Raw genomic sequence first — 144,179 nt, 5'->3', positions numbered from 1 at the left:
GGAAGGAACACGTTATTCCAACCAGTTCCTTTCCCCTCCATCAGGCGCCCCGGCTGGCCACGGGGAGGCAGTTTAGAGACCAGGATTACTGCATGTTTTTTGTGAGGGTACCTAGTAGACTAGAGGCACCCGCTTTGTGGCGAGATCAAAGCGTGTTGCTAGTACGCTACTCTTCTACTCTACACTCTCTGGTCCAACCCATGTTATGCTTAGCTGTGATTGGACCATAGCAGTTTGGGGAGGGGCTTAGCTATAGGTTATGGATCCATTTGCATCCATTTTTACACTCTTGAGTTCAATTAACGTATATGTATATACACACACACGTGTACATGTATGTATGTATACTATACATACCGGTATATGGATTTACGTATATATATATATATACGTAACCACTATATATAGTATAGTGGTTTTCAGCCAGTGGTCCGGGGACCACCAGTGGGCCTTGAGTAGGTTCCAGGTGGTCCCGAGCTAAATGATGGAGAGTTTCTAACCAAATGGACCCTTATAGAACTTCATTTTACGTTCTCAAGAGTAAAATTGTTGTTACACATCTGCATTGCATAATTTAGAAGAAGTCTACTCGACACAATTCAACATTTGCCTGTTATCTCTCCGAATGGCACCAACATCAATACAGCATGGAATTGTGGACAAGATTTTGTCCACAATTCCATGCTGTATTGAACGACAACAAAATATTCGTTAGTTTTGGATCTGAGAGGCTAAATGTCATCAAATGGTGGTCCGTCCGTGGCTCAAATACCCAATAAATAATGGGCCTATGTGAAAAGGGTTGAAAACCACTGCTATAGTACAGTATATGCACATACTGTACACTCACTGTGTATATAATATACTACTAGAATTCCGCTGCCAGCCGACATTATGCTCATGTGACATAAACACATTGAACCTTGATGTGCTAAACGATCCCGAGGCCACGAATGAAGTCTCGTGAACAACAACAACAACAACAACAAAACATAACCGAGAGAGAGAGACTTCCCAAAAAACACGGCTGATGGGATTTGACATTTGCGGGCCGTTTATTCTTGGACAAAAGCTCATTTTCCTAATTAGCTGATGGCCTCTTGTGATCGGCGTGCCCTTTTCGCCCGCCGCTGATCGAGGCGGCAAGGAGGAGGTGGAGAAGGAGGAGGAGGTGGAGAAGGAGGTGGAGGAGGAGGAGGCTGCTCCCGAAGAGAGGAAGGTTACTGTGCGATCCCCACACCTCTCCTCTCCACCTCACCCACACTCCGCCGGCACGTTGCGCACCTTGTCAGTACTTGAGTGAAATAAAATAATACATTCACCGTGCATGTCCCTCCCCCCCCCCCCCCCCCCCCCCCCCCCCCACCCTCCCTCTCTCTCTCTCTCTCTCTCTCTCTCTCTCTCCCTCTCCAGCCAACTTCCATCTCTGACACGACCAGATCTGCAAGTGGATTGCTACCCAGGAATGGGCTTCCAACATACGAAGGCCCTACTAGAGAGGATACCGAGCAACACCACTGTAGCCTATTGCATCCTGTCGGTTGGGATAAACGAGAGAGGCCACGCTCCAAAACAAGCGCAGAGGGCATTGAGAGAGGCCATCGCAGCAGCACAGAACGCCTTCCCAACTGCAAGTATCCATGTCCCTTTAGTCAACTACTCAACTAATTTCTCAATAAAGGATAAGGATAACATGAGAGAGCTAAATCGCAATATTTTTACCTATAATTACCTCCCTAAATTGGATGACAGGGAGTTTAAAGTGGTTCCTGATAACGTACATTGGACAACAGAGACAGGCAAAGCAATGCTTGTAAATTGGCTTACTAGTTTAAACTTTTAGACCCCATAAACCCAGAAAGGAGGGGGGGTAAGTCAAACATAATTAATCTGTCCCATTACTTCCAGCCAGACCAACACCAGACCGAACTGCTGGAAAAGGGACTTTCCTTTGTCCCGACACTGGATATCTATAAACAACAAACCAACAGGTTAAAGAAAGACCTTTCTCAGTATCACCGCAGATTGAAACTAGCTACACACTTTGGAATGGACCAAGGAACGGAGATACTGCCTTTTCGACCAAAATCAAGCTGGGAACCGTCTGAGAATTTAATCCCAAGCAGTCTTAAACGACTGATGCAGAAGGACATGAATACGGTAACACGCATACCAGGACACATTAAGGAAAAAGATAATCTCACAATAGAACAAACCAGGGCACTTAGGGAACTAATCAACAACAAACAAATCATTATCAAACCAGCAGACAAAGGCTCCTGCATAGTAATTATGGATCGACACCAATACCTTTTAGAAGGTGAGAGACAGCTCAACAATCAGGACCATTATAGGCAATTAGACCAACCCATTTACATGCAGACAGCTACGAAGGCCATAGCCATCATAAACAGTCTTAAGGACAAAAGGCACATAAACGCCAAACAACACCAATACTTAATAGGACAGGATAGCCCACGGGCTAGGATATTTTATCTTTTACCAAAAATACACAAAAGCCCGGATTCATGGACAATACCATATGAAATTCCACCCGGGAGACCAATTGTGTCGGACTGTGGCAGCGAGACGTATCAGACAGCAGAGTTTATTGAATATTTCCTGAACCCACTGTCGATAAAACACCCCAGTTTTATAAAAGACACTTACGATTTTGTGGACAAAATTAAAGCTATTAAAGTAGGAAAGGAGGCCCTTCTATTTTCAATAGATATAGACAGCCTCTACACAAACATTGAAACAGAATCAGGACTCCAAGCAGTCAGGGAAGTCTTTAGTAAATACCCAGACACAAGTCGACCAGAGGAGGAAATACTCCAATTACTAGACTTAAATCTAACCCAGAATGATTTTTCCTTTAACAACAAATTCTATTTACAAATCAAAGGCACGGCCATGGGAAAGAGATTTGCACCATCTTATGCAAACATTTACATGAGCATATGGGAACAGACCGCACTAGAAAAATGCAGACTTAAACCGACACATTACTATAGATTTCTAGATGATATATTTGGAATATGGGAACATAGCCAAGAAGAATTCCAGGAATTTATTGATGTTTTAAATAGCCATCATAGATCCATAACGATAAAATATGTGACACACACAGAAAGGATTGACTTTCTTGATGTAACAATCTTCAAGGGCCCAAACTTTAACACAAATGGGAAACTAGACTTAAAAGTATTCTTTAAAGAAACAGACACTCACGCCCTATTACACAAAACGTCATTCCACCCGACACACTCCTACACAGGAATAGTCAAATCACAACTACTAAGATTCCATAGGATTTGCACGCAAAGAAGTGATTTCAAAATAGCTTGTAAAACTCTATTTAATGCCCTCAGACTAAGAGGATACACTAGGACCTTCCTTCGGAAAGCCCAAAAAACCTTCTTAGAAATAAAAGTGCGAGATACAGGCCCCAAATTGGCCCTGATAACCAGTTATTCAACACAGAGCACACTAGCCAACAACAGAATAAAAAGGAATTTTGAGAACCGAACAGACGATCTTCTAAAAGATTATAAAATTATATCGGCCTACAGAAAAAATAAAAACCTTAAAGATTATCTAGTACACAGCAAGCTAAAAGAAATCAACACACCAGCACGCCAGGGACCAGAATACTTCAAACCCAAACAATTAGTAAAAAATAGAACCACAAAACGCGTCTTGGAGATTAAACAACAAATAACAGCCAGAACCAGCAACTGCATTTATTTAATCACATGTGAAAAATGTGGTTTACAATATGTCGGAGAGACAGGTAAAACAATAGGTACTAGGCTGGGACGACACAGATACAATATTAACAATGCCAAAAAGACAACCACAAGATTGGTGCAACATTTTATGGCGCACGGCATTGGAGCTCTAAAATGCGCTGGACTTCAACACAATCCTAACTGGACAGTAGGACAAAGACGTTTTAATGAAAAACAGTGGATTAAGAACCTCAACACGGATTTTCCTCGAGGCTTAAACATGCCTAAAATTAGATCTTGAACACTAAAAAACTTAAACTCAGGATTAAACTGGAGAAATCTAAAAGTGATTGGATCAGACTTCCTTCGGATACATGGCGAATGCATTTATTCCTTGCATTGTGCCTACACATGTCGCGACCTGCGGTCGCGACATGTGTAGGCACAGTGCACTGAAATCTTTTAATTCCCCCCCCCCCCCCCCACCCTCCCTCTCTCTCTCTCTCTCTCTCTCTCTCTCTCTCTCTCTCTCTCTCTGTCTGTCTGTCTTGTCTTCTCTTTGCTCTCCGACGAGGAAAATGAATGCTTTTCGGGGGTACCATTCATCACCAGTTATTTCCCTCTCTCTTTGTGGTTGGCAGTAAAAAAGCACTTAAATGCACATCAACAGAATAACAGTCATTTCCATGCATGTTTGCACTCTGGTAGTTCTCATTAGCGCGGCGGCGCCTCCCCCCCCTCCCCCCCTCCCTCCCCACGGGCTCCCAGGGGCCCCGGCAGTTTAAAGAGCGCACTTTACGAGCACCGCTGGAGTCCAACCGCGCGGCCCTCGTGGTTCCATGCAGACAAGCCCTGTCTCTCATTTGGAAACTGCCAAACGATCAATTCTTAGCCTGGACGACGCAGGCACTTCCATCACCCCCTACCCCCGTCTCTCTCCCATCAGCCGGCATGCCCAAAAGCAGAATTACTCAGATTCGTGGGGTCCTCAAATAAATGAGCGTGCGTGTGTGTGCGTGCGCAAGCTTTCTGTGGAGTCTGTTTGTGTCTGTATTTTAATGTCTGTGTGGGTGTGCAAAGCTTCACACTGGATGTTTGCAAGTGTGTCGTGGGGCGGCCGGTCTGCAGTGGACAAATAACACAAGGTTTCGCTGACACCCCTGATCTATATAAAAATGTAAAAAAGGCCTATCATTTCCCCATTTCCATGTTTGGTAAACTGAGAAGAAGCCTACACTATTAGCATACCTCATTAACCAGCCTCCAAGTCTTCAGCTAAATCAAATCCACAATTTGCTCCATTATTCTATATTCTCCTTCCAATTATTTCCACGCTACTCTTTAAGGTAACCACAAATGAGCTTCGATGAGGCAAATGAGCTGAAAACAATATTGGAGGACATTGTGTGAATTTCTGTGAAATGATAGATATGTTGTCCCTTCGCTTGCAAAGGCTCTCGAGTCTCTCTGTAATCAGTGCATGAACAAGACAATTGAAGAGAGTTGTCCACGTTGGCACTACTAGTGCATTTCACCTCAGAGAAAGTTATGATGTCCATTATTCGATGCCTTCCTACAAATCCAGAATGTGAATTAAAGTGGGAGAGAATACTGTATATACTCTAGTCTAGATGGAGTGAAGTGTGACTTGGGTTTCAGATTGAAATGTGACCTCTTATCTTTCGCCCCTAATGGGACTTCAATAATCAATAGAGGGGTGTTCCACAGCGAAGGGTGCTCATGTTTTGCCATTTGAATTGACTTCAACCAATGCCCAATCACTCCATTATCCTTGGTTGAAGGTTGCAGGTTAACATAAAATGTGATTTCGTGATGCAAAAAACAGCAGATTGATGATTCACTCAGGCACGAATGCATCTTAAGCCAGGTAACCATTTCCATATTATTTAAAGAATGTCCTCATTTGTAAACCCATTGTGTAAAGGCAGAAGGCAGAGGTATATAGTGTAACATCTCTTGAATATTGAGCGCCGCTTTTTGATTAAATCCCAGCCCATTTTGTCTATTGCTCGCCATGCATAAAGACACCCATCTTTAATCTAGAGGTGCGCAAGGTGCTTGTTTAGAGGCTACAGAGCCCACTCTCCTCCTTGGCACATCTCACTCTCTGCAGCTGAATTAAAAGCAAGACATCCAGAAGGACTCCTGAACAATGTGACAAGACTTCACTGATGACAAGAACGGCGCTTACGCCACGGTCAACGCCCGAGTAACGGCACATCCCCGTGAGAGAGAGAGAGGGGTCTTAACCCGCCATTCCCGTTAATCTGGCCCGGCACCAATCCTACGTGAATTGGTCTTTTTTATAGAGGTTTTGATCGATCGTGTCGAGATGCTACATTAGCATTGGAGGTTGTGCCATCTAGGACTTCTCGTGCACCCGCATCCATTCTATCCGTTTCTTTCAATCGCTTTTATCTCCAATAGAGCGTCGCAGTCCCGCCCCCTTTCGACGAGGGCACCAGGAAATACTTCCCCATTCAAATTTCGGACCAAAAATATGTGTTTATTGTCATGATTTGTCAACTCGGCTGTTGGCTTTGTCCAAGGCTTACAGGTCTTTAAATAAATAATTTTTGAAATGCCTACGGGAAAAATGAAAGGAATTATTTCCTGGTGCGTCGACGTTCTGAAATGGGGCGGGACTGTGAAGCTCTAAACAGTACCTTGTCCTAAATGGCATTTCTGGTCAAAACGATGTCTATCCATACCCGAGGCGGGGTTGGCGAAAGGGCCTTTCTGTGTGGAGTTTGCATGTTCTCCCCGTGTCCCCTAGAGTAGGCTATAGTTCCAAAAATGAGCACTTCCACATTCCATTGTTAGTGTGGGAGCGTGGGAGTCAACGCTAGTGTCGGCACTCTATTACTAGATTACTCTGGGTTAGACAAACTTCTCCACCAATAGTTTTCCTATATGATAAAACATTGTTTTAAAGAATAAATGTCAATATTTTTCCAGTGCATATGGCAGGCCTTGTTGACGGATTTGGCGAGGAAAATCTATACAGTAAACTCCTTGGTTGTTCACTTATGCATTTGAAACCGCATGAGTGTACGGATGTTAATGAAATAGACGGTTCCATTTTGTGTACTATAGGATTTTTAAGAGCATATAGTAGTAGAAGGCGATGCCGACTGGAGGTCTTACCGGCGCCGCTGCTGGTGCTGGTGGTGCCGACGACGGCTTCGTTCCACTGGTCAGCGCTGGACACGGAGAAGGACCGCTGGTGCATGCCCTCCTTTATACCGCCGGCAAACACAGAGGCGCCCGACTGCAGAGACGTGCTGCTGTTGGAATGAGGAGCGCCTGCGAGAAGAAAAAAAACGTCTCGGTTAAAAACCACACATTTAGACCCGAGGACGATTCTACAAATGTCTTCTAAAGATCAGACAGTTTTCAGTTTTCAGAAAAACCTATGTTTCTGTCAGTGGTTCTCAAGGTTTTTCACGTCAAGGAAGGAGCCCAAAAATGATATGAATTTGGCCCCCTGAAAATATGTTGTTCCAGCCAGGGAGCAAAGATTTGATTTAAAAAAGTTCGCTCTGAAAGAACATATATTAAAAGATTACAAGCTCGTAGTGTGGCACTCGGTGCTGCGCTACGAGCTTGAATAGCTAAAGTATAACTTGAATAGCTAACATAATGCTTAAAATACCAAAAGGGGTTTCCGCCCCAAAAATGGGTGCAATTAGCAAATTGGACCGCGAATTGGCTCTGTACAAGTTGGGACACATTTTTGTCTCTGTCCACACCATATCTCTTCCGGAGAAAATACGCCTATTTTTGGCTAACGTTCCCCCGCCAGTATAAGACGCCTGAGGGCGGTCGCGCGCACTGGCCATATATGGAGTGTCTTGAGTGCACATGGGTGGCGTTTAAGCATCCTTAAATCGGACACACCACTGCAGCGGGTTCCAACCTAGGCCAGGGTCTTCTCAACGTTTATAGCCGGAAATGCGACACCTGATATCACAACGCGTGACCATATATGGGGACATGACGGGGAGAGTGACGGGGATTGAGGGTTATAGGTGTCAAAAAACACCAAAGTTTCATAGTCAACTACTGTGTTGGCTGATGAACCGGGTGACAAAAAGGTTCTTGATGATGATGATGACACGTCAATGACAGCATTGACTCCAGCCAGTGTAGCAAATACAATGTCACCGCCACCTTATCTGTGCACGTCGTCTTGTCTCGTTGCATGATTTCAGCACTAGCACCATCACAACACAACCCCCACACACACACACACACACACACACACACACAGCCCCTCTCTCTTTCTCTCCCTCCGCCTCTGCCTCTAATTAGCCCTTAATTAACAAGATACACTCTGTACGCTAATTATCTTGCCTCATCCCTCTGACTGCCACATCCATCTCCTCTGGCGTTCGGCGGGCGTTCTCTCCCCCAACTTCCAATCAGGCAGAAGCCGCGGACGCCCCGGCTCTCTTTACTAATTCATGGGCTAGGCGTTGCGCCGTGTGGGGTCCTTTACCCTCCTGTTCTCCGCCACTCACAACGCTCCGATGCTTCATGCGTCGCGTGATGTGTCGCGTGGCAGAAAACTAGCAGAGCTACAAGCCCCACACCGCGGTGCGGAGCGACGTGCCGTGGGCTTGTAGGTCTGCCGTTTTCCGACTGCGACGGCGATTCACAAATCAAGCTTAAAGCAGATCTCTAACTACTCTGAAGAGTCACTGGTGCCCTTCCCCATCGGTGTGCGATCACAGATTACACATCGACGGTTCATAGTAAATGTAGTTATAGTCCAATTGTTTTTTTCTTCCATGGCATAAAATACAATGAAGTCAATACAATATTGACAGAAATTAAACAAGGGGAACATACTTCCCACATATTACCCAAACCACTGAAAGCACATTGAACGTAAGATATTAAACTATGCTATACATAATTACATACGTAAATATAGCTGTAGTATTATACCCGATTGTGCTGAATATAACTTAATAAGACTATGTTTTTTTCCCCAATGGAAATATCATGAAAAATGGGAGTCGTCTTATAATCAGAGTCGTCTTATACCACACCCACACCCACACCCACACACACACACACACACACACACACACACACACACACACACAAACTAAACGAAATAAGTTTGACACCTAAAGTTTAAAACGATACCCAAAGAATTTAACACTATAAAAGTCAGATTTTCCATAACTTTTGCCTTCACATATCGGGGCCCTTTGAGTCGATAATTATTATCAGCGTGGGTCGGCGTCTGAGGTGACACTAAACAGGAACTATAATGTGTCATGTCTAAAGTAAACTGAGCGGCACGGGCTCTTGTTAGGATAATACGTCCTACTCATTATCCAGAGTAATAAGTGTATCAAATTCACATAATCATGTCTAATTAGTATCAGTAATTATCTTGTTGGGCCCGGGAATATTAATCTTCGGGTCCCAGAGGGGAGGGAGCGAGAACACAGCGAGGAGGAGAGAGAGAGCGGGGCATCATGCTGGGGAGAACAGACTAAATTAGCATGTTCAAATCAGAGAGGAGGGCAGGGGGGGTATCAACGAGACACTGTTCTTTTCAATACGTGATAGCGTTGAATGATCGGGAGAAAAGGGAAAATGTATATATATATATATACTATATACTGTATATATACATTTGAATGAATTTAATCAAAATTTCACAAAATATATATTCTTTTTTTTGTAATGCAATGGGCTCACGTTAACAACAGCAAGATTTGAACGTTTCACATTTTGGTACCATATAATGTTAAAAATGAAATGACAAACACTCCATTGTGTGTACATCCACAGTAATCCCATTAGCTACTTAAGCCCTATTAAAATTAAAATAAAAACATAAATGAAAATTAGTGAAACTTAGGGTTAAGGGTTACGTTAAAGGACATGTTCTGAGGCTTGTAAGATCTTTTTTTGTGGGGGACAAATTATATTTATTCATTTACAGAAAAAGTTGAAAATGATCATCATATACGCAATGTATCTTTGCATGCTATCAAACGCAGAGATACAACACTTGATTGAACATCACACGTCGTCTCAATGGTGGGGTGGGGGGTTACCAGACAAGTAAAAAAAGGTAACTTGGGCTGGGATATTTAAAATTCAACAATCGTGTCTAATTGTCAAATTGGATGCTGGATATCAATGAATTAAACATGGCTGTATCCATTAGCCCCCAGAGACCACTCCTGCATAAAGGGGAGGATAATGTAATTACAGTGGAGAAATAATCAGCTGGTGGCATTAGAAGAGCATTGTGCTAGCTAACCCCATCCGGACTGACTGCAGCGCACCCAGCCTTCTCTCATCTCTCCATGCAGGAGAAAAGAACAAGGACAGAAAGTGTCTACAGGATGAGACTTCTGTTGTACATACAACAGTGGTTCCGGGGAGGCGGGTCCGGGGACCCCCAGGGGTCCTTGAGGGAGTTCCAGGGGGTCCCCAGCTAAATGATAGTTGAAAAACCAAATGGACCCTTATGGGTCTGTAACTCAAGAGTGTAGAAATGGAACCAAATGGACCCGTTAGGGTTTGTACACTCTCAGAGTTACATTAACTTTGATTTTACGATATACATTGGGGGTCCCGGAGATAGAAATGCCATTAAATGGGGGACCGTAGCCTAATTCAGGTCAAACCAGGGGCTCTTGAAATGAAAATGGTTGAAAATCACTGCTAGAGCCATAAAAATCTTCTGTTATGGGGGGTCTAGCCACAATTTGCAACTTTTTTAAATAATATAATGGGATGAATCTAGAGTAATCTAGAGAATCTAGAGTACGCTCCATTGACTCCCCATTCATCCAATTTGCTTTTGCGAACTGCTTGTATTAAACGACGTTAGACTCACCAACATTGCAGCTCTAGGCCAAGCTTGAACTATCCTCTTTCAATCTGCCAAGCGTTTGTTTCATAAAAATCCACCGTAGACATGTTATGAGCTACTTTCTGTCAAGACATTCTCTGCAGGTGATTGACTTCGACGAGTGCTTCCAAACTCCAACACTTACAAAAATAATCACCTGCAGATCATTTCTTGACAGAAAGTAGCTCATAACATGTCTACAGTGGATTTTTATGAAACAAACGCTTGGCAGATTGAAAGAGGATAATTCAAGCTGCAATGTTGGTGAGTTTAACGTTGTTTAATACAAGCAGATCACAAAAGCAAATTGGATGAATGGGGAGTCAATGGAGGGTATTGCAACTCTAGATTCACCCCATTATAAAACAAATCTAGAGTTGCAAATTGCGGCTAGAAGGGGTTCCTTGGCATATATTTTCTAATGGGCTAATGAGTATCATTTTGGGGGTCCTTGACATGAAAAGGTTTGAGAACCACATCATCGACCTAACTCCCTTGGCTGGTACTTCTGCGTCGACACTTTCAGAAGTCCTTCTTGCCCAGCGTAGACTGCACCAAAGCAGGAAGGTTAGAGCAAAGATTCTTAATAGAGAAGATACAGCATTCCAAGCCTTGCCAGTGGTATGAAATGGTGTACATTTCCGGTCTCCTACACTTTGTCATTAGATCTCGCAAACAGCTATAGATATCGTCCGAGCGTGTTCCTAACGCAAACAAGTCTCGAACGAAGATACTCTTTGTCTATGATTCGATTTAGACCAAGCCCCCCCCCCAAGAGCGTCTTGGTCACTCTAATGGCCAAAGCTGGAACTGCATGCGGGCGTTTTTTTTTGCCCATGCATGTAGCACGCTTTCCCCACTGATTCTGCCAAGCCCGTTCCCTTGGCTGTGGTTTGTTTCGCTAGAGAGCAGGTGGGGACAGTGGGAATCTTGTTAAACCCTGCGCAGCTGGGGTTTAACGAGAAAATGCAGAAGTGGAACATGTTCAAGTTCAGGGTCCTTCAAAGTAAACGCCTCTGAGCGACTTCCATTGAAATGAATAGTGGGGGGCGGGGCAGTCTGCCTTCTAGTTTATTATAGAACTCTATGCTCTATAGATTGACTGAATCAAATCATGAACGTCATAGACTCTCTAGTCTCTAGTCCTACACAGGCTGACTGCATCAAAACATTAATGTTATATACTTTAGTCTAGTCCTACACAGGCTGACTGCATCAAAACATTAATGTTATATACTTTAGTCTAGTCCTACACAGGCTGACTGCATCAAAACATTAATGTTATATACTTTAGTCTAGTCCTACACAGGCTGACTGCATCAAAACATTAATGTTATATACTTTAGTCTAGTCCTACACAGGCTGACTGCATCAAAACATTAATGTTATATACTTTAGTCTAGTCCTACACAGGCTGACTGCATCAAAACATTAATGTTATATACTTTAGTCTAGTCCTACACAGGCTGACTGCATCAAAACATTAATGTTATATACTTTAGTCTAGTCCTACACAGGCTGACTGCATCAAAACATTAATGTTATATACTTTAGTCTAGTCCTACAGTCTGACTGCATCAAAACATTAATGTTATATACTTTAGTCTAGTCCTACACAGGCTGACTGCATCAAAACATTAATGTTATATACTTTAGTCTAGTCCTACACAGGCTGACTGCATCAAAACATTCATGTTATATACTTTAGTCCTACACAGGCTGACTGCCTCAAAACATAAAGGGCCCTATTTTCGTCAGTGTTGACCCCCTTATCCCTTAAACTTCTTTGCCTTTTCTTTTTTTTCCTTTTTCTTTTTTACAATTTTGATAAACATTAAAGTTGTTCAACTATAGCCGATCTACATCAACACGTTGTGAGCTTGTAGATTGGCTATTTGAACTAGTTAACAAGGCAAAGAAGTTTTTAGGGACAAGGAATTTAGCACTGATGAAAATGGGGCCCAGTGTATAGACTTTAATCCAATACAGGCTGACTGCACCAAAACAAAGTTTATATAGGCTCTAGAGTCTAGACCCATCCAGCCTGACTGTGCCAAAGCACAATGTCACAGGATAACAGTTCTGGACAGTCAGCATTAGACTGTTGCTATACTGTGTAGAAAACAGTCTAGCGATTCTCAACCTTTTTAATTCCAACAACGCCAGTGTAATATGCATTAGGGCAAGGACCACCCATTTCATATGATTTTTGTTTCCCCAAACTGCTATGGTCCAATCACAGCTAAGGCAATTAAGCATAACATGGGTTAGACAAACTTCTCCACCGATAGTTATCCTAAAACATTGTTTTAAAAAAAAAATGCCACACACATATTTTTCCAGTGCATATGGCAGCCCTTGTTGACGGATTTGGAAGAGATTTTGAAGGTTTCCAAAAATGAACCAGTATTTTAATGTGTAAAATCCATGATATTTACATTGGAATGAATGAGCCCGGTTGGAGAGTGTCCAAGTGGGAGTGTCTAAGTGTTAGAGGGCGGGGCTTAGCTAAAGGTGAATTCAATCAATGGCCCAAACCACACCAATGGGTCGTCATGCAACCCCTTGCAACAAGACCCCAGTGAGTCTACACCAGTGGTTCCCAAACCTTTTCATGTCAAGGACCCCCAAATTGACACTAATCAGCCCACGGACCCCCATTTGAAAATATATGCCATGCAGGGACCCCCTAAGAGAAGATTCTTACGGCTCTAGCACTGATCCTCAACCCGTTTAATTTCAAGGACCGCCCCAGTTTGACATGCATTAGTCTACGGACCCCCATTTATTAATGACATATCTATCTCTGGGACCCCCAATTTATATTGTAAAATCAATATGAATTTAACTCTGAGAGCGTACAAATGGCGAGTCCATTTGGTTCCATTTGTACACTCTCAGAGTTAGAGTTATACTATTGTTTCCTAATAATTGCCATTAACACTCAACCCAATGGAAATCCATATAGTTCTGTAAAGAAATTGCATACGCATAAAAAACCCATAAAGAAAAAAAAATAACATGCACATACGTTTCTATGAGGTCAACATACAAAGCACCACAGACAGCACAGTGTTCATTTGATCACTGTCACCGTTGCAGAATATAGGATATATTTGGTGAACCTTAATTGCTTGAGCCCCCCCCCCCCCCCCTCCTATGCACAGACATTCAGCAGGAATACCAAACGAGTCTCCCCTTTACCAACTCGCCCTACCAACAGTCATTACATGCGAATCCCTAGACTCCTTCAAAACAGCTCTCAGAAGGGCACCTACGGACGGCTGCAATTAGAAACTGGCCCCCGTAAAATCTGAATCCCCCCCCCCCACCCCTTTTCCCCCCTCACTGTATATGTTTATTTTCCCTTTTTTACCTCCTATGATGATTTCCTGTTTTGACAATATAGTTGTGTATATTCGTATGTCTCTAAATGTTATGATGAATTGAAAACGGTGGGCCCTATTGTAAACAAGTGTAATGTTTCATGGTGTCGTCCACGCACAGTTAACAGTTTTTGTATCGAGTTGTACTTGAAATGTACTGAAATTCTGCAAACTGTTAATAAATCAATCAATCAATCTGCAGCTATTTCATAGTTTTACTGAGATTAATCTCAGTAAAACTATGACTAACCCTATACGGAAACTTAACCCCAGTAAAACTATGCCTAACCCCAACCTTAATTCTAACCTTAACCCCAGTAAAACTATGCCTAACCCTAAACTTATTTCTAACCTTATTCTCAGTAAAAAATAAATAAAGAATGCAAGAACCGCGGCACCGAGCGGTCGGCGGAAAAATGATGGAGGGGCGAGATGGTTTAGGGGCGACCGTCCCCGATACCTTCAGCAGAATGCCTCACCAAATGCACGAACGGAGAACTCGGGAGACGACAACAGGCAAAGGCAGCTCAACACAGCCATTTACACGTCCAGATATAAGCAATTAGCACCACGGGAGAGGGGACCATTTCTGTTTCAATTAGGAAAAAAAACCCACACAGGTCTTGTTGGTCTACAAAACATGATCAATGATGTTTCTAAACTATAAATGCTCAATTAATACATTGCACTTCATCCGTTCGTGTCACATTTCGGACAGGTTGAGTTAATACAGAACAGAAGTGCTGTATAACGCTCACTGTGCAACTCTGCACACACCCAAAATATATAGAGAAAGTACAGGTCTACATACTGTATAGTATGTAGTAACAGCACACACACACACACACACACACACACACACACACACACACACACACACACACACACACACACACACACACACACACACACACACACACACACACACACACACACACACACACACACACACACACACACACACACACACACACACACACACACACACACACACACAGCGTGTTCTCTGGGCACATTCAGGGCTAGGGTGTTAAGTAGAGGCGATGGATTAGCGGGGGAGCGGCGCTGCCTCCTCTCTCCTCTCCTCATTTCTCTTTAGGCTCGGCCGTCAGCGGGCTGATGAGCCGTGGCGAGGCCTGACCCCTCCGTGGAGTTGTTGCCATTATGTACAAGTAGTGGGATAATGAAGCATTCATGCTAATGTGTGGACCCGAGCAGCACATCATCTTGCAGCTGTGGGGCCGCGGCGGTAATCCGCCGCCTTCCGCCGCCATCATCATCATATAACTACTAACGCCTAGACATGTCCTCTCCGCCCCTACTAGTTACAGCTGCTGCTACACCACCCACCCACCCCACCCCACCCGACAGCCCCCCGAAGCAGTCACTCCTCTGGGACTCGACTTTTAGTCTAAAGAGAACACGGAATCAGATATTCATAATGAAGACCCTGCATGCACGGTTGTTCTGAAAGATGGGAGTGCGGTGATTTTTTCCCCCGTTTATGTATGTGTCTCCAAGGAGTTAACGTTACTCTAAATAGAACCCCCCAGGTGTGATTGGAATATTTAAATAACATGTCGTCTTCCCTGTGTATTTTTGGTTTCTTCCAAAAACCTATGAGTCAAAAAAAGGCCAAATCAAAATGACACCGCGTTAGTGACATCACAATATCACACACTCCCCCTTTATCATACAACAACAGCTGTTGAGTGCTTCAGTTCAGGTGGATCACCACCCACCTGAAAAACAGGCATACTTAATGAACTGATGAGTGTGGCCACATTAAAAAAACATAACTTTAACACTTTCTGTAAAAATATTATAATCTTTCTCCTTATTTAGGGGGAGGGGGGGGGGGGGGGGGCACGGCACTCTCAAATTATAAACACTAGAATTTCGCCCGCCTTCGGCGGGCTCATCCCAGTGTCGTTGCAGCGCAATATGGGAAGAAGGAAATTGCGTGAGTTGACAGACTCCACTTCATGTTTCAGCTGTGTTTTTAAACTCAGTAGTGTGCCCTGCACACAGCGCACACTCGCAATTGCAGCTGGAGGGCGACGCGACACACACACACGCCCACACACACGCCCACACACACACACACACACACACACACACACACACACACACACACACACACACACACACAGAGCGATGTGTGGATAAATCAGAGATTTGGGAAATGTGTTCTGAATGGGCCTGAATATATGTGTGTAGGCTGCAACAATGATTTCATAAAGTGTAGTTTAGTTTTGAACAGGCAACTAATGTAGTGATACACACACACACACACACACACACACAGAGCGATGTGTGGATAAATCACTGAGATTTGGGAAATGCGCACGCAAGCACAGAATGCACGGCGTTACAGGATTATATAGGTCACCCGTTTTGGTGTGACACACACGGCTTCCACATTTCGCTTCATACTGGGTGAAAGTGTCCTTCCAAAAATTATTTTGTCGCTCGAAATTCTTATTCACAATGACATTGAGTTGAGGTGTTGTTTTTAGGGTAATTGTTGCATAAGCGCTATTTCGCACTGGAGTCCCGTGAGGCGGGCAATCTCACTCCCCTCCCCTGTGTCTGAAGCAGCTAGCATGGAAGCTATATGGAACCTTTCCCTCCGAGTGCACACAACCATGCCGTTATCCACGCGTCCATCCGATAGCTTTTAATGTAAATGTCCCATCCACTGAGCAAAAGCGATATAAGCGCCTTATTCATTCATTCGATTCATTTGGGTGTGTGACATGTGTGGGGCTGTGCAGTGCTGTGGGCTTTCGGACGGAGCTGCTGTTCGAGTCGCTGAAAGGGGGAGGGGACTTGGGATGGCAGTGTAGAGTAGGCACGACATTGAGGGGTAGAAACCATCCCGGTCGCGTGGTTCATCTAACGCGTGTGTCACTGTGAAGGACTGGCCCCATTAAGTGAACGTAGTTGGCGACACAGGAGCAGTGAAAGGGGGAGGGGCCTTCGGATGGCAGTGTAGAGTAGGCACGACATTGAGGGGTAGAAACCATCCCGGTCGCGTGGTTGATCTAACGCGTGTGTCACTGTGAAGGACTGGCCCCATTAAGTGAACGTAGTTGGCGTAGTAGACGCCAACATGACGATTCTGACGTAGGCTGTAGAGGTTGAGCAACAATAGCGTGTTTCAGAAAAGTAATATTTAAACAGTAAATAAGACATTTTTGGCGAATGCAATGTAGTCTATATGTTTTCTGGGAGTGTGGCGAATTTATTTTGCATATAGAGATGTCTGGTAAAAGTGTGGTTGGGTCGGAGAAAGCTGTTGGATAAACGGCCATGTGCTTATGTACCCCTGTCTATTAGGGTAGCAGGATATATATTCCTGAACATGGACAGTTAGGCCAGACACGTTTTGCAGGCCTTAATAGGGGCCATTTCTCTGCGGTGGGCAGTGGCAGAGGCTGGTGGTCAGTCAGTGGGTATAAGAGTCTACGGGTCATAATGTCCAGGATGTTGCAGCTGTATAGGGGAAGGCTGTGTCGCAAGAATAATATCTGTGAGAAATGGGGAGGCTTCCTGAAAGTCCTCGACAGGATTGATTAAAACTGATTGGGCCCATTAATACTTTGATACAATGTATGTGTCGTCGGTGACACAGCGGAATGCATGTTAACAGGCGGGGGGGGGGGGGGGGGGGGGGGGGATCATATTTAAAAGACGGTTCCGCTCGCTCTGCAACCCGCCGAAGGAATTAAACCCGGCCGCCCGGGACGCAAGCAAGCACATGCGTTCTCTCATTTACTCCCTGTCTCTCTCTTCTCCTCGTCCTCTCCTCTCCATCTAAACCCCCCTCCCTCCCCTCCCCTCCCCTCCCTCCCTCCCTACTCTCTCCCCCATGCCTCCATCTGCGCTTACTCATCTCCCTGTGATTATAAAGGTCTTTAGATCTAAGGAATGAATGAATTACCAAAGGCAAAGACAAGGCTTGTGTGATTCGGACGCCCGTGAATGAAAAATTACCCCTTTGTTCCCCTCCATCAATTGCATGTCTAATGAAATCAAAATCCCCGATCGCATAATCAGGGGAAGGGTCCTCCACCAGGAGAGACCCCCCTCTCCCCCCACCAAGTGTGATTTGTAACCTTTCTTTTTGCTAAATGGAGATCAAGGCAAATCTTCCTGCCATTGTTTCCCCCCCCGATGTACAAATGGTGGAAATGAGAGACACCAGCTCGAGGGATACTCGAGGGAGAAGAACTGTGTCTTATAGCACTCAAAGTAGCAGGACATGAAGGCTCCCTCGTCGACAAAGTCAGACCTATTGCGATAATGAGAATTCTAACTAAAAATAATCAAATCAGCCCTTAACCCATTTTGGCCTGACGTCGGAATTTAATTTATTTTTCTAAAATACCTATGTTTCTGTATCATCAGTGGTGGTCAATATTTCATGTCAAGGACCCCAAAAATTATCTGCGTTTGGCCACCGACCCCCATCTGAAAATATGTTGATCCGGGAACCCCTCAGAAGCAAAGATTTTAGTTAAAAACTCGCTCTGTAACAATATATATTCAGGTACATTTTCACGATTAAAAATCATTTCCAGACCTACAAGTTCGAGCTTGTAGATCTGCTATTTTTCAATAGCTAAATTCTAACAATGTTTAAAACACCAAAAGGGTTTCCTGCCCAAAATGGGTTAAAAGAAATAGTGTTGTTTCCTCTCCAAAACTGATGTGGCCTCTTTTCCATGCAGGCCCCTCAGTATAGCAGGTCTTTGTCTCCCCGGATGGACCGTCTGTGTCACCTCTCCTCTACCCTAGCGCTCAAGGTTAATTGTTTATGGGCTGGAACACACAACCTCCATCCTTTGTCCTCTGCTCATGTAAACTCCTAAATCTTCTCTCTCTCGTTTTTTGACTGATTAACCCATTCAAACATTGGTCGTTCCTGACGGAAGAACGCGCGACCGGTGCAAACCGACAGCCACAGTGACTTGTCCAGGCCTATATAGTGGTCAGGCCGTGCAGGTTCCCTGCCGACTCCCCTCTTTGGCATCGCACCCACTCTTGAGCAATTAGCTCCAGCCCCCGAGTGAAGGAAACGCTATGCCTGTTCCACTAGCCGACCTCTCCTCCCTCCGGGGATCACCTTGCTAATTAGTATTAATTACTCTTAATCTTAACCCCTAAATCCGGGGCTTTGGCTCTCTGAGCCTGCCACGGGCTTCGCCTCTCTCTCTCTCTCTCTCTCTCTAGAGGCTGCAGTCAGCTTGCCCACACATTGCACCGCTCTATTTATAAGCCCTGAGAGGTGCGAATCCTTGGCAAGATGTCAAGAGATGTACCTGGCCATTGTTTCTGCATGCAGCCCCACACTACACAATGGATGGGTTGAGCCCATTTATTAGGTCAGTGTTACAGCAGCAGGCAGCAAAGACCGGGACAATGCAGTGTTGTTTTTTGGGAGCAGATTTAGTCATTAGTCTCTTGAATAGTTTTCATTTAGTTTTAGTCACATTTTTTAGTCACCTGGAATGTTTTAGTGTTAGTCTAGTTTTAGTCGACTAAATATCATAAGATTTTAGTCGACTAAATCTAGTTGATTTAGTCGACTAAAATGTATTTTGGCGGGCCTTGATGCCGTCGTAATTACTTTTTTTTCACTCGCTGAAAACAGCCGATCTACAAGCCCACAACACGTCGCAAGCTTGTAGATCGGCTATTTTCAGCATGCAAACTAGTTGCAAAATGACTTACAGTACTATACTGGATCTCTTGTCCACTATAGTCCCTTCCTAACATTTTAGTCTAGTTTTTATTTGTTGACGAAATTGTAATAAAAAAAATTCATTTGCAAATACCACGTGTAATAATAACGTAAAACCTAATAGATTTCTCAAGTGCTCATTAAGTCATCATTGTGTATACTTTGCAGCAGCTCATTTACATTATTGAAAACAATAAGAAAAGGAGATAACAATTGATCTGTTGGGATTGGCTTTGTATGATTTATCCCAAAGAAAGACGATGCTTGTAGGCTACCTTTTAATGGCTCATTGGCCCTAGTGTGGGTGATTTTATTTTCTTTAAAAAGATAATACGTTATGTATTATAATTACTTCCAACTAATTATCTCCCCTCCAGGCTGGAATGTCCCGGAGAGGGGGTTATGTATTTGGTCCTGTGATTCCTGTGAGTCTTTGGTGTGAAACTTTGCAATGCATAGGAGACCATGGAAGAACCTACACCGCAATTTGCAACTCTTGAATAGTAGGTTGTACAAACAAAAACGTTTTCACTTTTTGCTATAGGCTACTACGCTTAGGCTACTACTACTACTACTCTTTTCATATTCACTCATCTATAGGCCTATATGCTTAATTCTTAATTCTCTTAATTCCACACCTTTTTGCGTTTGCCATTTCGGTATATAAGTCATCGCGTTCATTGGCTGAAACGGGTCACGTGGCAGATGTGGTGTCGTCACACATATCGTCACGCGGAACGACAGTTAGCCAACATGGCTAATAGAAAGCTAATCATTTCCCATTTCCCATCTTTTTGTAGTCACTCTCGGTAATGTCCGTGTTCCATTACTTCGCAAGCCGCGTTGCGTTAATATTTCCAAAATGTTTGTGTCATGTACATCCCAAACAATCAATTATTAACCACGTTATGGTCTTAAAATCACTTTATAAAAAGGTGGGCTCATAGGTTGGTAAACCAATAGGAGGTCTACGTCGGTATCCAGTGCTAGTTTGTTTCCGCCCCTCTATGACCACAGGGCTCTTAAAGGCTAGTGTGGGTGTGTCTCAGATGTGCGGGCCTAGTCAACTCTATATATACACACGATACGATTACCTTCAATCTTTGCAGCAGGGGCCAATTGTGCAAAGATATGCCACAAATAATGAACATCCAATCAGTCCCAAATTATAATCACATGGGGGGGAGGGGCCTTGAACATTGCATAAAAATAAGTGCTTTCAATTAAATAATCACACCCGTGTGAAGTGAGGGAGGCGCTCTTAACATCATACATCTTCATCATGTATGATGATATTGTCAAAGGGAATGTAATCTTTGTGTTAGGTCAAAATAGCCCATTTGCTCGTCTACATATGATTCTCCATTCATTGTCAATGGCATTTTGTCAAGTAACTAAAGTAATATATTACTTTCAGTAATATGACTTTTTTCCAGTAACTAGTAACGTAACTAGTTACTTTAATTTTTTTTTAAATAATTTCCTTTTTCCAAAAGTAACTAGTTACTATTTCCACGAGCCTTGGTGGTACTGTGGGTTTGAGAGTGTTTATTTATAATAATGGTACTGGGTTGGGGTCGAGTTGCTTTGCAGGCTGCTGATCCGGTCTAGATCTAGGCTGCTAATGTTGAAAATGCAAGGTAAGGCTTTTGGGGACATAATCGGGGGCGAGGAAAAAAAGTAATAAGTAAATTAATAAGTAACTAGTTACTTTTGGCAGGGAGTACAACGTTAAGTAACTATATAACTTTTTTTTTAAGTAATAAGTAATAATATTATTGTTTAAGAGTAACTTTGACAACGCAAAATAGACACTATGCCGATTTGCTCAGAGACTATGATGTAACATTCTCCATTCATTGTCAATGGGAATGTAATGTTTGTGTAGGACGGAAATCTACACTAAATGCTGAATATAGGAGGGCTAGCGCCCCTCAAAAATACGATTGGGTACAAATGCTCGTGTGTCGAGTGTCAAAAAATGTCAGTCAGTCAGTCAGTCTGTAATTAGACAATACATTGTCTCTCTCTTACAAACCATGCCATATAACGCAACATGCCAAATTTGTATTACATGTGGAGGGGCACCTCCAAAAACGCATTTACTTCTGCAAAAGCTCTATATACTGTTAAAAAAAATATGTTCTTGACATGAAGCCACAGGGTCCCAAAATGCATAAACAAGAATGATACACTGACGTGATACACTCCATGTTGGTGTGAAGAGTTGAGAATAATTGTGTGATCACCTAACCACCGAAAGTCCAGACTATGTATGAGCCTTTACGGGTCCATTTTGTTCCATTTTGTATTTTACTGTGGACTAAAGACGCAGTGTCATGGAGGTGAACTCGGACGTCTCACCTGTGGCGCCTACGCCCAGCTGCAACGTGCTGCGGTCCTTGGTCAGACCGTTGGTTTTGGGACTGGCGGTCGGAGCGACGGTGGCCACCGCTCGGGGCGGCCGCTTCCCCGGAACCTTGACCGTTGTCCTGAGCAGGTCGATCTCCTTCCCATGCACGTTCTGCATGTAGTCCTGGAACACATTACAGCGGTGGTGTCAACCCATTTGCATGTCAAGTATTTATTGGGCATCTTAAGCCATGGAAACCACCGTTGAGATTTTAGCCTCTCAGACCCAAAATGTGGAATATTTGGTTGTTGTTGTTGGGACAAGATTCTGTCCACAATTCCATGCTGTACTGATGAGGCAATCGTTGAATTGTGTAGACTTCGTTAAATTAAGTAACACAGATGTTCAACACAACGGCATATTTCAAACTATAGGCGCTAGTGTGCCAGCAGGTGTGTCAGATTTTACTCTGACATACTGTATCTAAAAAGGATAACTTCTGGGTATGATGATTATGCCACGCGCATACCCTTTATAGTGTTCACAATGATTTAACTCTTGAGAGCGTAAAGTGAAACGAAATCAGATTCATTTTACGCTCTCAAGAGTTAAAGATCTAGAAGAGTCCATTTGGTTACCAACTCTCCATTTAACTGGGGACCACCTGGAACCTCCTCAAGGACCACTGGTGGTCCCCGGACCACTGGTTGAAAACCACTGCATTAGAACATAAAATCCATTAGCATGACAAACGGGTATGTCTAGCTCAAAGTTCCACGCAGAACTGAGCGATTCAGGCAACGCAAATAATGTGCTTGGGGTTCTCGTCGATTTCAATAATATTTGCGCGTGCGCTTGCGCACGCACACACACACACACACACACAATCTGCATCTTCACCCAAATGATTAAACCAAGTATAATCTCAATCGTGCAAGCCACGGACAACGGTTCGGTTCTCCATTCCCAATTTCCCCCACACAAAAGTAAACGGATGGGTGTTTGCGACAGTGGAAAAGTGGACCATAGAGCCATTACACATTCACCTGTGCCCACGCCAGCCCCTTCCAGCACGGAGGCGGGGATGCGTCGATGCGAGGCGTAATGAATGCAAACGGTCTCATTCTCCCTCGATTTGGCCGTTTGATTCGGCTTTAAGTGACACTCGCCACCAAATGTGGGAAGCCAGGGTTGAAAATCGTCGGGCTCAGCAGAAAATAAAAAAGGCCCAGAAAAAGAGAGGAGCTCGGCCTTGGCCGTCCCCTCGCCGGGCTCCTCTCTTTATTACCACGTCGTAAAGCACTCATTTTCTTTCCCGAGCCTCCTCGCTAATTACCCAGTGAGCGCTCTCATTTCATTTTATTGCGGGAATTAACAGCCAGATCGAAGCGTGCAAAGCTATTAAGATGTGTGATTAAGCCACATTCAATTAGTTTCTACAAACAATTTAATTGATGTAGCTGATAGAATTAACAGAAGGTGATTGTGTGGATGGCTTGGCTGACTGCGAAATTAAAGGTTCCTCTCTCTCTCTCTCTCCCCTCCCTCCCTCCCTCCCCTCTTTTCCATCTCCCCCCCCCCCCCCCTCCCCCCTCCCTTTTTTCCCTGTACTCCCTCTCTGCTTCGCTGCTCCGAATGAGTCTGAGCGGCTGCGGAGCCCCTAATGTAACCGTCGCTCCCATATCGCACCTCCCCGAGTAAAGACGGCAGACGCGAGACGCTCAACCACTCATAGATCGCCCTGATGACCCTGTAACAGCTGTAAATGATCAAGAGATAGCACCCGTCCGGTCAATTATACATACATCACCGCTGCGCTACGCCGCACTGCTAATAACGGCCCCAGTAAATTAAACCACTAACGCACTGTCAATACAACAAGGCCGTAATATACTACTAAGCTTGGCATAAAAGCGTGTTGGGGGTCGGGGGGGGTCGACAACGTGAACCCATGTCGCGCTAAAGACGTAATTGGAACGACGAACCCGATAGCAATTTCCAGGATACCTTGGTTGAGATTACAAATGACAGTACCCAACGTTCCCAACTAGTATATGTATGTCATTAACCGTGTTACTGAATTGTGTTTTAAGGCAGAGACTGGAACCATAAGCTAAAAAGGTTGGATAGGACGAGTGAGAGAGTGACGGAGAAAGATTAAAAGGATTCGGAGAAAAGATGGACAGGGCATGTGAGAGTGTGTGTGTGTGGGGGGGGGGGGGTGGTGGTGGGGAGACAGGGTCCTCCTGTCTGAGCTGCTGCCAAGCCAGCCGAGTGTTTAAGAGGTATTAGAGGCCCAGCGGGACTCTGACAGAGATGGATTGTGGGAGGCTGGTCGGGCCGAGCCGCCACGCGGTGAGAGCCGTTATAAATACAAGCCAGCGTGGCGTCTGGGCGCGGCGGGCACCGCAGCAGCACAGCCATGTCTCCATTATAGCCCCGGCATCATCCAGGCGCACCACGTGGGACAGCGGTGGCCGGGTAAAGGCCTTCCTATCGCTGTCGTTTCTGTCGACTAAAACTTAAGACGAAAAGATGTTCGTCGACTGCCTTTTTTTCCACTGACGAAAACTAAACGGAAACTAAATGAAAACTATATGCTATGATGACTAAAACTATGAGACTAAGGGCTGTATTTTGCGTGTCTTAAGTACCAGGTCTTATTACCTAACTAACTTGAGTAAACTAAAGACCTGGAGGCGTGATCAATGCCATTTGGCTATTCTGAGTGTCCAAAGAGCATTGACCACGCCTCCAGGTCTTTAGTTTACTCAAGTTAGGTAATAAGACCTGGTACTTAAGACACCCAAAATACAGCCCTAAATGTACTGACAATTTCGTCAACAAATAAAAATCACACCCGTGTGAACTGAGTGGTGCAACTCCCCTCTCTCCCCCCTCCCTCTCTCTCTCTCTCTCTCTCTCATTAGCAGCAACAGTGCAGCACTATCTCTCTCTCTCTCTCTCTGATTCTACCCCTACTGGTGCTCATAGTCATACTGGTGCTCATAGTCACATAGGTGGGTTAACGTCAAATAGGTAGTCACATATATGGACACGGACATTGCTGTTCCTTGGAGTGGTTGCACCACTAAAAAAAAACTAGACCAGAATGTTAGGAAGGGAGCAGTGGTCAAGAGATCCACTACAAGTCATTTTACACATGGCTATTATTATTATTTCTTTTTCCTAGACTTTTGCATGTATGTTTTAATATTATTATTGCTGCTACGATGTCTGAGGAACCAGAACAAAAAGGACTTTACTCTAATCCGATTCACAAGACGTACAGTAAAGAAACCTTGGGCTTTACTAGCTCAACACAAAGAATGGTAAAAATGGCATTTGCATCCAGAGAATTCAGCCGAGTAGGCGAAATACATTGAAATTGGTACATGTGTCACCCCACATATAGTACTCCAGACTGTAGCAAGTGCTTACAGGTAATGGGAAGAGAAGTGGTGAGACTCACGTGTAAACTGGGGTGGTAGGTGAGGAGGCCATTATCGCACAGTGTCACATATTTCTTCTTCCACTCTTTGTTGAGCGATTTCCCACTTCTCTTCAGAAGCATTCCCTGCAAGAAACAAACCACACAGGGAGCATTTTACGGTGAGATTCCGCGTGTTAAATCATCACAGAGTAATTCTACTCAAAGTTAACCGACACCCAATGTACAGTAATCCAAGAATCTGAATTGGAATCACATGTCATGCATGTAGAGGAATGACTCTCATAAATGCATATATAGATATAGAATTAAAGAAAGACCCAGGTACAGTATATTTAAAATAAACAAATAAAACAATTTGAATAGTTCAGCGTACACAGTGAAATCAGAAATGTGTTTATGACTCTGAGAGTGTACACATTTAACATGTGTGTTTGCAACTTGAACCATTCAACGCTTGGCCAGTTCGCTGTGTGTGTGAAACCGTATCCATTCACAAAAGAGAAGACAATCCAATGATCAGACCACCTCCCTGCATTCATACACATAACACAGGCGAACTCTGGAGGACCTCTCAATCCTGGGATTAGAGAGTGTGATCTCCGTTCTTCAAAAGCTCACTCAACGCTTCTCTTCTATTCCACCCATTATCTTCGGGGGCATTTAAGGCTTCAAATGATCCCTTATCTGCTGGGTAAATCCACCGGTAAACAAAACTTGGCTGGAGGTGACCTAAACGCTGAGTGCAGGGGAAGGGAGGTTTGCTAGGGTTAAGGACTGAGGAGGGGCCCCGCTTAATTAGGGGATTAGGGGGGTGTTTGTACTTTTTACAGCCTGTGTGTGTGTGTGTGTGTGTGTGTGTGTGTGTGTGTGTGTGTGTGTGTGTAAGGAAAAAGAGAGGGCTTGGGGGGGGGGGCACTGAACTGTTTTTCTAACCTGCAGAGGTATAATCCTGATTAACACATCAGGAACAGCTGACCTCCGGTGAACTGGGCACCAGGCTGTTTGTCGACAATCATCCTAATCCTCTGCAGCCCTGCTTGATCTAAGGAGCTGACTGCTGACTCTGGGCCACATGCTAAGTGTAGTATAGGCTCTGCTATTATCCTGTCCCCTTGTTGCCAACTTTAGCCCATCAAGAATTTAAGATTTTTTCAAAGATAGCAGATATACAAACTGTGAGCTTGTTACTGTATATTATCAGCTATTTCTGAATAGCCAACGCAAAAATCTAAAATGGCACAAATGCTTTCCCCGGTTTTAACAGGTTAATCCAATATTCTTCATCATATGACAACTAGTGAAAATAGGCCAATTTACAAGCTCACAACATAAATCTCATTTCTGGATAAAACTCCAGGATTTATTTATTTTATTTCCCCCCCCCCCAGAATAAAATGTATTACTGTGGGAAAAGCCAATAATCCATTGATAATATGTTGCCACAGATGGGAAGCAACATTTTCTAAGTACTTAATGCCAGAGCCTGCCAACTGAGGATTTGTATAAGTATTGAACAAATAACGTACAATTTGTTGAGCTTCAAAACAGATGAGTGACTAAGTAATGAGGCATACAATAATATTAGAATTATGTTGGTATTTAACAATTAATCTCAGTAAAAAACAGGGCTAATTCCTTCTCAAATATTGAGCAGTACATATTGATTCTTCAGGGAAAACATTTATAAACCTTTTTTTTTTGGTTTATTTAATCGAATGCTGCCAACCACCAATAATGTGCACAATGTGGTCAATAAAACAAACTGTAAACACATTTTAATGGCTTTGTAATCATACAAAGCAAATGATCCAGTTACAAGGCCTCTGGCGACTGTGGAATACATGTTTTACAAGCAAAATATGATGCTCGTCTTGTTGCCTACATCAATCTATACATCCAATCAGTGTGGTGGGGCTTCATAAATTCATCAATGCTCTGAAGATCAATATGTATTCTCAGACGATACGATACATGTAAAATCTCTTGGTCAGCACATTATTTAATTTAGATGTTGGCCTAGTAGAAATGCAATAAATCTCAAAATGGTGTCTCTTCTGGTAATTGTAAAACGTGTACGATAATTTGAAGGTAATTTATTAAACGAGGAAACCTAAAAGGAACCGAGCACATTAAAATGCACAGCTAGTTTATCAATTTGTAACTCGTAGTGTACAGATGTATCCTTGATCGATCAATTGATTCAATTTCAACATTCTCAGATTTAAATTGACAATGGGCATTTTGTAGGTACAGTGCCGTATCGCACACACACACACACACACACACACACACACACACACACACACACACACACACACAGAGAGAGAGAGAGAGAGATCTCCATGTTCAGTCTGTGCGACATAAGGAGCCAGGCCGGTCGCCTGTGTCCAGACAATTGTCATATCTACACAAGAGGAGATTCTATTGTCTTGGCAGCCAGAAAAAAAGCTGCATCCTGCCAGCGTGGCTGAGTGATAGGCCAGTCTTTTGTGATGGTCCACAGAACTAGAGGGGGGGGGTGTAGAGAGGAGCCCAGTTTCTCAGTACCGAGTGCATTGTTGCCCTCACTTACCATTTTCACAGGCGGGAGGGAGGGGGCTGGAGCAGGGAGGGGTAATTTGCCCAATGAGTGGTGTGTGTGTGTGTGTGTGTGGCGTGCGTGTGTGTGTGTGGGTGTTTGTGTGTGTTTCGGGGGTGGTGGATGGGGGGGGGCGCGCTGGTAATTAAGCCCACATTGACACTTTGATCTCCTTGATTGTGCAGTTGACCGACCTGGCCATCCGCCAGTCATTCCCCCCCCATGCCCTCCTGGCTCAAGCCACCCCCACCTCCCGAAAACACAACAAAAACAAAACAAAAACAAAAAACTCCTGGGAAAAGGGGAACGGCTGTTGGCCATATCTTATTGTCAGGAGGAGTTACCCAGAAAAGCTAATAGGTCTGAATGGGAAAGCTTACTGTAAAGATGTTTACAGGGGCATTTTCTTTAGTTTGGGTTGCTTACTGACCTCCTGTTCACCCATATCCCTCGTGTCCTAATCCTATTGAAGCCTTTTCAAGCCCACAGAGACACTGCGGGGAGATCCACTGATCCTCATGACGGACAAGCACCGTTTACAGAGATGGAATGGAAATTAAATGGCTGCTTAACAGCTGGCACAAGGTTTTTATGTTAAGTTTGGTTGGTTCGTAATGAGTGATTTAAAATTCATATTATATTATTATATGCGGTATGTTTAAAAAATATAAGTTTGCATAAAATATGTTTGAAATCATATATTATGCATACCTGACAAATGTACTGTATTATACAATATAGAACAGATTAAAAAAAAAAAGAGAGTATAGCTATTAAAACCTGTGTTCAACCTGCAATTTATTTAACCAAAATCATGTCAGTTTTATCAAAATCAGGTGAGCGTAATAGCTCAATATCTAAAAAAAAAAAACATCATCTTGACCATTTCCATCATTTGCAGTTGAAGACAATAATCCAAGTTTACTGACATATTTTGATTTCTCCAATCAATTTCTATTCCTGGTCCACATTTAGAAATATTACTCAGGTTTCTTACTTACTATTCCGAATTTCCTGATTGACATAATTCTAATTCCTTTATAAGAACTGTGAGAAAATATAATACTATGTAACCATTGTAATAAATAAAACTGTATTATTCTGGTTAATGAAATGTGCAATAGTTCATTTGCAGTTGGATATGCAGAATTTTCAGACTTGACACAAAATAAAAGTATATAATATATATTACATATTAGCTACTTCACGATAACATTTTATTTGGGACGTGATCTATTCTACACATATGTATAAATATGTATAATCTTTCTGACGTTCTCCTCAAGCTCCATGCTCCCCGACATGCTTTGTGTTGTTTTATGTCGCCATCTAGTGGCGAGAACGTCACATTTTGCCCACAGACTAAATTACATCGAGCCATAATAAATACTGAATATCAATTATCGAGGATATTTACCAACACATTAGGTGTTGTGTACTTACCCATCTAAATAGGCGTGTTGTAGGGCAAAGTTTAGAAAAAAAGACACTCACCTGTTTGATTGGTATGGCCCTTCCACTGCCTATGTTGTCTGTTTTAGTGTCAACGCTCTTTGCTTGTTCACTGGCTTTTCGTGACTGCAAGAAAACAAGAGAGTCAGTCAGTAACTGAAGTGAAACATTGATGCCAATGCAGGGAGGGATGTGCAGGGTGTGTGTGTGTGTGTGTGTGTGTGCGCGTGTGTCTGTGAGTGTGTGTCTGTGAGTGTGTGTAGGTGCACAGTGCATATCAGTGTGAGAGTGGTGGTTCAGAGGGTGGCGTGCGTGTTTGTCCAAGTATAATGCAGTAACGTGGGAGACTCGACGAGTCGACATTGCAAAATAAAAAGTCTCAAAAGAAGCTCAAAAATGAAACACACGAGCAGACCAGCGGAACAAAGAGCATCAACACTGACGTGCAAGTATAGAAAAAAGAAAAAGACCAGACCAAGACCAGACTAGACACAGAAGACCATCTCAACACAGAGGAGACCAAAAAAGAAAAGACGACCACACATCGAGTCATGACTCAGCCCTGCAAACCACCTTTCCTTTGTTTCAGACCCAGAGGTCTGTTTAGTAGAACCTGAGGATAACGTTGCGCTGCTGCAACGTGCCTTTTGCATAGATGCGTTGACAAAAGAACAACAAGTTTGTATAGCACAAGTTAATTTAAGTTACAGTAATAACTGTAATAACAGGTTAAAAGGGAAAGAAGAGAAAAAAGGGGTTATTTTTTTCCATGTATTTTCTTTACAGGAAACCTTGTTAGTTATAGTTAGTGCCTTCTTGCCACCTGCAACACCTGTTGGAACATTATAAACTCCAATTCAAACATCAGACCAACATCATATCCAGTGCAAAGTGCAAACATGTGAACGTTAGTGTTAGGAACAGCAAGTAAAATAGCAGCCCCGCCTCCCAACAAAAAAAGGGAGATGCAGAGAAATAAATGTAATATATTCGTCCAAGTCCTTCGCATCTGTGGAGAGAATTGACTGACAAAATAACATGGCAGCCAAATGCATTATTTGAAGAGAATTACATCCCCCCCCCCCCCCCAACATAGATAAACCATGAGGTACAAGGGACAGACATGGGTGGTAATGGTCTCATTCACAACATGAGAATGCCCAGTCACCCATGGAGAGAGGTAGAGGCCGAGTTCAAGTAAACCAAACTCTGCTTTAAGGTTTTTATTTCCAACATTTTATTATTATTTTTTTTAAGTATAATTTTCCTTTTTTTTTCTCCTTTTTTTCTTTTTTTTTTAGCTTGTATACAGACACCATACAAAGCAAGTCACAGGTTCACTTCCAAATATTCAACAGATTGAGCCAAACATTGCAGTTCCCACAAAATATAGGATGGACAAGAAAGGCATTATTTCATATATTTTATATATGTTGTGTACTATATTTTGAATAAGTTACGATTGTAAATAAAATACAATACAAGATATACAGCAGTCTATAATTTTCAATCAGTTCATTATAGAAAAGCGATTATGCAATAGTTCATAATCTCTGTACCAAAACTAAAAAATAAATAAATAAATAACTGATGGAATATGGGGGGGAAAAATTTTAAAATAAAAAGGAAAATAAATCAACAGTAACTACATTCATAAAAGTCGGTGCAACCCAGATTCATTTGTTTATATCTCTCTTTACAATTCTTTAGTACCTCGATCGATGCCCTGCTCTGATTTTTATGAAGGCCTTCATAAAACTACCCAAATATACTCATTTCAAATGACCTTTAAATCTAGCACATATATATATACCACCTTTTGAATACTTTATCCTGGAAAATAAATCAAAATGAAATCAAAATTTGACCAAATGAATGAGGGGACAACCTACAAAAAAAAAAAAAAAAAACAATACCACAACAAGAGTGTACTTGGCACCTCTTAGTCCTCGAGTCCTCATTTATGGCAAGGGGCAAGTGTGATGTAAGAGTTTTGTCTTTTGGGTGACTGGCTAAACAGTTCCAAGAGTGACTTGACTGCACACAGATAGTTTTTTTTTTATGAGTTGTTTGAACTGTTGAGCAGAGATGGATGGGCCATTTCCAGACCAAAGAAGAGTCCCTACAGTCTGTCTCGTGTCGCAGTCGTGTGTTTGACAGTCTGCTATTGAGCCCAAACAGACAAACGTCATAATTACTGTTGCTTTTAAAAACGTCTTTTACGATCTCCATAGTGCAAGTTCTTTGCATTACCACTAAATGCAGTAGAGAGCACTATGGGTAAAGCAGCAACACGTTAGAAGTCCTCAATAATCCGCTATAATAATCTCCTATCGGGACCGGCAGAGCAGGGGGACTCTTTATCTAATGATCATGCTCTTCTAATTCGGAAGGAGTTGGAAAGCCCTTTTTGTTGAAGAAAGGTTGGAAACAGAAGCACAAATCTGCAAATATTGAGAAACATTTCAGATGGTTATTTCTTGTATGGTTTAGGGTTCGTTTCATTTGTGGAGTAAAAACTCAAGGGACAAAAAGAAAAAGGAAAAAAAAAGCGAAGTGGGCTTAAAACAACAAAACTAATATGAAATGAAGTTATAAAAACTGTCAAATGTCAGACAAGTATAAATGGATATTGATGCATATGAAAATGTAAGATGAAATGGACTTTAAGTGTGTGCTTTTTGAGACGAAAAGGGACAGACGGCCTAAAGACTTCAAGGAACCTCAGACAGATGCCAAAACCCATCTTTATGGTTACTTGATTATGGAAGCGCTAGGAAAAGATTGTGTGTTTTGTGCTGCCATCTGGTGGCAAAACATTGTTATGACACAATTTGCCTTGAGATGATCATGGCTGAGGCGAGGGAGATGAAATGAGTCAAGACAAAGAGATATAAACCATTGTATGTATTACTAAAGCTTTTAATCTTATATATATATTTAAATAAATTTCTATTGCAAAACTATTGCATCATTAAAATGTGGCTTGGCCTATATCAATTGACTGATGACAGCTAAAAAGGATTGATGTAATTGTATTACTTGTGTATGTCTGACATAATCATTTTCAAAATGGTCCAGTTCACTTTGGAGGGATTTGATTTATGTTATTCTTCCTGTATTTCAAGAGTCCCAGTGCCTGTACCATGAGGTCAGCATAATGAAGGTTGAAAATATTACTTTAAACGTGAAAAATAATTATTTTCCTCAGTTTGTTTGTTTTTAGAATTGAATAACTAGTATGCAATGATTAAAGTGAGTCAATACTGATCTATCTATCTATCAAATTCTATCTACCGATGACATTAAGGCATATTTCCCTATTTTGTAACCAGTCCTGGGACTTCCATTCACGATAATCAAAATGTACAACTTAATGAGGGCGACGAGAGCTTTTGAACAATGACCTGCCGACTATTTAAAAGAGATTCGGAAACAAAAAAATAAAAAATACGGAGGAAAAAAAACCACAAGGCGTACCAAGGATAGCCTTAAAAAAAGTTACTGGTAGGGGGGTGTGGGGGGCTGGGTTCGGCGTGTTTCCGTCGCTTTGTAAGGTGGCAAAACGTCGCCTTTTCAAGTCTTCCTCTTTCCTGTGCCCGCCACCGTGAGCTCGTCCACTGTAGAGGTGGCGCTCCGCCTCACCCACGCATCCTTAAACCCCCCCCACCCCCCCCCCACCCGGCCCCCAACCACCCCTTCCCTCTCCTGCGTCCACGACCAGCTCCCCAAACCCCCCCCACCCCCTCCCCCTCCCTCCAACCCCACTGGCTTGGCTTTTTCCGTTTTCAGAAGGTCATGAGCTGAAACTCCCTCTCGGCCTGCCAGTCCGGCACCCACAACACCGGGTAGGTGGCGTGCTTCGGCGGCATCTCCATGACGCAGACGGGCAGAGGCTTGTTGTTATGTCTCTGGTGGACATGGTTAGTCACTACCTAAGCAGGGGGAGGGTGGGGGAGGGGGGGGGGGGTGGGAGGGGGAAGGAGAGAACATGGGGAGCTAGCACACAAAACCTCTGGCACTGCTCGGAGGCGCCACGTGAAGCCCCGGGTGGCTGGCTGGCTGGGGGGGGACGTGTGGCCCACACAGTAGTGGCTGGCTGGGGGGGGGTCCACGGGGATGGAAGGGAGGAGCAGAAGATAAGAGCAGGCGTTTCTCAACGTCGGGTTGAGAACTGTGAGAGCGTACAGATGGAACCCGAGTGGGCCTTGTGAGGGTCCATGGGGTTCCACTTGTATGCTCTCAGAGTTACAGACCGTTGGTGGTCCGACATTGAGAACCAGTGTTAGACAGAGAGAGAGAGAGAGAGAGAGAGAGAGAGAGAGAGAGAGAGAGAGAGACAGCCATAGAAAGAAGAGAGGTAGGTCGGGGCAGGGAGGACAGGTGGAGGGGGGCAGGGACATGTTAAAGAGTGGGAGCGGGGAGGAGTCGGGGAAAGTGTGGGTTAAAAAGCAGAGAAGGCCGCACGGTGAAACCCTCAGTGTTAGTTGCACCCTTGAGAGTGTCAAATAACACTGACAATTTGCCCGCGTGGCGAGGAGGGAGCAGAGAGAGGAGGGGGACAGAGGGCAGAGGCTGGGTAAAAACAGAAGGGCAAGAGAGGCTACAGGTAAAAAAAATACACGGCTTGGGATAAGCTGAGGAAAGTAGAATGGTTAGTGCACGCACGTATCCTACAGGTTAAAAGCAAGGGAAGAGAACACAGGACACAGGGGGCAGAGAGCGGGTAGACAGAGGGGTTGGGATACAGTGTGTTATCTATCAGCTATAGGGCAGCGATGTAGTCGTCTTTACCAATCGATATTATTATATGGGCCTTCACTTATGCTGTAAATGGGTGCGGCGCAGGGGGCTTGGTGGGTGCAGGGTTATTATAGTCAAGTGAAAAAGACGAATTAAATAGCTCAAACTAGAATAAAAGAAAATCAAATTGAGGTAACTAACCTAAACTGTATTGTGTGCTTTCAAAACAAAATAAACAAAAAAAAAGTCTTAGTCTTGTCCTTTCTACGCTTTTCAAATTTCTATTTATTAATTTCTTACAAAATAACACAAAAACAAATGCTAAACTAAACGGAAACTAAGCCTGTTCACAAAATAAATAAAAATATTTCATACTACCAAAGCCGCTCTCAAAAACAAATAAAAACCTACTGAAATTGTACAGTGAAAAAGCTAAATAAAATGTCTATACTATAATAACCATGACTGGTTGGGGTTAAGGTAGTATCAGTTAGCGGGCAGGAACACACAGTAAAATCCTTAGGGTTCCTTTAACCAAATGCAACCAAAAGGACCCCAGAAGGTTGAGGAGGGAGGAGGGGGGGTCCGTTTGGTCAGGGACATGCAGAGTTTTAGAGGGGCAGGAGCGACGCGTTCAACGCAAAAATACCGTGTTCAAGTTCAGGAGACTTTGGTCTGCCTTCCGGCAAAGGTCAGTTGTTTTACAGACGGGGCAGGGGCTGAAGCCCCCTTTGATATCTAATGTGTGCACGTCCCTGCTGACAAGAGTGTGTTACAAATGGACCAATGGACACAGAGGATTTGACTGCGTGTCTGCGTGGTGGTGGGTAATAGTGCCAACATGCGTTAGTTAGTGGCGTGAACAACAGGTCAAGTAAAGGTGGCGCGGGGGAGGGGGGGGGGGGTCAGACTTTTTAGTGGAATGTGTCCCGGATAGGAGGAGTAGCATTGGGGAGGGAGAGCTAAATATCTAGACAGAGCAGATAAGAAGATCCAGTTGGTTAAGAAAGAGAGATGAGGAACTATGGAGGATTTGCTTCACATTGTGACTGATAAAAGGTCAAAAAAAGAAGAAGAAAAAAGCTTACTTTCTTTTCCACAGTGATTAGCTTTGATATTTTCTTTTAGAGAAAAAAAAATATGTTGTTTTGTCTGTTTTTTTCTTTCTCTTTAGGGCGTTTTCATTATTGTTTTCTTGTTCATCTGCCCGTTGCGATGCAGGTGTGTCGTGAAGCCCCAGGGTAAGAATGCTCTGCCTCTGTTTGTATGTGCGTCAAGAGAGACGGGAGGGAGGGAGGAGGGGGGGACGTGGCGTTTTCGAGCTACCTGTCTCCCTCCGGTGGCCGAGAGTCTGCATTGCAGCGCACCGTGCGTCTACCGTCCCCCCTTTAGTAGTGTGAGTGGGTGTTGCTCTGCATCAGCTGCCGCATACTTACTGTGAAAATGTTGGAGCGGCGCTTGGACTGTTTGCGGATGGGCGTGGGCGTGTTGGAGGCGGCGATGGTCTCGATGCGCATCTCACGCTGACTTATGCTGGGGGTGGAGGGGACGGAGGAGGAGTAGTCACTGAACGCACCTCCGCCGTTTGCCGCCTGGGGGGGAGAGAGAGAGAGAGAGAGAGAGAAGAGAGAGAGAGATGAAGAGGAACCCAGAGTTAGAGAGAGAGAGAGAGAGGAAGAGGAACCCAGAGTGAGAGAGAGAGAGAGAGAGAGAGTGAGTGAGTGAGTGAGTGAGTGAGTGAGAGAGAGAGAGAGAGAAGAGAGGAAGAGAAAGAGAGATGAAGAGGAACCGAGAGGAGAGAGAGAGAGAGAGAGAGAGAGACGAAGAGGAACCCAGAGAGAGAGAGACAAGAACAAAGGGAAAACAAGCAGGTCAATTTAGGATAGGTTTTATGATGTTGGAATATAAATTCTGAACTAACGTTTTTTGCAACAGCACTGCTAAATGCAAAAATAATGGGCAACCACACAACAAACCAAAGAATGTCTGCTTTTTTATTTGCATTTGATACACAGTTTCCAACCTAAACGCCACAGTTCTAGATAGAGCTATAATGATATATAGTGCGAGAAAATATGCCTGTGTATTTCTCCATGAAATGTTGATGGCGCGAAACAGTGACATCAAACGCATCGTCAAGCATTAATCTCCGCACGCTCAAAGGATATGCGAGACGAGCCCTTTTGACGGTCACCTCCACTCGTCTTACCAGTTACCACTTGAACACCCAGCACGCACACACACACACACACACACACACACACACTAGGTAGAATGGATACATTTCAAACGAAAGCACAAGTCAATACAAAACCTGCCAACTGTGTGGACGGCACCATGTTGAAGCATCGTTTACAACAACGGGGTCCAGCTGTTTTCAATTCATCATCAGATTCATCAGGGTTGTATTAGGTGTATTATTGTTGTTAGGCCCTATACATTACATTACCTGATTGATGTGGACAGAAGGAATGGTGGCAGAAGGGACTGACGAGTGGCTGGGAGAGTTAGGCAGAGACTTGCACGGCCCAATGGAGAGCTGCTGCTTTTTCCTCAGAGCCACAACCTTCTGGGCAACTGTGGGGGGGGGGAGGGGGGAGAGAGAGAGAGGGTTCAATTGCGAGTGGAAATAAATGAAAATAGCAACAAAACAAATCCTGTTTTTATTCAATATTTCATAACACATAAGGCACCATTTTCTGCCTATAATGAGCATTAACCCAAAGTATAAACTTCCAAGTCAACAGACTGAGCCGCAGGTTGTTATGAGCAACATACTGTATGGTGGTGGCTCACTCGGATCTCTCGGGAAAAAGAGAGGTACCTGCATTTCCGAGGGAAGATAATCACTACCATATACAGTCGGCAAGACGTGCCTGTCATCTCGTTGAGAGAGACCTACTGTACAGGGAGATGTTAGGCAAATGAGACTGCCACTCTCTGAGGCGACGTACTGCGGTGGATGCATCCTTTCATTTATTTCACAGCACACACACGTCACACACACACACATGCACGTACGCACAAGTGAGCGGCTGGCGGTAGGATGAGCCGAGAGGCGGCTGGAGTGTTAGGGCCTGCGTGATGTGAATCAGGAGTGGAGGTTTGGAGAGATGATTTCAAGTTACCCCGACAGCTAGGAGCTATTTCACACCTACCTATACTGCAGCACGGCCAGAGAGAGAGAGAGAGAGAGAGAGAGATAGAGAGAGAGAAAGAGAGAGAGAGAGAGAAGGCGGTGAGGGAGAAACGAGAGACAGAGAAGGGGGAGAAAGAGAGAAGAGGAAGAGAGAACAAGAGATATAACGAGAGAGAGATTAGGGAGGAGAGCGAAGAGGGAGAGAGAAGAGATAGAGATGGAGGGAGAGACGAGAGAAAGAGAAGGGGGAGAAAGAGAAGAAAAGGAAGAGAGAACGAGAGAGAGAGAGAGAGAATGAGTATTCTCCAGACAGCAAGCGCTTCTTCTTTTAATTATTTCAAATGGGTCTTCTTCAAGCGAGACGGGAAAGACAACACTCCCGCGTGTCAACAGTCAATGGGGAGCAGAACTGAGGTTGTGATGTATTCACACGTCCTTGTAAAGCAGACACACCTTGTGGTGAAACACTTCATACAGTTTGAAACACAGTTCTTCTGTTTTCAAGTGAAACGCAGCGGCGGTCCCATCACCCCAGCTGTACAATCCGGAGAAAACCAACGTTCAAGATATTAACCTCTTAAGCCGTGATTTATGCTTTCAGAAAAAAACTGTGAAAAAGGTTTGAAGATAATTTTTGTTTTTACATTTTCACAGTGTATATGTCCAGAATAGGCATGCAAAGAGACATTAAGCCCCAACAACACTTGTAAACAATATTGTTTGTGTGAAATTTCAAATTTATACTGTCTTTATTCTTGCCACAAATTTGTGTTTATTTGATATTTAACAGTAGACCTTCATCATAACAGGGCTTGCAAAATGTCCTCAGAGTACACAGACAGACTGAACCCTCTTATATAGACGGGCTATAAACTTCAGCAGGGAGCCACACCATCAAAATGAATGCATTACAAAAGATATATGCAGAGATATTTAAAAAATGATTAAGCAACAATGGTGGACATTTTTATGATCAGGCTAAAAAAAAAAAAGAGTAGCAGAGACACTGCAGATAACGCTGATCATAATAATGTGTTTGCAGACCTTTCAGCAAAATGGTCATTTCCAGTCCCTGCCTGGAACAATCTGCTTCGTCACTCCCTGCATATATGCCAGGTACGGTTAATGAATGCCCATGTGCCATTTCAGATGGATTGGTCAACCCACTGCAGAAGAAGATCACGAGGGAAACGCAGCGAAGACAAAAGAGTATTCTCAATATTCTTATAGTAGAATGTGTTGGCCAGGTATATCCTAGCACAATTCTCAACGGTAGAACAGATGAAACTTCCTTTTTGACTTGAATGCAGTGCCATTATTATTATTATTAACTTTTGGTTAACAGTTTGAGAGGTGATTATTAGTAGGATGGTTTTGTGTTGGGTTGTTTTCAGTCCAGGTGGAGAGCTGGAGGATTCTGTGAATGGGAGAAGAGGCTTGGGTGTTGGCTTCACTGCCAATCAGTTAGTAATTGATGCTCTGGTCCTTCACACCTGTGAGGAACTGATTGCCCTCACAGGATTGGTGGCTCCTCTCGTGTCCATGGCAACGCTGAGCTGGAAGGCCCAGCCCCACCACTCTAAAAGCCAGTCTGAGCCTGACCGTCGCTGGGGAAGGAGGCAATCCCCTTTCCCCCCCCCAACCCACTATTCCACCCAGTGACTTTTGACAATTTTTCAATAGCTAAAGTATAACATAATGCTTAGTTAAAACACCAAAATGGGTTCCCGTCCAGAATGGGTTAAACAAATGACCGCAGCGACTGTCACTCAATATTATTAATCTCTCAGTAGAAAAAGAGTATAACGAATTATGCTAATGACGTTTATCCACAGGGTGTCTTTTTTTTATTGATTTGATTCGGTTTCGCGCATGCATGCGCACTGCCGTTCACCCCCTTGTTTACGGGCCGACAAAAGTTGCTCATAACTAAATTCTCCAGCAAAATAAAGATTGGATTCAGAATCATGAAAACCCCCTAGTTTGACATGTCACATGCTACTGAAAGCATAAGGAACGTTTGACAATGCCATAGGATGTTAATGGTAGGGTCACAAGAAACCCCTATAAAAGAAATTCCCAAAAGTGACAGCCGGTCAGCAAGTGGATTCATGAATGTATGTACAGTGTATAGACAATATTTTAGGGACAATAAATATACCAAATTTCCCACTTTAAACAAAAGAACCCTGTCGGCTGCCGGACTAGTAGTATAGGCGGTGGCGCCTACATTAACCACTTTAAACCTTATACTTCCACTTCTATTTACTGTTTGTTTGGCTATCATGACATGCCTGTCTAATAGGGATACTACGTACTAGGGTTCCCTGTGGTTAAATCTGTGCCACCCAAAAGCAGAACTTTGTGAAACGCCCCAACAGTGTCTTTGTTTTGTGTCCTCTCACCGTCCTGGAAGACTCTCTCGACGTTCAGGCCGTAGGTGGAGCAGGTTTCGTAATATGTGGAGCGCTTCAGGTCATTCGACAGTTTTCTGGCCCGCGAGTCGTCAATCACTCTGGGGTTGGCGGCACTGATGGCGTCTAAAAAAGGACGAGGGAGTGTTCAGAAAACACGGTGTTAAGGTTTGACCGAAATGTCATGACGATTACATAATGCCAAAAGTCCCCCCCCCCCCCCCATGTAAAGCACACAGCTTTCCGACATTAGTGTTGATTTCGTCGACTACAACTAGGCGCTATGACGAAAAGTGTTCGCCGACTACCTTTTTTCACTGGGGAAAAGTGAAGAAAAAACTAAATCAAAACTAAGCTATGATGAGTAAAACTATGACTAAATATATTGACAATTTTGTCAACAAATAAAAACTAGACTAAAATCTTAGGGAGGGACTAGTGGAGAAGAGAACTAAAAGAGAAGTCATTTTATGTTTGCTTCCACTCTGGAAATAGCCGATCTACAAGCTCACATGTGGGCTTGTAGATCTGCTATTTTCAGAGTGCAAGCAAGGGTAAAAATAAGGCATTACGACGCCATCAAGGCCTGCCAAAACACATTTTAGTCAACAAAATCAACTGTACATTTAGCCCACTTAAAACGTCGATATTTAGTCGACTAAAACTAGACTAACTAACACTAAAGCATTTCAGATGACTAAAATATGACTAAAACTAAATTAAATTGTATATATAAAAAAAAAACAATACAAAAAAAAAACACAACTAAAAACTAAATCAAAATGTGACGTCCGACATTGCACAGTGACTTAATGAGACACAACACCTTGCGTTCCAACCAGGACCATTGGCACCTCAGCTGTGTTCCTGTAGCTGGAGAGGCGTAGGAAGTAGTTGTAGACGGTCTGGAAGCTGATCTCGTCCTCCAGACTGAAGACGAACACCACCGCGTCCACCCAGGCAGCGAACTGAGGAGGACGGGGACACACATGGGGGGCTTGTTTAAATAAGCCTTCATTATATCGCTGGTTCTCAACCCTTTTCATATCAAGGTCCATTATTTAGTCTGCATTTGAGCCACGGACGGACCACCATTTTGGAGATTTTGGCCCAGTGTTGTTTTCGTCGACTAAAACTATGACGAAAGATGTTTGTCGACTACCTCTTTCCACTGACAAAAACTAAACGGTAACGGTACCCGAAGGCGGGGTTGGCGAAAGGGCCTTTCTGTGTGGAGTTTGCATGTTCTCCCCGTGTCCCCTAGGGTAGGTACCCTCACAAAAAACATGCAGTAATCCTGGTCACTAAACTGCCTCCCCCTGGCCAGCCGGGGCGCCTGATGGAGGGGAAAGGAACTGGTTGGAATAACGTGTTCCTTCCACACGCTACGTCCAACCAGGGAAACTCCCCCCTGTCAGGTGTAAAGGAGCAACTTGGACACTCAGGCATGAAGGAAGCATGAGTTCAAGTCCGTGGCTCTCCCCAGGTTGGTGGAGGGTGTGTAGAGCCCAGGATCACATTAGATAATTGACACAGGGGTGAAAAATGGGTTACAAAATCGTGGGATAAAAATTAATAAAAAAAAAAACCTAAACGGAAGCAAAATGAAAACTAAGCTATGATCAATAAAACTAAGACTAAATATACTGACAATGTTGTCAACAAATAAAAACTATACTAAAATTTTAGGAAGGGACTAGTGGACAAGAGATCCAGTATAAAGCCCAACACACACCGGCTCCGTCCGACGCGGCGCTACGCCGCCTGCGGTCGCAGGCGGTGTGTGATGGGCTTTAGTCATTTGACACTTGCATGCTGAAAATAGCCGATCTACAAGCTCACAATGCGTCACGCTGTGAGCTTGTAGATCGGCTATATTCAGCTAATGTAAAAACAGTCATTACGACGGCATCAAGGTACACAACAATGTAACACTGTAACAGCCACTTCCATGGGTCGTTTTTAGACTGCACTATAGGAACGTAACAATGCTAGCCTCCTGTGTCACAGTTCTCCAATAATCAATAATGTCTGATCACACCGTGCCACCTGCCCCTCTCTTTTCATACTGGCAAAGACTGAATGTTTGACATTTGAAACCTTTGAATTATGCCATAGCTATGAAAAGGATATCGAGGCGTGAATCTAGCCAGCCAAAGCTTCTACGGAATGCAACCGTGCTATAATTCTGTTATGCTTGTCCAATTTAGTATCATTAATGAATGTGCTTACGAAATCATTGACTTAAGGGATGAACAAATAAGTCATCCTTTTAATGAATAAAGTTCACCTTTATAATTGCTCTCTGGCATGAGCACTGCTGCCTACCCCAGTGGAGTCCTTAACATTAACATGCCACACCATTTATTATTCCAAATGCATGTTAGTTAGACCTACCGCCAGAGGGGGGCAGTGTTGCAACAGCCATAGAATTAATCTCTCCTGGTAGACTACTGTAAATTGCTAGTTTCTTCAGCGGGTTTTTATCAAACACTACGATGCTGCAACACCATCCAATCCCTATCTTTTCTGCCATCCACAATCCTACAATACATTAACTTGGTAACGGAACGGAGAGAGGCGTTTCCCTTGAGTGCAAACATTGATCCTAATCACCATCGACCATGATAAAGTGGCTACGCAGAGCAGAGGTAGAACGGCGACATTGACAACAAGTAGGTGATAATGGTACCATGCCATGTCACCCTCTCCGTCACTCAGCAGTCACACACACACACACACACACACACACACACACCAGCCCCAGCTTCCACAGGGGGGAGGGGGGGGGGGGGGGGGGGTGACAAACGAACGGAGCCTCCGAGTCACAGCTTTGCTCTGCCTCCTGTGAGTGGGATTGTAAACGATGAAGGCCTGTAATTATAGGCTTCTAATTATGCAGGCGGCTGACAAACCGCAGCTCCGGCTAGTTCTCAGCGTCAAGCATAATGCAGGCACAACGTGCCTTTCCGGCCGTGGTGGTTAGGTGTCAATGCCGATTGAGCCCCAAGGCACATACCTGGGGCCATATGGATTCAGTTACTTAGTGCCGACAGTGATGAGTTTGCCCATTTTCTTTTCTCTTTTTCTCAGTACTTTACATTCTGATCAACATCTGACAGACAAAGTCACCTTGCTCATCAAATGCATCTCGGGAAGCAGCAGTTTCCCCCCCGAGAGCAGCAGCCAGTAAAATATAAATAAGCAGATAATTTTCTTCTGACGTCTGAACTGAGAACTGTATTAGTAACTAGGGTCATCCCGATACAATCACGTGATCGGAAATCGTCATTTTAAAAATGATCGGATCGGGAGCAAAGAAGAACGGGATCGGGACATCCCTAGTATCAATATTATATCCACGTCGTGGTATTAAGACTGGATATTGTCTGTGATTTTGGATATTGTACTATTGTGATATGGTTCTATAAAAAAAAACATAAATACTGGATCGGGGGGAAAACGGCATCGGCAGATCAGTCCAAATCAAATGATCGGAATCGGATCGAGAGCTAAAACAAGTGAATGTCAACATAAATCTATAACGACTTGAAAACTAAAACAGCCTTGAAGGGCTGGGGGTGTGAAGAGGTTACAAACCTGTACCATTCACGTACAAAACACAGAGGCCCTTCAAGGCAAGCAGTGCCAAGCAGTGTGAAAGCGGTAAGCACCCCCCCTCCCGGTAACACACTCTGGGCAACGTTTGTGATCGCTACGGCAGGCTTGAAGCATCCGTATGCTCTGGGGCTATTTACCCAGCGTGGAGAAGCTTGAACTAATGCGTACGGACAACAGCAACAGCATGCTCTACTAATCAGAAGAGGAGGAGGAGTTGGCAAAGCATACCTTTGTGAAATGGTGGAGCACAACCGATATCGAGGGCCCGCAAACATTTCATCCATGCTAATAGGATGATTAGGTGCCATGCCATGGTGTTGCCCACAAAAATAAAAACTACAGTTGTTCCGATACCGATACTGGTATCGGTTACTCAGGCCGATACCAGCCTCAAGTACTCGTACCCGATACTTTGAGATGAGTACCAAAACATCCAAATGACACTATAGGCTGAACGAATGCAACGGCAGTAATTACGCCCCGACGCTGCAGCAAATCGCCAAAAACAGCCGATCTACGAGCATAAATGACAACTGACAAGTGTAGGCATGACAATGAAATTAAATTGTAGAAAAAGGAGGTAAAACAAGTGGTTACTCAACAAAAATAAAAAAGTACTCGTATCGGTACTCCGTATCGGCGAGTACTAAAATTTAAATGCCTTTAAATTTTAACGTGCCGGTCCGGGGATACAAACTAGCAACCTTCCGATATCAAGACCGTTCGGCCACCGCTGCTTCAACGCACTGCTACCCTACAATAGACTTTACAGAGTAGTTTCGCCAATACGTTCTTACTGGTAAACGTCCCGTTTCAGAAATATGTGCGCACACACCTGCAACTCTGGAGGCCCTCCTTCATCTCGGATCAGAAGGAGGTAGCTCTGTCCGTCCACTACGATCTCCTTCTTGAATCGTCCACCTGAGAAAAACAGAACATTTTGACGTTTTGAGTTTGTGATGAAATCTGTATGAAACATTCTGGCTCATTTACTAGTCATCATCTGTTACCAGTGGTGGGGGGAAAAAAAGTACTCAAAAGTTTTACTTAGGTAAAAGTATCAATACTGTAATATGGAACTACTCCGTTACAAGTAGAAATGTAATTTCAAAATGTACTTGAGTAAAAGTACAAAAGTATTGGCATTCGGGTCACATGTTCTGGTCATGCCAATCTTTAGTCAGGTTTTGGGAGAAAATTTTCGAGGCGGTGTCTTATGTATGTGGTGGAACGGTGGATCCCTGCCCAGTGATTGCTGTTTTTGGGGTGTCGCCAACCGAGGAACGGCTCACGGGTCTTCAGGCAAACGCTGTGGCATTCACAACGCTTTTGGCTCGTAGATTGATACTTCGACAATGGAAGTCGGGGACACCTCCCTCATTCAAACAGTGGGTCAAAGAGGTTCTCTCCATGATTCCCCTAGAGAAACTAAGGTACAACCGTAGTGGTTCTAAAGATAGATACATTATGACTTGGACCCCTTTCATAGAGTTTGTAGAAAGTATAACTTTCACTTAAACCCATATTCCCCTGTACAATCTGATACCTCACACCAAACCTGACATTGGCCGACCTCTGGTTAGAGGCCCTCAGTAAGTAGACAGTTGGATACAGAGCAACTTACTATCTAAACTGAAAGATGGATACAATGTATGTAACCTAGATACCATACCCTGATGGAAAATACTATTTATTTTATTATTATTATTTTATTTTAATTTTATTTTTTGTTCATTAGTACTTTCAAAACTAGTTTACTAATTACTTTTACTGTCTTGTACTGTCTGTCTTTGTTTTATTTGTCTTGTTCTGACCTTGATTTGGGGGGAGGGGGGGATATTTACATGTCGGATACAACAAAATGTACACATATGTTTTTTCGTTTATTCAACAATAAAAATCAAAATAAAGTGTTAAAAAAAAAAAGTATTGGCATTCAAATGTACTAAAAGAGGGATACCACTCAGTTTCAACATTTTACTATGTCATTAACCCATTCTGGGCGGGAACCCCTTTAGGTATTAGCATTATGTTATGCTTTAGCTATTGAAAAATAGCAGATCTACAAGCTCATACCGAGTGGTGCACTACACGCTTGTAGGTCTGCTATTTTTGAAAAATCGAAGAACGACTGACATAGAAACATAGCTTTTTCAGAAAACTGGTCAGGATTTAGAAGACATTTATAGAATCGTTCCCAGGTCAAATGGGTTTTAATATACCTTAGAGTTGTTTTGTGGAAATAATTAAAAAAAAGTCCCCCCCCATTTGTCAATTCTATTAAAAAAACATTTTAATAGCATTGACAAATTGAGCCGGGATGTGCCAGTTGAACACATCACAATTCGTATCAAATCTCAGCCAGAAGCTAAGTCATAAAATCTATGTGTAAGCACGCTTCTCGGTTTAGACCCGATCAGCGAACTGTGTGAGAATCCCATTGCCAGAGAGAATCTATTTGGTCTATTTGGAGCCAATTATGTGGCCGGGAAATTGCTATTTAGTGTGCCTAATGCACAGCTGCTGAGGGAACCTGTTCCTGACACACGCCACACTAACACCCGACCCCGACATCGCTATCACCATCATAGTCGGCACGGACGTTCATCTATCTCCATCATTATCCCATTCTGACCTGAGATCAGATTCATACGAGGTTTCCACTGGACACGCACTGGTCTGATTAACCCATTCTGACCTGAGATCAGATTCTAAAAATGTCAGTCGTTCTTCGATTTTTCAAAAATAGCAGACCTACAAGCTCGTAGCACGCCACTCGGTGGCGCGCTATGAGCTTGTAGATCTGCTATTTTTCAATAGCTAAAGCATAACATGATGCTAACACCATGGGTTCCCGTTCAAAATGGGTTATACTCTACGGGCCAATTTAAAACATTTGGCTACATTAGGTCTGGCAGTAGAAATGGAAGGAGTCTTCTACAAGCTGCAATACAGCGATAAGACAATTAATTTTCATCCCACAGTTCCAAGACAGAGAGAGAGAGGGAGGGAAAAGATGTCAAAGAACTGCAGAAGAAAGTTGCCGCTAGGCAAACGTAGATGTAGTTCATGTCCGTGGGACAGTGGGAACCGTTAGCCACTCATGTCATTTTCATCTCTTATTCAGCCTCGGGTTTGGTTTATCTTTTCTTCCATCCTATTGGAATACTCGAGATATCCTTGACGCTGGCAGAGTTGGCTGCAGATAAAGTGGTGGCCAATAATGGGAATATCTCACAGTAAATTGGATTTTGCATATCATTTGAATGTTTTTTTTCCTTTTTAGATCCTGCAGAGATTAAAAATATTCAAATGAGAATAGTGAGACACGAGACCTCCGCGGGAATGAAAACATTGCCTCATGAATACACAAACATGTACTAATTCAAAAGGTGAGCTTATAATAGGCTATATCACATAAAGGATTCAGATGTCCATTAAGTACACCTGCAATCTTTATCAGATGCAGTTCTGTGGCGGATAGTAAGAAGGATCAGAACACCTTTTTCATCACAGACTGGTATAATTGACAGTTCAAGAGGGATTTCTGCTCACTTTGCAGTTCGTCTCATGGAAGAGTTATATGTGAGGGTTTATACAGTGATTTGTCTCCATAATCTGGAACAGGAAGGCCAGTGTTCTCTGCGTCAGCAGTCTGTACAGATCCACTTTAGCCACCTTGTTAACTCCACTTTAGCCCACTTGGCAAACAGGGGATTCTCGGAGAAAGAAAGAGAGAAGAGACCCACAGAACTCCGGCGAAGTTTCCTTCTATGTAACTAGAATTTGGAGATTTTTATACGTTTTCTGAAAAACCCATATTTTCTGAAACGGTTTTCTGTAACTGTGTTTCTATGTGTCAGTCGTTTTCGTGTATTGGCTCCTATTCCTAACGGCAACTATAAATGCGGCTCTTGCGCCCAATGCAACAGCACTCTGTGTCATAAATTTAAGCATCCTCATTCTGGTAAAAATATCCCCATCAGAGGCATTATTACCTGCACAACTATAGGGCTGTCATTTACCTTCTTACATGCCCCTGTGGCAAGGCATACCTATGTACGTAGGTATGACTTTGCGTGAATTAAAAGCACGCATAGCTGAGCACCGTAGCACTATTCGGTGCAAGAATATTATATATCCTGTTGCCGCCCATTTTGTGGAAGCCAACCACCCTGTATCCTCTCTACATTATATAGGCATAGAAAAAGTGTCTGTATCTAGAAGAGGAGGACAGATTGATCAGCTTCTGCTTAAACGCGAAGCTTTCTGGATTCAGTCCTTAAAAACATTATCTCCCCTCCGTTAATGTAGATTTTGACCTCAAATCCTTTTCGTAAAAATAAATAAACATAAATTACAATCAAAATATTTTTGTACCTTTATACTTAAACTTTGAATACATTTTTGGTAAACCCTCCTTTTAACCTTACTTTGATGGCCGCCTTCCCCCTTTTCACCTGCAGGTGACCTATACCTATACAGGCCGCCTCCATAGAGGGGCATTCAGGTCTATTGCCAGTATATGTATTGAATCCACTTAAAATGTTTTTTCTATATTGATTGCATTGAATGTATTTAATTATGTATTTTAATTTTATTTTTGTATAGATATTGCTGTTATATGGTTCTTTATTTGCTTTTCGGCTGTAACTCTTATATACATTGTAGTGTCTCCATGACAAGGAATGTTTTTTCCAGAGCCTCTTAGGAGGCCTTATAGTCATTTTTGAGATAAACTCTTGTATGTGAACTTGAGACACCACATGACCATGATCCCTACCTCTCATATCACAGGGACAGGTCTTATTTAACCCGTGTTCCCCTACCCCCTTCTGATTGGTTGCATGACTCTCTGGCACCATATTTAAGTGTGAACCATTATGTGCCCTGTATTCCCTGATGAAGGCTTAACCGCCGAAATGTTGGATATTCCTGTCTTACCTGCTGTCCTAATAAATATTGGTACTATAGCTATTGGTGTGTGCGGCCACCTTCTTGTTTATTCAAGATCTCCTCTACAGTTTTCTCCCGTGCGTCGGCACCACCACAAGGACTTTGGTGTGCGTAGAGCCTCTTTGTACTCAGTCGTTCTCAAACATTTTCATGTCAAGGACGCCCGACCCCCATCTGAAAATATGTTGTTCCAGGGACCCCCCAGAAGCAAAGATTTAGAGTTAAAAAAAACGTTTACTCTGAAAGAATATATATATTCAAACATTTGCGCCACATTTTCACGACTTTTCAAAAAATGGCAGACCTACAAGCTCGTAGCTATGAGCTTGTAGATCTGCCATTTTCCAATAGCTAAAGTATAGCATAATGCTTAAAACACCAAAAGGGGTTCCCGCCCAGAATGGGGTTGTAAAGGAATGTGTAAGCATGCAAACAACAAGGCTTGTGAAGATTCTGAAGGCAATCCGACTCCTGTGTCATGGACGGAAATTGAAAAGTGAATGTTTCAATTACATAATAATCACTATAAAAAGGTTATTGCCTCACAGCCTCGGACTGAGCCAAGACGATACACAGCCCAGGAGAAAGCCTCTGCTGTGATTATCTCCAAGTACAACCGAAAGGAAATGTAGCCGTAAATCATCACAGTTCTCAGTTTGCCGTGCTCATGGACGGACCGCTCAAAGACATATACCTTATATTTCAATTCAATAACGTTTGACACATATATGCACCTTATATTTCAATTCGTTGTTCAGCTTCTACTAGGAGGCCAACAACCTTTGCGAAAAGCCCACAGAGAGGTGGGGACCTGGTAAGCATGGTTAATCCATTCTGGGCGGGAAACCCCTTTTGGTGTTTTTAAGCATGATGTTATACTTTAGACGTTGAAAAATAGAAGATCTACAAGCTCATAGCGCGTGGCGCAAACCTTTGAATATGTATTCTTTCAGAGCGAACGTTTTTTAACTCCAAACCTTTGCTTCTGGGGGCGTCGGAACGACATATTTTCAGATGGGGGTCGGCGGCTAAATACATATCATTTTTGGGGTTCTTGACATGAAATATTGAGCACCACTGATATAGAAACATGAGGTATTTCCGAAAACCGTCAGGATTTAGAAGACAAGAGAATCGTCCTCAGATCTAAAAGGGTTAACAGGCAGTGATGACACTCCACTATAACGGACGTGGAGCCGGCTCAGACCTTGACACAGAGCCACAATACGACAGAGCTCCATCCGGTGTTGCCACGGCAACACACCTTTTTTACAGATATCACAGTGAAAGCCCAGGAACTAAAACATTTAAGCGAAAACATCCAACGAACGAACCAGCCGTTCCTCTGCGAGGTATAGGGGCTTCTGTTCTGCAACGTGTTGTGGATGCTTTCCAATCTATAGTAATGATGTGCATGTCAGTCAAACAGAAGAAATAAAGGCCCTTCGCAATTTATGCTAATCATACACGAGGTATGTTGCATCACAGCGACTTGCCGTCGGTTTGAGTACATGCAGAAATCTGAACAGACCATGTTTGCTTAATTGCACAAACATCCCTCTGTTTCTCTTTTCCAGCATTTTTGCCATTGATTTCTCAAGGACTAATTAGGCTAGGAGTTTTTTTTTTTTTGCTACAGTGCGGCACAATACCAGACACTAATTATGCGCCTCATGTCTCATGCTCACTATAATTACACCAAAATGAAATGCTGCAAAAACCCCTGAAAGATCATTGGTTAACCCTGGCATTGCCAACATCTGGACTGTAGTAGTGTCTGAGAGTAAGTAGTTCACGGGCAGTCCAGTCCAGTGCTGGAGCAATCCTATTCTGAAGATCAAGGAACAAATGAGACTTTGATTGATTGATTGTTCACAGGCTGTGAAACAGAACAGCAAAGGTATAGGTCAGGACCTCCAACCCACTGTCATGTCACCTCGTTCTCTTTCAGAGGACTAGAAGACTTTGTTGCAGCAGGTAGGGACTAATCTTCGGTCCCTCAGAAAGTACAGCTTTTAACAGGATTTCTACTTTAAGCCCAAGACCCGGGTTTTACTTTCATGTTTTGGAAATAGCATTCCTGTTTCACAGGAAATATGTTTTACTCTGTAACTAAAAAAGAGAGAAGATGATACATTGAAGGGAACCGATTATGACTCTCTTGTCATCTCTCTATGCATCCTGCAATTTGATATAACACCCAAAACAACACCTTTTTGTGTGATCTTATTGGGCTTGTCTTTTCTGGTGAAAAACACAAGAAACTAGAAAATGTGCTCCTCTGAGCACGGGTATCTGCCAGGTCAAGTAAGGTTATTTTGGGCCAGCAATGGAATAATAATAATAAAATAAAAAGTATTAAATCTTCCCGGACAATTCTAAGGAGTGGTCCCATAGATGGGATGATATCTATTATTATCTATATATGTTTTATATACGGTACTTTATTGTCCAATATTACTTCCATTATGTATGTAAGCATGTGTGAGGGTGTGTGCGTGCACGCACGCATGCGTGCGTGCGTGCGTGCGTGTGTGAACTCTTACAATTATAGCATTTGTCTACTATTTTTATTTCCTGAGTTGATATTTGGCAACATATTCTGTAAATTATGTATTATGTAAATTGTTTGTCTTATTGTTTTCTGTATGTCTTCTTTGTCTATTTTTGTTTATGAAAAATGAATACAATTTAAGTAAAAAAATAAAATAAAACTTCCCGGACAAGTGCATTAAAAATGTACTTGTCCGTTGGACAAGTGACTCTTGGTTTCGCTTTTTCTGTGACGCTCATACCAGCCAACAATATTGTCTGGCATTATTGTCTGGCTTTCCTAATCATCCCCTTTCCAATATTGTTAATAGCCCTAGAATGTCTGTAATCTTACATACATTTTATGTATTCCAAATACCAAATACACGGTCATATATCAGTCCTATCAGAGCAATTAGCAGACTGACCACGCCAGTATGTAAACTTGTAGCACTGTGTGTATACTCACCCAGTAATTAATTCCTAAGACTTTGAGTCAATGTTTGCCAACTACCTTTTTCCACTAACGAAAACTAAATAGAAACTAGATGAAAACTAAGCTATGACTAAGACTAAATATACTGACAATTTCGTCAACAAATAAAGACTAGATTAAAATGTTAGGAAGGGACTAGTGGACAAGAGATCCACTATAAGTCATTTCACAATTAGTTGCATGCTGAAAATAGCCGATCTACAAGCTTCAATCTACAAGCCCACAACACGTCACACTGCGACGCGTTGTGGGCTTGTAGATCAGCTATTTTCAGCAAGTGACGACGAGTTATGACATCATAGCCCACCAAAATACATTTTAGTCGGCTAAATCAACTGTAGACTTAGTCGACTAAAATCTTATGATATTTAGTCGACTAAAACCAAACTAATACTAAAACATTCCAAGTGACTAAAATGAAAATGTGACTAAAACTAAATGAAAACTATTCAATAGACTAATGACCAAAACTAAAATCAAAATCTGCTCTGGCCCACAGTCGGAACCGCAGACAGATGAACAGGGTCTCGGCCATGCCTCTTTGGCGTGGTGGAGACAACTGGTTCAATATAGACCAATTCATTGTTTACCAGTGGTATCATGCTCGTAGAACGCAGTACCACAGCATGGTACAATATATTTGTGACGTTGCACACGCAGGTACGGAACGGAATGGTGCACGTGGACGCTAGAGAACGCGTCCCCCTAGATTCAAGAGAAGACGCACCTAACCTCGGGTCAGTGGCGTCAACTCCGTGGGTGCTCAGGAGCAGAAGCACCCACTGGCAAAATAATAAGCCAATAATAATAAGTTGCGGGGCGGGTGGGCACCTTAAAATATATAGGCTACTCTAAGGTGGGCACCCACTGTCGTTATAGGAACCTTCCGCCACTGCCTCGGGTCACAAGACTTTCCAAGACACACCAAGAACCCAGTGGTCTAGGTTTCCTGGCGGTGGCGTCCCCACACACCCACCCACACACCTATTTTCACACCGTGTCAAGTACCGTGGCCAATTCAAGTGGCTACTACTTTGCATAACAACAGCTTTAACCGTTTACCTGAGCGCACACGTTCTCATACACGGTGAGCAACACTTACACAGCAGTATGGCTCCAGCAGGCTATCTGCTGCTGTGGTGTTCTGCACGCAACAAGAATGCCTCCTCCACCCCCATCAAAGAAGAGATTCGTTTCGCTACTAACTACAGTGCAGTAAAGAAGTTTGTCTGATTATTTTAAGTCTACTTTTGTGTGTCTAAAAATCACACCCGTGTGAACTGAGTGGTGCAACTCCCCTCTCCCCCCCCCCTCCTCTCCTCTCTCTCTCTCTCATTAGCAGGCAACAGTGCAGCACTAATACTATCTCTCTCTCTCTGTTTCTGGCACAACAGCGCCCCTACTGGTAGTCATAGTCATACTGGTGCTCATGAAACAACACATACATTAGGCACACACATAGGTGAACACGGACATTGCTGTTCCTTGGAGTGGTTGCACCACTCAAAAATATCATACACTATAAACAATTATAGGCTTTAGGCCAGGGTTCCCCAAAACATTTTCCTCAAGGGCCATATTTTGACTAGGTTACCAGGCTGGGGGCCGAGTCTGCGAGGTCAAGGTCTTGCCTTTGGGAAATTCTTCCAGGGGCCACGATTACACCACTGTTGTTTACAAACATCGAGACTGGTCTCACGGGTGACTTGTTTCATGTAATCGATTCCCAAAAGATCTCAAAAACCTGTTGTTTTGGTGGAAGCGCTCGTTACAGTCAACATCTTGTGTGTTGGCTAGCGAGGCCCACCCTAGGGACTTTTATACTTCATCGCGCAACAGTATTGCACGCAGAGAACAGCTGATAAACAAGCTCACATGGTGTCTCGGATGCGACTGTGTGAGCCGTGATCACAGGCTCTGCTGCCGTGATCACGGAGAGACTCCCGGCGTTCTCATGACAGCGACTGGACCGGAGGTGTGGTTTTGAGGACAACTGATTTAAACTGCTATTATTGTTCACAGTTCACACACACAACAGAAACCAAGGATTATATATACTTCACGGGGCGAGAGATCGCAATAGAAATCCTAATCATTCTTCCTTCACACTGGGAGAAAAACAGCATCTGAAAGATTGATAGTGCTTTTTTTTCTCCCTTTTCTTTTTGAGTGCAGTTAGAACCATTCCATTAGATCTTATGAGAGGTTCATGTGGTGCCGGCGTGCACATGCTGGTGCTTATCAGTGTGACGTCGGCGCCTATTGATTTCCATAGCCAAAGCTTGAAATATATAATCCGTATTCCTTGGTTTCTGTTGCGTTTGAACAATAATAGCAATTCAAAGCAGTTGTCTTCAAAACCACACGTCCAGTCGCTGTCATAAGAACGGGAGGTGCGCTCATGATAGAGCCCGTTTGTGCATGGCTGCAAGCCTTGCAGCCATGCACAAACGGGCTCTATCATGAGCGTGCAAGCGCACCTGCAGCCCATGAAGTATAATTTATATACTTCGTCCCTTGATGGTGTTGCACGAGCAGACGTCTACATAAAACACATGTGTTATCTAATGTGACCAGTAGAGGGGGTAGATTGGCAAGATAACATTAGGGCCATGATGAGGGGAAGGAAGAAGACAAGGACATGCTGCATTGCTCTCTGGTCTACCTTGATGTGACAACAGTGGTGGACAAAAAAAGTATTCAAATGCACAAATTTGTGCAAAGTGTTTGTTTGCTGTATTGAAATTTTGAGTGGTGGAAAATAGCCGATATACAAGCGTATGCATTGTGAGCTTGTAGATATGCTAATTTCACTATATTTAAAATAGGGCTGATTCATAATATTTTCTTTTTTAGTTTGAAGTCCGGCAGTCTGGGTTGTGGAGTGGGAAATCATGGTCTTTTTTTATTGGCCTAAAATATTGTCTATACATACATTCATGAATCCACTTGCTGACCGGATGTTGGTATTGAGCATTCTTTTTATAGGGGGTTTATATGTGACCATACCATTAACTCCTATATCCTAAAGGCAAAAATGTCGAAAATGTCAAACTTTAAGTAGCACGTGACATGCCAAACTAGGGGGTTTTCATGATTCCGAATACACTCCAAGCATTAGTTTTGCACAAAAAACACGGCCATAGCCGTCATGACAAATTGATGAGGTCAACACAAATGTGATGAGGTCAGCACATGTTGGGCACATTTGGGCAAGTGGATGGGTGGACACGTGTACAATATTTCTACTTGAAATGTAGTGAGGTAAAAAAAAGTATGGCACTCAAGTAAACCACTGCATGTGAAACTGCTGCCTAATTTAGATTATTCCCACTACAACCAGGCAGCATTTTGATTCTCCAACTACACCAGACCCAAGACGTGAAAACCCGGGCCCTTACCTTCAGGAGACTCCTCCTGCACATATGTGCCCGTCAAGTACCGATGCACCAAGGCAGACTTCCCACTGGACAGGTTACCCACAATGCCCTGCAAACAGAGGAACACAACATTTGGGTCAAAATATGGCACAAAAAACACCTTGAGTGTTATTTTTATTTTTATTTTGCATTTTCAACATTAGCCGTTTTCCCCCTTTTCTGCAGCCTACATTGTAACACCTGGGCTCAATATGACAATGAAAAGCAATCTTTGAACAGAGTCTCACACTACCCAGTTTGTTTCCGCGTTCCGCCCTTCCGCATCCGATACTTCACACAAACAAACAGACAAGTGCGCATCGTTACCGTATCCACCCTAGAGTCTATATCTAGAGTGGATCAGCAGACTGCAAAGCAACTCGACCACAAACCAGTCTACCATTACAAATAAACACTCTCAAAGCCACAGTACCACTAGTTATTTAAGTTACTTTCCAACATTGGGGACAAATCATCAAAGGAATACGCATCTAAACCTGCAGGCGCAACCTCCAGCAGAAGCCTTTTTCCAACAAAAATAATTTGTAATTCTCAAAGCGCCCGCCAAATAGCGTCTCTGCAGTCACTCTGGTGCCATTTGCACTTATCTAAATACATTTGGCACCTTCGGCCCTTTTGTGCAAATGACTCATTTGCACACAAAGAAAAGTCCAATTCACAAACGCCAGCACTAATAACCCCAAGCAGTTAGACTGAGTGAAAATGATTAGCTTCTTCAGAGAGTTGGTGTCAAATGAAGCATAGCAGTGACTGTAGTCAGCCAAAGGCATTTTCTCTTTTTTTATTATGTTTTTATTTTGGTCATTGTGTACAAGCATAATAAACAGCAAATGTGGAGTTTAACAGAACATGAAATGTTATGTTTGCTCCTGTTCATGTGCTCATTTCTTACAGATATATTTTCTCAGTTCTCATTAGTGAAGTTAAAACAAATTCCAAACTAAATGAGAAAAACAAAAGACAGACATCTAGGCAGCTCTTGAGAAAAGGAGGAAGGAGACACATTCACTTATTTACAGTACTCTTATTTGAAAACAAATAGACTAATTATTTGTTCACAAACATTGGGACTATGGGCGCACGGGTGACTGTTTCATGTAATCAAATCCCAACAGATCTCCAAAGCTGTTGTTTTGGGGAGCGCTGGTTTCAATTCATTCAACCTCCTCTTGTGTGTTGGCTATTGAGGTGCACCCTAGGAGACATTTATACTTCAAAGCGCAACAGTGTTGCACGCAGAGAACAGCTGATATACAAGCTCACATCGCATCGTGGATGCGACTGTTGTGAGCGTAGAGGTCTGCGTGTGCTAATATTTTAGCGCAACTTTCAGGGCCTCCCACAAAATGACCGGAACTACTTAATATTGACCAACACCAGAGCAGAACTCCCACCGCAGGACTCGGGCAATCAATTAATACAGTTGCAACCACTATATTAATAGTATTTCATACAGCACAAATAAAAAAAATCTGAACTATCCCTTTAATGATGTTTGGGAGACAAGAAACACTTTCCTGGGGTTTGTATGTTGGTAATTTGGGTTTTTAGATATTTTAGTATTTCAAAGTGTATGTGATGTCATGGACAGTGGTCTCACTGTTGGATTACCATTTACTACAATGACCATAATGCTTTGCTGCACTCACCCCACCTTGTGCAGAGGGAGACGGCTGTCTTACTGAGACAACATCCAGGAAGGAAGTGAGACCAGTGTCCATGACATCACTGGCACTTTGAAATACTAAAATATCTAAAAACAACACGTATTACACACATACAAACCCCCAGGAAAGTGTTCCTTGTCTCCCAAATCAAAATAAGATCTGGTTGCAAAATGGGTGAAGTGGCCCTTTAAGAAATAGTTTTCTTTCTTTAAAACCAGGGCAAATTGCACTCAGCTTCAAACCTTTTATGGCGCTATGTTTGCACTGTGATATCATTAGTGCAATTTATTTTGTGAATCAAAGACGAGGAAGACAGTGAAGCACACCTGATGTGCAAAATGGTGCTATACGGTGTGAGTGGTTGCAGCAATCTATTAGTTATTAATTTGCACACTCAAGATTTCCACTCTTGCATTCTGGATTTGACTCCGTCTGGCTGCTCGTGACCTTTCCTCAGCCTTCCTTCTCCTGGCATCTGGACCAGACTTTGTGAATAATAATAATCTGCCTGGAGGCAGAGTAGCGGCATAGTGGAGGGTCGGCTGATGATGCCAGCGTGTCTGGGAAGAACAAAGGCTCCAACATGCCTTATCTCCGCCCTCTCCTCCTACACCCTGCCATACGCTTTAGTCTTCTTTAGATCATTAGTGGGTGGTAAAGTCAGGTATGGTTCTAATTAAAGGCAAGTTTCAAGTGAAAGAGGGGGGGGGGGTCTAGGTAAGGCCTTACCCAGCCTTACCTCCCTTTCTTTGTAGTTGCAGTCTTCATTGGGAAGAAGCCCATTTTGCGGAGAAGACGAGGTGTGCAATTGAGAGAGACTGCAAGTAAGCTACGTGTCAACATAAACAGATTTGGAACTACAAAAGAACGGGGCATATGCTGCAGTTTTATTGGTACAGCTTAAGCTTTGTGACCTGCTGCTATATATATATGGCCTTCATGAAATCAACCTGCATCAGCGCAATTTAAAGATGAAAAGGTAGAGGGTCTACTTTTTTTACTGTGCAGATGGTTGGGTCTCTGGGCTGGGTATGATTATGTACGTATGTAATAACCACAGCCAACCGAAGCACACAAAATAAAAAGAATAAACAATAAATAAACCTAAAAGGTTATGTTATTATCCAACGTAAGAGAATGCGAGCATTACTCAAGTCTCAACAAGTATAGTTTCTCTACCAACAAGTAGTTTCTTTACGCGGTTCAGGGAGTTCATTCAAACATAAGTATCACAAAAATGTCCCTTAGGTAACTCTTATTTAATTAAGTATGAGCAGCATAGTATGGATGCTGCCTGTGCTGAATTAAATAAAAAGATACCTAAAGGACATGTCAGTGATTGCTGGAGATTCTTCTGTTTATGTTAATAATGTAGCCCGAGTTAAAATGCCCAACACAGCCGTACAATTAGAAAGTTAATTTCCGTCACACAGCACCATGATAAGGACAGTTCACTGAGGATTGGAAACAGTGATAAATGATTAAAACTGATGTACTACATTGCATTACTGAAAACACTAAGCATGGCTTCTGTTCAGTATAATTTTATCGCACATCACAGGAGTAGCCCTTTTAGACATTTCATTTAGTGTCTCACAGTCCATTTAAAATGCCCAACACAACCGTACAATTTGAAAATTAATTTCCGTCACACAGCACCATGATAAGGACAGTTCACTGAGGATTGGAAATGTCCTCAACAGTGATAAATGATTAAAACTGATGTACTACATTGCATTACTGAAAACACTAAGCATGGCTTCTGTTCAGTATAATTTTATCGCACATCACAGGAGAAGCCCTTTTAGACATTTCATTTAGTGTCTCACAGTCCATTTAAACATACCAAGTGAGTGCTGCCTGCACTCGGCCTATACACAACACCATAATTAGTGGGTTTTTTCACATCAAGGCCAATTATGTATTCAGCATTTGAGACAATTATAGCCTCTCACGCCCAAAACTTAGAATATTTTGTTATCGTTGGATAAGATTTTGTCCACATTTCCATGCTGTATTGATGTTGGTACCATTAGGAGATATAACAGGCAAACATCAATCAAAATAATAATTCTTCCAACTCTTCTAACTCTCAAGAGTTAAATATCTACAAGGCTCCATTGGGTTACCAACTCCATCATTTAGCTGGGGACCACCTGGAACCCCCTCAAAGACCACTGGTGGTCCCCAGAACCACTGGTTGAAAACCACTGCAATATGCAATACACAAAACATAATATATACAATAAGCCATAGAAACAGAATAGATTGAATTTGAGAGAAAGAAGCCCATGCAATTAACCCATTCAACTCTGAAAACACCAGTGTTATTTTAGACTTTAGCTATACAGCAACAGACGAAATTAAGGTCCTTTCAAACGGGCAGTGATTTAACGTGCCTATAGTTCATTTTCAATGAGACCTTTTTTTCTGTACGGGCGGAGAAGTCGAGGGGCAACAGCGCAAGCGTACTTACGTGGGCGTAAAAGGTGTAAAAAGGGTGAACAAATGAGCATTCTAAACAGCTGAGCAAAGTGAGGGATTGTGGATATTGTAATGCATCTCTGAATTGTGTTGCTTATAACGCAAAAGTTTGCACCTTTTTGCACTTCATTTTTCGAGACAACACAGATGGATTTTAGTGGTCCGCTTCATATTCCGACAGTGTATATCGGGGGTGCCCTTCTGCCACTGTTTGAGATAAAGATGCAGCATAAAATATGCTATTTTTCAAGGGTCAATATTAGAGGTCAGGATGCCGTTTATAATAATAAAGACTTTATTATGATTCCAACAGGGGAAATTCGTTTTCAGCTTGACTTATAACTGAGTTGGCCATGTTTAGCACACAGGGGAGCAATTAGCGGATAAGACAGGAACCGAACCATTGACCTTATTGGTCAATGGTAATTTTTAGATATTGGTCCGAATGCTGATTGGCCATCCTGTTGGTGACTGTTGATGAGCATACAGTCTTTCCTTCCGTCAGTGGTTACCCAAAGTCCCAAACTAGAGAAAAAGCCGACCAGCAAGCTCACAACGGGCCGAGAAATGCTGAGAGCCATTTGCAATTTGATTGGCTATTTTGCATAAGGAAATGCGTCATATGTTGAAAAAGAAATGACCTCGAAGAAGAATTTCGTGTCGTCTTTAAAAAAGTGCAAATTCATAAAAGGTCATGATTCGTGTGTGGCAAATTTGGCAATTAAAATGAACCTGCAAAAAGGCAAAGCTCCAACCGGAGACCTTGTGACTCGCAGCCAAATTCCAATAATACCCCGACTTCCACACTTCCTCATCCTCCTCCTCCACTCTCGCCTTAGCCCAGCCAGCCCCCCAGCGAGGAGGAGAGGATTAGATGCGAGTCCGGAAGAATCAAGCAGGCTGGACTGACAGCCACATTCCAATTGCTCACATTCCTGTCAACTCGCTCACTCGCTCCTCCCGCATGACATGTCGTATATTATTAGATGCAGTAGTGTTTCTCCCGTTATTTGTTGTTTCAGTAGCTTTGTAATCACTGTAATTCAGAATAATATATGTATCGCTGCAGTTAAAAATCAAGTGTGGACACTTTAACCCTAAAACCGTTCAACACACGCATGCAGGCACAGTATGTGCATGTTAAAATATGAGCACGCATGACAATGCTTTGTTGGCTCTAAAACATCCCTTTGAAGTTTGCGACGCGGCACTGAAGACTTTTGTTAGACCCCATCTCCCAGACGGCGTAGTCATGGTTACCCTCCCATATCCCGAGGAGACGGTCCATCCAATTAAGAACAGATAGGCAGCCAACACTTCCGGCCGAGTGGGCGGGAAAGGGCTGAATGCCGATACACTTGACGTTCACTCGCTGCCTGACGCTCCAAGTGGCATGGAGAGCCCACTCAATCTCTGGTCTCGGCTTCTCCAAAAAGCAAATTACCATTTTGGACACGAGCAATTTCCCGGTTAAGCTGGAGGACAAGTGAGCAAGTGAGCAGATTTGGTCATTAGAATATGGCTTATGTCTTGAACTACTGCTAGACCCAAGCTGTGATGGAGAGAATGAAACCTGTGCGGTTAAAAAAAAAAATCAGCATTGGAAACGGCTGAGCAGCATACTGAATATTACTGATGGATCCTGGGTAATCGTGGCCTCTTTATTAAACAGTTTTCATTGGCACAGGAAGGCTTCATATTGTCACGTACAAATTTTGACACATAAGCCCATTTCTGTAGGCCAAACGAGGCATGACTTATGCCTGTTCAAAGTTAGCATTGTCAAATGATTGCTATAGCAATTGGAATGACCCCTACCTACGTAAAACATTTATGTAGTTAGGGGCTAATTTTTTTTTACACTTTTCCACAACATTCATTTTTTTAGATATTGGTCCGAAAGCTTGTGTAGAAAGTTTGGTTATGGGCCCGGGCGGCTGGCGTAGCCGGCTGGTAACGCAGTCTGGCCTATCCCGACGGCCTTTACTGCGCGTCACCCCCCCCATCTCTCTCTCCCATTTCCTGTCAGCCTACTGTATACCTATCGCTCTATAGAAAATAAAAGGCGAAATCCACAAAAAATACATCTTAAAAACGTGTGTGTATTGAAGTTAAACTCAAACAGGGCATGAGTTATACCTGTTCAATGTTAGCATTTTCAATTGAGAGCTATAGTGCCACCCTTTGGCCAATGGTCGTGAGTTTAATTTCTCTGTAGATTTCCATGAAACTCTACCATTCTAGAGTTTCGTAAAGATAGTGTCAGAGATAGTGTCGGAAGAATAATAATAACAAGAAGGTGCCTATGCACTTGCATGCGTACTGTCGTACATTTGTGAACTCATGGAAATGACTTATTGTCCTCTTGAACCAGTGGCCCATTCAAGTTTTATAGAGTATGCCACAACACTGAATCCTTCCGAGACAAAACAATACTACATGAACCGCCAGCACGTGTGGTTTCAGAGCTAGGTAGTTGTTCTTTTGTGTCAGTGGAGGAAGGCATTCAATCGTGTGAGGAGACATTGGCGGCGGTGGTTGTGTTGTGTGCGCAACACTGACAGACAGGATCTAACCCACAGGGCCGTGTCATCACCAGTCTAGTCCAGGGGTGGGCAACTTTGACGATGGAGAGGGCCACTATGTTTCCACACTCACTCCAGACAGAGGGGCCACGTTGCATATTTCCGTCATAGCAAAAAACAGCCGATCTACAAGCTCAAAACGCACCACACTGCCACGCGTTTTGAGCTGGGCGGCGCGTTTTGAGCTTATAGATCTGCTATTTTTTTGCTATATTTGAATTGAAATCCGAAATTATTTTTTGGTATTTTAGAATTGAAATCCTGAAAATTACCTTTTTTATTTAATTTGAACTAATAATAGGCCTAAGAACTAAATACAAATACATTGGACATACGAAAGACAATAACATTTTAATACTAGTCATTAGGCTACTAATTAAAGTGGGTCATGCTGGGAATTGTAACAGCTGAATTCACTAATATCAATATTCTGATATTAGGAGGAGGCACGGTGGCACAGTCGGTAGTGCTGTCGCCTCACAGCTAGAAGGTCCTGGGTTCGAATCCCACTGGGGACGCTGTGGGCGTTGCAGGCGTGTTCTCTCCTCATCAGTGCCCATACCCGAGGTGGGTTTGGCGAAAGGGCCTTTCAGTGTGAAGTTTGCATGTTCTCCCCGTGTCCCCTAGGGTAGGTACCCTCACAAAAAACATGCAGTAATCCTGGTCTCTAAACTGCCTCCCCCTGGCCAGCCGGGGAGCCTGATGGAGGGGAAAGGAACTGGTCGGAATAACGTGTTCCTTCCACTCGCTACGTCCGGCCGGGGAAACTCCCGCCCTGTCAGGTGAAAAGAAGCAGCTTGGACTCCTCATGCATAGAAGGAAGCATGAGGTCAGTCCAGCTGGGCCCCCTAGGTTGGCAGAGCAAGTGTAGCGCCCACGATTACATTAGATAATTGACACTGGGATGAAAATGTATATAAAAACTATGAAAAAAGAAAAAGTAAATAAGCATGAAGTGAAGGTGGGGGCCGCATGTGGCCCCCGGTGCCGCCAGTTGCCCATGTATGGTCTAGTGTCTAGTCCAAAGCTGTCACTCATCACACGAGTCCCGCTGCAAGCCACACTGCCATCTCCATGCCAACGCATCTCATTAATAATCACGCACTCCGTGCCAGGGAAAATTCCAGACAATCTTTCTTCGTTCAAAATGCATTCCCAGGGAAATTTACATAAAGCTGATGTCAGATGTATGTCAGATGTAGTATGAGCTTTTTGTTAAGCTCATATCTGTGTGAATTTGACATGAAAAACTAAAAGAGAAAAACCACCGCGTGAACGCTTGCGTCCCGATTCTGCCCAACATTTAGCCAAAAATCGGCCAAACATTCGACCAAAATAGCAGCTATTTAGATCTATAGATTGTAGCAGATCTATAGATTGTAGGTCGGCCTTTTTGCAGAAGAGATTTGGTCTGGAGTTTAAAAAGAAAAGAAAAAAAAGGACCAACAATCGACCCCTGGGGGACCCCTGGTGAACGAAGCATAGGTTATAAGTGGATAATTGACTTACCACTTTCAGCTCTGGCACCGATCGACTCAATGTCCACTCCTGGCTGTTGACGAAAGAGTCTAAAAGACAAATGGAGAAAGACAAACCGTATTTAACCAAATATATGTGTGTGTAGTGTTTATGTCCCATCTCATTTCATGTTTGAGGTTTCAGTTGCAGTGAGTAAATTGTCAATATCCATTTAAACATGGAGAGGACTTTGGACGTGATGTCGTGAAGAGTCTACATTGTTCAATATATAACCTGCATAAGGTATAAAAGTGTGCATTAAAACTCTCCTAGAGCAACATTCTAAATAAAAGGTTAGTTAGGAATGTAGTTCTGTGAGGCATCGGGCAACCTGAAGGTAATGCTCAATATAATTTGAAAGCATCCACGATTATGAGGTCGGCTTAACCTGAACACTTTAGAGTTTGACGAGATAATCGACGACATTTAACAGACCGACACAGAAGCTTCTCAGAACCAAAACCACAAATGGCAACACCCATCCCCCCCCCCCCCCCCCCCCCCCCGACTGCAATTTCCTCTTAGTGATGCATAGCAGGCACATCATGTCATAATAACTATTTGACTAAAAAAGCTAAACTTCCTTCTCGTTTTGGTTCATATCCTTCCCACCGTCAGGTAGCATGGCGGTGGGGAGCAGACAACCTGTCTCCACACCGAAAGGTGCAAAAGCCAGGTTGGATCCCCTTCTGTCTACATCATAACAGTGCAACATGCACGCCCAACACAGATAGTCCGGTAGCTTAGCAAAGAAATGTGGACGCGGCTGACTAAAGTGCCAAAGAAGCATTATTACAGTAACATCCTGCTTGTTGCCACAACAATGGTTCCCCATAGTGTTCATCTGGTGATAATAATCATGAATATAATAGTATAAACAGTACTTAAAATGTTGTCTTTGATTATACAATTACATTTAAAAAATAAATACTGGCCTACGTTTGGCACAGAGCGATCCAGCAGGTATGCAAGTTCAGCTGTGGACAGTTCACTCTTGCAGAGCAACGCAGTAGAAACATATTGGCTGCTTACACCAACGTTAAAGCAAGGAAATGTGTGTCCTCCTGCCCCCATTCAACACTCAACAATAAGGCCTTCAAGCCTGCCTTGCGGTGCCGAGACCGCTGCTTATCCTCTCTCATTTTGAGTACAGAATAAATGCGCATCTCCAACAGTGCCTTTCACCATTCTCCGCGTAGAGCGGCAGAGTGGTTTCCATCAGCTTGCCATTAAGCTAAGCTCTCTCTGTAACAGTTTGACACTGCAACAAGTTGGCACACGAGTGAAGACACACATTTTCTTTACCTCTGCGAGTGTGTGAATGCATATAAAAGCACAACAAATCGCCATTCGCTCGGCTCACAATTCCTGTTGTCGTTTTTCCAAAGCTTTATTTTTCCAACACGTTTTAAGAGATTTCTTTTTATGGAAATATTTTGGCAAACAGGAAGACTGAGCAAAAAACTGGTACACGATAATACCTGTAACAATAAACCATCAGTGAAAATAATAATAACCACAGAGAGCCTACACAATAACTACCATTGTTCTCAGTCTCAGTTCACACACACACACACACACACACACACACACACACACACACACACACACCAGGGGTCATCACGGGCCATCACACAAATGGGACTCTGTGATGTTGTTGGCCAATGCCGGGGCATTGCGTCTCTGTACCAGGACATTTCATTATTATGACAATAACATATCCACTCATCTTCTGCCTCGGGGACAGGAAACACACGAGAGAGAGAGAGAGAGAGAGAGAGATAAGCTTTCGACCAAAAAAATGGGGCCTAACAACTGTGCCTCCTCCTCTCTGATAAAAAGATAAGTGATTTAAAAAATCTCTTCACCAGTGATGTGACAAATATCCTCTAGTTCAACGCTAAATAAGAAACGCTCATGTCGGGAAGATCCCCAGTCCAGTCCAGTCCAGTCCAGTCCAGTTCAGGCCCATAATATACTAACTGGATTCATCCGTTTTGTTACATCATTCTGTAACTATACGAGCATATGATCCTCACACAAACTGTGCGTGGCTCCATGCAGGAGAACAGCAGTGGACACAAAGACCTCAGCATCACCGACGCTCACAGAGGTGTCTTTGTCATCACGGAGGGGAAAAGAAAGAACTGTATTGCTGCGGCCCCGTTTGTGATATTTTTTCCACTCCAACGCTCGCGTCCATTCAGATCCAAATCGGAGAGCACGGATGCATAATTAACCGCCTTACTTAACCCATTTAGACCTGGGAACGATTCTACAAATGTCTTCTGAATCCTGACAGTTTTCTGAAAAAACTCAATGTTTCTATGTCAGTGGTTATCAATTTTTCATGTCAAGGACCCCAAAAATGATATGTAATTGGCCATCTGAAAATATGTTGTTCCAGGGACCCCCCCCCCCCCCCCAGAAGCAAAGATTTGAATTAAAAACGTTCGCTCTGAAATAATATATATTCAGATTTGTGCCACATTTCACGATTTTTCAAAAATAGCGGACCTACAAGCTCGTAGCTCGTAGCTATTAACTTGTAGATCTGCTATTTTTCAATAGCTAAAGTGTAACATACTGCTTAGAACACCAACAGGGGTTCCCGCCCAAAATGGGTTAATTTCATGAGAAAGGGAAATGCAACAAAAGCAGAAACTGTGTGTGTGTGTGTGCGTGTGTGCCGTTTATGTATATCCATCAAAGCATGTGCGCATTAGACGTGCATGCGAGTGTGCAGCGGTTGTGGAATGAGAGAGGACAACCATGAGGTCGAAACTCCCAGTCTGTCTCCAACCACGCTTTCTAACCAAGCTTTCCCCGTCGGCAACAAATTACAGGGTGAGAATTTAGCTGGCAATAAGTATTTTCTACAGCTCTCATTTTGCAAACCCACAGCGCTCACTGCCCACCGACATTCCCTCTCAGGCCGAGGGTATACTTACTGTACATGTGTACACCGTGTGCATCTTTTGACATAATCACACTCCCTATTATGTGTGCGCCGCCCTCCATGAAGCCGTGTACAGGACTAACGACTTCAGAGCTCTTATCACAAATCTGTCAAACTCCCGCAAACAGGAAATGTCTTTTCTCTCTAGGTCCTGGGGAGAAATCTCTGAGAGTCTAGGAGATAAGCAGCAAACACAATTGCTTCACGCCGAGCCAATCCATTTCAATCAGGATTGGCTATCTGACATTAAGGGCCCTAATCTTTTGTTTTCTGCTATTGATCACGTCTGGTAGACAAATCGGACAACCATCGAGCAGAATTCTTATTTAACCCAAGGTTTGCTAATTGGATTTGGAGAGGTCTTGAATTCCCAACGCAATCTTCCCCTTAAATCCATGCTTTACTCACACCCTAAACAATGAACTAAAACATTTGTTTTAAAGTACTCACCGTGCAAAGCCAAAGCTTTTGAAAACGTGACATTTGAAAAGCTTCTCCACTGAAGAAAGTAGCAGCAGGCTATAGAGCACCAAAGTCTGACGTCAATATCGGTAGAGGGCGCAAATACACAGGTTAATGTACTTTTTATTTGCATTAGAATCCCCAATCCCCCATAGGGGGATTTTAGATCGCCTCATATAAGAACTGTGTTTGAAAAATAAACATTTCATCCCGGCCGCTTCACTCATATGGATATGAAGAATCAACTGACTGACAAAATGCTAATGTTACTGCTACTGAATTAGTTAGATTTTCGCTAGAAGCAGACTGTATCATATGAGTGACTGACTGTTGCAAACGATACAGAGCCACCTCCCCGACAATAACGCTGAGACAGCTTGTTTATTTTTGGACCACGACGCTTATAGTAGACGATATTAAGACAAAACTCACCCTATCCGAGATCTACAATGACAGATGGTCAAATAAGTTGTTATATTAAATAATGAATAACAAAGTTCTCCACCATTTCCCCAAACTAACTCTCTCAATCACTCTTGAGCATCTTGCACTTCTCTAGCAGCAAGTGGAAACGCATTCAAACCGTTGTTTCTCCCAATTAATCTGCGAGTGACACAGTGTGTGTGCTACGATGGTAAACAATCAACTGCAATGAAGTTGCCTCAACAACAAAGGGAAACCGGCTGTTGCCAGTTAAACAAGCAAACACAGGTTTTTTTCCTCCAACTAAAATGGGCCGACAAGAGATTTGAAATGGAAGTGTATTCCATGTGACAGAGCGTAATAAATTAATAATACATTAATAAATTAGAATTTAAATGAATGATTATGATTTACCGGTATTTACATTGAATAACTCAAGCTAGGATAGAATCAGTGAACCGATTTTGACCTGCCTGATCAAGCTAACCCATCAGACACCGTTATATTTAGCTTGGGAATTACTACTGGGTGAAAGTAGTCCTATGTGTGCAGTATCATTTCACAACATGTAGTCGAATGGCACTGAATGAGCCTCGGGTATTTTGGGGACTGCTGACTGTCACATGCTTCATGACCGACCACGACCACCCCCTTCTCCAGCGCAAAGAGCCCACATGGTTCACTGATCGCCCCATTTATCCACACAGACCTGACAAGAATGGCTTTGTTCATACAGGTGGGGGTGGGGACACAGTCAACACCTCAGAACTGCTGGGAGTCGACTACTCTCAAAAAAAGAAAGAAAAGAAGAAAGAAATTTACACTTGTGATTTTAACTTGTTTATAAGCTTGGAATAATAATGTGCATGCTGTGCCATCCCTTTCAGAAACTGTACCACTGTGTTTGTGTGCGTTCGCTCATGCATGCTAACCGTATTGCACCAGAGGGCTAGGCTTTTCTGAGCTGTGCGCAGATTAATTTTGGAGCTGGGTTGGTTGTCAAACACTTAGGCAGGTAGCAACAGGCAACAAGGCCCGCCCTGGGCACTGAACACCTAGCTTTACTCAGGCTGAGCGGCACGCCTACATTCCTGATGCCTGACTGAGTGACTACAGTGGAACACATGGGCAAATATCCACTCCAAATACAAAAGGCTTGCTGTCCTTGGCAACATGTCATGTGAAAATACAAATACAAGAAAGTCTAAAGAACTTAGTTTTGGCATGAGATATCACCTCCATAGGTAAAATGTCCCAACTAGTGAGATTGAAATTTCAGTGTGAAAACACAGACCCCCACACTACTGTGAAAGAAACATGTCATTAGGGCCTTTGTGTAAAGTTACAAATCACAGTTTCACGGAAAAAAGGGCAAATCAAAGCCATCAATTCAGATCACGACAAATATTTGCTACTCTCTGCCTTGTACTCCAGGCAACTGAACACACACACACACACACACACACACACACACACACACACACACACACACACACACACACACACACACTCTACTGTCACAGTTAACCTTTAAACATAGTACTTAAGTCTTCCCTCTTGTCCCCGTCATTACCGTATGTAAGCCCTCTTAATTTAGCCCTGCTAGGCTGCCAAACGCATCCCCATTACAGCTTTAATACTGCCGGTTTTAGCCTTGACCTACGAAGCAAAAATACAGTATTACCAAGCTGTTTATCCCTATGCCCGAGTATAGCATACTAACAACCCCACATAGAAACCAATGTACAGCCACATTAAGGAGTTTTCATAAACAATTTCACTTTTCATTCCAAAGCTTTAGATGAAAAAAATAATTTATGTGAATGAACAAAACTCAAAATGAAAGGCCCCAGAGAAATGAAAAGGAAATTCCCAAAATAGAAGCTCAAACTCTCAAACCAGGCGTCTTTTTGAGCGCCATCCAAACATACAATTCCTCCATGTGTTTTTAATTTAGCCCTTTCCTCTAAAAAGTGCACTTCTCTATGTTTTGGCTCCAGAAGTGCACTTTTAGTTTGGGCAGACTGGTTGAGGGGGCTACACGGGGGCTACACATGGTCTGTTGAGTCCTGGGAAATAAATTCATCAATCTTACAAGGCTTACCTTGACCTTTGTTGAAGGCAATGCCTGCGAGCGTTTCTATGGCAACTGACTGTGTCTTTTTACTCGTAGTCAGGGGAGATTTGCCAACAGTGTCTCTGCTCTGTGGCTGCTGCTGGGATCCACTTTTACCACCGGACGGCTGTTCTTTCCTCCTGAAGCGGTTGGCTATGAGCTGCCACACACTGGGCTCTTCCTGTGCCAGTTTGGGTGACAATTTAGGTGGGCAGAGGGGCACCTCCATGACCTTAACCGCCCCCCTGCTGTGATACTGAATGTATTGAATGCCCCCGTCCCCCGTCCGCTCACAGGCAGGCGGAAGGGTTTTCCCCGTAAGGTAGGAGAAGGGCTGCGAGGGTAAGGAAATCTCCGCCACCGAGTTCCGAGCCTTGGAGCAGAGTTCAGAGTTCCCTCCGGACATCTCCGGGATTCTCTCCCGAGGTCGAGTCCTCCTGATGCGGAGACTGAGGCTCCGCCGTAAAGAGCTGAGGGTCTTTTTGGGGGAATCAGATTTACTGGGCTTGGGGACGTTGACGTTAGCGTCACTTTCCTTGTCCCGGTCTTGTTTGTCCTTGCCAAAGAGCCTCCAGCGGAACCCCCCTTTGAGGAAACCGCCGTCGCCAGCCGGGTGCATGCTGGCCCCGCGGCTCCCCATCTCGTCCTCGGACACCCTCTTTCTCAGCTCCAACACGGTCATACTGACAGGTCTGGTCTTCCAGCTCCTCTGGCGGGGGGGCCTGTGAAGAACCACGTCTTCGGGGACAGGAGGAGGCCGCTGAGGCAACAGTGGCTTAAGGCCGTCCACGGCCCTCAACTCGGCCTTCCTGCTCCTGTACTGGTGGTTGGCGTCCGGGACGCCGCCGGCCCTCCTGGAGGCCTCCCCCCCCCGGGGGGCCCCGGGCTCCGACTGGGCTCCGACGGGGCCGCCCGCCAGCATGCACACGCTCCTGGGCCTGCGGAGAGACGACGACGGCCTCTCCTCCTGTTCAGCCTGTGAGCCTTGTTGCCACTGCCTCGCGGGGTCTCCGCACATGCTCACCGCCCTCCTGCCGCGCAGCGCTTCGTCCAGGCGAGGCTTGCGCAGCACGACTCGGGGCAGGGAGCCGTGTCCCGACGGCGCGGAGCCGTGCTCGCCGCCGATGGCGGGGCCCCATGCCGCCGGGCAGCACTGCTGTGCCCGAGGACCCGTTCCAGCAGCCTCCGCTATGCCCCCGCCTGCCTCTGAAGAGTCGGGGACAGAGTTCTTGGAGGGCTGTTGGAGAAACCGGTATATCCTCATTTTGGTCCCCTCCTCCTCCGCCTCCTCCTCCTCCTCATTCTCCTCCACCACCACATCCTCCCGTGCCCTGCCCGGTCTGCCCGCACGGCTCAGAGAGGGCCACATGGCGAGCTCCTGTCGTGCTGCCCTGCTCAGCCCCCCGGGCCTGATGTCCTCTGCTGCGGCAGGCATGGCCTCCTCCTCCTCGGCTAACTTTCCTCTCGGCGGCGGGCGGCGGTCGGCCAGGGCGCTGCAGGCGAGGCGGCCCATCCCTAGCTCCGGTGCCAGCTCATGGCCGCCGTGTGTCCCGTTCAGGACCACGGAGACGTGGTAGACGATTTTCCCTGGATGCTGCTGCTGGCCAATAGTCGTAGCCCTCGGGGTAGCATCCACCATTCCACTACCAAGTAATAGCATGGCACTTCAACGCTCCATGAACTCATTCACACCGTACAGTAACAGTAGTACAGTAACAGTAGTACAGTACATGCTCGGTCAGACGCTCGCAGAGCAGCTCGGTTCCAGTCGTGAAGCCCGTCATTATTTCCAGGCTCAAGGCCAAACCACCGGGCATATAATCCTTCACCTTTTGGCTCGAGAAAGAAGAAAAGAAAAGAACTTCAAAACCTCCGTTGCCACCTGCGTCCCTCTGGGTTCCTCTTCTCACTCAGCAAACCCACGCAGGCGTCGCGATGAGGCTCGCCATCTCCGCACGCTTTCTTTCTACCTGTTCCCCGTGCAAACAAATGAACATAGGAGTTTCCCCTGTGTTTGCTTTGGAACAAACTCGGCCATGTCTGCCATACCTAATGAAGACTGCAATTCATATAACAATATACATAAAAATGTAAAAATAAAGTGAAACTATCCGCTGCTCTTTGACAAGTTACAAACGGTGTGTGATCCTCGTTGCTGGCGGTGCAGACGAACCTCTTAATCTGGGAGCTCTGGGTTGTGTGGAGCGTGGAGGAGGGTGTCTCCGTTTGAACTTTTCAGCTGCTTCCCAGCCCCCGGGACAGATGGAAAACAAGGAGTGGATCCCATGGGCATTTAAACACACCCTCTTAAGCTCTCCTGAGCTATGACTGCCCGCCCCCCTAGAGACTCTCAAGCAGACAAGAGTGAACATGAGCTGGAGGAGAAAGGAGTGAACAGATCACCCACTGCTCTAATCGACAAAGCTTAGGATCCTGAATAAAAATTTAAAAAAATCACACCCGTGTGAACAGAGTGGTGCAACTCCCCTCTCTCCCTCTCCCCCTCTCTCTCTCATTAGCAGGCAACAGTGCAGCACTGTCTCTCTCTCTCTCTGGCACAACAGCGCCCCTACTGGTACTCACTACTCATACTGGTGCTCATTAACCAACGCATACATACATAGGTGAACAACACATAGGCGGACACGGACATTGCTGTTCCTTGGAGTGGTGGTTGCACCACTCAAAAAAAATAAGAAAACGTCACGAAAGAGTTTTTGACCACATGGGCTCTCTTTCTCGCCCTAACAGGGTCACCTCCTCCTTGCTGCTACCATCTACATTCAGAGAGGCAAACACAAAAGTCTGAAGAAGAGGAAGAAGAGTGAGAGAGAGTGTGATGGAGTCATATTATCCATCCAGAATTTAGCAGGCGCTTCAAAAGGATTAAATCCCAGGGCCAGCTGAAGGCAGACATACAGCAAGACTGAAAGGAAGTGCTTGCCGTTCACTAATTATAAAAGGGTTACAAATCACTAGGAGGAGGTGAACTTAACTTGATGTGAACAACAGGGGAACATCCTCACAGCATGGCAGAACGGCCGTTTGGATTTAAGTTCCAATTGATTTACTCTTTGTTTATTTGCAATACTGTTAATTACGGGAGACAAAATCTGGCAAACTAGTAGATGTGTACAGTTACATTTACAACCTCGGCATAATTACAGAATCCTTCTGAGGTCATTGAAGTGGGCTGTTCTGAATATTATGTTTGAGGAAAAATTAAAACGTGAAATTGGTCAGTGAAGTCTGAGTCATAAAGCAACGGCCACACAGAACACACCAGAGACCAATTTGGTCAAGCCAGATTTTACATTCTGATCTTCACAGCACCCAATACTATATACTAACTAGACTAATGCACTGCCCCCCCATGTGGTGAGAAAGAGAACAACACACACAGACACACACACACACACACACACACACACACACACACACACACACACACACACACACACACACACACACACACACACACACACACACACACACACACACACACACACACACACACACACACACACACACACACACACACACACACACACACACACACACACACACACACACACCTCGCTAACTGCTTGGCTTTCCTTTTGGAAAGTAAGTTGGTTGGCATAAGTTATGCACATGCCCTATAGGCTGCCAAAGATAAAAACTAAAAGTTTACATCTGTAGCCTAGCTGTGAGATGGTCTGCACTATAGCTGCTGATACCAGTATGGTGGCATGCAAAAAAGCTGAAATATACAGGCTCAACGTGTTGCAATGTGTGCTATTATATTATTTTGTGTATTGTTCATTAATCGTAATAGAAGCAAAGGTTTGAAATAATGGTGATATTGATGTGATGTCGTTATAGTCCAGCCCTATTTTCATGTAAACCCCTTCAAGTATAGGAATTATCAGAACAACAAGGGTTACTTTTGTTCTCCATACATTGTCCATCCAAAAAGGCCAAATTCTATATTTTTCACTGTTTGACTGTGTCACTTTCCCATAAAGAACAGATTTTCAGTGATGTATTAATCAAGCGACATGGTCATATGAGGCAGTATTAACCCATTTTGGACTGGGGTAGATAAAACAAGGCTTCAAAAACCCATTTCTATGTCAGTGGTGCTCACCCTTTTTCATGTCAAGGACCCCCAGAATTATCTCTATTGGGCCACGGACCCCCATCTCAAAATATGTAGTTCCAGGGACCTCCCCCAGAAGCCAATATTTGAGTTAAAAATGTTTGCCCTGAAATATATATTCAAAGATTTGTGCCACATTTTCACGATTTTTCAAAAATAGCAGACCTACAAGCTTGTAGCGTGAGCTTGTAGATCTGCTATTTTTCAATAGCTAAATTATAACAATGTTTAAAACACCAAAAGGGGTTCCCACCTAAAATGGGTTAAGTTCAATTATTCAAGCAAAGCACCTAGCCAAAAACGGACTTTCCGACACCCTACCCCAAACCCTAACTAACCGCAAGCACGACGCGACGCATGTCGGACCAACGCATGTCGGACCAACGCATGTCGGGAACAGCGGGTGATTTGTGCAGGTCAGACTTTTGGTGTGTCGGATAAGCGTGCGCACGCCGCAAACAAGTTTTCCCTGGCTAAAGGATTAATATGTCAATTCAAATATATGAATTTGAACCTTTGCAATCTGATACCATTTGAGAAAAAGTTTAACATCGCATGCATTTTCTTTGGTGCATGTTGTCCATCATACGGTTCCCAGGTAACTGGTGTGTATATATACAGTATATAAAAAAACACAACCTTTAGAATAATGTATCATATTATTATATTCAACCTGTAAAGTATGGTACAGTACACATTCTGACATACAGATTTGCACTCTAGTCTAGAGCAAGCAGTAAATGCTGCAATTATATAGTGTCTTTATCCAAATCCCTGTGCGTTAGCATTCACTTATTCACACACATTCACACAACAGCAATGGAGGAAACCATGCCAAGCACCAGCATGCTCATCTGGAGCAGTTGGGCGTTCAGAGTCTTGCTCGAAGGAAACTTGGACACTAACCCAGGGGGGAGCTGGGTATTAAACTTGGAACCTTCCATTCCCAAGCAGCCACCTGACCTGTGCTGCTGGTTACTTCAATAAGACACCTGTGTGCTGCTGATTACTTCAATAAGACACCTGTGTACCTGCTGCGTCACTTCAATAAGACACCTGTGCCACTGGCACATTCAAACTGCGATGCTTTAGCGAGGATACACTTATTGCATACGGTAAAAAAGGATCTCGCTTTGACTCCTATATCAAAATGTTATCAACAAGGACGTGAGAATCCCGACAGCCACGTCCGTCGTCCGTTCATATTTACCTGCGTCTAGGAAGCAGGGATTCAGAATCACCTGTGACTCTTCGCCCAGCAAGCTGTCCTCTTCACTCCACTGGATACGGTGGTGTTTTGTGCGCCTGCGGCCACCAAAGCACTGCCACATAGTCCAGCTATGGCCACAAAACAACCTCACAATGGCTCACAACATAACCACTCAAAGCAAATACACACTATGAGGTCTGCCCTGCTACAACCCACTGTGCTTCATGTTTTGTTTTCTCCCCTTTGGGATAGACATGGTCTGTGCATGCGGTCCTCTTTTGATACTGTCCAGCATCGCTTAGAAAGTCTGGCTGCGGCTTTGTAGTGAACTGCGACCCATTGTGGTCCAGGCTGGGTCCACCCAATGAGACCCAACAATGGAGTCGCTGGTAAAAAAAAGCTCTTTCCTTACTGGACAGACGAAGGATGCAGCCAGCAGGACAGGCCATATGTCATCGCACACAGGGAGCCATTTCCTCTTGGTAATCCCTTATGAAGGAGTGGTCAGCAGCAGGGTCCTACATAACAGACACTGATAGGATTAGAGCTATAATCCACGGTCCTGTTGCTTTTATATTATGAAGGTACGGTCCACCAAGCTGTGGTCAGTTCCTTAGATTTCAGTGAAGCGAACAGGTAACAGAGCGTCTCTTGTATGCTCCTCTCTCTCTCTCTCAGCAGCTCTACTCCTCTGTCCCTCGGCAGAATGCTGCACACACGTCGCTTGCGTCCCAGACTTGTAACTCTATCTTGCGGGTAGAGTTGGGAGGGTTTCTCAGAAAACCGGATTGGCATGTTTTGAGGTTCCTCAAAGTCGGTGCTTATATTCTCGCTCTGCATGAATATATTCTTGCTCTGCAATGAATATGGAGATCGTAAGTCAAGATACGGACAGTCTGATAAGAGTGTGAGTCATGTAAGAGTATGAGAAGGGCACTGTGAAGGCTAAAGCTTTGTTGTTTTGGCAACAATGCTCTGCCATGACTTTGTCTTTCCTCTTCCCTCTCCCGACACATTCCAGGTGATGATGAGCAACATAATAGTTTCCGCAGACTCAAAAGAGTTTTGAAAGTCACCGGCATGATTATGAACTCCACTAACAACATACCTCTGTAATTGTATGGCCCATCATCAATAGATAGGAATTAATTCACTGTTGAATGAAAGTGAAGAATTTCACAATAATGTCAAGTTCTGCATTGACAGGGAAATATTAATTCCATTTGGAGTGAGATGTGAATACTGCATATCTTGCTTTAAGACATCTCTTCAAGGCTTCTCTGAACGACAACAATGTAGAAATATTTGAATTTAATTCAACAACAAAAAAGGTATAAAAACTAGTTATACGGAAACTCATTACAGTCCCATAATTGGATTATCCATCTTTCTGGCCTTCTCCGCTTTAGTGGATTTCAATTAGAGCCGATGTTATTCAACCCCATTTGCTCCTTCTGCCGAGGCCAATTGCACATAATGCACATGTCACTTCCAGAGGAGGGCAGTGGAAACCCTGCGACTCTCAATGAATGAAAGGATCCATTTGTACTGTAACTTACCGACTAGTATAACCCATTCTGACCCGAGATCAGATTCTAAAAATGTCTTCTACATCCTGACAGTTTTCTGAAAAAGCTATGTTTCTATGTCAGTCGTTCTTCGATTTTTCAAAAAAATAGCAGACCTATACAAGCTCGTAGCGCGCCACTCGTTGGCGCGCTATGAGCTTGTAGATCTGTTATTTTTCAATAGCTAAAGCATGACATGATGCTAACACCAAAAGGGGTTCCCGGCCCAAAATGGGATAAGGCCATTGATGGACCGGGACTTCCTTGATGGATTCTGTTAGATTTTCATCAGGGGAGTTTTATCCATCATACGAATTGGAGAGAATAATCCCCAATGTAAGGTGCCCTTGTCACAACAGTGACAGACACATCTAATATGCCTTGGGATGAAACTTGAGAAAGTGCACAGTACTGGGCTCAACAGGGAGTGGTTTCTTCCGTCTCGATGACTACTATACTTACCTCGGGGCCCTGACAGTCACATCACTTTCACAGGTCAGATCATACTTTCTCCAAACATCCTCCATGAGTAACCACAGGCTAGATATGGATATGTTAAGAAAAACAACAATACCCACATGAGAAACCACCCAATTGAATAGCCGCCGCCCCGACAGGCGCAATATGTTTACGAGAAGACGAGCTAAAAAACACACAATCAGTAACACATTATAAACAAAGATAAGCCTCGTGCTGAACAGAAGACTTAACAGATTGTGCTGTGGGGGGGGGGGGGGTTAGCACGAGGACACAGTCACTATGTACAGTCAACCACCACGGCTGCTGTTGTCTGGCAGATTGCATGATGTGTCCCCGTTCCGTACTGTATGAGTGGAGCTAGATTGACCCAGACAGTGTTAGAATGGGTGTGAGAATGACTCAAGTGGACTCAAGTGGATGACTCAAATTGGATGCCTAAAAGTGTAAATAAATTAAAAGAATGTGTTAAAGGAGTTTGAAGTAGAGGCCTGTGTGTGTGTGTGTCATGTGTGTGTTTTTCAATAGCCTAATACAAGCCTGCTTATACATAGGGCACCACCGTAAAGTACATCTGGGGTCTCACTGGGTTTTCCCTGTTTATATAAAGCTCAAATAAAAGTGGGCAGACTTATGTAGCATGCCAGTGCACGCACGGCAAGCACGCACGCACACACACACACATGCAAACAAAATACTTTGATTATCCTGGCAATCAAGGCAACAGGAATGAACAGGCAACAGGAGAGGATGTATACACTCACTACTGTATGATAATCAAGACAGATGATAATTGCTTTATACATATGATAAGACAAAAGACATTCATTGACAAATCAAAGGGCATTGACTCATTGAACATAACTCTCTCTCTCTCTCTCTCTCCAAATGACAAGCTTGAAAGAAGGAAACTGCTCCTCAATCATTTTATGTGCAAGATTAAGGTCGCGTTCTCACCTCTACTTCGGTAGACTGGATGCGAACGGGCGGAGCAGTTGCATCATTCTTGCATTTTGAATTTGCTGCGTTTGCGTTCACACTGCGCGGTATAACCGCAGCAGGGAACTTCATCAATGTGTTCAATTCATAAACTACACAGTGATACAATGCGATTGTTTGCTCCACATAAGACTCCGGCCTTCACACCTGCCAGACGAAGCGCATTTTCCGACAATACGCAGTAAAGCACTCTGGTGTGAAATTGTGAATGCGACATCAGTCATTTACTGATCCTATAAATATCGGTTTCGATATATAGTCATATAGTCGGTTAATCATTGTCCAGCCCTATGCCTGCCAGACATGTACAAAGAGCCTTTAGAACTATAGAAAGACCGGGAATCTACCCACACGCCTCAAGTCTGGAAGGGCTGGTCCGGTACATCACAGGAACATGGACAACAGATGCAGGAGGAGGAGGGGACACTGGAGCAGCACGGACATTTTAAGCCCTTTTTAACTCATTTTGACCTGAGATCAGATTCTAAAAATGTCTTCAACATCCTGACAGTTTTCTGATGTTTCTATGTTTCTATGTCAGTGGTTCTTCGATTTTTCAAAAAATAGCAGACCTACAAGCTCGTAGAGTGGCGCGCTATGAGCTTGTAGATCTGCTATTTTTCAATAGCTAAAGCATTACAACAAGGGTTCCCGCCCAAAATGGGTTAATAGGTGCTAGTACAAGAAAAAAACGACTAACGTTTTTAATGATAATAAGGATAATGTACTGATTTGCATGATGTTTGGACAAGATTTCTTGTAGGAGTAATAATATTTTTGCAAAACTCTGCCTCCTGGTGGCTGGCAGTATAATAGGGCAATGTTACTGTGTGTACAATGTGTGAATGAATGTGTGCATGATTTGCGGCATTTTGTTCAAAACAGGCCACACCTGCAAACTTTAGATGTCAAGCTTAACCAATCGAGATGGAATATGAAAAATCCAATAGTGTCCACCTCGATTACAAGAATATAGAGGTACCGATTCACCTGATTTCTGGGGTAAAGACATCTGTAGTAGCATCAAAAAAGGCCATCTGGTGGTGCTATAACAGGGCCATGTGACATGTGGAGGTTGGGATGGATGGACGGACGGACAGACAGATGGGCAGGGTGCAAAACATACAACAAGTCACCCCTGATTTACATACAATGGAAGTGCAATGCCTGCCAATGAATGTAGCCGCTCACACACACACACACACACACACACACACACACACACACACACACACACACACACACACACACACACACACACACACACACACACACACACACACACACACACACACACACATACTGGACCTAAATGGTGCATTCATAAACATGGCTAAATCGTGCATTTACATAGAACCTTTATCCAAAACCATTTACAGTGTGCATTGCATTCACTCATTAACACACAGATGGCGGAGGAAACCATGCAATAAATAATAATAATAAAAATGTATTAATCCCCAGGGGTAAATTAAGAACCACCGCAATAACATGCACAGACTGACTGAAAAAGTACCAGAATACATTTACAAGCCTATACACTGCATGAACAGTACTCACATAAGCACACACTCATACACACTCATAAGCACGCACACACACACACACACACACTCATATAAGCACGCACACACACACACACACACACTCACTCATATAAGCGCACACACACTCATATAAGCGAGCACACACACACACTCATAAGCGCACACACACACACTCATGTAAGCGCGTGCACACACACACACTCATGTAAGCGCGCACACACACACACACACACACACACACACACACACACACACACACACACTCATATAAGCACACACATACTCATATAAGCACACACACACACACACACTCATAAGCACACACACACTCAAGCACACACACTCATATATAAGCACACACACTCATAAGCGCACACACACTCACACACACACACACACACTCATATAAGCACACTCATATAACTATAAGCACACACACACACACACACACACACACACACACACAGAGTCAGTAAATCCGCAAACATATGCACGTAGAATAAAGCTAGAACCCACTTCACACACCTACACAATGCAACAATGATCAGCCAAGATAAATCATGTTGTGCTCGATCTTAAGATACTAACTGCGGAGGTGGGAAGGAGCACACAGTGAACTGCATGAAATAATAATTCAACCTTGTGGTTTTATTGACTATCAATCAGAATCCGTCCCGAGCATTCCACGCTTTGCAGGAGAAACAATGGCTTCGCATGACTACGCCAGAAGAATTATAAACACAGACACACACAGCGAGGACGGCTACAGACTCTGAGAGACCATCAAGTTTATGATAATGGTGCTTGCAGTAGTGGCATCGAGCGTGGGCGTGCGCGGAGCTTTTTAAAATTCAGCTGTGCTAGCGATGAGCAGCACACGTCACCATTTTCTCCACTGCAGCGAGAAAATGATAGGTTTGAGAGGATGTGTCTGTGGGAGGCTGTTGGGAGTGGGGGGACGGGGGGGGTTGCAGACGCTTCTGTCTCGGAAACTTGTGTGCTTATTGTGTGAAATTGGGTGTTTGTGAGCGAGCGCACGCATTTCTACAGTGCGTGTGCGTGAGAGAGAGAGAAAGAGCATGTTTGAAAATAATGACTAAGTGAGACTGTGTGTGTGTGTGTGTTTGAGTGAGATAGTTCTGTGCCCAGTTTCAATCCTTGCTGACTCCAATCCACCACTACAGTTATCATTTGTTTATTGTAGCCTACAGTATGGAAAAACATTGGCCAATTTGATCAGCTTCTGCTGCTAAATATTATGTTTATTTGCCTATGGAGAACATGTTGGACGATAATAGAAGAGGGTGGTGGATGTCAAGAAATGTTGAAAGAGTAGCGGAAACCAGAAAGCATGCTGGCTTGTAGTAGATGCCTAGAGAGGGTATTTGATATTGTCTCCCATTTCAATACACAATTCATTCCATATGTTGATCTGACCTCATGATCAAACCCTGTACACTCAAGACACACTCCATTTGTGACCAGACCTCATCAAACCCTGTACACTCAAGACACACTCCATTTGTGACCAGACCTCATCAAACAAAAAGGGTTTTAAAAAGGGAATTCCACTCATTTTCAACATTTTGCTATGGTCTGAAAAAAATCATTAACTGGTGAAGTACATCTTGATGACGATGACATTAATGACATAATAAAAAATAAAAAAAATGACTCGTGACGTCATGTTGTAGTTCGGTGATCACCTCACCACCGAAAATCCAGACTATGAGCCTTAACAGAGTTACTTTTGTGTCAGAATATAACACCTCATTCCAAGCTCACCTCATTCCATCAAGAACATTATCACCAAACATGTAACATAACGTACTCAAAGAAAAGAACATCAGCGTCATCACCACCAAGGTTTTGCTTTACAAGAGGAAAGAATATTAGAGTCACTTCTATGTATAAATGGCCTGGCACCGGCTGAGAGAGGAGTTGTGTGGTAACTGTCCATGTGGGAGATGCACTCACTGCTCTAACACTTCAACCACAAGTCTTGTATCACCCACACACACAGGACAGGAATACAACATTTACATTTCCATAAGGGATGCACCGAAAGGGAAATTCTTGGCCGAAACCGAATACCGAATATAGGAAACAGTTAGCCGAAAACCGAATATCCGAATATGATTAATATTATATATATATTTTTCCTACCATTGCTGTCATGGCCGTACCTTAAAGCTACCTGATTTATGGCAAAATAAATGGTTATGGCAAAACTTAACTTAACAAAATAATCACTAACATTTATTCAGCTCTTGTGAATGCATTCATTGCATATACACTATTCAGTGATATATTTTTTTATATGTTTAAAAAATGTCTCTGTGGAATTATTTATGTTGGACAAACCAAGCGCGACTTAAAGATGCGTACTGTATAGCTGAACACAAGGCAGCCATTAGACATGGAACATGGAATATGCCAAAGCAAGACATTTGAGACAGAGGCCATGGCTCTGCAGCCAGCCTCATATACATGGGGATTGAAAAGGTCACACTGCCACCCAGAGGTGACCTTACATTATTTTACTACAAAAAGGGAAAGCTATTGGGATCTTTATTCTTTACATTAAACTCAATTGAGCCACACAGATTAAATGAAAGCCTAGATTTAACTTAAGTTATTTATTTATTTTTGTGGTGCAACTACTCCCTTACGGAGCTATGTGTGTGGCTGGGTGCCTGAGCACGAAAATAGCATGGTTGTTTTTCACCACCTGTGCGCAACCTTAAAGCGGGACTGACACGCCCCTCGGGAAGCTATTAAGGCTATTAACGCTAGCATCTAGATTGTGACGTAAAGTCGGGCCAGCTCAATTTGACCAATGAAATTGATCTTGTATCTGGTCTAAATGTCAGAGCGGCTCTGGGCTCTGCGAGTTAGCGTTCCTGGTGGCTATCAACTCATGCTAGTGGTTTTGAGGTCACTTTTAGCTTCATAGCTGGGTAAAAGTTTGGTGGAAAAATTAATTTTTTTGCTCGAAAATCTCGTTAGAATGATATTGAGTTGACGTGTAAGTTTTAGGGTGAACTGTTGCATAATCGCAATTTCGCGTGACGGGTTCCATCGTACCTATCTTGTCTTATCTGTCTCCCCCCGCTGACACGCCCTCAGCCGGCTAAGTGCTGAACAGGGCTCACGGAGCCCTGGAGCTTCACGTAACGTTATCACTGCCTGTGACTACTCTAGCGGCCGGCCTAACCTGTGTCCGCCCCTCTCTCTCTCTCTCTCTCTCTCTCTGTCTCACACACACACACACACACACACACACACACACACACACACACACACACACACACACACACACACACACACACACACACACACACACACACACACACACACACACACACACACACACACACACACACACACACACACACACACACACACACACACACTCTCTCTCTCTCTCTCTCTCTCTCTCTCACACACACACACACCGATATGGGGGGGCGGTCTCTCTCTCTCTCCGTGCACAACTTGGAGCTCTCCAAATAGCCACCAGAAGTATGATGAAACTTGACATAGCGTTATTTAGGCTATAATGATCAACTTGTATGGGTGATCATTTTATGTATATCAAATATTATACCCCTCCATACACACACACACACACACACACACACACACCGACAGTCAGAGAACTGACTCACTAAACAACACTAAACAACGTTGGATTCGTACAGTGCAGAATGCAGATAAGTGTAGGCCTATGTTCTTATTATAATTGTGAGTTTGTTTTTTAACATGCACCGCGAGTCCACGGGAGCCGATCTACAAGCTCACAACGCGTTGCACTGCGAGTAGCCTAGAGAAGGCTGTCAAGTGAGCAGCGCAATCGCGCATGCTATAGAAATATCCTAATAAATAAATAAAAAGGTGTCGCTTGCAGGGGCAGTTTCCTTATGGGACTTGCCTCTAGAATGCATGCATAGGCATGCAAGTGCACTCGGCATTTATATATCATATATATAGACTAGTACGAAGTATAATTAAATGATCACAGGCATTCTAGGTCGGGACACATGAAATCCACGTAAATGCCTTTCCGCTAGCTTCACGTCATTATATCAGCGTAAACGCGAGAAAACATCAACTTCTTTTTTTTCACCGCTGGGGGGGGGGGGGGAGGCGGGGCTGCGGATAGCCCCCATGAGGATCATCAGAACTATTCGGGTCTGCAGTTACAGCACACATTTTCTTATATTATGGCGACGAGTATAGTCACTCATGACGGACAATCGGACATATAGGCAATGAAACGGTCAGTAAAGTGGAATGAATCACAGCATTATATCGCCCCTTGCTGCAGAATGGGAAAGAATGCAGAATATTTTCATGGCTTATAATCTAGGACAGGTCAGACGATCAGTTGAGGCAATTTATTATTTGGTACAGAGTCACACTCAATTCAATTCAATTCAATGGGCTTTATTGGCATGAGAAAACATACGTTTACACACAGTCAAAGAGTACGGCAATTTCCCCGTTTTGATGTGCCTTCTCATCAATTCATTATGCATAAACAAACATTTCACATGAACAAACAATATTGGTAAAACTAACACATTTGAGTACGTTATATACATTTTATTTTCACACATTTAGAGTCCGACCGGCTGAGAGCAGCCTGCATGACTACCAGAGGCTATACCGTGTGCGCACTAGGCTGTGCCCCGGCGGTGAGAGGGGACAAACGGACGTGAGCAGGGCTGCATCCCAGCTCTCTGCCGCAGCATGGAACTCCGAGTGCGAAATAGCGATTATGCAACAGCTTACCCTAAGACCTACACGTCAACTCAATGTCATTGTAAGGAAGCTTTTCGAGCAATAAAATATTTTTTTTTATTACACTTTCACTTTGTATGACGCAAAAGGCCACCTCAAAACCACTAGCCTTTACTGCGCTAGCCACTCAGCTCGGCTAGATGCTAGGTCACGTCAGAGCCTGAGATATAGTCACGTGTCGTTTGAAACTGTTTTCATTCAGACCACGTGATGTACCTTATCAGCAATGTTAATCTCGGGCTTTGACACTCCCCCTTTAAGGCCGGCACCCTGGCTCTGGTCCTGTGGGTCTAGAACTTCCGGAGACCCCACGGGGACCCCCACACGGAGTTGCACCACTCACTTCACACAGGTGTGATTTTGTTGTGTGAACATTTTACATAATTATGCTCCCTCAACCTGAGATTTATTTATTAAGGTGTCATGTTGAATAATATATATTTGTGTGTGTGGATGAATTGTATCCATATTATACGTGTAAATCACACAATGAGTTCTCTCTTGATATTGTACTGTATTATCGTCCGTCACATTTTTTTCTCGCATCTTTACGGAGCCTCTGAGTGGCCATGTTAAGAAAGATTAATTATCTTACAGTCCGTCCGGACGAGAAAATAATGATCTTGTCCGGACGAGAAAATATCTTGTTCCGGACAAGATATTATGTCATCTCTGGACGAGATATTATCTTGTCCGGACGAGAGAATTTATTTTACTTACCATGGCCACTCAGGGGCTCCGTACATCTTTTACCTGTCTGTCCACCTCGACAGCCACACAAGTTGGGCCGAGTATTGTTACCACTGGATGATACCCCACCAAACTGGCCTCACAAACAAGCTCCATCATAATTCTTATCTCATCTTCCTCTGCCACTTTTCGTCGCTTTGTCTATTCAACAAGATGTCCTTATTGCCCTTTCCCAAAGACCAATATACTGTATAGTTATTTTCGCTCCTATGCCACCAAAAAGTGGAACGCCCTACCAACAGCTCTCAAAGGGCACCTACGGACGGCTGCGATTCGAAACTGGCCCCCGTAAAATCTGAATCGCACCTCCCTCCCCCTTTTCACCCTCACTGTATACGTTTCTTTCCCCTTTTTTACCCCCTCTTGTAAACAAGTGTAATGCTTTATTGGGTCGTCCACTCACAGTTAACAGTCTTTGTATCGAGTTGTGCTTGAATTGTACTGTAATTCTGCAAACTGTTAATAAATATTTCAATCAATCAATATCGTATAGTAAAATCACAGTCACATGTAATTGGCTGTACAGTATATGAACCATTCATATAGGTAGACCTTTAACATGCATGTCTGTGTGTGATGTCACCAGAACTGACATGTTATGAAAGCACTCGGACCCTTTCATAATTTCTTTTTTTTTTTAAACAGCTCCAAACATGGCATCTATGCTGAGATGGCTTTCTTGGCCACGAGGATCCATTATATTAGAAGGTCCAGTGAGTGGAGGAGTGCACTTGCTATTTCGCTTCTCCCTTTCGCTTTCAAGGTTTTCCATTCCACATGCCGCCTCAAAAGAGGAGCCAAGAATAGCAATGCATTCGGGCACGAGCTCCCTGTGTAATTTCCCATGCCTTTTCAGGTCTCCATTCCTCCGCAGCCCACGTGTGCCATAAGACAATAAGAGTTGGAGCTTCATTATGGAGCTGACAAGAGCGTTTATGTCCCGTGGCAAGAGTCAGGGGGAATACTGTACCATCATTCCTAGTAGTGGATCATAATACAGCAGCTACACATTGGTGTGGTTTACCAGATTGGTGTCGGTTTTCGACCATAATAGTTCGTGAATAGAAAGCACGCAGAAATAGGCTAGCATAATTCCTATACAGCAGTATGAATATGTAAATTGGTTTACCACTGGTGGCTGGGGGGTGCGGTGCACTTTTGAATTCTGTATTCCAGGTTGAATTACAGTATGTCAGCCATGTCTTGCTCAGCCTGTTGGTTGTTTAATAACTGCCATATCTATGACCGATTCAGAATTTTAATGCCTGACCTCGTTTAATCCATTCAGGGCGGGAGCCCCTTTTGGTGTTTCTAGCATTATGTTGTACTTTAGCTGTTGGAAAATAGCAGATCTACAAGCTCATAGCACGGCAGCGAGTGCCGTGCTATGAGCTTGTAGGTGAACTTGAACAGGTCCGCTATTTTGTTTTTAATCGTGAAAATGTGCCTCAAATCTTTGAATATCTATATTCTTTCAGGATTTCAGTTTTTAACTAAAATCTTTGCTTCTGGGAGGTCCCTCCCTGCCATATTTTCAGATGGGGGTCGGCGGCATATTACATATCATTTTTGGGGTTCTTCACATGGAAAATTGAGAACCACTGACTAACTCACTGACATGTGGTTTTTCAGAAGAAAAAAAATACATTTTAAAAAGACATTTTTTATATTTTGACGTCAGGTCTAAACGGGTTAATGGGTCAACTGAAATATTTCGTTTCGCTTTCTACATTTATTTATTCCACAGGTGATTGCCAATTACAGTTTGCCTCATGACTTAGCAGTATTCAATAAGAGGGCTATCGTGTTAGTTCTGCCTAATTAACCCATTTCGGGCGGAAACCCCTTTTGCCGTTTTAAGCATTATTATGTTACACTCTAGCTATTGAAAGATAGCAGATCTACAAGCTCACTCGGTGCCGTGCTTGTAGGTCTGCTATTTTAGAGAAATCGTCAAAATGTGGTGCAAATCTTTGAATGTATATTCTTTCAGAGCGAACGTTTTGAACTCATATCTTTGCTTCTGGGGGGGGGGTCAAGGAACAACATATTTTCACATGGAGGTCGACGGCCAAATACACACAATTCTGGAGGTCCTTGATATGAAATATTGAGCACCGCTGACATAGAAACATGAGGTTTTTCAGAAAATTGTCATGATTTTTATTTATTTATTAACTTTTTCGACGTCCGGCCTAAATGGGTTAATGCCGGTGGCGTGCGTCGAAAATAGAAGACTGAGGAGCTCTCAATGTGTCTCATTGAGAGCTTGCAGGCCGGCTATTGTTGACGCTGCCGCGTGACAGAGTGTGAATCAGGCTTTACTAAGCCTCCAGCACTCAGCAGTGGTGGAAAAAGTTTTTACTTAGTATCAATACTGCAATGTAGAACTACCTTTTTAGTAAAGGTTCGAAATTAAAAAAATGTACTTGAGCACAAAAGTATTGGTGTCAAAATGAAATGTACTTAAGGTACCGAAAGTAGAAAGTATACTCTTTATGCAGAATGTCTCATTTAATGTTTTCAAATGTATACAAATCTTTAGAAAATGGCAGATCTACAAGCTCACAATGGCCAAAATGTGTATAGGGCTGAACTTGTTAATGTGCGTTTTGTAATAATAATCATCAAAGTAACTAGTAACTACAAAATGTGTCTCTGAAATGTAATAATAATAATATATACGATTTATATAGCGCTTTTCAAGGTACCCAAAGTCGCTTTACAGAACAGAAGTAAAAACTATTTTATTAGAAAACTAGTTAAAGGTTAAAAGGTTGAGTTTAAAAAAGTTTGTTGGCATCCATGTTTTAACGTCAGTCAGGCAGGAGGTGAGGGTGGAGTGGGTGATGGTGGTGATGGTTTTGCAGGGGAGATAGAGCTGTGTGTCATCGGCGTAACAGTGAAAGCGGAGGCCGTGACTGCGGAGTGTCTGACCAAAGGGGGAGCATGTAGAGAATGAAGAGGAGGGGACCAAGTACGGAGCCTTGGGGGACGCCGTGGGTGACAGGTGATGTGAGTGATTGGCATGTTGTTAATAGAAATAAAATGGTGTCCGTCAGTGAGGTATGATTGGAAGGCAGTGTCAGTGATTCCAAGGGTGGATTTGAGGCGTGAGACGAGTATGGAGTGATGAATGGTGTCAAAGGCAGCACTGAGGTCGTTTTGTGACTCTGAGGAGGGCGGTTTCGGTGCGAAAACCGCATTGAAATTGTTGGTAGAGGTGGTTTGTTTCCAGGTATGTAGTGATTTGGCTGACGACTACTCGTCCCCCCAGAATATTGGACAGAGATGGGAGGTTTGAGATGGGCCGGTAGTTATTGGGGGAGTCGGGGACGAGACCAGGGTTTTTTTTTTTAGGATGGGTGTAATAGAGGCAAGTTTTAGGGGGGGTGGGTACAAATCCAGAGGAAAGGGAAGAGTTTATTGTTATTGGGATGAGTGGGGAGAGAGCGGGGAGGCAGTCCTTGAGGAGGTATGGGGGGAGAGGGGGTCCAGGGAGCAGGTTGAGGACATGCGTGTAATGATGGTTGAGAGCTCAGAGGGTGTGTGGTGATGTCCACAAATGAGGAGAAGGAGCGTGCAGTGGGTATGGAGGGCTCGGGTTCAGGTCCGGGGGGGGTGGCTGTGAATAGTGTTGATTTTGTCGTGGAGGAAGTTATTGCATTTTTCGATAGTGAAGGAGTGGGACATGGTGTCCATGGGTGTGAGTAATTTGTTGACTGTGGAGAAGAGAGTACTCTGGGGTACTTGGCCACTGCCTGCCAATTCCAGAGTAGTATGAAGTGCGGGTGGAGTTGATGGTGTCCTTGTGGAGCTGCATGTGTTGTTTGTTTGTGTATGTCAGAGTGAACGGTGAGCCCAGTCCGGCTGTCTGCCCTTGGCAGTGGAGTGGAAGTACAAGTACTGAAAGGTACAAAGTACTCAAGTAAAGTACAATAGAGTCAAAATTGTACTTAAGTACAGTTACTTTCCACCACTGCGACTCAGAGAGAGTGATGGGCAAGGGGAGAGGATAGGACAACTTTGCAAAAATACAGATACATTTCTCAAAAACCAATTGTGCAATACATTTCCAGCTGTGCCCTAGTTTTGTTCTGCTTTTAACGGTGTTCTTGTACTGTTTTTTAACCTGTACCGCGACCTTGAGTGCCCTGAAAGGCGCCTTCTAAATAAAATGTATTATTATTATTTCAAACAGATGCCAATTTCTTCTGTATATCCTACACAGACCGGAAAGCATCTTAACGGGGCTTTATCATGAAATTGAATAATTTCTAAATCATTTACATTAAAACGTCGGTGCTTCTATCAAAAATGCAATCAGTACCCAGGATCAGAATATGTCCGTGCAGACAGACAGACAGAGGCCTTGAGCCTACATTTTTGTGTCACATGAAGGTGTCACTCGCCATACATAACTGATCATGTTGCTAGCTTGACAATCAGCTAAATTGCCCAGATTTATGTGTTTGTGTGAATCACAGCGATGATTTGATTGGCTGAGCAGTGAGCACGGAATTGAGACGATTTGATTGAAGTGAAGACGCAAATTGCGATTGGCCGGAATGAGATGATGACGTATGATGATAAGAGCGCCCCTCACTTCACACGGGTTAGATTTTTGAGGTCATAATAACTCGTGTCGCATTTGCCGTTGACAATGAAAGGAGAATGTACTGTACGTCATAAATATGATGCGATTTGACACCAGTGAGGGGAGGGAGGGGCTAGCCCACACCGGGCCCTGCGCTTATGACTGAAACAACACAACAGACCTGCACTTATGACTGAAACAACACAAAAGACCTGCACTTATGACTGAAACAACACAACAGACCTGCACTTATGACTGAAACAACACAACGGACCTGCACTTATGACTGAAACAACACAACGGACCTGCACTTATGACTGAAACAACACAACAGACCTGCACTTATGACTGAAACAACACAACATGGACCTGCACTTATGACTGAAACACCACAACAGACCTGCACTTATGACTGAAACACCACAACAGACCTGCACTTATGACTGAAACAACACAACAGACCTGCACTTATGACTGAAACAACACAACAGACCTACACTTATGACTGAGCGTCTGGACACTGATCATGTGCTGAATGCACAGTCTGCCTCGGCTGACATTGAACTGTGCAGTCCCTTAGACCAATCTGACCTGAGATCAGATTCTAAAAATGTCTTCTACATCCCGACAGTTTTCTGAAAAAGCTATGTTTCTCCGTCAGTCGTTCTTCGATTTATCTAAAATAGCAGACCTACAAGCTCGTAGCGCGCCACTCGGTGGCGCGCTATGAGCTTGTAGATCTGCTATTTTTCAATAGCTAAAGCATAACATAATGCTAACACCAAAAGGGGTTCCCTCGCCCCCAAAATGGGTTAGACCAGTGGTTCCCAAAGTGTGGTCCGGGGACCCCTAGGGGTCCTTGAGGGAGTTCCAGGGGGGTTCACAGCTACTGTAAATGATAGTTACGAGGAACTAAATTATGGGTTTATACCATAACCATCCATTTGAACACTCTCAGAGTTAAATTAACTTTGATTTTACAATATACATTGCGGTCCCAGAGATAGACATTTTGGGACCATAGTACTACCGTAGCCTAATTCAGGTCAAACCGTGGAAAATTTAAATTACTGCTAGAGCCGTAAAAATCATCCAGCTGGCAGTGTGTTCGACTCCCGATCCCCACGGCCCTTACTGCATGTCACCCCCCCTATCTCTCCACCCATTTCCTGTCAACTCCCTCCATAAAATATATTAAAAAATAAATAAAGAATAAAACCCCCAAAAAATAAAACCTTCTCTTATGGGTGTCCTTAGGGTATATTTTCAAATTGGGGGTCCGCAGGGCTAATGACTAATCCTTTTGGTCCGTCCTAGACATGAAAAGGTTTGAGAACCATTGTGTGAGATGGAGGATGACTGATTTAAGCAGTCACACACCTGGCCTGAGTCAAACTAGAGCTGGACTCAGAGCTGGGTGTGGCTGCGCACCTGTTGTGCATCATGGACTTGAAAATATGAATGCCCCCCTGATGATTATTCCCTGGATACGGCACTGATCTGCTCTCCTGTGTAATAATGTTGTATGTTGTTGTATTATTCCCTGCACATGGAGGAATAAAGCTACAAACTTACAAACAAACAAAGTAATACATACTGTATGATAGTTACTGCATGTAAAAAGTTCCTTGTTATCAGCCTTTGAATCAGCCAAAGAATTAACACAGAATCAACGAATTGCTTCACCGCTTCCGGAGAAAATTAATGCTACACATCAACCCAAGACACATCACCTGTTCTTAACAACTATACTCACTGCAGCGTTGGGCAATAGCTTCATGGATGTGAGTGAGCATCTTGCCTATAAATCAGCAAATGTTGTGAGTAGTTTTTACTACTCAGAATGATGTAGCTTTCAAAGTAGTCATGCATTTTCATCCCCAAGTTGCTGGCTTAAACCTGACAAAGCTACATCACAATCATTTTCACACGGTGAAACACACAGTGGCACATCAACATAAAGAGAGAACAAATGCCTTTTGAGTGCAGTTTCTCCATCACATCAGAGAGAATTGTCCATCTCCAGCTATACAGCCATTACCCAGTTAAGTGGTTTTGACCCGAGATCAGATTCTAAAAATGTCTTCTTACATCCTGACAGTTTTCTGAAAAAGCTCTGTTTCCATGTCAGTCGTTCTTCGATTTAAAAAAAATAGCAGACTTACAAGGTCGTAGCGCGCCACTCGGTGGCGCGCTACGAGCTTGTAGATCTGCTATTTTTTAATAGCAAGCATAACACCAAAAGGGGTTCCCTCCCAAAATGGGTTAAGTGGTATGTTTTATTCAATCACTCAATGCCAATGACGTCGGCCACATTACCAACACGCATTGTAGGTATACTTACGCAGCTATAGCTAGCTACATCTTGAATGCGGCTTGTGCAACAATACTGAGGACTAGTCACAATCTTTATTAGATGAGAGGCATTCTATACCTCCCTCAGGGAGGGGTTGTGTTTGTCGAGATCTACTCAATTTAATGGGGAGCGTGCACGCAAACCATATCAAAGAGAGTTATGCAATGCCATGCGCCGCTCCACGGAGGATTCACTGACAGGGATGAGTACTGGAGCTGCACGGATGCGTCTTCGGAGCCATCGTAGAGAAGTGCCGGTGGGAATGCCGCAATAACCCGCTCTGTAGTTTACCGATGATGAAACTTAATACTTGCAACAACTGAGACAGAAAATCACTGATTCTTTTTAGGCTATGTTATGCTACTGCTGGAGATGATTGGCAGCGAAGACAATTAGATTCATATTGCAATGAATGGGTAAGAGGTTTGAACAGAAGATACCAATTTGCAATCTCCAATCATGGGCCCCTTGAATACATGTGGCGATGTTGGAGATTGCGCATGCCAAGCACTACTCAAAATCACTCAGTCTACCCATAATCCCTTGTTGGGGATTTGAAGTGTCACAAGTACATCTCCTACTACATGACATGTTTTCTCTCTTACACACACACAGACACACAAAGACAGACAGACGCACGCGCACACAAACAACGTCCCATCTTCCCTCGGGCAATCTGGAGAGAGAGGAAGGCTAATGAGCTGAAAAACGTAGTTGGACCACAAGAAAAACAACCCCTAGCAGTTGAGATGAAACGTAAGATCTATCAGAAAACAACCCATCCCACCCACCATATTCGGAGCTTCCCCCCCCCCCCCTTGCTTGCTCAGCAACACCCCAGGAGAGGGGAAGGCCTGAATGAGATTCTATAATGCGATTCTTGGTTATGTAACCTCGTGTGATAAATAACTGCAGATGTTCCAGGGCAAACGTAACCAAAAGGGAAGCCTCTCCTCCAAATCTCTCTCTCTCTCTCTCTGCCTGTTCTGACTGCACCGCCGGGGCGATGGGGAGGAATGATGCTATTTCTGCTCGGGCATCTTCTCCATAGGTGCACATTCTGTGGTGCAGGTCACATGGCCTTGAAGAAGGAACCACGCTGCTGCCAGCCAGCTATTTCTGGGCACATTGGGCAGGAAATAAGACAGGTGTGAGGAGCACTGGCAGTGGGAGAGCGAAAAAGGTGCAGGGAGGCATTACTCTGTGGCACTTTGCGCTCGTGATGCATAATTCTAGCCCATTTTGGGCCGGGAACCCCTTTTGGTGTTCTTGTTCTTTAGCCATTGAAAAATAGCAGATCTACAAGCTCATAGCGCGCCACCGAGTGGCGCGCTACGAGCTTGTAGGTCTGCTATTTTTGAAAAATCGAAGAACCACCGACATAGAAACATAGCTTTTTTTCAGAAAACTGTCAGGATGTAGAAGACACTTTTCGGTCAAAATGGGCTAGGGGGTGCCTGCCACAGTTTTATCTCGTGTGATGTGCCAGGTCGCCGTGTTGTTTGGTGTCGGGATGAGTCAGCGGTGGGGTGGGTTAGAGAGGGGGCAAAGGCTCTATAAGGCCGCCTGCCATGGCTTGCGGTTACTGTTTTTTTTTTACTGATAGGCCCTTTTGGCTGTGCCTCTGTGCCTGGCGGCCGCATGCCAGTGAGATGAGCACAGTGGCAATGGCAGCGGCACGCCTCGTCACAGTGACAGCTGCGGGCCAGCCCATGACCTCCTCTGCCCTGCAGGCCCCACCCCTCCTCCTCCTCCTCCTCCTCCTCACGGCAAGGCCTATAACCCCTGTCCTCTATAGCTCATTTTGGACGGGAACCCCTTTTGGTAGTTTTAAGCATTGCGTAATACTTTAGCTATTGAAAAATAGCAGATTTACGAGCTTGTAGGTCTGATATTTTTTGAAAAATCGTGAAAACAAATCTTTCAATATATATTCTTTCGGAGCCAACGCGTTTAACTCAAATCTTTGCTTCTGGGGGGTGTCTCTGGAACAACATTTTCAGATGGGGGGGTCGTAGGCCAATTACATAATAATCTTGGGGGTCCTCGACATGAAATAGTTTGAGAACGACTGACATGGAAACATGTGTTTTTCAGAAAGGCATTTGAAGAATCGTCCTCAGGTCTAAATGGGCTAGTCCAATACACTTGTCATGCAGGGTTGATAATGAATCTATGCCATTGTTGGCACCTGCAGTAGTATATAGTCTATATAGTACTACTGCAGGTCTATATTATAGACTAATAAGCTACTATGAGCACTTAACAATCCTGGAAGTCTTACTTTTTATTATGAAGAGATTCCTTTTTTTTGTTTCTGAACAAACAAAAAAAAAATGACCTAATTTTGCACCATTCCGTATTTGAAGGTCATATTAAAAGCTCAAGATTCTTTCATTTTGTTTCATTAAAAAAAAGTATTTCATATCATAATGTTTGTAATAATTTATAATCTGTTAGTGTTCAATATTAAAAACATATTTGACAAACAAAACAAAAAAGCTCAAGAAGACGACGATATTATTCTGTGTAGTAGACAATGTGTGACTCTTTTGCAAGTGAAATGTGCATAGTGTGTCCCAGGCAGTCACAACATGGAGCGCTGAGCACTTTGAAGTTTCAGAGACAGATCTATGACAGGAACCGAGCATAATCACAAAGGAATGGATCTCTGCTGAAGTAGCAGTATTCGTCAATACCAGCTGGTAAGTCTGTGCCCTTTCCACAGTACTGCCAATTTCATTAAAGATTTGTTCAGGATCAAACTGCAAAGAAAAGCCTTTTTTATATATATATATTCAAGGAAGCGATCACTTAATGTAAAAAGACAATTTCAGGGGATATCATTACTCTAATCTTGACAACTGACATCAGCCATTTTGTGCTATAGCAATTACATACGAGACCTTTTACGGTAAATAATGTGAGCAGTGATTTTAAGGTTTGGATCATCATCATTGCCTGCCTTTGTGTTGCTGCATACAATACATCTGTGCAGGTATAATCAAACTTAACTTCATTCTGATAAGTTACAACAATTGTACTTGCGACGGTAGGTCACGGATCACTATGAAAACCTGTAAATCCGTCACGCCGTCAGTCGGTCACGCCTCCATATATGGTCGGCAGTCCCATCACGCTTCGTCACACGTCACGTTTCCATGATATATGACACGACACTGACCTCATCAAAACCCTGGATTATAGCCATACATCACCTAGATCTGCATATATGGAGCCGGTCGGCAACTCCACATCTGACCTCAAACCCTTAGATCTCCATATATGGAGCTGACCTGTTCTGACATTCCATATGTTGATCCCCCCCCCCCCCCCCCCCCACCACCACCTGTGCTTCCTCTTCCATGTCTCCCTTTTGACTGATACCTGTCCGTTCAAACTCTAGACAGGCCTGTCCTTTTGACTGATACCTGTCCATTCAAACTCTAGACGGCCCTGTCCCAAAGTTATTAGTGCAGCCGCGCCCCGGCAGCCGGCAAAGACAAGAGTTCTCAACAGGGCCGAAAATGTAAGGCCCGCGGCCCTACCTGGGCCCTCATCAAACCCTGTACACTCAAGACACTGCCCCCGCTGCCACCCTTAGTTCTCCATGTATGGAATGTCAGAACAGATCAGCTCCATATTATAGCATGCTGATCTGACCTCAGTCTGCACTCTGCAGTCACCCAGGCGGATGCGTGGGTCTCTTCTGAAGTAGCACAAAGTGAGGGTGTCTTACTGGACTGTAGAACCAGGTGACTTGTTCTATACAAAAATGCAGATCACGTCAATGCTATATAACACAAGGTCCGAATCCACGACATCCATCCGATCAGACTCGTCATTCTAAGAATAAATGCAGGTGGGAGAGAACGATAAGCCGGTTATTCAGTCCTCAAGTGCATAGCAGTTAAATCTCTAGGTTTTTTACAGGTGACTCAAAGTCTCCTACACCGACGAGAAGTGTTGACTCACGCTCACACCATTAGAAATCTCCTTCAGACGCACACTGCTGCGCGGTGACACAAACCCTCGCCACCAGTCTTTGTGAAGGCTGTGAGAGAGAGTTAAAAAAAAAAGTCCCCCCCCCCCCCCCCCCCCCCACCAGCGGTTCTGATGCAAAGGCATCAACCATTTTATGGCCTGCAAGTGTGCATCGCAATCACCTTTTGGGTTGGATCCTTCAGATATTCATTGTGCCTCTGAGACCCATTTTGACCTGAAATCAGATTCTTAAAAAAATGTCTGTTTGAAAATTACAGTTTTCTGAAATAGCTATGTTTCTATGTCAGTCGTTCTTCGATTTTTCAAAAATAGCAGACCTACTATGAGCTTGAAGATCTGCTATTTTTCAATAGCTAAAGCACAACATAATGCGAACACCAAAAGGGGTTCCCGCCCAGAATGGGTTAAGCCCTTCTGGTCGGGAACCCCTTTTGGTGTTTTAACCATCATTTTAAACTTTATCTATTGAAAAATAGCAGATCTACAAGCTCATACCGCGGCACCGAGTGCCACGCTACGAGGTTGTAGATCTGCTATTTTTGAAAAATCGTTGAAAATGTGGCGCAAATCATTGAATATATTCTTTCACAATGAATGTTTGCTTCTGGGGGGGGGTCCCTGAAACTACATATTTTCAGATGGGGGTCGGCGGCCAAATTCAGATAAATCCGGAGGTCTCGACATGGAAAAGGTTGAGAAACACTGACTGACCGTCAGGATTTAGAAGCCTTTTTTTTAAATCGTCCTCAGGTCTAAATGGGTTAAGGTCCGACTAACTGTAAAATGTACACTTTCTTACCTACTGCCTTCATTCGCTCAAACACCACCGAGAGACGGTCATTCCATCTACATGCCATTAGAACATGCTATAATTGAAACACTTTGTTGTACAGTATCCCAATTGCCCTTAAACTTTAATTTTTTGTCACATCAAAGCGAACACCTTCAAAGGACTTGAGAAGAAACTGACACGTAGCTCAGTACTCATAAGGCTTTACACTGGCTGTCAATTTGATAAGGAGGATACAATGCTACTGTGTATAGATCCATAAAGCTAATTGGACACATGTTGCATCACCACACGACACGTGAGTTGTAATACTTTTGCAAATGAGTGATTCAGTGTTGGTGGTAAAGTAAATGTCTAAAATAAAAAGGTATATCTTTTAAATGATACATTTGTAGGCTTATGGTGTTGATCTGACCGCCCCTTGCTAGAAAGCATTCCTCAGCAGAAATGTAATGGTAAGCGAAAGCCCTTCGCAGCAGTATGTCACTTAAAAGACTGTCACTTAACACAAGCGATGCCGCCATCCAGCATCTTTCAAAATAAATACTCCAGGACCTGGCTGAGATATATATGTATGCACTTCATTTAACTGTTCTTGGCTAATAGGACCGCCGCGAACAACTTAGGAACGGTGAGAAATTATCTATCCGGCGCGAAATACCCCAAAAATGACCACGGCCTTTTTTTAAATAACCGCCACTTAAAACATGCCTCCATCTTCTAAAATCGTTGGAGCTACAGATGTTCCGAGATGCTCAAAATGTTCAGAATACTCACGTTTGAATACTCAATAGACGGTGGTCTTCTTTCCATAAGTTAACCCATTCTGGCGAGCACCCCTTTTGGTGTTAGCATTATGTTATGTTTTAGCTATTGAAAAACTGCAGATCTACAAGCTTATAGCGAGCTTGTAGGTCTGCTATTTTTGAAAAATCGAAGAACGACCGACTTAGAAACATAGCTTTTTCAGAAAACTGTCAGGATGTAGAAGACATTTTTAGAATCTGATATCGGGTCAAAATGGGTTAACGGCAGGGTGCAAACTAGCCACAATTTGCCAATTATGCAAAATAAATATCGACTATTTTCGCTCCAAGACAGGCACGGCAGGGTTGAAAGTGTCAAACCGTGAGAAGCCCCTGACAGCTGCAGAGGGTATATAAACAAAACCGCTAATCTGACTTCAGCCAACAATTGAGCTCTTGCCTTGACACAATAAATGGAAGATATTCAGCTAAATCCCGACATAAGCTCTGCCCACGTGTACGGCACAGAGACGAGCACGACACACAACAGACGTCTTCTATTTCTGCCTCTATGCTCGTTAATGGGTAACACCATTTGGTGCAGTGACTCTCTCTCTGTGACTCTCTCTCTCTCTCTGTGTGTGTGTGTGTGTGTGTGTGTCTCCCCCTGTGTGCGCTGTGATGCATCGATCTACTCCACTCGTCCGCCGGAATGAAAGCAGTGTTTTGGAAATGGCACAGCGGCTTCAAAACAGAGGTCAGACGCATCAGGACTTCTTGGCGGCGTGGTGGTGGTGGTGGTGGGGGGGGTAGATCATCACCAGAGGGTGTCACTGTTGCTGCATTAAATTAATTTAGACCCAGTGGTTCCCAAAGTGGGGTCCATGGGGGAGTCGGGGACCCCCAGGGGTCCTTGAGGGAGTTCCATTTGGTTCCATTTGCACACGCTCAGAGTTAAATTGCCGTAACATTGATTTTACAATATAAAATCGGGGTCCCAGAGATAGAAATGCCATTAAATGTGGGGACCGTAGGTCAAACTTGGGGTCCTTGAAATGAAAATGGTTGAAAATCACTGCTAGAGCCGTGACAATATTCTCTTATGGGGGTCCCTGGCATATATTTTCGAATGGGGGTCCGGCGGGCTGATAAGTGTCAATTTGGGGGTCCTTGACATGAAAAGGTTTGAGAACCACTGATTTAGACAACAGGGATAAACTGGAGGGGAAAAATAAAACTATAAAACTATTTTCAGTCAATGTTGCAGACTTGATTATTGGCTGTTCTTTGAAATAGCATGAGGCCATAGCTAGCTCCAGGCATGGTTTAATATTATTATGCATTGACAAACACTAGATTTGCTGCACATGATGAAATCAAATATATCTTTTTTGAGTGGTGCAACCACTCCAAGGAACAGCAATGTCCGTGCCTATGCGCCTATGTGACGTTAACCCACCCATGCACCTATGTGACTGTGAGCACCAGTATGACTATTAGTACCAGTAGGGCCGCGGTTGTGCCAGAATCAGAGAGAGAGATAGTGCTGCACTGTTGCCTGCTAATGAGAGAGAGAGAGAGGAGGGGGGGGGGGGGGGGAGAGGGGAGTTGCACCACTCAGTTCGATTTTTATATCACAATCAAACCTAGGCTTCAGTATAGCCTACAAATCAAAATATTCCAAGGTAACGTAAAGTGGAGCATGCACATTTTCTAATTTCTATCTAGTCTGTGTTATGTTTATATATATATATAGAATATCCTTGCTAAAATAGCTTAATACAGTAATTACCTCAATTTGCTTCATAGCCAAACTACATAAGATTGACACCAAAGCCTGGCCGATTGTGCTCACAGTGGATGGATAATCGTAGCCTGTGAGGTTAAAAAAAAGATTACATAAGACGCTGATCAGTGGAGTAGTGGCCCACGCTCTCCGCATCCTCGCACAGTAGATTGGCCAGCCTCTCAGCCTCTCTCGCTCACTAGGTAAAAACAAAATGGCTGATTTAATTAATGGTTAAAATGAGGCAGAGCAGTGACATTTCACTATTGACAATTTGCCATCCAAGCAGGTTGGTCTCGAATGCAAAACGTAACAACCTGGGGCGGAAGCGATACATGACTCGGAATAATAAAACGGCCCCAGACTGCTGAAATACACTCAGCATTATTCCCGTGCACACTCTCATTGTGCACGCACGGAATACCAATTAGGCTGCATGCATTCAAAGCCCACCACATCCAGTGTTTATGTTTGACCCCATCTATATAGGATCCGATTAGCTCGGCTGAATGCAGAGTGCTTTCTAGTAAAGAATGGCCGCTCTCCAGCCCATCTTTGGTGAAACCAACGGCAGTACTATAGATGTAAATGATGTAGTTAGGTAGACAAATGTTACAACCACAAGGATGCTTGTTGTTGACCTATAACAACAAAATGCATTTATTCTATAGAGTACCACATGGTCTCACAACACTTAACCATGAGTCTGTCTGTGTGTGTGTGTGTGCGTGTGTGTGTGCGCATGCGAGACAGATCTGTGGGCTATTAATGTTACTGTATAAAATGTGGCCAACATTGTCAACATACAGCAATCATTTTGCAGGACAAGGATTGTTTTTCCAAGTGTAATCCAATTAACACCTGTACCTTTGACAAATAAGACACATGGTTTTTTTAACCACCTCCCTCTACCTTTTGACAAATAAGATGCCCAACTGAAATAAAACACAATCTGACAAAGACAGTGCCCTAGAATCAATAGGAGAATTAAAACACAAATAAAAACCCTACAAGACCTTTACCTCAAGTCCCACATGTAGCGATGGCATTTTCACAGACAGCTGACGGTTAGCACATAATTGCAATAGCATAAAAGCAGAGGGCGGTGTGTGTTGTCAACATGTCACGTTCTGTTGTGATTGCCCTTTGATCTAAGCCAGGCCTCACTCACTCTCCCGTAAGACACACGCAAGACACACTTGTGTCCCGTGTCTTCTGTGTGTGTGTCATGGCCGCCTCAATGCATTTCCAATGAGAGTCACACGGTTTTACTTTGAAGACACAAACATTGTTGCATTGGGGGTGGGGGGGCAGAATGTGTCTTCCAACCATGTGACTCCCATTGGAAATGCATTGAGGCGGCCATAAACACACAGAAGACACAGGACACAACGCAGTCCACCAGGTGGGCTAGGGGCCATGGGGCTGTGCTCGCATCGTAAATGGCACCCATGGGATTCCTCCTCGCTTGTGCCCCCCCCCCCCCCCCCTCCTCCTCCTCCTCCCCCGCCCCCATGCAGCATGTGCTGTGTGCCAATCGCCTGCCTCCACTCTCAACCAGCCCACAAAAACCCCGCTGACTCCACACGCCCACCACAGCCCCATCCTCTCTCTGCAATCAACCAGTTGCCTAGGCAACCTCAAAGCAATTGTACCCGTCGGAGAAAAAAAAAACTAATTTGTGTTTTACTTGTGTAATAAATCGTCTTTTTCGTTCAGCCATTCATTCATGAATTTGCTCTCATGTATAAATATCTGGCCATATGCTCTTTCTGTGGGCATAGATTGAAGATACAATTTTGATCATTATCATAGTTAAATGATCACATTTAGATGGAGAACAGACCAGGAAAACCATTTCTCATTCATCATTTTCAACATAATAATTATAAAAGTGGGCATGCTGGGCAAAGAATACCGCTAAGTGTGTTCTCAGATCTAGAACTAGTTGATGAGCCTCATTTCCATTGCACCACGATATCAAAGACACAGAGGAATGATATCAAATTAACCCATTCTGGACGGGAACGGTGTTTTAAGCATCATGTTATACTTTAGCTATTGAAAAATAGCAGATCTACAAGCTCATAGCGCGGCACCGAGTGCCGTAGATCTGCTATTTTAGAAAAATCGTGAAAATGTGGCGCAAATTTGGAATATATATTCTTTCAGAGCAAACGTTCTTTTAACTAAAATCTTTGCTCCTGGTGGTGGTCCCTGCTGGAACAACAGGTTTTCAGGTTGGGGTCGGAGGCCAAATACATGTAATTCTAGGGGGTCCTTGACATGAAATAGTTTGAGAACCACTGACATAGAAACATAGGGTTTTTTCAGAAAACTGTCTGATTTAGAAGACATTTTGTAGAATCGGTTCTCGGTCGAAATGGGTTAAAAAGAAGAAGAGGAATGAATCAAACAAATGAGACTTAGGCTGCAGTATGTGCAATTTAAAACAGTCACTGTACTGGTTATTGCTTCCCGTCTGCAAGGAGATGATATCTCACTGAACGCATCAAACGGTGACAAGCCATCAATCAAATATTTTCTATGGGACGTGTATATTATGTGTGGGTGTGTGTGTGTGACATACAGTACGCTCAACTAAACTTCAGCCTAGGTTGGCCGCCGCTGCATTCATCAGCGCCAGCGCACTCTGTCAAGAGGGCGGGTATGACAACACGGGCAAACCCACATTAACCCATTTTGGGCGGGGACCCCTTTTGGTGTTAGCATTATGCTATGCTTTAGCTATTGAAAAATAGCAGACCTACAAGCTCATAGCGCTACGAGCTCGTAGGTCTGCTATTTTTGGGGAAAAAAAACGTGAAAATGTGGCACAAATCTTTCTTTCAGAGTCAATGTTTTTAACTCAAATCTTTGCTTCTGGGGGGGCGGGGGGGGGGGGGGGGTGTTCCTGAAATAACATATTTTCAGAAGGGGGGGGGGGGGTCGGTGGCCAATTACATATCATTTTTGGGGGTCCTTGACATGAAATATTGAGAACCACCGATACAGAAAACATGAGGTATTTCAGAAAACTAAATGAGAAAAAGAGGTTACGCATCAGCAATGGCTTTCAGTGGAGTGCCAAACCCAAATCAAGTATACATAAAAAAAATAAAAAATAGGAATTTTAAAAATTCCATGCTCTGATGAAGAAGGCTGCATAGCCGAAACGCATTAAGCGTTCCTTTTTGGTGTGTGCCAATAAATAAATGGAAAAGTGAGTATACTTTGTCCCCCATTTGTTTAATTTCAGAAAACTGTCAGGATGTAGAAGACATTTTTAGAATCTGATCTCAGGTCAGAATGGGTTAATGGCACATGCACAGACAGGCACGCGCGCGCACACGGCTGGAGGCTGATGTTGCTCTCATCAGTGTCACCATCGCCTCGCCTCCCCGTTGTGTAGAGGCACAGCAGGAGCGTGTGGCCCACTGGAAGAACAGGGATGCCTGCATAAAATCAAGCTCCCATAGAAATGCAAGGCATAATGTGACACTTTCTCATAGGCCACGCATGCACAAAAATGGCAGCGGAAAAGAACCCGTCATTCTTCGGTATAGACGTCAAAAGCACACAATGTGCCATGTGATGTATAAAGTGTCACTTGTGCAAAAACCAAGGACATCAGTTACTGATAATAATTTAACAAAAATTTGCCATCGCTCAGCGGGCGTCACTTTTTGTTCAAAAATGGTGACGATACATTAAATGTTCATGATAGTGGAGGGAACATTTTTTGATTGGTCATCACCTTCTACACAGGAAAGACAATCTTTTAACCCATTTTGGGCGGTATAACCCCTTTTGGTGTTAGCATTATGATATGCTTTAGCTATTGAAAAATTGCAGATCTACAAGCTCATAGCGCGCCACCGAGTGGCACGCTACGAGCTTGTAGATCTGCTATTTTTGAAAAATCTGAAGAACGACTGACAGAAACATAGCTTTTTCAGAAAACTGTCAGGATGTAGAAGACTTTTTTTTTAGAATCTGATTTCAGGTCAGAATGGGTTAAGATACCACGACACTGTCGACTGTCTCAGTGTTTCCCTCAGCACTGCGTGTCTATTCCTCATCTCTAGTCTACATTCAACACAGCACTGCTGTCATGCTCTTGTACAGCCGCGCCGCCCACGTTCACCCTCGCAGAGTGAAAAAGGAAAAGGAGGAAGAGAGGGGTGGGAGGGAGAGAGAGAGAGAGAGAGAGCTGCATAGTGCGATACCAAAGATACTCTTGGAAGACAAGCCAGCAGTGCCATGCTGTGTTTATTACAACTAGAGCACAACCAAACAACAAAATCACAAGTTGCATGTGCACGCATGCACGCACACAGATACGCCCAACTTACACACTATGTTTAACACATCTCCAAATGCACACACCAAAGTAACAAAACAAAAAAGGCAGGCATTGTCGAGCTGCAAACAACCCCAAGGAAATAAATACACTAAAGGCTTTTTGCCGGCACCTTTTATTTCTGTCGTTTTTCTAAATGGATAAATATTTACTCTTTTGTAAAACCTCAGCAATGTCCCCAAAAAGTACAATGTAAATGAAAAAAGAGATTGGTTGCCAAGCCAATGTTATAGTTAGAAAGGCAGGTAGTTGTTTATCCCCCTGGCTATATGGTGGCGGTGTTATTGATTCTATGTGAAAGGGAATGACACGTGCTTTCCCTTTCGTTTTAGAACGCCTAAAGTCTACTTCTCCCTCTAGAAAAGAATCAAAGTCACCAGAGACTAGAGGGAACATTCTTCCATACTCAAACGACAACGGCTGTATGCAAGCCGAGGTTTCCAAAACCATTTACCAAGGAAAATAAATATGACACCAATGAAAAGTAACCGGGTTACATGAAAAACCACAATATTTTGTCACAAACAATTGTTCTGTTGAGAACAGTTTTGCTGCATAAGCCGCTTTCCATACTATATAATCCATGTTTCTGCCCTGCGCAATACGCTAAACCCACTATTTGTTTTATGTGTTGAATTTGTCGTTTTTTTTTTATAATTAAAAAGAAAGGGTGAAAGGGCCTTTCTGTGTGGAGTTTGCATGTTCTCCCCGTGTCCCCTAGGGTAGATACCCTCACAAAAACATGCAGTAATCCTGGTCTCTAAACTACCTCCGCCTGGCCAGCCGGGGGGCCTGATGGAGGGGAAAGGAACTGGTCGGAATAACGTGTTCCTTCCACGCGCTACGTCCGGCCAGGGAAATTCCCCCCTGTCAGATGAAAAGAAGCAGCTTTGAACTCCTCATGCATGGAAGGAGGCATGAGGTCAGTCCACTTCCCCCCCAGGTTGGCAGAGGAAATGTAGCGCCCAGGATTACATTAGTTAATTGGCACTGGGTGAAAAAACTGGGTTGCAAAATCGTGAGATAATTTTTTTAATATGAATAATTAAAAATAAATAGCAGATTTGTCGCGGACCTGGTGACGAGGCCGTACGTCGCGCTATGACGACGAAACCCGAAAATCGACCCGTGCTCTGGGCTGCAAGGGCTTCTGGGAAAACGAGTTCAACGCAAGTGAACGGTGGTTTCAACTGGAAGACTTTTCGGTTCGCCAACAACAAGCCAAGGAACTATTTTCAGGGGGACTTTCATGGATCAAAAGGCGTATATGCTCCAAAAGGTAATTAAACAATCCCAGCAGCCTCGGTATATTGGATATATTAATGTAAAGCCGTCAGCGTGTTAAACCCTGTACTTATATACTAGTTGAAGGGATCCCCGATGGCCCTGGCCTATACTAGGCCCCATCATGTTTTTGCTCTAGGGTGAAAATAACTGTTCCGTCCCCAGAATAGGGATGCTATAGAGTTCAAGTAGTTAAGACTCGGGATCAAAAGGCAATATACCAGTGGCAGGAAGTGAAAGGCTCACAGCAAAGGGGGACTAGTAGAAACACTGTCACAGCACATCTTTAGAACGGATTATCTGTGAGTGGAAGCTTTGGAACTGAATGTTCCATGTTAGAAGACTAATTCAGACAATGAAATTCTGACACTGACGAAGGCCCCCCCCCCCCCCCCCGTGCGCCGAAAACGCGCTCGTCTGGTTTGACTGCTGAATCCTCAACATTATAAAAAAAAATAAGAGTGCGGATTCTATTCTCTTTCTGAAACTAATTCAGCCTTCATCGTGTGTGTGTGACCATTTTGCTCATGAAAAGAAGAAAAAACTTGGAAAAACGACCCGAAGAGACACATTCGTATAGGATGAACGTGAATGCAGCTTCCCATGTCTCTTGAGTTGCCCGTATGACCGCTAACCCATATTGCAGAGAAGGGGAAAGGCATCCATCAATGGGCACATCATCACCATAGCTGCGCTCCTCTCAGGAGATCAGCCTCTCTTATGGCTCTCATTCTATAGGCGCTCGTTTGTCAACGCACGAACATGCCATGGAGCCACCTTCACGAAAGGCCACGTGTCGCTGTGAATTTGCCTGAACTTCCCGTCCTGGCGTCTTGTCCCTCTTTTTAAATGTTTTTTTGTGGCTTTCGCCTATATTTTATATTTTTTTCACTCCAAGGAACAGCAATGTCCGTGTTCACCTATGTGACTATATATGAGCACCAGTATGACTATGAGTACCAGTAGGGGCGCTGTTGGTTGCCTGCTAATGAGAGAGAGAGAGAATGAGAGAGAGAGGAGGGGGGGGGGGGGGGGGGGGAGGGGAGTTGCACCACTCAGTTCCACGGGTGTGATTTTTTTATGGAGGGACAGATAGTAGGCTGACAGGAAATGGGGAGAGAGATGGGGGGTTGACACGCAGTAGAGGCCGTCGGGATCGGGAGTCGAACCCGCGGCACACTGCCGGACTGGATTACCAGCCAAGGTGCCTGGACCGCTGAGCCACGGCCCAGGCCGTCTTGTCCCTCTTGGCCAACGGCCCGACGGGATTGGATATGAAAGGTGTAAAAGCAGCACATGGTGGACAGCAATCTATTGCAGCTTATCAGTGGGTTATGATGAAAGTAAGGGAGGACTCAAAAGAGTCGAGGAGTACCAGCAGTCTAGTGAGCCAACTCATTAACTTTCCATACAGCATAAAAATTCTATCTTCTGCCTTCATACTTAACAGAAACACAGCTTAATGAATATCCATTTAAAATTGTCCTAGAAGCCGAGTACCTATTACATACAGGATAGGGTTGCCTCACCCTCCATCTCTGCACACCATTAACAAATTAGGCGACCCGTATTGAGAGAACAAGAGCCCTCGCTGGAAAAGGTTGATGCGGAAACTCCATTATGTGCAGCTTTTGTCCGTCTGCTTAGAAGCGATGACATTAATATCAGGTGCATTCTACAAGAGTAGTATACGGATTAGAATAACCACTGCAAGTAGGTACAAAGTAGGATCGTTATAGTGTCCACTGCCCCTTTGTAACTGTGTGGGTGTACGTGGGTCAGTGACGTGACACCCCAAAAAAAGTGTTTTTTTAAAACCTTTAAATAACAGGAATAAAAATGATTTACTTTTGTTCTACTCACTCTCATCTTTATGGAAACATATTTTGTTTTTAGATATTTTATTGGAATCAGAGTTTATTCAGCATGTTGTTGTACTTGTGCCTAAAATCGTCATATGGTGTGACATGACAATAATTGTTTATAAAATGAAAATGGAGTACACCTTTCTTAAGTTGCTCACTTTATCAAAGTCCTTTATCATAACTAACCTGTAATCCACTATAGTTTTGTGAAAATGTATTAAATCTGTATATTATTTCCGTAATCAACACTCAATGCGAGGCCCATGTTATCGGTCTTTCAATATATTTTGTATTTATTGTGACAAAACTTTCTCTAAAATTACACAAATATTTGTGACTCTTCCTTAGACTATTTGCTATGTAATCCATGAACATTAATGGTTTCATCATTAATAAAGGTATGATTTTTTCACTATTTGGACCGTCACACCAAATGATTTAGTGTCACACCGTATGATCATATCTTCATTTTTCAAAGCAAACTGTGTTTTAACCTACTTATTAGTGAGTACTGAACTTTACAGATTGATTTAACAATTACTCAGGAAAAACAGCAACAGGAAAATTGCTTTAACATTGAATAACATGGCAATGACTGAATAAAACGAAATTAAACACAATTTATTGTGGATAGTTGCAGATTTTAGGTGAAAATGTTTAAAACAAATGTTTAAATGGACAAAAGAAGCATGGGACTTTGTTATTTATTGTTATATCTGTAGGAAAATACAGTTTGTACCATATGGTGTGACAAAAAACTCATATGGCGTGACAGGAAAACAGTCACACCATTATGATAAAGTGTCACACCATATTACGTTTTCTGCACTTAACATAACATTGAGGCTACTAGCTACACATTAGCATGCTAACAACATGCTAGCTATAACAAAGCAACATAGATTTACATGTAATTATGACCAAAAAATCTAATACCTTTAGCTTTTTTAATGAAAAAGGTGTCACACCCACAGACACTTGGAAGAGTCGCATTGGTCAGCGTTCCAACAAGATCGTATTTCATGAAAAGGTTAAAATGATAATTCACCACAGACACCTGTCATGCTATTGTAATGCAAGTGCTGAACAGCCTTACTTAAGAAGTACCTCTCTATCCCAATGGGTGTCCAAACAATTGCCTGTTGAAATGTCCCAAAATGGTGTCACACAATATGATTTTGGTTTGGGGGACAAAATCTTTTTGATCAGAAATGACTGAAAACATTATGCTTGGACTTTGAAAAGATTAGGCTCACAAATAGACATCTATATTATATTTATGGAATTTGTAAAATAATTTTAGCATTTTTTTCCTTAGTTTTATTTAAGTTCCTACTTTGAGAAACAAGGCCGGGACAGTCGCACCATATGATTTTTGCTGTGTTTGGTTGAAAATTCTGAAGAAATGAGGAATGAAATGTTTTAATCTTGAGTATGTTCACATGGAGCATAATGTCCTGCACAATATTCAGAAGGTTTTTGACAAATATATGTTTTATTTATACATGAGTGACACTGAGGACAGCCAGGGACACCATGTCACGTCACCCATATGCACACAAGGGGCATGTGCACATACACCACGCATACACACAGCAATACGTCTTTGGGCTTATTATACTAGCAGTCAGCAGGAAACCAGTGTTCTCATTAAGCCATTCTAGACGGGAACCCCATTTGGTGTTTATAGCATTACGTTATGCTTTATTATAGCTATTGAAAAATAGCAGATCTACAAGCTCGTAGGTCTGCTATTTTTTTAAAGAAATCGTGAAAATGTGGGGCAAAGCTTTGAATATATATTCTTTCAGAGCGAAGGTTTTATTTAACTCAAATCGTTGCTTCTGGGGGGAGTCCCTGGAACAACATATTTTCAGATGGGGGGTCTGCGGCCAATTGCATATATTTTTGGGGGTCCTTGACATGAAATAGTTTGAGAACCACTGACATAGAAAAGAGTTTTTCAGAAAACTGTCATGATGATCTAGAAGCCATTTTGTAGAATGGGTCTCGGTCGAAATGGGTTAAGCTAAGAGAGACTGTGCTCTGCAGTTCAGCACTGCCCTGGGAGGACAGTGCTTAGAAAAAGACCAGCCACCTCTATACCTCCTAAACTGACCCCGACTGCTTTAAATTAAGTGTTCAGGGAAGAGGGAGTATGAATTTCCTCTTTGAGTCGGAAAAAACCCTGCAGAGATTCCAACATATTAGTAATACTTACTGATTATTACGGAGTATCTACATTGCTTTTTGGTATAGCTCCTCTGGGAGAAAAAATAAATTGGTTTGTCTTTGGAGCTTGCTGTGGTTAGAAACTGCTTCTCAGGCTACACAGTTCAACACAAAATAGAAATTTGTTTCAGAATGCATACATTTTGCTACATTTACACATAGCATCAACACTACTCCGGTGTTTCAGAGCCCCTAAAACAGATACTCCCCTGCTATCACGTGACCCTTTTCCAGAAGATTAGACTCGACTACCACTGGTAAATTCAACATGGATAACACATGATGTGTTGCTGGCCTTGTTGCCTCTATAGTAATCCCATCGATTCCATCGTTTCCTTCCGGTCACTGATAGCATATCGATTGATAACGTGCATGACAATAAATAATTATTAACTCATTTGAAAGTCAGTCATAACTGAAAAAGAACATAGGCTACTTCAATAGTCCTAGGAATAATTCATATCTTCTTGCATTGTTAACTGCAGCACAAAATGTAGTGAAACAAGATTAAGTCATTTACATGCTATGGTTTGAAAACATTGTTTTAAAATGAAAATCTGTAGCAAGGACACTGATGAAGGCTAGATAGCCGAAACGTTTGTCTATTATTCACGATGCAAGAATAAAAAACTAAAGCAGTTCTTGGTGTGTGTGTGCGACCCCCATCACCGTTATTCCTATCGCCCGTTTCGAACGGGCTAACGCTCAGAGCGCGGTGGTCAAAAAGAAAAGTGATGTGTAGCCAACTAGCAATGACCACACAAGTAGTTTTGTTGCCATCGACACATTTTGTGTTGGCTTGCGAGACAAGCTATAGATGCTAGCTGTGCTGTTGTGAGGCAGGGACAACAGCTCCTACGTCACACACCGAGGGACTGTTGTCCATCCCCGGAGAGCAAACGGGGAAACAGGACAGACAAGCGTGAACTGGCAAAACGGCCCCTTGTCCCTCCAGGACTTTCCTCTACCGTCCTGGCAGCGATCCGAGCCCATGAGTCTGATTCTGCTAAAACCAGGCCTGTCCCTGGCATCCTCTCCAGATGGTGGTATACCGGGAGGGGGGGGATGGGGGGCAGGGAGATTTGGAAATGAGCAATGGCTGGTTCCTGACTACACATCCGCCCGCTGAGTCTCATTCTCCTTCTTCTCCTCTGCCCAGGAGGACATGCCAGGTGAGGCCACGTCGGAGAGCGGATATACTACTCTTCCCCCCCCCCCCCCCCGTCTGTTTCTATGTTGTACACAGACTGGTGCTATAAAGCTGCTTGTTAGTGATAATGTCATGTTGTTGTATAGTGGCGTTTCACATTTTGAGGTGTTGCAACACAGATATTTCAGAGGTCGGGTCACAGACTTATACCAATGTCCGGCTGAATAAGCAAGAAAGATGAGCTGCACGAGGATAGAATACGTGAGATGTGGGTCTGTTTTCAGCTTACTTATTATAGAAGTGTCAAACAAAAGAGCGTCAGATTAACCACACAACCAAGCTTCCCATTTTGGGCCCGTCATTATACTCAAGAATGTTCAAATATTTTCAAGAATTTATTTGTATTTTTGTAAAAAATCGAAATTCTTATATATTTTTTTAATTAAATAGCAGATCTACAAGCTCACAACATGTCACGACTCGCAAGCTTGTGGATGTGAAAGTATAAAGGCTTGTGGTTATGGGATTTAGCTATGACCTTAATCTCACAAAAGCACTCTCAAATTGGTCAAATAACAGCATAAAGATTCTAGTTTGCTTCAATGGAAAACCCTTTTCATAAAAATAGATAGAAAATAATTGTGTGTGATGACCGTGTGTCTGAGAGAGAGCAAAACAGAGTGGGATTGAAAGAGAGAGAACGTCACAACACATTTTGCACACCGAGGCTGGCAAAGCAAATCCTTCTGGCCCAAAATGCCAAACTTCACTAGCGTGGAAAGAGTTGCGTCAGTTCCCATTTTCTCAAAAAGCCCTGGAAGCTTTTCAAGAGATGATCCCGCCAAAATGCCGTATGTGGTGCTGAAAGAATGCTTAAAAATGGTCGGAAACAAATGTCTTCTTTTGTGATGAGACAAGGGAAAGTAGAGAAGACAAGAGAAAGTTGCTTAGTCTTGCAAAATGCCGCAGGACCATAAATTATGGTTTGAAAGTATACCATAGTGAGGAGAATTCGGTCCACAAAGGAAACATTATGAAGTCTGCCCGAAAACATTTTTCCTTGGCATTATCCTTTGGAATATGTTAGCCATCGTAAAAAGCTAGAGTAATTTAGTCACCAATCCTTTGGGGTAATTTTCTTCACTGTACATCTTGCACACACATGGACCCCAGGAAGATTAGCTGTCGCCACGGCGTCAACTAATGGGGATCCATTCAATAAACAATAAACATGTCTGCATTTATGTACCCATCTTAACAATTAGGAGCAGTGGGCAGCAGCTGGGCGTTATTAATACAGTGGCTGGGTTCAGTGTCTTGCTCAGTGTGGCCACTTGGACAGATAGACTGGGTGAACCGAGGGGGTGTACAGACTGGGCCCTAACTGGGCTGGCCCGAGACCCCGTCTGGCCCTACTGATTAGCACACCTTACACCCTACCAGGCCCGAAAACATTATTTAAAAAAAAAAGAGTTTCATATATAGGCATTTCCAGACCCGTTGTTTCAGAGTGACCTCGCCCTCGGCTTTTCGCCCTAAAGGGCGTCTTACTGGAATACATACAAAATGTAAATATCTAGCTTGCATTGCATTAGCGCCACTCACGGCTATCACTATGCACCAATTCCTTTAATGAAATCCTTCCTGATTCTAAAGGTTTGTGAGTGGCATCGTTTTGAGAACATTAAGATAGTATTTGACTCTGTGTGGGTGGGAGCAAAAGGGGAGCAACAGTGATGAACGTGTCATGCAACTCAGGCAGAAGTTGCGCCGTTGTTGTGTGAGTGTGTGGGGTTGATTTATGACTCTCCTCCGTACGCATGAAGCTGCTGCAGCAGCCCTTACATAACTCTGCTCAACTGGAGCAGCCACACTACGCGGGGTGGTGGTGGTGGCGCTGAATGAAACCACTGTATACTGGCCTGTGCACCCGTGTTCACTTCCTTTGTCATCATTATATCCCATGATTGTGTGATCATTACACGAGGGAAAGAAGGCCAGGAAAGAAACTGAAATCACAAAAATGTGATTGTGTCGTAGGTTTTTGCATTTAAAAAGCGAAAATGCCATTTACAATCCACGTTTTGACAAATGGCATGGCTGATTACAATGGGGAAAGTGCGCCACAAATCAACTATAGACCATTATTATTATAGTTTGTCATTTAATCGTTTGATACAACAGACAAGCAATATTTAAAGCTACAATCCTTAAGTTATATGTCCCTTGTCTCCCTCTACTGACGAAGAGTCGTAATTGCAACCTTTTCTGAATTACAATAAAGTAGTGGCCATGCAATATGGTGTGTGTGTGTGTGTGTGTGTGTGGTGATCTGCTTCAAATAACTTTATTTGACATTGTCAAAGGGTCTGAAATTAGGGAGACCACTCACTGCATATGTGCTTGTCGTTGTATCAACATTCTCTAACACAGTGGTTCCTAAATGTTTTCATGTCAAGGACCCCCAAATTGACACTCATTAGCCTGCAGACCCCCATTTAAAAACATATGCCAGGGACCCCCAGAAGAGAACATTTTTCATGGCTCAACCCGTTTAATTTCAAGGACCCCCAGTTTGACATTCATTAGTCTACGGACCCCCATTTTTTTATCTCTGGGACCCCAATTTATATTGTAAAATATTTGTACACTCTCAGAGTTACAGACCCATATAAGGGTCCATCTGGTTCCAAACTATCATTTAGCTGGGGGGGGGGGACCCTGGAACTCCTTCAAGGACCCCTGGGGGTCCCCGGACCCCACTTTGGGAACCACTGCTCTAACATACAGATCGCATAAAATTGCATTCCTTAACATGATTCCCAGCATGTAGCATTAAGCAGGACCAAAGCAAATGCCACGAAAGAAATAAGAAATGAGATGAAACCGTACTCATCCGCTTGATCTGGGGCAGTGCAACATGAACAAGTCTCTACCGATGATCTGGGGCAGTGCAACATGAACAAGTCTCTACCGATGATCTGGGGCAGTGCAACATGAACAAGTCTCTACCGATGATCTGGGGCAGTGCAACATGAACAAGTCTCTACCGATGATCTGGGGCAGTGCAACATGAACAAGTCTCTACCGATGATCTGGGGCAGTGCAACATGAACAAGTCTCTACCGATGATCTGGGGCAGTGCAACATGAACAAGTCTCTACCGATGATCTGGGGCAGTGCAACATGAACAAGTCTCTACCGATGATCTGGGGCAGTGCAACATGAACAAGTCTCTACCGATGATCTGGGGCAGTGCAACATGAACAAGTCTCTACCGATGATCTGGGGCAGTGCAACATGAACAAGTCTCTACCGATGATCTGGGGCAGTGCAACATGAACAAGTCTCTACCGATGATCTGGGGCAGTGCAACATGAACAAGTCTCTACCGATGATCTGGGGCAGTGCAACATGAACAAGTCTCTACCGATGATCTGGGGCAGTGCAACATGAACAAGTCTCTACCGATGATCTGGGGCAGTGCAACATGAACAAGTCTCTACCGATGATCTGGGGCAGTGCAACATGAACAAGTCTCTACCGATGATCTGGGGCAGTGCAACATGAACAAGTCTCTACCGATGATCTGGGGCAGTGCAACATGAACAAGTCTCTACCGATGATCTGGGGCAGTGCAACATGAACAAGTCTCTACCGATGATCTGGGGCAGTGCAACATGAACAAGTCTCTACCGATGATCTGGGGCAGTGCAACATGAACAAGTCTCTACCGATGATCTGGGGCAGTGCAACATGAACAAGTCTCTACCGATGATCTGGGGCAGTGCAACATGAACAGGTCTCTACCGATGATCTGGGGCAGTGCAACATGAACAAGTCTCTACCGATGATCTGGGGCAGTGCAACATGAACAGGTCTCTACCGATGCAGGAAAGCAAAAGAGCAAAGACACCGTGGAGCTAGCCCTGAAACATGACCGTCAGCTTCAGCCTGTCTTTTGCGACTGCAACCGTTACAAAGTAAACGTGTACATAAACGTTCAGATTTCAAATATAAGTGCTCACCCCCCCCCCCCCCCCCCCCCCCCCCAAGGTGACATGGATGTGGCTGGGTTGGCTATTAGCATTCCGTATTGTTAAATAAAAAACATTTTAAACAGACCGCCCCGGCTACATTTCTCAAAATGGGTGTGTTCGGAAATTCACAGTTGCACACCGGGAGCGTGCAACTGTGCCTATTAGTTTGTATTGGTTACTTGGTAGCGTGCTCGGTGTGCCTATATCGAACACTATAGTTGAAAGCATATGGTGGGGGGAAAAACGAGGAAACTGAGAAACTAAAATAATAATAATGAATCTAAAACTCATGACCAGCCTGTAACTAAAAGCAACACTCCTGGATGTGCACATTTTCTTTGTGGAAGAACCCTGCATAATAAACCCATTGTCCCCGACATCAATCTATCATAGTATCACGGTATGTCATCGATATTGATATCATTGAAATAATACACTCGAGGTCATGAATGAATGGTATACCATATTATTGATGCCATGAGATATTGGTGTGCCAAGCTACAGTATACAGTATGACACTTGGCTTTGTGCCTATACCACTGCAGCACACTATAGGGTTGTTTTTGGCAGCACATTTAGATTTTTAGTTTTCATTTAGTTTTAGTCACATTTTAGTCACCTGGAAGTTAGTCTAGTTTTAGTCAACTAAATCTGCAGTTGATTTAGTCGACAATTTTAGATTTTGGCGGGCATTGATGCCGTCCTAATGACTGAAATGCTGAAAATAGCCGATCTACAAGCCCACAACGCGTAGCAGTGAGACACGTTGACGATTACATGATGGTTGATGTAAAAACTTTACATACACCCTTCCCTGTGTGTTAGAACGAAGGTTCAAACAGATATGTTATTAATATGTAGCTTTTCTGGGGTTTGTAGTGAATTATACATATTAAAGCATGTTTTACATGAGGTGGTGTTTTCCCATGTTTCCCATGAGACATAAACAGACAAACTAAATATGTACCGGCACTCTCAGGACATCCCAAAAATCACATCCTTTAGATAAACAATTGTTAAAACAGTCCATTGAGTATTTGATCAAAACTCACTTTAATGCCTACGGTTGAAATGTATGTTCGCCCCTCTCGTCCGTGTGCCATATGGACACGGTCACCTGACCTCTCGTCCGTGTGCCATATGGACACGGTCACCTGACCTCTCGTCCGTGTACCATATGGACAACATGGTCACCTGACCTTTCGGAGCCTTACTAACTTGGCAGAAACGCGGCAGGGCTCGCTGCCAAACAAAAACAGCATGGACTGAGGCACGGATACTAACTAAGCACCACAACCACAACAAAGACGTTCTCGGGCATCTCTACCAGTGGGGCATATAATGCATGATGAATATGCATCTCTGGAATGTTCAGAATGCGATGTTGTTTGAGCATGGACAGAGCCATGCCCTCTGCCCAGTATAGTAGCTTAAGCTCAAAATAACCGCGGAGGACATAGCGATGGACAGTGCTGATAAGAGAGAGAGAGAGTGTGTGGTAGTTTTTAATCCTACTCTTCTGCGTGATCCATTTTCATCCCTCGCAAACTGCAGTAGGCACAAAAGAACACTACACACGGTGTGTGGGCATCAAAACCACAGCAATCATCCTCTCAAATTGACAAACCTTCAATACAGTTAAGAGAAACTTGGTATGTAGTCCAACACTATCAATGCCTTTCTAAAAATCAGACCAGTCTGAAGCGAGTGGTGCAACAGTACCCCTTATTGGTATACACTAAACATGGGGACACGGTCACATAGGTTAGGACATAGGGACAGGACATAGGGACATGGTCACATAGGTTAGGACATAGGGACAGGACATAGGGACATGGTCACATAGGTTAGGACATACGTAGGGACATGTTGTTCCTTGGGAGTGGTTGCACCGCTCAAAAAATATGCATGCACTGTGGGAACTGATTTCTGTATGATCCAGAGTGATAGTAGAGAGAGGGGTCAGGTTGGGCCCTTGCCCTCAGATAACGCACCCTAGTTCCTCTTGAATGGGAATCCAATGTGTACTGAAGCGACACACTACTGGGATGTTGGCCGAGGAGAATATGTCCTCCATGCCACTGCGACAAGACGGGCAAGGCCAGCGCGTATACACACAATAATTACATGGCTGGCTTAGACGGAGAAGGGCCACAGGGGGATTGGACAAATTGCTTGGCGTTGTGAGAAGTAGGCCAGCCGTGGGGGCTGTGTAAACATCTGGGAGCTTCTCTGGAGGTTAAGAGAGATGAGCAATTATCAGCTAGCAGCACACTGTGGAACAATCCAGCAGATCCCAATCGCCAACCCCCACAGTCTTGAGATCTCTTGACGCACCGTTCCAATACTAGCCAGTCTATACATCGCCATGGGCTGTGTGTTCTTTCCTTATACCTTGTAACACAAATGTCAGAAATAAAATAGTACTGCATGTATTGTAAACTCCAGTTCACGCCCGGAGAACCTTTCCCCCTCATGTGCCCCATGCTCTTCACAACAGATTAACCAAGCCAATTGGTGTGCCCTATATTCTTCACAACAGATTAACAAGCAGAGTGTGCCAAGTCAACATACAGTATTAGAGGGCTTACGGGTAATTGAACTGCTCAAGTGTTAAGGAGGAAACATCTCACATATCAATTGAACAAAAGTCAAACCCTCCAGGCAAGTGTTGCATGCATTCATGGAATCAATCAGTATTCTCTAGCTTTGTTTGGACCTTTTGAGTACCTAATGCTACACAGAATGTCAAGATGATCGGATGTGGAGCCCAGGTGTGGATGCACACAATTAAGGCTTCATTTAACAGCTGGCAATGGGACGTACAGAAATAAACAGGACACCAGCAGATTGTGCAACCACAGGTCATAGTTTTTTTTTTTTTCTCTCTTAAATTTTTATCCCACGATTTTGCAACCCAGTTTTTTCACCCAGTGCCAATTATCTAATGTAATCCTGGGCGCTACACTTCCTCTGCCAACGTGGGGGGGGGGGGGGCGGGGGGGGGGGGGCAGCGGACTGACCTCATGCCTCCTTCTATGCATGAGGAGTCCAAGCTGCTTCTTTTCACCTGACGGGGGGGAATTTCCCTGGCCAGTTTTTTAGAGACCAGGATTACTGCATGTTTTTGTGAGGGTACCTAACCTAGGAGACACGGGGAGAACATGCAAACTCCACACAGAAAGGCCCTTTCGCCAACCCCACCTCGGGTATGGACACTGATGACGCGGAGGAGGGAACACGCCCCCAGCATCCCCAGTGGGAATCGAACCCAGGACCTTCTAGCTGTGAGGCGACAGCACTACCGACTGTGCCACCGTGCCCCTCATAGGTCATCGTTTTGATAGAAAATGAGCTAATCTGGCAAGTTGTTGTCAGTCCACTCACTGTAGCTATATGACGCGCTTCATTATCTAGATGTCTCTAATAACAACTTATAATGATCCTACCATCTTTTACGTCAGTGGCATTGCCCTAGAGAAGGAATTTGAACGTGTATGCAATGCTGGCAGAAATATTATTTGAAAAGATTACTGTACCTGCACAGACGATTGGTTGGTAGGAATTCAACAGGATTCAGGATCAGAGGGAGAGCAATGGAGAGGAAGGAACACAAAGAACACCGTTAATGGTCTTGAAACCGAACATCTGAGAGAGATCAGTGCTGACTAATACTTATTAGTAAAGAATTCTTAAAATGTATCCATCAGTATAATTTATATATGAAACATTTGAGAATAAATCGTCTCAATGTCCAAAACCGGTACTGTTCATGAAATGGAAAAAAGAACCGGTGTTCCAAATGGATCCAATCTAACCCACAGACGCACTTAACCACTTTCACATACTAAATATTTAAAAAAAAAAAGATAAAAATAACCGATCTACAAGTTCACAACGTGTCGCATTGGGACACGTTGTGAGCTTGACATGGAGACTAGTGGACAGTAGACATCACAAACATATCATGCAACGGAATGCACTGCCCATCACAAAGGAGATACACTTTGTGTGTCTCTGTAATAACCAGTGGCATGTTAAAGTGTCATAAAGTGTGACTGTCTAACTTTACTTATCCAAACTTTCTGTCTGCATCTTAATTAAAATGCCATAATGATGCTCAAAAAACATCAACGAATTAATTAATTGATGAATGAATAATTCGTAAATTCATTACCCAGACATGCAAACTGTCGGGGTATGATTTATGCAGTGAAGTCAACATATGGTTGACAATTTGATATTTTGCCATTCGGTCAGATGTTCTGGAACAGACTGAGAAGGATTCATTAATCTCTTCAGTGAACATAATGCAGGCTCTATGCATTATTCCCCCTGCTCTGAAAGTCAAGTCTACAGTTAATGTGAATTGCATGCAAATCTAAGACAAACTCGGCCTTGACTTTGAGTCTTTTGATATTAAGTTGTTAGTCTGTGAAAGCACATCCAAGTAATCACGGAAATCAGAGGGGACGTGTCTTATTGAGTTTGGGTAATCCTTCCCCCCCGCCGCCCCCACCTGCCAGATGCTTAATTAAGTTAGCTGCTATGGATTTAGCCATCCTATCTGCTCAACTTTTATCTGGTCTGGTGCACACCAACACACTACTTTAATAATATATTTTCTCGAGATATCTCGAAAATGGCATGGCTTGTGTTAACTACATGAACCCTATAGTCCCTATTCTGGTGCGAACATTCAGCAAAAACAGGAGATCTACAATCTCACAACATACTGTATGGCACGTTGCAGCAACATATTAGGCTAATATTTTGGGCAAAGACATTTGGTGTAGAGGTAAAAATGCGAGTTTTGCAATGCGAATAATCGGTATCGAATCGTTTTGCTATGCACAAAATTGATTGTGTCAATACTTTGTGTGTGGTATTTAGCAATCTTTATAAGAAAAATGGAAAAGAGGGGTTTAATTACTTAATGTCAATGTATTTAAAATAGTTACTGTATCGATTTCAAATCATTGTATTGGATCGGATCACCATAATGAACCAATATCGTCCATGTGTCATATCGTCAACCGTGTATCGAAACACGCATGGTATCTCTAATCCCTGATATAAAGTGATAACACGTATACGTCAATCGCAGACAACAGATGGCTCAAACAAGGGATTGGATTCATTTCACTCCCATGCCACTAAAATGAGGAACGCTATCAACAGACATGTGAATCCTTCGACTCATTCAAAACCGCTCCTACGGACGGCTGCAATTCGAAACTGGTCCCCCACACACCCTTTCCCCCCATACTCTAATTTCCCTTCTTTATGATTTCATGTTTTGTAAACAAGTCTCAGTGCTTTTCATGGTTTAGTCCACAAAGTAGCAGTTTTTGTATTGACTTGTGCTTTCGTTTTGAAATGTACCCATTCTACATACAGTACTGTGGAATCATTTCAATCAATCAATCAAATGTCAATAGCAGCAGACAATGTGTTATTGCAGTCAAAGAGTATTTAGGTACAAAGATAAGTGTGCTTCAGCCAGTTGGAGGTAGAAGGGCTCAACAGGGACAACTTGAATCAGAGAGAATAATAACACCTGGGCACTTCAGGAGAGACTACCTAAATAGAATACTGGAGCACGAGTCGACTGGTCTGCACGTTTGTCAGGTCGAGTACGCATTGTCAAACTTCAAAGCAATCGTGCTTCGCTCTTTTTAAACCAATTTAAAACATTTTGTGCCACATTTTATATCCCCCCGACCTCCATAAAACTCTCCAGGACAAGCCAGGAGTAACAGAAATCCAACTAAAAGACTGGCTAAAGCCAGTCAGCTGGCTAGTACCATACCCTGTGTGGTTTTGCTGTAGTGCAGTGGTTTTCAAACTTTGTAATTTCAAGGACCCCCATAACTCACAAATGGAAAACAATGGTTCTATTTAACAAATGGAACCAAATGGTTCCCTTCTCATTCTCAGTTACAGACCTGTAAGGGCCGATTCATACTCCTATTTTACCGCTATTTCGGCGCTGTAGTGCAGAAATGATTTCGGCTCGTCAGAAATGTTCAGTAGCACCGAAGAGCCGACTTTAGGAACCCCCCCCCCGTACCTCAAATGACGTCACATTGTAGGCTCTACAGAGCCGAACAGACTTTTATTCGGCTCTAAAATAGGAGTATGAATCGGCCCTAAGGGTCCATTTGGAACCCCCTCAAGGAACCCTGGCCTGGAGAGAATCAGAGAACCAGAGCTATATAGTGCATGGTATTATAGTTATCCACCCCGTCCTTGAGACCGTGCAGGCTGAGGCGTCACATTACTCGGCTATACGGTCATACGCAAGATAATGCAACCATAGGTATTTTTCAGTGAATCATCGCCATACCAATGTGTTCATACAATTGCTGCTCACTCAACAAAGCAGGCTGTTGTCAATTAGATGCAGTGTCGCACACTGCGACTCACACGTACAACCAACCAGTGAATTAAAGGAGTGAAGCCAGGGGACACTCACAACTTTCATATCTGTGAGTGTGAATTCATAAAAAGATATCGAGTCCCCTCCCCCCCCCCCCCCCCCTCTTCATCAATGGGGAAGAGGTAGAAAGAGTTTCCTCCTTTCAGGTTCCTTGGGACCACCATCCATGAATCCTTATCATGGGATCTTAACACCAGTCTCATAATAGGTAATGAGTCATAGCATGACTCACTTCTATAGGGCCACGTACTATTGAAAGTGTTCTCACCTTCTCCATGCTTGTCTGGTTTGGTCACACAACCTCTCAAGACAAATCAAAGCTGGAAAGAGTAGTATGTCTCGCATCAAAAAACATTGGATGTAGCCTCCCTACACTTTCCTCACTCTATTCCACCAGAATAATTAAGAAGGAAAACTAAATCATTGCAGACAACTCCCATCCTGCAATTTTTTACCCTGTAGCCATTAGACATCTGAACTTGTAGCAATATACATATAGCACTTTAAAAAACTGAATGTAATTTCCTATGCTGCTGGTTTTTGTTTTTGTATCGTGTCCTTCTTGTTTGTGTATCTATGGTCGTCTGTATATGTCGAGTATGAACCAAGACAAATTCCTATCAACTTGTCGAAATGGCAAATAAATTATTGAATCTTGAATCTTAAAAATGTCAAATACATGGAATTGTAGTGTTTGGTACTAATTGTACCAAACAGTTCCATGGAAAGGACCCTCAAATAGCCATAGGCTCCTGGCAGTGGTTCCAAAATGGGTTAAAAATAAAATGTTAAATGTTTAAATGTTTAAAGGGGGAAGGGGGGTGATAATGTTTGAAACATTGACAATTATGACGTGTATTCATTTATATATAATTTTTCCTCTTAATATTTACCACATTCCATCCGATTGGCTAAGGTTGCTTTCCAAAGTTTGCAGGATTGGTCCCGTTTGGAACAAAATGCCTAATTATGAGAACAAGGAGGTCAAGGAAAAACTTTGCCCTGCATTTTTTTTGCAGTACCACCGTTGCCCAGGTGAAGCCTAGTGCAGAGCCATTGCGGCTCAAGAAACCACCACTCCTGAATGAAGTGTCTGGTGCAACGCACAGGTCCTGGCGGTACTCCTGGTGAGAGCAGGAGTGGACCTGGTGAGACGTAGGAGGGGCCCGGACAGGAGTCAACCCACAGAGCCTATAGTCCCTCCACATGCCATGAATTGTACCTCCCAGTCCCGGCAGAGTAGTTCCGGAGTGGATCCAGCGGATTGTGATGGCCCTGGTGTTTCCCTAGTGGGTCTGATAGAGGGTAGCTACTGGGACGTAAGTCGGGACTTGATCACCCCGGCTGGGTCACCCGAGTGAGGGGTATGATGTTCGCGAGACCCGAAAACCCCGATGACCTTGGGATACATCACTGAGGATACGTCCCAGGTGCATCCCAAGCGATGTAATTTCTTTCACATCTGCATTTTTTCAGGAGGCCAATTTATGTAAAACAAATTTTTTTAAATGACTCCTTAAGATTTAATCAAAACTTCACGCAAATCGGTAATCTATAGACTTCATGTGATCAACACTGATCTGTTTGATTTTTCAACGACTGGCCCGTTTATAACCAAATGCCGCAAATGATGAAACTGTGCACACATTCCACCACTAGGCTGGGGAAGAAATGCCACTTGACATTTTTGAGGGGCGCTACCCCCTCCTATATACAGACATTTTTGAGGGGCGCTACCCCCTCCTATATACAGACATTTTTGAGGGGCGCTACCCCCTCCTATATACAGACATTTTTGAGGGGCGCTACCCCCTCCTATATACAAACATTTTTGAGGGGCGCTACCCCCTCCTATATACAAACATTTTTGAGGGGCGCTACCCCCTCCTATATACAAACATTTTTGAGGGGCGCTACCCCCTCCTATATACAGATTGTCACATTTGCCACTGACAATGAAAGGAGAATTGACGTCATATGTGTCTGAACAAATGGGCGTAAAGGTTTGTATGCACACTCCCTTTGTGTCAAAGGAAAAACGTCTGGCCTGCATTTTTCAAATCTGTGTTTTATAACGCCAACAGGAGGCCAACTTATGTGAAACACATTTTTTTAGTCCTTTTTATCCAAATATCTGTACAGAATCACATGATCTTTATAGTCATGTGATCAATATTGATCTGTGTGATTTATTTAATATTCTATCGTGGTTGATTAAGATTGACATTCAACGTTGAGGAACAATTAATGCCCCCCTATTAACCCATTTTTGGCAGGAACCCCTTTTGGTGTTTGTTATACTTTAGCTATTGAAACCCCCCCCCCCCCCCAGGAGAACGACCGATTTAGACAACAGTTCTCAAGTAACAATTTCAGCTAGCGGCAGTGTCTCATGAGTCATAGGTCAGTGTCTCATGAGTCACGGGTAGAGCAGCCGCTTGGGAACCGGAATGTTCCCAGTTTGATCCAGAGCTCCCCCAGATAGTTAAGAGAAAATTATCTAAATGTGTGGCAAATCTGCAAAAAAAAAGAAAAGCTTACCACTAGCTTTCTTCACAAATGTGTTCATAAAAAGGTGTCTACCAACTATAATATATACATTTGTTCCAACCCAACTCCCTTGGGAAACTTTGTGACAGCTGCTGAAAATTGGGGTACCATTAACAGCCAATATAAAGAAACATTTCATTATGCTTTCATGATCTTGTTTCACCATTATGCATGCACGAAAATACTCCTTGGGCTAAATTCGGCCATAGCCCAAATGTGCTGACCTCATCACATTTGTGATGACGGCTATGGGCATTTTTAGGCAAAGGAGTGTTTTGTGCAAAACTAATGCTTGCAATGGATTCAGAATCATGAAAATCCCCTAGTTTGGCATGTCACATGCATGTGACAGCAGCTGTCACAAGGTTTCCCAAGGTAGTTGGGTTGGAACAAAGGTATATGTGATTGTAGAGACCTTTATGAACACATCTGTGAAGAAAGCTAGTGGTAAGCATTTTTTTTGCAGATTTGCCACACATTTCGCCAATTTTCCCTTATTCGTGTCGAAGTGTCCTTGAGCAAGCCCCTGAACCCCTACTTGCTCCCGATGAGCAGATTTGTGCCTTGCATGGTTTCCTCTAACCCGACTCCAACCAGATACGGGCGGTGTTGATTCACAAGTTCATAATACAGACTATACAATTCATATATACTATAAAGTGCTTTGACTACATAAAATGTAATTCTAGTGCCGTCTACGTAACATGCTATAAGTCTCTATAAAATACTATCTAAGTCTATGTAAAGTGCTATCTAAGGGGCTAGGGCAAGTGCTACGGGCCATGGTGGAGTCTGAAAAGGTGGGTTTTCAGATTACGGCGGAAGATTGGGAGTGAGTCTGCAGTTCTGATTGTAATGGGAAGTGCATTCCATAGTTTTGGAGCCAGAACTATCCTCACTATCTAACACGATAGTGAGGAGTTTCTAAAAAAAGTGTTGAACCTAATCTATCAGGCGTTCGTTAACACTTTTGTCGTTTGCCGGGTTAGTATTTACTTTCCCGTTAGCGCAGCTACTATATCGCGTCAATAGGATTTACAGACGGTCAGACGGGCTACAGAGAATGCCAGATGGAAGTACGTTGTGAAACAAATGTGATTGTGAAGCAAGCGACTCTTAAATCTGGCGGAGTCAGGTTAGGTTTCCTCCGCCATCTGTGTATGAATGCGTGTGTGTGATCTCACACTAGGTATATAAATGCACCATTTATCATCATTTACCATTTAGCGACACAATAGAATCATATACTGTAAGCGGAGATGGGCAGTATTTGAAATACATACAGTACAATTTGAAATACTATTTTTTTTTGTATTTAAAAACACATTGTAAATGTATTTTCAAATACAGAAAATACGCATGTTCTGTATTTTCAAATACATTTTCTGTCATTTCAAATACAGAAAATACGTATTTCAAATATTTCAAATACTGCCCCATCTCTGAAGAAGTACAAATGGACAGTAATTGGAAAGGAATTTGCCCTTCCAGAGAAGTTAAGACGAAGAACCCTCCCCTATACTGTATACATCTTCGCTACCCCCAGCAAACACAAACTCGCATTATTACGTACATTCATCCCTTCTGGGCATGGCACTAAACAGTGCGAGGGGGAAGTGCGTGGAAAGATTCACACTTCAAGGGAGCACCACACACACACACACACACACACACACACACACACACACACACACACACACACACACACACACACACACACACACACACACACACACACACACACACACACACACACACACACACACACACACACACACACACACACACACACACACACACACACACACACACACACACACACACACACACACACACACACACACACACACACACACACACACACACACACACACACACACACACACACACACACACACACACACACACACACACACACACACACACACACACACACACACACACACACACACACGGCACTGAGCTACTCTGGCCCACTACTTGGCTGTTACATAACACATTGCCACCGCCTACCCATCCATCCACCACCGGCTTCGCACTGTCCTCTCCACTACCGAGAGAGACACACGACTCCCGAGTTCCTACACTGCCAACACACACAAGCATCAAAGACAACAGTCGTGACATTACGAGCACATCATCTCTGGGTTTCGGAACGCTGAATGACCCGTGTTGACTATAGTCCACATTGTGTAAATTGAGATATTTGAAATCTGGCTATGCATCAGGGTTAGTACAGTATGACCCTACGGTTTGCTTTTGAAAGTAAGGTGCAATTCCCTAACATTTATGCTCCAAAAGGTAGGGCTATACGCGTGTGATATCAAAGAAAAATATCACTGTTCTTTTATTTATTAAATGTGATGATATTTGGGGAAGGTATTTATAGTGCAACATTGGGGAGGAAAAAATATCATTAATTTGGATATGTTGACTTTGTTCTTTTCACTCAGCTAGGACAAAAAAAAAAGTTAAGGTTTTATCACTCAAACGGATCAATACAACCTTTACGATTATGAGAAGACTACATCTATTTCATTCAACGATATCTATTCTCATATCATCATATTTCGATACATCACCCCAGCTCTATCCGGGGGGCCAACTCTCAGACCGTTATTATAAGTAGTAGTGGATCAAAGCTAGATTTAGAAGTCAGATTCTCAAGAGCAAAATGGATTAAAAAAAAAAAGATGTTAAGCGGCTAAGTGTTATCTTTAGAAGATCAAACAAACAGCGGGGGTTCCCACTTGCCCTGAAGTTTTAAGAAACTTGACGTATAAATGTACTGTATGTGCAAGAGCAACAGAGTCAGAAAATGACATCATTACTGCTGTGGCTAACCCTGTATATAAAGCTCGTAAAGATTCTCTTCCAAATTGTGGAAGCACTGGCGGACTCGTCTGCATGTTAGACATTGAAAAACTGTATTTTAATTTTTTGTACTGTACTTTGTGTGATTTGTACCGTTTTATATGTATTGTACTCTGTGATATGGATCTCACTGAAATAATTAATTAATAGTAAGGTCATAGTAAGGTCATCTCCAACTTTCAACATTCTTCATGAATACAAGAGTTTGAAGCCAAAGAGCTCAGAGTACAACAGTGAAGCTAAAGCCTAGTTTATACTTTGTTATGAACATGCATTAAAGCTCTATTACTGTATGTAATAGTTTTTAGTGAAGTTGGGGTGGTTGCATTTGGTCTCCCTGCTCTTCTACCGAGACTTTTAGATTCCGTGTCTAGGTTGGACACAACCTGTGACATGATCCCGTTTCTGGTTTGACACACATTTTGACCTGAAAATGTCTCCCCAGAGCAAGCAGGTGGGCTCTATTAGCTCAGTGGCTTAACCCATTTTGGGGCCGGAAGCCCTTTTGGCGTTTTAAGTATTTCGTTATACTTCAGCTATTGGAAAATAGCAGATCTACAAGCTCATAGTGCGAAGCACTCGAATCGTGAAAATGTGGCGTTTTTCAGAAGACATTTGTAGAATTGTCGACAGGTTGAAATGGGTTAAGCACTTGCGCAGGAGACCCGGATTGAAATGCAAGGTAGAACAGGAAAGTTACATACTGTAGTGTACCTTTAAATAACACATTTTCAATTATTGATTGTCAATTTATTCCAGCATAATTTAACAATGTAACCTCAACATGCAAGATGTCTGCTGAGTCAAACAACATCTCACAGAAGAAGACCCGATATCATTTCCTCCGAGGCCAGCAGTTTGTTCCTGCACAAAACGCATCAAGGCAGCACTCCGCCGCCTAACGCTGCACTTCTCCTGCCAGCATCCCCCTCTCAGCCGATGAGCAAAATAAGTCTCGTCATCTCAACCGAGCCTGTCGAGAAGCTGCATTGAGATCGCCGTGAGACAATCCTTCAATGGCTCATTTAAAATATACAGTAAGGTCTGCATGGTCTTCTGCTCAGCACTGCACCTCTTCCTTCCAATAGGGTCCCTCAGTTTAAAACTTATCTTGGACTTATTTTTGCCAGTAGCAGCTCTACTCGTTTAATACAGTAAACTCTTACGATAGTGATGTACTGTATCAGCCTACATGCTGCAGTACTGAAACACACACACACACACACACACACACACACACACACACACACACACACACACACAAAAGATGATAAAGACTTGAGTTTTCAGCAGTCTCTGAATGTCAGTTCAGTCTCAAAATGAATTAATGCAAACAGAAGGAATCACAAATGTATTTTGGCATTTATACATTTATGACTCTCTCCACCAAAATGCTTTCACTGCATACATATGTATCATTGTATAAAAATGTAATCCACATGAAGTTCATGAACACATCATCACAGATTCACCAAATCAGCTGCAGAAAGACAGCAGTATACAGATGTATACATAAAAAAAGATAAAGTACTTTTGTTGGAGAGAATAATTTACATAAACACATTTTGTGTGCATTCATTCATTTTAGAGACTAAAGTCAAGTTGGGATTTCTTCAGCTATCTTATGGGCCAATCCGAGGTATAACAGAATGCGCGATAAAGCTTTCGGGTCCATGGGTGTGATTCATAGCAGGGTTTGGTAGAGCAAACAAAGTGTCTATTCAGGCCTAACTACTTGAGTTAGAGCTGAGAAGTAAAGCCCAGCAGAGAAACGGATACAAACGGGACATAAAACAAGGATTGACGTTTACAGGAAGTAAAACGCAGCTGAAGTTCTCCGCAGGCTGTCCAGGAAACCCCTCAGATGTTGGGTCGAAAATGGCACTGTGACTGTTGCTTCTACACATTACAATCTTCGTTTAATGGAAACGCGTCCATGATTTCTTTTACCTCTCTCAAGAAGAGTTAAATGAACATTCCGTGTTTTCCTGTGTACATGAGGTTCACATACTCCACCACATGACACAAGTCATGGGGTCACAGGGTCATGGCCAGGGGGAGTACAGCAGTGGAACAACTTTAGGTTATTCCAGTCAGGGAATGCAGGAAATGGGGTATAAACAGTAATGGGGGTCACATTTCACTTCCTCTCCAGTGATTCCCTGAGAAAAAAGCTGTTTCTTTACAAAAAGGGAAAAAAAGGAGGAAAAAAAAAGTCTTCCTGCTCTTCTGATCAGCTGAACACTGAATGAATATGGCAACGAACTGCTACAGCATGAATTTGTCCCATCTCTAAGGAAAGTTCTTAAACGTTACATCTTTGTCCACTGTTTTACACAAAAGGCAACAAGATTGTCTGGAAAGCAAATATCTGGCATGCTGCCTGGATATATTGCCTTTGAAGTCTCACACACACACACACACACACACACACACACTAGACACCCGAGGTCACGGCGTCAGGGATCATCAAGCCTATGACATCTACATATGGAATGTGGAGCCACGGTGATAATATCCAGTTGACACATGTTAAACAAGCCATATTGACAGTGCGCTCACCTCAAACAAGCTAAAACCTCAGAGCACACTTATAGGCTTTCCTTACTAGTTTCATCAAAAGAAAAACAAAACATTCAGAACTTCACACCATAAACTATGCAAGGTTATGTAAGGACTGACTCCCATTCTATTTTCATCTGAGTGAGACAGCAAATGTCATACTGCAAATCGTGTAGTCTTTAATCCAAACACCAAATGTGCCACATGATTTTAGCCCTGGTGTTGGTTGGTTGTAGCGAGGTTAAAAAAAGATGGAAGCTCAGAATTATCCTCTGGAAAATAAATGTCAACGTGACCCTTACAATTTCTACAGACTTACAACAAGAACGAGCATTCCCATGAACACCCAAATAAACTCACAGAATAGTGACAGCTGACACAATACAACACCTCCATCTAGCTTCAATCTTTCCCCCCCCCCCCCTCAAAAACTATTCCAAGGCACGCCCTTGAGAGAGCCAACTGATACATAAAACTGTGACATGGCCCTGCGCTATTAAGAAATGTGATTTAATTTCCACAGTCCTGCAACCTTTAAATAGACTGCGTGTTCCCAATTAGCTCCCATGAAATGGGAGTTTGGAGACTCCTGACTCCAGTAAAACAACCACCACAGTCACACCGTCATACTCCACTGCATTGTGGCCTTACACATGCACAGCTATGCCATCACACTCATCTGCATTATGGCCACACAAACTGTTATATCATGAGTTGCCCGTCTACATCTTAGTCTGTGTACTCAGCGCCAGCAAGGTCAGCCTTGCTGCATTAGTCATTATCATGTCACGTTTCTATGTCTCATATCTTGTTGTCACGTCATTATTATTATTATTATTATTATTATCACACACCACCCAGCCTGCACACACTGCCAGTCAGTTAGAAAGAACCAGACGAGGGTCCAATTAGAAACACAACACAGACACCGTCGTCAAAATGGTGGGCCCTATTGTAAACAAGTGTAATGCTTTATGGCGTCGTCCACTCACAGTTAACAGTCTTTGTATCGAGTTGTACGTGAAATATACTGTAATTCTGCAAACTGTTAATAAATCAATCAAACATCCTCCACCACATTATGGCTTTACTACTACTATCCTACTCTACCACATCATGGCCTTACACATGCACAGCTACTTTATGCCGTCATACTCCAATGCATTATGGCCTTACACATGCCATATACAGTATTTCCTTTATGCAGTTTCCTCTTCAATGTGTAAAGTGCATTCCCCCGAGGGCCGGGAATGTATGAATTATCTCTTCAGAGTGACAGGATAAAGCTTGAGCTATCCTTATTCATAAATGTTGATTCGGGACCACTGCTCACAGCGCTCAAGTCAAATCACATGGCGGGAGACATTTAAATTGACAAATCATCGGAAATCTTGTGTCAATATTTGCATTAGCGCTGCAGAGCAATACATGAATATTATATCAATATGCTGTGTTCTTATTATCTGATCCATTTGTTTTTTTGTATCCGACTGATATAACTGCCGTTCATCTATCTATTGTGATATGGATACACTGTTGATATCGTCTGAATTTTTGGATATTGTAATATTGTGATAGCCAGGGCATAATTGTCTTTCCTGATTTTAATGACTGCATTGCAGTAAGGTTATGTAATTAAAATGTGATAACTGATTATAACTGGTTATATTATTATCCTTTACCCACTTAGGTCAAATATAACTTTTAACTAACATATTATACGGTACCCATTGTTAACTTATAATCACCGCCCATGTCTGTGTACTTGAACGTGAGACACAGTGTTACTTGATATGTATTGTGTACTGCCTGATCTGTAGCATACTTTATAGTTAGGCTACGAGAGACATCTCAGACAGCAAGGTCAGCCTTGTTGCTAGTAGGCACGTTATTATGTCTCATATCTTGTTGTCACGTCATTAGGATCCAGCACTATATATGTTCCTGTTAGTGTAATAAACTTTGTGAACCTTTAGCGTGATACTGTCTCATGTCCCGTTATTTGTTCTCCAGGGCCCGCCGCCACAGTCGCCGTACCGAAGGAATACTTCAACCGGATCATCACACACCACCCAGCCGGCACACACTACCTGTCTGTCAGAACAGACGAGGGTCCAGTACTTAGAGTTTACAACACCTATTACAATAAATAAGTAGGCCACTGATTAACTTATTCATCAAAAGACTCATTGTGTAAACATTTTGTGAAAGCACCAAGTAACCCCCACAATATAATCACAATATCACAATAAATAAAAACATATTGTGATATATTGACTGTGTCCATATCGCCCCAGCCCCTATTTGCACTCGATCCCAGGTTTATTCTTCACCACCATCACCCTGACATCCATATCCATCCCTAACCGGGACAGGGCCTGGCCTCTTCCAAACAGCTAGACACGGGACTGTTGGCAGTGCTGACGGGACTAGGAGGCATATGCGCCATTCCATCTGTTGCGCCCTCATTGCCTTCCAAAGCCCTGTCCACTGTCAGTGGCCATCTGGTTGCAGCCCTGCTGCAACACACCGGCAGGAAGCACAAGCACTTCCAACAATGGGATCTGGACGATGCACCGGGTTGGGGGAGAAAAAAACCCCACAACAACAACCTGAGGGCAGATTTTAATTGACAATTATCTTGACCTTAAAAAGGTTTTTACGTTATATATTATATAACGTAAAATTATATAATTACGTATATTATATATACGTAAAATTATATAATTGTTATCTTCTATATGTGACATAATACGAGACAGAGCCGATGGTCATGAGGAAGTCCTGGTTGTGAAAAGCAGATCAATTTAGTTGATCTGCAAAGTTCACTTATCCTCTCTCTCTGGGCGAGGACAGTTCAATCAATAATGGCGTGATGTCAATAGCGCTCCCTCAAGAACCCACAGAACGAGGACTCCAATTTGAGAAATGCTGCCACGGTAACATTTAGTGGAAAAGCAGACTTTTTGGGCATCTAAATTAACAACTTGGAAATAGCACCTTTCCTGTACATTGAAATGATCTTCATCCAGAAGTAGCAGGAACCAATTTAATCAAAACCCCAAAAAAAGCTGCTCTTGCAGTCCACTTTCATCTTCCTGTATTCAGACAGTAACTGAGCAGCATATCAGTGTTCACAGCATAAATGCAAGGGTGGGACTAACACTGCTCACTTATTTTTGCCTGTAGGAGAAAGTGAATATTCAGTCAGCGATGCACAATACGATTACTTTTTCAGGGAATAGGAAAACTGCATTTGAGCTCTGAAAATCAGCGCCGTTCCACTTTAATTCACCATAATACCAGCTACTCTCTCCTATAACAAAAACGAGACCATAACAAAACCCAATAACACATTCTGCCCCTTCTACCATTTCCAATTGCAAAGAGAGTATATGACTTCCCCCTTTTTTCAGAAAACCAACCAGCTCCTCTCCAGCCCTTCACTTTCCGAACACAAGAAAAGATTTAGCTGTCCATCAATGGGAGAGAGCGCCTTTGTTCAAAAGGCACAATGGGGGACATTCTGCTGTGAAGTATAGCGTCACACTCGCCGAGCGTACGCAGTGGTGCCGCGGCAGCGAATGGCCACAGGAGCTGCTCATGCAAAAGGCAAGCCCCCTGACCCCCCCCAACAACAGAACTCACAGGCCCCCCTCCGACCCCATGGTGCCCTGCATGTGCGACCCACCAGCTCGGCTCATCCCCGATGGCCAAAAAGGTCAACAGTCACCGAGTCACGTTGTCCAGCGTTGAACTTACTTGAATGAGGCTGTAATGAGCATTTTTTTCAAGCGGGAGATGAGAGAAAACTGTATGGGCTCTAATGACAAAACAAAGAGCCTTTTCAGAGAGAGGCGTGTGTGAGGCCCGTTATCTGTCATACGCCTCTGCCAGGGGAAAAGTCTGCTTCTGCCGCTAGTTGGTCTCCTGAGATTAAAACCTGGCCATGATGTAAACTTGCTGTGAAATCAAAGCTGTGAATCCCCCATTAAAAGGAGAATTCCATGCTAGAAGGCTTTCTTACCTCTAATTGAATGGGGCTATGGGGTGTTGTGCTAATTCGCTTATTTCCATCGCTCAAAAATAAAACAAATATATCCTCTCTTCATAATGTAAATAGTATCCCAAGCGGCACACTTTACTACTTATTTCGATGGAAATAAGTGAATTAGCACAAAAACCCAATTGGTAGCGGAAATAGCCAATAATGCACTTTTGCACAAAACAACACCTGGACCTCTTTGGTGGGGACGAAACAACTACAAATCGGGTAAGAAAGCCTTCTAGTATGGAATTCTCCTTTAATGATTAATTATGGCTGACGAGGAACTTGCCTCCATCCAACGTAGTAGGTTTGATAATTAAATGCTACAGGGGATCTGACCGTCTCTTCCAGGTGAACGTGAAAACAACAAGCGCACACTAAAAGGTGGTTGCACACTGGACGCGCTTTTCGGAAAACCCCCGATGGAAAAACGCAGCAAAAGATCCGAAAAAGGCACTGTGTGCACTGTGCAGGGACCTTTAGTGTCCGTTCCAAGTAGGATGACTGACATGCCAGCTTCATTTCAGGTTGTTGCCTTCCATTTTTATAACTACATTGCTTGCGGAAAATAACTTAGTATAGTATAAAAGTGAATTACTTTTTCACTTGAAAATATTTTGCCGACTTTGGTATAGAGGATCTCTACAGCCAGAGCTCTTGGATCACTCTCCCATTACCTTTGGTAGAAATTGGGCTGACTCCAAGTGACTCAATATCCCAGAGTTGGACACAATCCAGGCTTTGCAGATGTGTTTATCTGCTTTCTCCTACTTACGGAGATACAGCTCTTTAGCCAGCAACTCACCCAGCTACTCTATATAAAACACACAACATTCCCCCAACCTAGTCGTTCTACGCTAAATAACATGATTAAGAGTCGCAGGTGGTGTGGCACCGACTGACTTTTCCAGTTCTCTCTGTCAAATCACTCTGTAATCCATAATTAAAAGGTGTGGTGATTTGCAACAGGCTACAATGAGCATATTTCAGTCGTTAGCAGCAGAAGCACCGACACAGATGGCCTACGGTGATCAATATCTTTAAATGATTGTGTCCCCACAGTCGCCACGCCGCCAGCAGTCATCGAATCCCCCATCCTCAGCCAGCTCAGGCTTCATAACATTCATTTGAGTGAATTTAGTCTCCATTTCCTGTCACATTAAATGTCAACCAATATTGTTTGACTCATATCCTTGGAGAACATTTGGCATGCACTGGTCATAAATATGACCCGTGTTTTCTGACCTCGGTCACTGAAATAGTGTCAATTAAATGATTGTCTCCACCAGGTCGAACAGCCGAAGGCCAGATAGCTTTATGTTTTTGCCACTGTCCGTCTGTATATCCGTCTGTCTGTCCGTCCGTGTGTCTGTCTGTCTGTGAGCTATTGCACAGTTGGACCGATCGGCGTGAATTTGCAAACTGCCTAGAAACGTTTGCAGGCCCATGGTAGGCAACCTGGCCTGGCGGAGGCCTGTGCTCCGAGGAGAACACTTATCTAGTTTCAGCATGGTTTCTTCTCGGTGGTCAATACATTGTGTAAAGTGGGAGTTCCAGACCGACAGGAACGCACCCAGGGTGCCGGCCCGACTCCAGCGAGCCGCCCCGCGGCCGAAACGGTTGAGAAATGACGTGTGGGCGTCCCTCTACTGTACCCTGTACTGTACTCCTGTACTGTCACTGTACTGGCACACCCGAAATCACCATATATACAGTTAATATGTGCGTGTGTGTTCGTGTGTGCACGACCTGCGCACAGGTGGTGAAAACAACCATGCTGTTTCTGTGCTCAGACCAGGGGGGCAGTCAGACAGATATTTTGTGAAGCCACTAAGGAAATGAAAGTTCATATAATGGCCTGTTGTGGCGCTGTCATTGGGCTCAAAAAAACCAATGTCATAATATTCTTTTTGGAAAATTATGGTCCCATTTATTAAAAAGATGACCATAAAGTCGCGCATGTTCTGAGGGGCGTGGCTACCGTTACAGTCTATGAACGGGATCCCCCACCCACTCGAGTCAAAATAAAAACCAACGAAGAAGAAGGGGGAAGTCCCGCCTCGTTGTCTGGGCCAGCCAATGGGCCAGCTGGCCTGAACTGGGCCAAAACGGATCTAGAAAGATGGCGACTTCCATTGCAAGGACTGACAGGCTTCATTTTACGTTCACGTTAGACCCGCGGAACGCTTTGTCCATATTTTTTACAGTCTATGGCTCAGACGCACCCACCCACCCAGCCAGCCACCCACACACATAGCTCCGTAAGGGAGTGGTTGCACCACTCAAAAAAAGGAGCATTCTTTGGAATCGGGTGATGCTTTACAGTCTCCTCTGTAATTGACTGGTGCAGGATGCAGTAGGTAGGTAGGTACCAAGCAACTGCTTAGATGCCACAGTCTGCCAGCAAACTTCTACGCAGGCTTCTGTCTGTCTGTCGTGTGCTTTCTGTATCGCCATGTGTCGTCTCTCCACTGGTATTTCTGTACACAATGTTCCATTATACTCCCAACCTGAAGTGAGTGCAGGCGAACAACTCCCAGTCTGAAATCCCTGTGCAGCCAGCTCGGGAATCTATGGATTTAGGCACTACTCTGCTGCTGCCCTTGCCCTGACATTGGACCACCAGAGTCTTAAGGGAAACGACATTTCAATTATAAAAGCGAGACACGGTTGAAATCTCACAGGCTAAAGTAATACAAGATGATTTCCGATATTGCCATGCATAGCAATGTGTGAGTCATCAAACTGATGGAATTAAAACTTGTTTTGCACGTTATAAGTGTCAAGTCAAAAATTCTCAAGTGCCATGTAATCAGAAGTCCTAATGAGAATGAAATCCTTCCGGAAATTAAGCGCAATGCTCTGACCTACTAGGGCATGGGGCGATGCATGTGACTTCAAATCACTTATCACCGTTCCAAACTTCTGCCACGGTTGCTATTAATGTACGATACATTTCTTTTAAATGCAGATCTAAGATTGATCTCAGCCATTTTCACTATACTATTTTGTACACCACCATTGCACAATGAAGTATAATACAGGCCCAAGTGTTAAAAATAATTTGATTGATGATTAAATGTGTCAATTCGTTACAATATAAAAGTAGTAAGAAATTGTTGGTTCTAAATATCAGACAGTTTCTATATATTTTCGGTAAATTGCCCAGGCCAGGCAGGCCTACTCTGATACAGTGGCCTCGAGTCCGGGGGTGCTTGAGGGCTGAAGCACCCACCGACACAATGGGAGCGTTCGGAAATAGCGCACTGAGCGCACTGTGCAATGCAAACTAATAGGCGAGTGCGTTCCCGCACTGGGGGGCGGGCCGGGAGGGCACCCACTGCAGTTATAAGAACTTTCCGCGCCTGCTCTGACATATTTGATTTGCCAACTTAAAGCTAAACTAGAAAAAGTGCCCCTCGGGGCACAGGTCTCCACCAGGGCAGGTCAGGTTGTGGCCTCCTGGTGGCGCTATAATAGGCCAATGTGAAAAGGGTGCCATTTGTTCTCATGCCTTAAATGGCAATTGGATGATTTGAGGCATTTTGTTCCAAAAATGTGTTTTGAAAAAAAAACACCCGTTGGTGGCGCTATAACAGGACAATGTGTGGGATAAAAAGGGTGGGACAAAGGGTGGGATATATTCCTCAGCCTAGTAGGAAAGTGCGTGAAAGATTTCACGTAAATTGCACGCTGCGTTCATGATTTGAGGCTTTTTGTTCAAGCCGTTACAGGCCAATTAGGATGGAATATGAAATATCAGACAGATCCGTCTTGAACACATGACTATAGATATACTGTGTGATGATTTGCGGGATTTTTGGACAGAATCTGGAGGAGCAAAAGTTACAAAAGTTGGCCTCCTGGTGGCGCTATAACAGGCCGTTCTGGAAATGTTGGGGCAGAGTTTCATCGTTGGCATCCAGGGAGTGTGTGTGCGAAATTTGACATCGACCGGGTTAACGGTGGCGGAGATTAGCTGGTAACAGACGGACGGACACACGGACGGAGTGCAAAACATACTCTCTCCCCATGCCTTCGGCCTGGTGGAGACCAAAAGTTTGATTTGAATATGAATTAGGGCAACAACCGGAATGCCTCTTGCAAATTAAACTGGGGAACCAAAGAACACTATTCCCAGGGCATAGGCTTGTTAATGGAACACTCCTCCTCATTGGAACGGCTAGCTAAAAATATCCAAAAATCACATAAGAGATAAAGTATGAGAGATGCCTTACGTCTTTATTAGCGTGTACGGTGTGAATATACTAATATTTCGAAACGAGCTTGCTAAGCTTCCGACCTTATTTTGAGTCGTGAAATACCGCAACATTTACCCCCGCCATTAGGTATTAATTCGTTAATAAAGGCCCTCACAAATCTGCTATTCAGAACAATCAATTATGCAATAAGGATATGGTATCAAATATCATGCCAGAAGAGTGTTGGATATGCATTAGCTCATCCATCTCACTCATTATTTGTATCAGATGTGGAACCCCTACAAAAATTCTACTTTGCATACATACTTGTATACAATGTGCATACATACTTGTATACAATGTCCCTGAATACTGTCGGCTGCTGTTGGACAGACAGGACTGCTTTTAAAAACAAATCTGAACGTGCAGTGTAGGTGTGTAGCATAGAAATATACGATTGCGATTCACTGTTTGTTCCAAACGGATTGTTTAAGTCATTCTGTCTTTTGAAGAGGAATAGTATACAATAGGAATGTGTTCTCTATTGACAAAGTTACTCAAATGCCAAAATAGCAACGTACGCCAGAACCTTCCAAACTTCTAAAGAAGAAACTACTAGTACTTGAGAGTAAATAGTGCAACGTGATGAAAGAGACACTAACCTAGCAATTCTCTGATGAATGGTTTTAGCTCTCAAAATATCTTATAGATGCACATATATAGTGTACATCTAGGTCTACATCCGATCTCTAACCACCACCACAAAGATTGATCTAAAAAAAGAAGAAGACCTTGGTAGCAACAGGGATACATGTTCTCTCTGAAGGCTATAGGATTTCAATTCATTCATTCTCAACTAAAGGCATGAGCTACTGGTTCCTTAGCAACAGACTCTCTGCGATGAGGCAAAATTGAAGAACGGGGCTGCAGTTCTAGTGCAGGTGAATAATGTAAGTCGCACAATGTCTCCTGTTGCAGCTCTTCAAAAGCAACAGCGGATGTTATTATACGAACATTTCCATCCATCTGGCATTGTAAACAACAAAATAAAGTATCAAAATGAATGTAATGATGGTGCATCCGACAATCAGATACATGTTATTGGGTTATCAAAATATCAACAGTCTCTTCAGGTTATAACAAGATGCTTCAGTCAAAATCGAACCAATTGGAATGTTTACAACCCCTGGCAATAGAAACTATGTAACTATGCATTCCATTACTAAGCCAAGCCTAAAAGACAGACATAACAACAGAGACCCACTGGTCAATATTCTGAACAAGATGACTTTCATTTTCATACTGCTTGTCCTGAACCTGGAGCATATAAGGTCAGATTGCACAAACGTGCTGTTCTTGCCTTACACCTGCCAGTGCAATACCTGCTATGCAGTTTGTGCAGTTATTGATTCATGGTATGGTTGTGTAGAACAGGGTTCAATAAAGCCAACCTGCAATTGATAATATAAGCCAATGACAAAAAATAAAACATTGAAATTCAATATTGTGAGAAAATGTACTTTCAAATCTACAGACTATAAACTTAAAATAAGTGCTTTGTTGGAGTTATTTGATGGGAAAACAGAAGAGTAGGCACACTCCGGTATGATGTACGATGCCAGCAATGTCTTTGGAGCCGGTTATGTAATTCCTCATTTTTCTCAGATAAAACACAACAGCAACACATTGAAACGTGAGCATTTTCAACCTGAGAGTGTCCATGAGACGCCATTGCTTACCTACAGTCATTCTGTATGTGAAAAAGTATTTTGGCTACAATTGTCAATATTTTGTTATGCAGTCTCACCATTCATGAATCAACACCTTCAAGCATAGTGCCACAGAAATGGATTAACAATAAATTTTGGCAGCCATATGTTGATAACTTTCTATTGCTATACATTCGGAATGCAGTGATTGCAAATAGCCTGCAGCCTGCATCCCTAGACTCACTGAATTGAGAAAGGACACACTCATGTCACCTTCCAGGGGTCCTGGGATGCAATACTGTACTCGGTACTGTACTCTAACGTTTAAGTAGGACTCACAAAATGTCCCTGGGACCCGGTACCCATTACATTGAAAACCTATTTACATCACTGCATTCGTGTACAGCAAAAGGGTCATGGCTTTTACTAAATTCCTCGACTCGTTTCCAATTTTAGTCAGTAAATGTCAATATTTTTACCATGCATCCAACATTCGCCATTGAAATCATGGAGTTGCCTGCCTGTGCAACATTAGATTAATGAGTTACAACATCAGTAAACATCAGGCTAATGGACATAACAGAATACTAGCCATCAAGTGAGAGCTCCCATCATTAGGAGGAGGGCCTTAGCAGAGAGCTGACAGTTTGTATCTTCAACTAACAGTGATTACTGTAGCCTTCTGAGTGAAACTGGATGGTTATAATAGTAGTATATTACTCTCAACTCAAGGCATTTCTTCACAGAAGTTCACACACACACACACACACAGACACACACACACACACACACACACACACACACACAGTCACACACACACACACACACACACTGTCACACACACAACTGACACTTAACTGACGTGCTGATCCTGAAGTACAAGTTACAACTGTAATTCCATCGTTAGGCTTGTTACCCCCTGCTTGATAAATCCATGTAAAAGCATGACATTTAACCATATATAGTGTGGTCATCATTTGGCATTTTGTGTGACAATGTGTGTGTCACTTACTTCAGCCAAGTATACACCCAGTAACACATTCTCCAGAACAACTAGATCTGACAGCTAAACTTAGGCTACCTCTCGAGGTGGCATATATACATATTTATAATGTATGTGGACGGTCAAAATTATAAGGACCCTGATCCCCTAAATCCCGAGACCTGGCCCGATTTTGTCCGGCAACAAACCAACCCACCAACTGTCTGTGATTGTTGACACTTTTGAGCGCCCATGGCAACAATGTTATTGCCACCAATGTGAATCACAGAAGGTAATCCCACCCCACCCCCCCAATGAATGAACGGCACTAAGCCACAGTGAAATCAGTCAGTCAGTGATAGTGATTTCACTTTACTTAACTCACCTTCAATAGAGATTACGTGTTCGCGGATCTGATTCTGCAACGCCAGGTCATCGATGCGTTCGATCAAGTCGTAGATGGCGTAGATATTCGGGTGGACAGACTCAAACCGATGGATCTCGGCTCTGATGGCCGCAGAGTTGGACAAAACAAACTGGGAGCCCGGTGTGCCGGGCTGGGCAGTCTGGCCCGATACAGTCCCCGAACCAAACTGACCACCCCCAGAGCTTGCAGATGATCCGGATCCAAACTGGGACGGGATGGACTGGGGTACTGGAACAGGCGCTGGGACCGTGCCTGGAGTGGGCATGGCCGGCTGCGACTGCTGCGAGATACCGGACACTGGGACACTCGACTGGAAATTCATCTTGGTTTGAAACGACTAAACTCTTCCAGACTAGTAATACACAAACTACAGTTGTGATGCAGACGATGTGATCAAAAGAAGTCCCCGCAAATCAGTGGTCTGAAGGCGATCGGCGCAGGAGCATCAATAGTTGGTCGCCAATTGCAACAAAACGCGGTTCTTGTTCATATTATTACAACTTCACTGTGATTCATTGTCTGTTATTGGCTAGCCGTGTCCAGGGCCCTTTTTTCTGTGGCTTACAAACCGCAATAGGCTACCCTATCACTAGACACACCTTTATGGGGAATACAGCTGGAATACACAAACCGTTTTCCTTTTTTAGTTGCTCTGCTTGTAGGAGACAATGGGCTAGGCTTCAGCACGGCGCCCAGGCTGGTCCGCTGCCTTGAATGCGTTGTCTCTCTGCGGCGCTGAAATGAAATAGCGTTCCTCTCTTTGGTCCAAGTGGTCCCTGCCCAGCAGCGCCCTCCTCCGCATGCTGAAACGTCACCCATCACGTAATTGTACTTCTGATGGGGGGAGGGTGTAATTCGATTGGATGGAGGGGGGGAAATAAAGCAACGTGCACATCATTAACAATAAGCCTACCTGACAGTTATGCAACCAAAATGTGTCGTATGGTAAGAAAACAATACCGGTAGTTGTTGGTGTACTGGTTATGGAATGTAATGTAACCTATTTGTGATTGTGAATCCACAGTACACACGAAATTCTAACACTAAATAAATACAGATTCATATAAATATATCAACAAAGTAGGCAAGAAGAGTACTAGTTACAAATGCAGACAGTAGACCTGAAAGCAATAGCTACATTATGGCCGACCATATTTTACACATTCTGTAATTTCCAATCATTCAATTATTTTTGTATAGCCTAATTGATATAGGCTATAATTGGGTTTTTAACCAATTATGTTACAGGTTTTCTAATTTGCAGCCTAGGTATCCTCTTATGACTACAAAAATCACAACCGTGTGAAGTGAGGGGCGCTAATATATTAAAGTCTAACTCTTGCTATGATTAGGTGATGTAATCGTGATGTAAAACAAACACAGACAAAACAAACATTAAACTTTCTTTAGTGTTAATGGCATTTAATGTTTGTGTTAGGGACAAGATGACGTATATTTCCCTTCATTGTCAATAGCGTTTTTAACTAAAAACAAACATTAAACCTGTATATAGGAGGGACTAAAAATAAAATATGCCTAAAATATTATTTTAGTTTAACATAAATTGCTGTGGCATGCATGCAGGCCACATTATAGGCTATACCGGTATACTAGCCTATACCTTTAATTCCCATCCTGTCCTGTCCATATGGAGCACACCCACTTCTCAGCCTATTATCACAGTTCCATGCAGTGCATGGATGGTGGGGTCATGGTTTTCCACCATCCTCCACACTATGCCCACTTTATCTAGTACTGTACCTCTACCGCCATATTAAATCATAAAACATGCTTTGTATTCTGTCTAAGCAGACAGGGTTAGACAGGCTATAGAGCCATCTGCTGGTGTGAACCACAGATTCTGCAACTGTTTGCAACCTTAAATGGTGAATAATTCATATTTTTTGCTGGCAAGGAACTTAATTGTTGTTATTTGACTAAATTATACATTGTGATGTAATTTGTCCATTTCCACATTCAGTTTCGTGGATACACATTATGATGAATTTGGTGGTATATATATGCCTTAAAAATAACCAAAAATAGAAATGCACTATCGAGCTGCCAAAAAACATGCTGTTCTTGCCTTACACCTGCCAGTGCAATACCTGCTATGCAGTTTGTGCAGTTATTGACACACTGTGTGTACGTGTGTGTGTGTGTGTGTGTGTGTGTGTGTGTGTGTGTGTGTGTGTGTGTGTGTGTGTGATGTAATTTGCATCACCGTGAAATGTTGTGCAATAACATGATATTTCATGCCAATGCAAACTGTACAGAAAGTATGACAGTTGCGTGGATGCAACATTGTGCGTTATGTCTGGAGTCTGGACAGGCATGCAGTAGGTATTGTGCATGAATAGATTTGTGCAAACAGTGTGGTTTGGTAGGATAAGGCGAACGTATATGGCAAGAAATTATTGTGGCAAGATAAGAATTGCTTCACATTTCCCCCTGCATTTGTTTCAGTATTAGGTGGAATGATAATGAGGAACTGACTGCGTCTTTTTTCTGTGTTCTCACATTGGTTACTAAGCAAATTGGTATGAAGATGCCAAACATAATAGACCTACCTCTATATATAACAACTGGCAACACATGTACAGGTCCAAACCATGTGTTATCAGCCTTCTGCTACCATCTGTTGACCAAATTTGGAACTCTCCACCCAGTTACATTCCATTCTAGCCTGACACTCAGCCTGAATTTTCATTTCGTTTCACTTACATACATTTTTAATGTGGCTAGCGATTCAGGGGCTGGAGCCAGGCTAGGCAACCAGGGGAGAAACGACGATGATAATGGGTTTATCCCGACCCATTTCCTCCAGTACAAGAGGAGCTAACTGGTAGATTAAACTCTTCCCAAATCCGGTAGCAAGAAAACCAAACACATCTCCCCCTTGAAGAAACGCCTTCAAAGCACGAAGTTGTTGTGGTTTTAAGGAAGTTATTCCTGGAATTTCTTTTAAAACCGTTTCAATAGCCAGATCGATACGATCACACGTTACAGCAGAGGGGGCAGCCATGTTTGTTTGTGTCTGGACGGCGCGGTTGTTTGACGTCATCGAGTTGAAACGACGCTGATTGGTCGGTTGGATTTCCAACCGAGGTCTGAGATCTCCTACGGGAGAGTCACCACTCACCAGTCGCCTGAACATAATTTTTTAATGTGGCTAGCGATTCAGGGGCTGGAGCCAGGCTAATTCCATTCTGCAATACATTGAATCTTTATTTTAGTTTTTGCCCAAAATAGGCACCCCAAATGTGGTTAATCTAACAGTAACACTAATCTTATGGAACGAACTACCACTCTCCCTAAGAAGGGCAGAGTCTGTTGATGCCTTTAAAAAGCTGCCAAAAACCCACTTGTTTTGTAAGCATTTTGGTTTGTAATATTGTCTACATACTGTATGTACTGTGTATTTATAGGTATTTTATTCACTGCTATACTTAAATGCATTGTACTATTGTTTTGTGTCATTTTATTGTTGATCTATGTGATGCTCTTGTTTTATTTCATTTTATTGCACCTTGTAACATTTGTTTTGAAAGGCTCGTTATAAATAAATTACCTTACCTAATCTAACACTGACACTTTTACGCAAAGTAATTGTGTAATAATAAATTCCACTTTCATCACAACACACAACCACTCATTTGACTTTTTTCAATGACTCATTGTTATTGTATATCAACAATAATAGTTGACCGACTGGTCCACTATGCAGTACGCCCTCACATCTAGTGCTAGGCTACAATATTGGCTAAATGCTATTATTCCTCAAATACAAACCGGGTACAGGGTACTGAGGGTACTGAGGGTAGCTTGCTCTGCACTGGCCCGGTTGGGCATCATTGGGTTTTCACTATGCTGGTGGATAAGATAAGGTAATAAGATAATGGTAAAATGTGCATGCCTATTTTTGTCTCCACCAGGCCGAAGGCATGGGGAGAGACAGAGTGTTTTGCACTCTGTCTGTGTGTGTGCAGTACTGAGTCTGTCGTGCATCCGTCCGCCCGTCTGTTACCAGCTATTCTCCGACACCGTTAACCCGGTGCATGCACATTCCCTGGATGCCAACGATGAACCTCTGCCCCAAATTTCTCAGAACGACATGTTTGTCTCCACCAGGCCGAAGGCATTGGGAGAGTATGTTTTGCACTCCGTCCGTGTGTGTGTGTGTGTTCATCCGTGTGTGTGTCTGTGTGTGCGTCCGTCCGTCTCTTACCAGCTAATCTTCCTCCTAAACGGAGGAAACGGGTCAGCGTACAGGGAACAGGTGAACAACATCATCAGCTATGGAGAGGACAATGGCCTCGTCCTCAACGTGGACAAACAAAGGAAGTCATTCTGGACTTTGGGGAAGGGACCTCACTCACACACTGGAACGCCTCACCATCAAGGGGACACAAGTGGAGCAGGCTGACAGCTTCAAGTCCCTTGGCCTTCATGTGTCAAAACATCTGGGCTGGAAGGAAAACACTGTTGCTACAGTGAAAG

At 43.4% G+C, this 144,179-nt stretch overlaps 1 protein-coding gene across 1 annotated transcript; it reads right to left on the bottom strand.

The window, feature by feature from the left end:
* Positions 1-30,733: 30,733 nt before the first annotated feature.
* Positions 30,734-140,430, bottom strand: LOC308325970 (arf-GAP with GTPase, ANK repeat and PH domain-containing protein 3-like). Its single transcript, XM_080778761.1, has 9 exons — positions 139,638-140,430; positions 63,203-63,261; positions 54,919-55,006; positions 44,369-44,454; positions 40,739-40,880; positions 39,904-40,038; positions 36,809-36,936; positions 35,796-35,951; positions 30,734-32,060 (listed from the first exon to the last, which is right to left on the bottom strand). The coding sequence occupies exons 1-9, from the start codon at positions 139,999-140,001 to the stop codon at positions 31,998-32,000; spliced, it is 1,221 nt and encodes a 406-aa protein (XP_080634887.1). The 5' UTR covers positions 140,002-140,430; the 3' UTR covers positions 30,734-31,997.
* Between the last annotated feature and the right edge of the window lie 3,749 nt (positions 140,431-144,179).

This window comes from Protomyctophum bolini (genome assembly GCF_963924005.1).
Source record: "Protomyctophum bolini genome assembly, chromosome: 12".
Taxonomy (NCBI): domain Eukaryota; kingdom Metazoa; phylum Chordata; class Actinopteri; order Myctophiformes; family Myctophidae; genus Protomyctophum; species Protomyctophum bolini.
This window is presented reverse-complemented; position numbering and strand designations above follow the sequence as displayed.

What these genes read in the sequence shown, in the direction of transcription:
- LOC308325970 (XM_080778761.1), bottom strand. Translation starts at nt 140,001, where the DNA reads ATGAATTTCCAGTCGAGTGTCCCAGTGTCCGGTATCTCGCAGCAGTCG. An exon ending in GCAGGAGGAGTCTCCTGAAG is followed by an intron (nt 44,455 to 54,918) that starts GTAAGGGCCCGG and finishes TGTTTTTCTCAG; the next exon opens with GTGGACGATTCAAGAAGGAG. An exon ending in CTTCTGTCCACATCAATCAG is followed by an intron (nt 35,952 to 36,808) that starts GTAATGTAATGT and finishes TCTCCCCCCCAG; the next exon opens with GCGGCAAACGGCGGAGGTGC.